Consider the following 121,896-nt stretch of genomic DNA (forward strand, 5'->3'; position numbering starts at 1 on the left):
TGAGGGTCACACTTCCTGCTTAGCCCCACTTTCATTTATTGTCTGCCTTGTTTATCACTAAGATGTTTCTAATGACATAGACAAAACTAAACTCCCCACGGACCAATTATTTTAGTTTCTCATTTGCAGCTTAGCCTGTATGTTCAGTTGGCTCATGGATATAGCTAAAGGACTATATGATGTCTTCTGCTCGCAGACTTCTTCAGAGTCCTCACCAAAGAGCTTGTTCCAAAGGGAGCATGTCCAGACAAAACCAAATAAATAAGACAGTGCTGGAAAAAGAGTGAGAAAAGCAGTTAAAGGAACATGAAAAGCGCACGCCAAGGCTTAATGAAATTGGCAATATGAACACAAAAGGCGTTTCATGGCCATCTTGTGCCGGTGTAATGATTCCGCGCCATGGATAGCACCAATCCCAGCCAATTTCAGACAGGTGTTTACTCCAACTGAGTGGCCAGGGCCTACAGGCATCCACACAACAACACATTTCATTTAGATTGGTGGGCACCATCAAAGTGGGAAGGGGGCCGCTGGCAAGTGTATTATATTGAAGTCTGCTTGAAACATTCCACTCTTGAGTGCTACCCTGTCATCCAGCCAGCTGTTTTCTAATTGAAAATATCCCATCAAAAGAGTTTCAATCCCCGTCTTTGGAGTTCTTTTTTGGGGATATAGCATGCTAAAAATTCCAATAAAAAAGTTAATATAAAACTTCAAGAAATTGTTTAAATCATGTGAGGACGGACACAAAAACAGAAATCAGAAAGACTTTTAAAAAAAGCATTTTCTCTTACAATTTCATGTATCTTGATGTTTTTATCACTACTTTTTATGAACAATTGTCTTTAAACTAAAAACAAACTTAAACATGTTTGGTATTCACTATTTGACAACTTTAAAGAATACATTTTACGCTGATTTCTAGGTTCAGAATAGTTTTTCGGCCTCTATGGTATCATGTTTACATGCTTTAATGTGTGCTCTGAATGGTTAGCCAGCCTGCTCTGTCATGATTGGTCAACCGCCTAGAGATGTCCCGCCTTCTAGCCTAACGCTAGCCATTTGCATGGACCAAGTGAACGAGACCACAGGTGTTTATTCTGCATGGCTAGAGAAAATTCAGATATTTTTAGGGTGTATCAACCCTTTAAATCTCCCAGATGTACGTTAAGCACCAGCTTGTTTCCACTTATAGGATTCTAATTTATATCGAAGTAGGATTTGTCTCAAGTGTCCTCACAAAGCCTTGCATATACACCAGCTGAGGGGTGGAATAAAGCAAAACATAAATGTCACACTTAAACACTTTCCAGTGGTGAAGGGGTGAAGAGGGCATTTTGACAAGGCACACTCAGGGATAAGGGCCTGATGTAGAGTGCAGTTCACCCCCAACAAATAATAAAACACACATGAAACGGCCTCTCACTACCATGGTAACAAATGCCCATATAGGTTACCCCCAATGTGTGGTCGGAGAGACAAGATGAGCTACTAGTGTAAGTGGAAAGTAAAAGATGTAACCTCAAAACGGAGGTCAATTATGTTGGAAGTTATCCACGGCTTAAAGCAGGGACATTGCTATCGTCACACAAGATAATAGCTATTACTGACAGCTTGGTAGAAGTCGGGAGTCCAGCGCTGAGCTATAATTTCTCGGAAACTATATGCCAGTGGTGTCAGCTCGCATCTATAAGGTAGTTTGAGAAAAGGCAAAGAAAGAGAAGGCATTCTTATAGGTCACAGACAACAGGCTTCTGGAAAATGTTGATGAATAGTTCTTGGCAAGTCTTTTGTGCACTGCTTTTCTCTACAATTTGTTTATTTGCTAAGGCCTGTCGTGATGCATTACAGATCTATAATCCTCTGCAGCACTGGATTTGACTGCTTTTGTAAAGGCAACACATTCCCTCCCTTCTTTCATTTTTCATTTTGATTGGACTATTAAACCTCGTACAAAAGTGCAATTATTCGTGGCTATCAATCAAGGCGTGTGTATCTATCTTGCAATAAATAGTGCCATAAAGTTTACATTCTGGTTTCTTCAATTTAACAGAGTCTCAGTAACACTGCGAGACCGTAAAGATAACAGCCACGCTCAATCATTTGAACGGAGATATGTGTTTAAAAAAGTGTCCAGAAACTACAAATAACTTTAACGTCAGACAGGAGAAGTCTCTCTCATTACCTTTCTATCTTCTCTATATTTATTTTGCTCTATCTGTTCCTCGCACTTCCATTCTTTTTTTCCTAAGCCTTTTCCTCTTTCTTCGCTGTGCGCTGCCTTTCCCCTCCCTCTGATTTGTACGTTCCCGTCTTTCCCTTTCCTCTCTCTGAAGATGGCCTTCACACAGAGTGAAGGGGAAAATGAGCTCGGTGAGAGGCCAGGCAGGCGCGGCGAAATCAGACAAAGAAACGAGCGGCAGACTGACAGTTCACACACATGCACGTGTGTCTACGGCTGCATTAATTGAGGAAAGCTCAGCAGGTGTGGTCAGGTAGCACCGTTCACTGTTGGGAAGTGCTGATGCATCAAAAATGACCTCCACTGGAAGTAGTGCCCCTGTCAAGCATCAATCAGTAATGCTGGTATCATTAAAGACATCCAAGGAAGGGCAAAGACTGTGACTGGGGAGAGTCGACTTATTAGGGGTTAGGATAGGGAGTATATCAATCTCCCTTGCAAGCCTTCCTGGATTTAATGCTCCTGACAGATGAGCTAGCATGTGCCCCATGAATGTGTTTACAATTAAAATAACAAACCTTTATGGTAGCACTGATTTTTAATCAAAGTGTCCTTTATTCATGACAGCCTCTGCCTTATTCCTCCATCTGCTGTCTGTATCCCAGCTTGTAAACCTTGGGATTTAATTGGCTATTCGAAATACTTTGATTTAATAAATGAAACAGTTGCACTCTCCAGGTGTCTGTGAATGTGCAAACAATGACTGATACAATGTGATTATGGTAGCCAGTAGTCAAGTATCCGTCCAAGTAGGGGAGTGCAATTTTGAACAGAATATCTACCAAATTAGGCAAAAAGGAAATGCAAATGAATGCTTGCCTCCATTACTGTTTTACAAACATTAGGAGTCGGGGGGCATCAAGATAAACAGCTGCTCGTGCCAAGTCTCCTGTTGGGTGTCATTAAATCATCGCAGAAAAAGACTCTCTCTCTCATTGGCTGACACTCCCAGACTTCACTTTCAAAGCCAATGATCACTGCCAATGCAAGAAACCGTATGTACAGCATGTAGAGGTTAAAAAAAGGGTGTGTAGGTCAGGCAGATGGATGGGCATGAAGCGCCTCCAACTTGTATTTCAGTCTTCCAATCCCTGAAACACATTAGCATTTACTTTTATATTACTTTAGTTGCTTTAAACATTCTTAAAAGTACCAGTGTTACCACGTTGGCTTTAACATAATGCTGGTTGATCATATTAAACAATGAGGCAGAGAATACACATTCAACACTATAATTGGTGGGAGATGCAGACTGCCATCTGTCTCAACTGTTGCCGTGTGTTCCCAGTAATTACCCCAAGGCATAAGAGTTCATTTAAAAATCATCTATGATAGGTTTGACGATGTGTTACACACAACTTCAATGCACAGTGCGATAGGATTACATGACACCTCTTTATCTCCACTTTAAAGTCACTCGTGTGATACTAACACACCTCCTTACAATAGAATACATGCTGTTAGGAGAGTTATATGTTATACGTTAAGGGGATTCAGTGAATGGCACAGACTGTCACTTACAAAGACACATTTTATCTGCATGCAAGGACCCCTCACTGAGCACAAAGGAAAACCTTGCGATTGTATGCAGCAGCGAGTGAATTATACATCTAAATGCCACACATTTGGCCTTAATATTCCTTTTTACGCAAGTACAAATGGAGCCCTGACAAGATTTTCCGTGTGAGATGAGGACAGCTTTAGACGAACAGAATTAATACAGATCACCCTCTTATGGGTGATATTCAGCAGGATGGAGGGCCACCCTAATAAGGGTAACACTGCGTGGGGATGCAACCGTATAAAAGCTTATATTACTCGATTACAGGAAGTCCAGCAAGGATGAATTTCAACGGCTATTTACATCCAACCACGCTCGATTGGAAGCCCAAGGGTCATGTCTAATTGGTTGATAAATTGAAATGCAAACGAGTCAGAGTTGCCGTCCGGTCACAGGGAGACTGACAGCAAATCAACGCACAAGGTTTGTGATTATGCATCTCATGAGGGATCAATCATAGCAATGCTTCCCCTCTTCTAGAGATATCCTCTTCCTTTCGCCGTAAGACATTTCTCAAATTAAGATTCTTGGTCCAGTAACACTCCCTGGTTGGTGAGTAAACCCAAGTGAGACAAGACTGAATCATCTCTGCAGTGGGAGTTGCAAGAAATGTGAATAACATTCAACCAATTTGACTTTTCAGGCCTGGGTTGGAGTGCTAATTTCCTCACCCTGCCAGATTTCAAATGGGACCTTGCAAAGAGGCTTAAATTACACAAAATAAGTGCTCATGAACTCCAGGTTTGACCCCTTCGGAGGAGGAGAGTTATTATCATCTCATATACGCAGACAAATAACTACCATTTGCTTGGAGATACCTAGAAAACATTTCGAGGGATTGGATTCTTTGGAAATGAATAGTTCTTTCACAGCACTGGGCAAACTATGAGTCATCCCGACACTTTGCTGAGCGTGAATGTTATTTGATGTGGCTCCAAATATTAACAGTTGTCGTGGAGGCTTCGCTAAGCCAATCATCAAGCAAAATGGAAATGCACATTTTACAGATGTTCGCCAGCAGGCTTGTTGTGTTTCTTTCAATAGTTTTAAGTCCAGTTCGCTCAATATTTTTCATATTCCAACTGCTTTAGCTTATGGTAAAGTGTTCCAAGTATTGGTAATAGTAAGCAAAGGTTTATGGACTTGAAAATGGCAAAGGCCCCCTTTCCAAATCCCTCATTTGTCTGTACCTGACAGTGAACTACCTTACAAAACAACAAGAGAAAAATCAATAAAATCAATGTGTGTGTAGGCAAATCTAAACTTTACTTCCGACACCACCTTGACAGAAATGAAACGATCCCTCCGCTCAGTTGTTTACACTGCTGCTGATTGTCTCGGATGCAACTGGGTGAGAAAATCATACATATCGCCTGCATTCTGATGAGTTGTTATCGGCCAATTATTTTCCTCCGGCTGTCAACAGAAATGAAGCTGTATTTCTGCAAGCATGGCTAACAACCCGCAGGGAGCCCTGTCTGTCGGGTGTGTGTGGTAGCACTGTGTGTGTATTTGGGGAGGTTGCACTACATAAGCCAGACAAATAGACTTTGTTGCACACCTCCCTTCCATCGCTCTTTCCTCCTTTTTTCCTGTCCCTGCTTGCATTCCAGCGCTCTTTTTACCTTTTACTCTTTATGCTTATTTTCCCTTTTTATAGTTCCACGTCTCTACATGCATCCCTGTCTCTGTTTATCCGTACAGCCGCCACTTCTTTTCAACCCTTCCTACAGCTGCTAGGACTCTCCTACTGGTTCTAAGTTTGGTGTCGTTATTTATTTCTCGTTTTCCACAAGAAAAAAATGCTGAAAAAACTCCTGAAATCACCATGTATGCAAGGCAGCCACACATAGGCATATTAAAAGCAACTGTCTCAAACTCTGTCCAAGGGGAGCAAAGGCATAACAGGCCAGAAACAATTAGGCACCGAGAGGAGACTGGCCCGCTAGTGAGGGATATTTACATTATTGAAAAGGACTTTGAGGGGAACAGTGGAAGCTGCATGCCCAGAAAACACACACAGGCTGCCTGCTTCACTGTTTGACATGCCAAATAATGATCTCTCCTCTCTATCTGTCTCCCTTCCTCCCCTTGGTCTCTGTTTCCTCTCTGTCTCACTCTCCTTATGCGCCCTCCAGTATCATCCAAATTGCAATCTAATCTTTACAAATGGCGTACCTAGGGAGTTGCGTGATGTGTCACTCCGCATCACAAACTAGGCCCCAACACAAGGACGTCTATTGTGCTTGACATTCCCCTCCCTCCGCTGTCATTTCATCATGTAAAATGTCAAAGTGTGTGTGTTTATGAAACTGCACATGTGTGCAACGTTGCTATGTGTTTATGTGAGTGCAGATGATGTGCATTTGTGATTTGTTTTTAGCAATGCGTGCTTGGAGGAAAATATAAACATGCAAATATGTAGAGGGTTCTTTTGTGAAGTGCAGAATTGTCTGCGTGGTGGCATAAGCCTTGTGTGTTTTGGGAGTGTGAGAGAGTCTGACTCGGATAGGAGGAGACACGGGACTCATGGAAACGGTCGGCTAGAGCCAGCTCACAGCCAACCTGCCCCCTGGAGGGATGAATTCAGAGCGCTGTTCTTAGCAAGAGCTTGTCAGCAGAAGCAGCCAGGGGTCCAAAAATCACAGACAATTACATAATCTTAAAAAAAACACACACACTAGGGAGTTGTTCTGGTAATGGTTGGAACCGAAAGGATATTATTTCCCCTAGAAGTAGCCCAGTTAAAAATGCAACTGTCAAACACAGCATCATTAATAATGTAAACAGGGTTTGGTTATTTTCAGTGGGTGCTCATTTCATTTTCCATACACTGTTGCATCCTTACCCACTTTGTATTCCACTCTGCTTCTCAATTCCTGCAAGAATCCCTTAAGTATTGCTTCTAATTTCTACAAAATCACTATTTTCATTATTTGTACAACATTAAATTACCTTCCCCTTCAGGGTAATTGCAGAAGAAGTGTGAGATTCATTGACTCCCAGCCTTGTTTGACTGCAAAATGGCGAGACTCAGCAGGCGGGGGCTAATTTTAGAAACAAGGAGGCATTGACCTTTCATTCGGGAAATTCTGATGGTTGCTGTTTTGGTGTATCCTTCTTTGTGTAACTGGCTGCTGGAAGAAAACAAGCAGGGAGGAGCAAGGACTGGGAAAACAACAGGCTGGTTTACAAATATGTATCCATTTAATAATGTAATACTATGATTTAATCAATCATCTCAAAGCTGTGTCTGATGACATCTATATTTTCCTAGATTTGATGCTACTAACAAGTATTATTTATCTTAAAAATCCTGATATATGCTTCCCCTCTGAGCCGAATACATGATTAAAAAGAAACAAACGCCAGAGCACAAACCGGATCCTGACCCCCAGAAGGTGTTGATCAAGCTTTACGGGGGGGCTGCGAGGCATTTTTGAACTGTAAGTGTAGAAGACAACCTTTTAAAAGATATATAACCTACAGGTGGCTTTACTGTTGTTTTGTTTTTTATGTATGTCTTTAAAGAAAGGGTTTTTTTCATATAGAGTGTGTTGTGTTATTATTTAAAGTAGATTTTTCTTTATCAAGTGATAATTATTGAGATAGTAATATCTGAATTTGAAGTGCACATTGTGTTAAATACAGTGAAATCAAAACTAAATAACATAATTGAGATGGTTTTAAGTGTAGCAATTTAATATCATTCTGAGTATTTCAAATGGAAATGGCTGTTCTTTGGAGACAAAGCTGTTAAGTAGCACTTAGGGGCATTAAACGTGCCTACTGAGAACAAAATGATCATATAACGATGCACAAAAACAACTTTATATCCTTGTTTTCTCATATACTGGTAAAGTAGATTACAGAAAGCTATCATTAAATCTAATAATGTGGAGTTTTAATTATTAACACTTACATCAACAATTTCGCTCTGTACTTTAAGTTTGGGGACTTTGCGAGACTCATAATGCCCTTTACCCGTGTTTCTCATTAGATGCGCTCTGCCTAATTTAAGCCCACTGCTTTCAATCCCAACTCCTCCAGTTCCTCACAAAGGCTTCCTGTTTGCTCTCCTGATGACATCAACAGGGTAACATTTTCAAACATTAGAGGACACTTTACAGCACTGTTCAACTCTATCTATGTATTGAAAACCACAGGTGCTTCCTGTTGTTGCTGCTGGCATTAACTCCTTCTGTATCCTCACATGCATTCAGCAGAGGAATAATAACACTCTGCTCAGTAACAAATTACCTCTCTGTAACCAGAAACACCAGAGTAAGACAAGAACACATGGTGGGAGGGCCCTGTGGTAAATATCTGAGGAGAGCTTTAATATTTTTTTTCATTATCCAACTGACGCTTAGTACTTAGCACTTAGCGTGGGTCGAAGTGGAGATATAGTGTGTGTGGCGTATATAATTCAAACCCAAGTGATTTCCTCAGCAGTGCCTTCCTGGCGTGATCTACTTCCACTCTGAAGAAATAGATCCTCCTTTTCTTTGTTTAGCAGTGACAGCAGCAAGTCTTAAATTGCTGTTGTTAGCACATGTTGCGTTGGTTATCCAGGGATTGCCTCTTTGTTAAAACAAATAATATTTTTTTGGCAATGAGGATGACCCTAGAATAATGTCCAAACACACACATAAAACAGGCTTCTGCACACACACACACACACACACACACACACACACACACACATCCCATGCAGACGCTCAGCTGCCTGCCTCCCCCACAGTGTTGTTGCCGGGGAGTTGCATGCTGAAATATCACCTTGAGTCTTGCCATTTCCCAATCTCATTTACTTTATTACAGCAAGTGTCTGCTATGACTTGGGGGGTTGAAACAAATGGGAGAAATAGAAAAGTGGAGAACACACACACACGTTCTTGTGCGGACACGTACACGCGCAGACCAACGTAATCAGTCTCGAAGGGGACTCCATGCTAACGCCGAAGAGATTAATAGAATGGAGAGGGGGAGTGTGTGTAGGGCTCGCGGGGAGGGGGGGTTTGTTAGCATCAGCAGCACGAGCCAGAAGGAAATGACATCGTCAGGGTTGCCACGGCAGTGGAGGAGATGCTTTCTCCCCGCCTCTTCTTCCAGTCATCCTCCACTTCATCCATCAATCCTCTGCTATTGCAATTTTCCATCTATCTCTCCTCCTCTAGTCTTTGTCCCTCTCCCCCCACCCTGCCCCCCTCCAGCGTCTCTTTATCCTTTCGATCCACTCTCCGTCCTCCCTCTCCTTGTTTCCCTGCCCTCGCCTGGCAGAGCTCTCTATAAACATGCCAGGGACAGTGCCTCCTCTCTCCCCTCTTCCAAATTGTCTTCCTCCGTCTGAAACGGCTGTGATGATTGCATTCTCACACTCCATTGTAAAACAAAAAAAAAAAAGGTGAAAGAAAAAAGGGAGAAAAGAGAGCCGATAGTCAGTGTAAGACGTGACCCTTTTGTGGACCGCTGTAGGGAATCTGAATTGCCTGTCAAGCAGGGGGACTCTCCAGCTCGCAGACGGGACACAATGGAGCTGTTTTGACAGGGGAGAGATGCGAGGCAGAAGACCATTCTCCACAATGCTGCGTCAGATTGCAGCACACACTCATAAATTACAGCTTGATGGTACAAATCAAATGCAAATTGCGAACACAAACAGGAGGAAACTGAGTGGATGTTAATGATATGACAGTCAAATGTGTTTTGAAATGTCGTTTGGCAAATACCAATTAAAGGGCAAAAAGAGCAACAATGCAGAGAGCTTTCCGCATACAAACGATGCTGTTTTATACCGACATGTAATTTCTTTGATGTTTTCTAACCCTTTTTGTAACATGAAATCATCCAAATGCATCGGTCAGGTTTAAAATATCCCCTTGTGTTTGCATAAGAGGCTTCATTTTAAATGCATTCACGGATATTTTCTACCCAGATAGTGCCGAATGATTTGATTCCAAGCATTGGCAGGAGCATATCATTCTTTTACATGACTATTACCAGTGGAAATGTGCCATTGCGTGTTGCTTACGTGTAATATCTAACATAGCCGCTATAACCTCAATAGTTGGAATTGTGACATGTGGTTAGTTTTCTTTAGAAAAAATGGACCAAATAGTAAGATATTCACTTTTCTTTTTTTTTGCAAAGTCCCTAGCAGCCATAGATTAATTTAGCGAGTGTTTTGCAAGTGTGTCTTGGCACCTTTTTGCTCTGTTTTGGTCTCCAGCTGATTTTTTCTGCTACAGTGATTGACAGCTTTAAAACATGTTCACTGACACCCTGGAAATGTCAGTTGCTTCCAAGCTCTGTTCCTTTTAATATTAATGAGACTTTTGGACATTTGGTATGCATTGTAGATTATTTTATACGTATATACAAGTCTTTTTATTTTGCAACATCTAAATTGAGCAGCAGGGTAGGTTGGTGGGTGGATGGTTAGGCCAGAAGGCATCACTGACATTTTGGGGATAAAGGTCTTGATGAAACCTTGCTGTTTCACACATACACTCACACCGACCGTTGTAAATAAGGCAAAAGCAGTTTCCGTTGTAACCCAAATCCCGGTATGGAAACATTCGTAAGGTTTCGCTGACCGATCGATAGGACAGGCGTCTGCAAATCCTCAACCTTCCCTTTTACTGTAACTCTCCCCGCCGCTCCGTAAAGTAAGCTGAACTCTGCTTTCACTGTGTCTCTCTCGCCCCACATTATTGCTGTGTAGTCTTGACTCATCTAGGCCAAGCGGCGGAATAATAAGCAGAGAGGGATATTTGGAGGGACTTTAAGAGAGCTGAAACTACTGTGCTGTATTAGTGCCACTTTCACTCACTCAGATGAAGAAACACTGCCAGTGATTAGGCTTCTTGTGGATATATGTGTTTGCTTGCGTGTGTGTGTGCGTTGGCTTGTGTGTTTGTGTGTGCGCCTTGGCTCCTTTGGGAGCTTGTAGCAGAGCCTTAAATTATACATATGTTCTCATTCCATTACCAGTGGCAACTACTAAAGGCTTCCCAGCATTTCCATTACCAAAATGAAAGGATGCACGCACTCAGGAGCTCACACACACACACACACTTATATATTAGCACGCTCTAGCAGAACAGCCTTGAACTTGAGCTTTAACTCACATCAAATGGTGACAATCCTGCGAAAAGTCCAAGAAAATAGTATTTATTTTAACAGACGTGAGTGCATCGGTTGCCAGTTCAGATCCTACGACAGCCTGGCAAAACCTGGACACAGGGGATGAATGATTAATGCTCTGTCCCATCTCGACTACTGCCACTGAGATGCCATTGAGGAAGGCGTTTAATCTTGCTGCCCAATGGCCTGCAGGTTTTTGAAGTGGGCAGCTCCCAGTTGTGTAGTGTCAAATATTCAGTTTGAATATTTCCACAAAAGGTGAGAAAAAGTAACATCTCAGAAATTGTGATATGGATATCTTGAAGAAGTAGCTTTACATATTACCCTGATACCTAAGAAAAGAATAGTGCACTTAAAGGATATGATATTCATTTCCCATGACGCTGACATGCATCTGTAATGAGAGATAAAGTTGTAATCAGCTCAAGCTGTTGTGTGCTGGAGCAGCGTGCATAAGGCAATAGCTTTCCTCAACAGCCTTTATAAATTAGATATTGCATGCACACAGGACTGTAAGTGGCAAATGTGATTTATTACTCCTTCAGGGGATGGTTGTGTACTGTATTAGCTTAATTTGGCTCCATTGAGTAGCCTTTTTCACTATTTAAAAAAAAAGTTGGATGAAGTATATTGGATAGCAATTCAACTGTTCTCTGCTGTGAACTCCACCCAGCTTGACGCAACGTTTTAGAACTGGTAAACACCGGTACCTCGCTTTCGGGCTGCTTCTCATCAGCTTTCAGATCAGATCGGAGTGGCGACTCGGAGGAGAGGTGTTATCAGTCAGCTGAAGGGAAAAGCCCGGTCGCTGCAGTCATTTGAGCACGGCTACGAGTTGAGACAACATCAGACAAGGATTAAATCAACAAACCAGAATGACCCTGGGTGACCAAGCGGGCTACTTACAACTCTGTGAGGAGAGGAGTATTTAGGGGAGGAGACAAGACAGGGGAAAGGAGCAACGGAGGGACAGATAAATAAAGGAAGGAAAGAACACTGAAGGAGACAGATTTGCAGTAGCAGCCATAATATAAATGTGAGGAAAATGGAATAATGAATGAGTAGTGGAGAAGTTGCCAGGGGCTGATGGTATGGAATTTAATACAAATCCCAAAGTACAGTACATCCAAATATCCGGGGTTGGATTGCTGGTGCTCTGACAATCCAATATGACAATGTTGCTAAACTGACCCAGTTTGACCGAACTACCTAATATGACTCTGATGCCACCGTGAAATTCAGTGTGTCTGTGTGTGTCCAACTCTGCCTCTTGAGTAGTGTCCTAAGCAATATGGGCATTTTCAGGTCCACTGACTTCCTGCTCACATCAGCTGCGTTTAAGGGAAGAGTGTCAAGTGGGATGGACGTGCTTGTAACCTCTGGAGGGGGGAGGTTTTTTACAGATTTATAGTCCCAGACAGCTAGGTTTCAAGCTAATAAGGGCAGACTTTGCTACTGTAGATATATTGGGATTAAAGGAGAGGTTCTGATCTGTGATTTCTTCATTCTACTTGACAATAACACCAACCTTTTTAATATGACATAACAACTTACATTTTGCCTTTGGGGATTAATTGCTTTGGATGTTGTCATCTTAACTGACCTACTTGGATGATTCATTGCCCAGCTGAAGAGCTACCATTGCTCATTATGTCTGTGTTTTAGTACTGTATTCTTTAAGTATACTGCATTTTGATTTCCAAAGATACATACAATCCAGATCAAATATTACCACATTCAGGGAGAACTACTCTGGGAATAAATTACGAATAAATATTTGCAAAAAAGCCCCAAAAACATGATTAAAAAACAATGCACAAGGTGTTTCATTTTGACGTTAGTATAGGGTTTTTACAATCACCTTCCACCATCATTGGCTTTTCTGCATAATCTAGCAAATGCAAGATGGTATTTCATTGTTGTGCATTACTAACGAGAGTATTTGTTGAGGTTTTCATTGTGACAGAACTCGACATGTTACTTGTCGAGTAAGCATTTCATTGAAATGCTGTTTAGAGTGATATGGTATACAATTACTGAAGTTATAATGAATTCATAAGGGTTTTTCTGATGTCAAACATTTAAGCCATGACGCTAGCTCATACGTGCACCTCGCTTTGCATTAGCCAATGGGCTTGCTAGAAACTATGTAACCTAAACACGCCTGTTTATGATCCTGTTTCCAAAATGATGGATCGCGCCCCCCATTGGTATCAGGACAGTAGAAATATCTTCCATTGCAAACTGAAAGCCCACCTGTTTTGCTTGCACCTTTGCCATTAAATGAATCACAAAAAAGATTTGAAAAATAATACTTTAAGAGTTTAACGCATTTGAAAGTAATGCACAAGCACTTCAAATGGTTCGGCTCATTTGAAGAGAATGTATGAGTTTGTATCTTTATGGTTTATTGCACTTCTTGTAATCTGCTTGGGATGAAAGCTAAATGTAATGTATACATATTCTAAATTGTACACTCCTACCTCCTTGTTGTCCCAGTACATTGTAAGCACTCAGACACTCACATCAGACGCTGTTTCCATATGCAGCACAAGTTTTCAGCACAGGTTTTGCCCCCAGGGCTAAAATCACTCCAGTCAAGTAAAATAAGCAATTTTGCGGGGGGTTTGGAGATTAGACTGATTTGAACTTACGTCTGCGCAGATAGGAAGTGAAAACAGGTTGTTGGTGGTTTTATTCAAACATTCATGATTCAGCTGAACTGCATATCGGATCCCTCCGAAATGGTTCAGAGCTGCGAGTACATTGGAAATAGGTTTCTGTTACAGTACGTAAACAATCTGATAATTTACTTGGCACTATAGAGAACGAGAGGAGGGAGGAGGCAGAGAGCAAGCGAGAGAGTTGGAAAACAAAAGCCCAGAGAAAGTACGAGGACGACTGCCAAATCTATGATAATTATAGTCTAAGGAAGAAAATCAACAGAAAAAAAAAACATATTGAGCTATGGATTTCTGCTCGAGGTGAGCTGCTGACAGTATCTCTCCCCGCTATCTGAATCTGTCACAGAGCTTATTCCTCAATTTCAGTTCTCTGGAGTGTAAGAAGCAGAAGAAGAAGTTGAAAACTCCCCTGCACTCAATCTCATCGACGGGCGATGCCATCACTCACATGGTCATATTTGAATTAGGTGTCTAGACACACAGTTTGCCAAAGGACTACTTTGCTTTGTCGCCGAGGGTTTCCGAGCAGCCCTTATCCTCTATCAAAATGATAGAGTCCCACAGAGGATCCAAGGCTAGGAATGAATGTGGGTGTAAATGGATATGATCTGAAGGGGTTTCCTGGGAATGGGTGTGTGTAGTCCTGTAAAGCCGCTCTTTCAGAAAGGGGAAGAAAGAGAAACATCCATAAGATGCAACAGAATCAATATCGCACGGTGTGATAGTGTGAGATTTGACACGGCAGCAGCAGAAACAATAATGTATAATAAAGGATTCAGTGCGGGTCATCCGATCTATTACTCACAATACTTGCCAAGTTTTTAAGGCAGTATAAATATTTATCAGTGTAATTCCCAGCACAGGTAACTGGTAATGCATGCGGTACCTATTTAAATACGGGTTAAAACCCTCTTGTGAGACATTAACAAAGTCCTACCCGAGGTCTGGTCATGACTGAAAATTTCAATGATGACCTTGGGTATGAAATCTAATTAGAATTTTAGAACTGCTGCCCGCCCACATTTACTTTACATAGCAGTAAAATAGGAAAATGCTGCCTGGGTTCCCAATGTACTGTAACTTTATAAGCATCACAGTGGACTATTAGGATTTAAGCTTGATCTATATAATCCATTGGTAATGAACTGAATATATAGGTAGCACTAAACCAAGGTTAACTTTTATATATATATTAAAAAGTTAAAATACCATAGCGTTATTATAATAGTTAATGTAAATGGCTCTGAGGTTGGAAATGTCAGTGCAAACCATCCAATATTTGTTTATATTTGAGACATTTTATTAAAAAGGACATATTATGCTAATGTTCAGGTTCATATTTGTATTTTTAGCCTCTTGTTTCCATGCTTTAATGTTCAAAAACACCTTTTTTTCACCCTCTGTCTGAAACCAGTGCCCGGTCTGCTCTGATTGGTTAGCTCTGTTGTGATTGGTCAACCGCTTAGAGATCCCCCTGAAGGGAACTTTGGGATTTTAGCCTTGCAGACCATTTACATGCACCAAAAGATGTTGAATGTTAGAGCGCTACCCAATAGAAGCAAGAGCGGTACATAGTGATGTCACTATATCAAACCAATGAAGAACAAAGGAAGGGGAGTGTGTGGGAGAGAAACTCCTTGTAACACACTACAGGAAAGGGAAAACCCCCAAAAGGATATTAGTATTGATTCTATGGCTACCATGCCTGTTGAACACAATGTCAAGTTGACCCGTCATTGAGATGATTACAGTCTGGACCAAAGTTGTGGATTGGCTAAGCCAGTGGTAACCAACCTTTTCAAGCCCAAGATCACTTTTTATTCCAAATTATAAACTGAGATTTACCAATCCGATATTTTCCAAAAAACCCACTTAGGAGTAAGACTGTTCATCTCATATTTATTTTTGCAATCAATTTCTGTTACAACAGGCTGAATGTACGTGCATACATACACACAAAGAAGGCATATCTGTTCAATACAAACAATCCATATGAAGTTTCTCTGTTCAATGCACAATGTATGTCAATGCTCAAGTTGCTCTATCAGTCTGACTTTAATGAGACTGCTGTGACGGCACATTATCTGTAAGTCTTTTGAAATCTGGTTGATAGTTAGTGATAGCACCAGTCTGAGGCAATCGGTAAGATGTGCGTCAGTCATACGAGTTCTATACTTGGATTTTATTATTTTCATTCGTGAAAAGGCTATTTCACATAAGTATGTAGAGCCAAAGTAGGCCTTCAGTTTAAGCGCGCATGACACAATCAGTGGATACCGCTCTCTACTCACGAGAGACCAAAAGTCCTGGTCTCTTGCTCTGGCCTTCAATTCAATGTCGCTTTGCATTTCAATAATCTCCATGTCAACGCCCATAGGTAATGCAAACACCTCCTGCATTTTAACTGACAGTTGTTCAATGACAATGCTGAGGAAAGGGTTTGATACAAAACCAACTACTTGCCCCATGTCTTGTACCTCCACTAATCGAGCGCCAAATTCTGATGTCAGTTTGTTCAAATGGGCGCAGAATTGTTCAGGATGAAAAGCGGTTTTGTCTGTGAGGTTTTGTGACACCCTTTCAAGATTTGGGAAGTGTGTCAGCCTCGCATGTCATAACTGAGTGGTCCACAAATTGAGCTTCACTTTGAATGCCTCCACTGCGCTAATCATGTGACCAAGCTCTCGGTCTTTCCCTTGCAGTTATCGGTTAAGGTCATTGAGTTTTGCGGTCAGATCGGTAAGGAACCCCAAGTCCAATAACCAAGTATCGTCGGACAGCTGCTCATACTCCTGTTCCTCGACTTCAGAAAACTGATGAACTCTGGCAGCAAATCCAGAAAACGCTGGAGCGCCTTGCCCTGACTGAGCCACCTTACATCTGCGTGAAGGATCAAATCTCCATATGCAGAGTCGAGTTCGTCCAATAAAGACTTAAATAGACGGTGCTGAAGCGCTTTTGCGCAAATTGAATTGACTATTTTAACAACAACATTCATTACATGTGACATGTCAATTGCTTTAGCTGCCAATGCCTGTTGATGTATCACACAGTGATAGTTTACAAATGGTGGAAAGTCTTGATCTTTTCTGCACAACGCGACGAATCCTGAACGAACACCGATCATCGCCGGTGCCCCATCGGTTGTGAAGCGCACTATTTTATGAATGGGAATCTTGTACTCACGCACAAAGTCCTTGAATGCCTTGTACACGTCCTCACCCCTGGTTCTTTCTTTCAATTGGATAACGGCCAGAAAGTCCTCCTTGACAGTAAAATCCGTGAAAACCATTCGGACAAACACACTTAGCTGGGCTGTGTCTGTGGCGTCGGTAGCCTCGTCAAATTGCTGTTGAGTGGAAATGAGTCTTTGAATTTAGCACGGGTGCTAGCATGATGGCGCTTCAGGTTGCCACGTTTTGGCAAGGCTACCGCCTGTTGGCATATGAGGCATATAGTCTTCTCTTTTGCTGATGTGAAAAGAAATTCATGCTCCCATTCCGGGTAGAAATAATACGTTTCTGATTTCTTTTTTGCCGGACCATATCGATATTAACTGTTAGTTGAGGTTGGCAGAACTTGGCACAGTTTAAAGTTACTACTTTCTCAAGATGTCCGTTAGGACCCCGCCCACAATTGCATGCAGCCTCAGCATAGACCTTAGCATATCAAATAACCAATTGGAGTTTGTAAAATGACTACAATATGCTGCTAAGGGATGCATCTGAATAGATAGCTGGTCTAACTTCCTCACTTTAGTGCTATCATGGTAATGGATACTATGGCAAGGCTTTGACAACAGATGCTTCATCATTATGAAATTTTAGCATGTGGCCAGATTTAATGTTGGAAAGGATTCGCTCTAATTCAAGTGGTATATTCATGATTTATTACAAATTTCATAATATCAATGAATAATTGTTTTTGGGTGGTACCATGCAGCTACCTTGTAGGCAGCCACAGAATATAATAGTATTATTATATGAGAATGTAATAACCTGGTGCTCCAACACCTTCTTACAAGCTTTCCTCTTTAGCAACGTATGCTCTGCTTGTTTGCAATAACCACTTCTTGTATCCGAAATGATCAGTTAACCCCGAGAAACAATGTCACTGACCGTTACACACTGATTGATGCATGCTGACTCCGCTGCTGTATAAAGACCTGGCTTCAGAATCAGACAAAAGGGTTTACAGGGGGCTGATTATCATTGAGGAAAAGTTTCCCACCTCAAGAAAACATTGCATTGCCCTTTCTAGCCCAATCCAGCTCCTGCATTCATTTCCCCCATCTGAAATCGTACCTCTCCTCTGATTTGGAATGTTATTTTTGCACCCATCATCCTCTGTCTTTCACCTTTCTGTTGGCAAAAAAATAGGCCAGCTCCAATCTGCGTGTCTGATTATTCACAAATGCTACATGCATGCACACTAGTGAGCATTTGCATCTGAGTGTGTGTGTGTGTGTGTGTGTGTGTGTGTGTGTGTGTGTGTGTAAGGGGTGCATTGAATTATACCAACAGACAGTGTCCTTGATAAGGGTTTCTCAAGCATCTAGCTTCGATCCAGGGAACCCTACAGTTCTCTGTGTTCAATTCCCAGCTGTATAACTGGCTCCATCATACATGCTGCGCATAGAAAGAGGGGAGAGGAAAGGAGCAGGGGGAGGGAGGTAAAAAGACCAAGGGAGGGAAGTGCAGGGGGGGGGAGGAAGAGACAACATAAGATAGAAACAGAGACCTAGAAAAGGGAGGAGAGAAAGAGGGGATTCAGAGAGGATGGAGAAATGGATTTCACCACTCAACAGTGCCATCTAGTGGGCTCCATATTCATCCATCCCTCCTTCCTTCTCCCACTTCCATCTTTCTTTCTAGACACATTCATCACACATGCACCCAACATTAATATGCATGCAGGGCAGTGTACTCCTGATCCGGCATACTAAGGCAGCGGTGACTCGTCATCTCCTCGGTGTACTGCCATGATTCAAAACTCAAAAACACACACACACAAAGTTGCTAGCAAGTATAAAAACACTTTTTGTCCCTGCTGTCCTCTTACCCTTGTTTACTTCCATTTGTCTGTCTCCCCTCACATAGCTGTTTGACCTCCCTCTTTCACTCACATCATTTTAACACACCCCTCTATCCCTCTCTCTCCAAGAGCGCCACCACCCAGACTGTAAACAGCGGTGATGGATTACTAATTGTCCCGCTCTAGATGCAGTGGTGTGGAGACAGCTGCTGGCGGGTGGATCTGGGATATGGTGGTGCAGTGTGTGTGTGTGTGTGTGTGTGTATAACTCACACAATCAGACACATAGTAGGGTTCATTAAAAGCCAGAGTTATGTATCATACAAGCAGTGGCTACGGAAATGATGAGATGTTATATGACGGGACATTTTGACCTTCCAACCATATGTCCTTGATTGAGCTTTTTGCAGTTTGATACGTCGCCCATTAGTTTTGCTTTGATGGCCATAATAAGACCCTCGGGGGAACTGCCGCAATTTTAAAGCAATAAAATCTGACCTGCAACATAAAAATAAAGCAGGGTTTAATGCAAAGGTGGTTTTCTCAAGTGAAGGCGTCGGTGAGAAAAGGACCAATAAAAAATGAAGCAAACACAGATTTAGTGGCACTTTATTTTGATGGCCATTGTGCATTAAAGTAACAGCAAACAGAGAGGACATAACTGGATTTACAGGACACATTGACTAAATAAGGGGCTTTAAATAGATTCCTTGCTGATTGATTAGGTACATTCCTTAATATTTTGCCATTAGGAAAGATCAAGATCGAAATCAATGCTAGTCAAAGGGTCATGCTGACTTTAAGGTTCCTACTTGTATTTTTGGATTTTCTACATGTGTACATGCTTTATTGTTAAAAGAGTCATTATTTTTCATCTGTTTGAATATACCTTAACGCTCTGTTTAAGCGCCTGTCTCTTTAAGGCACCCCTCTAGTCTGCTCTGATTGGTCCATATCTCCAGGTGTTTTGCTTCAGCACTTCTGGAATCAATGCACCTTCATTGCAGCTGGGAAAATACTTTTAGGACACTGTAGCGATACTTTCTACCTATATTTTATGTATTTGTGACATCACAACGTTATGGAAGCGCTAATGGCTCATATTAAGGCACAGTTCGGAATAAAGAAAGTATTTATATAGCAAGAAGACCTGCATTTTTCCAAAACAAGACCTTTAATGTCATTCTTTAACCAAATTGTTTATTTAAATATCTAGGTGTGGTTTTAGTTGTCAGTATAACTTTCATTTAAAAGTCTGAAGCGTCACATTTTACTGCAACAACACTAGATGTGATGCTAGTTTTACAGATTGTAGTAAAGCTGTAAAATCCATACCCAGTAAAATCGTACACCAACACTGAGACTCATCACCCATGCACACACACTCACACACCCTTATCTGTAGCTCCACCTTTCAATCCATCCTCCCCTCTGCTTCCTGCTTCCTTCCTTCCCTTCTCGATCTCAGTGGTCACCCATCAATTAAACGGACACCTTGCACTGATGTTATCTGTGTCGCTTTGGCTTGTGCTGGAGTAGCGAACTAGTTGATTGCCCCTAATGAATTGTTTGTGCATTATTGATAAGCCCAATTTCTTTAAATATATATTTATGTCACTTCGTCTAGTCGTCACCGGCTGGCCCTCGCAATTCTGGCAGAATAGAAAACCCAGGAATGGTGCCAACCGTGTTTATATGCAGGTTTCCAGCTTGGATTAATAGTACGCATTGTGTTTGTATGCACACATGATGTCAATAAACAAATTTGCCCTTACTCAAAATGAAAGTTTCTTGGATAAATAGTTGAAGCACTTCCAGTTTTAGCAAAAGCTAAGTGCTTGGAAACATACATGATTGATTGATTGATTGATTGATTGATTGATTGATTGATTGATTGATTGATTGATTGATTGATTGAATGATTGGTTCTGCGTGCCATGAATAACATCCATCTTCTCATGGCAATTATCCAGCTGCTCCACTGCTCAGCAAATGTCATTCATAATTAAAATGTACAACAAAGATGAGTTCAGCTTCAGGAGTTCATGCAGTAGTCCGGATCATCTTGATTTCTCTACAGCTATGAGGATTGATTTGATCAATCATCGCCCCTCCCTTTCCCCAAATCCCCTAAAAAAACCTCTCCTCTCAGCTAGAGCTGCTTGTTGAATAATTTAAATGCAAACTTTGGCAGCTTCTATCCAGTCTCATTGAGGGGGGTGGCTTAGTAGAGCAAGATGAACATTTGATTGTTGTGTTCTGAGCAGAGCCAATTTCCTCGTTAAGGCCTGTAGCCGATCAATCGTATTTGCTCGTGCCATTACACAGAACCGTTTTGATGTACAATAGAAGGTCTCTCTCAGATGTACACAAACAGAAAGGCAAGTCAAACCATTAGTTTTGCCGATCTTCCTTTGAGAAGAGGACCAAAAGTACTAAAACAGTAAAACAGAGCACGGGCATCTTCAAATGTGCTTGGCAATGCACATTTCCTGCCTCCATTGTTCCATTTGTGCATTTAAATGGGGGTGCAAGTCACTGGTCGCAGTTGACAATGCTAATCTGTGTTACCCGTCAACCTAGATTACAAGTTGTGTGTCTCCTGTCATTGAGACGGCAGTCAGCCATGGTAAAATCTATATTGTTTACCCGCAGTCCAAACTGAGACCAAATTATGTCACCAATAATGTGGTTGTGTGCTTTTGATTGGAGCATGGCTGTGACAAGTCTGTCACAGACTCTTGCAATCAGCAGCAGAGCTCTTTTTTTCTGTCTTCTGATCGTAGTAATCAAGAAGAAAAATGTGCTGTAAATTGTAGCTTCTCTTCTTTCTGTACATCTGACAGACAGCTAAAGAGCCCCACATCTAAGTAGCTCCAAAGTACAGTAGGTCTCCTTTGAGGAGGAAGGGAAAGCTATAATTGCCATCATTTCCACACAGAAGCCGCTTTCACTTCCCCACGTGGCCCGAGAAATTCAACTTGACATTCTGAGGGGAGGCATCAAGCCCCTTTTAGACCCCTGGATTTCATCTGCTACCCTTTACTTTGTCTGTCATAATGTGCTCCAAAGGACAAAAATGAAAGGATGGAATAAAAAAATACCCTCCACACACTGTGGTGAAGTTCTCCAAAAAGCAACCGCCATTACATTTCGGGGCAGGCAGGAAAGGGTGATGAAATCTGGGTGCGATTGGTCACGCCTTTTCCCTCCCTCATGAAAAGTCAGAGAGATGAATTGGATGGGATTGCCCGTTTTGTTCCTGGATGGAGGAATACAGTCCTACAAAACCACATTAGAGTCAAAGATGGACAAACAACACACACACACTCACACACACATGCAGGATTGCTACTTTGGCTGCTTCCCCCCGCGGTTCAAATGATGACTCGGTGCTTTAATCGTATTTGCAGGGGGATTTATGCCCTGAGAGGAGTTTTCTTGCTCCACACTGCTAGAGAGCGAGGAAGAGATAGAAGTGATAGAAAGAGGAAATGAGTGAGTCATCAGAATCAAAGGTGCAGCTATTGAACCACAGCGACTGTTTCACGGAGAACTCATTATTGTTCTCGGCGGTGAGAAGAGACGGCCTTATTATTCTCCTCTGCATAACAGGAACTCATAACAGGAGATGGCTAGAAGCGTTAATGTAGAAGGGATAATGCTTAGGTGCTTGGTGTCCATACTTTCGGCACCCCTTTTTTCTCACATAATCCAATCATTTAAGTATTCTCCAGCTTATTTCACTCGTTAGTGCTTCTCATACTCCTGGAGAGAGGAAGGTGAGGGTGGTGGAAGGCGGGAGAGGGGTGGGATTTGGATTGTGGAAGTGATGGCGGTAGGGAGTAAGAAATAATAACATTCCCCTTTAAACCATTACTTTTTTTTCTCCCACTAGCTGCAATTCCTTTATAGTCTGTTTCTACTCTGACAATTTGGCAGAAATTAATAGTTGTGCTGTCATAGGAAAGCCTGTGCACTTAACACTTCAGTGCGGTTTAATTTCTGACAACATCCTTTTTCTAAATGTAGCTCCTACACACTTCTTTCCGAACATAATCTGTTATATTACCTGTTTAAACCAGTGGAAACTAGAAAAGCCCAATTATTACCTCTCGGACAAATCTACTGAACTAATCCAAAAATCGGAAGGGGATTAGTTACAACCAGGGATTTACTGAAGTGTGATCTTCCTTGAGTGCTAAACGACAATTATCATAAGTTAAAACGCAACCAAAGCAGACGAAAAGAAAGTCATGTTACCATGTATGTGGCGTCAGAGGTACATTTTTGTGATATTTCCAATGATTCGTAAGAAATGTGAATTTAATCTCCAACATGGACCGTAGTTGAGATTACCAAACTAACTCATTGCCAATGATGTGCCAATGATGGTGTCTTACACAGAGTACCTTTAAAGTACCACAAGCTGAACAAACTTTGTCAAGATGTCCTCTTTTCATCCCCCTTTGCTATAATCTGCCCTTCACATCACAAACAAATCATGCCCCAAATGTTCAAAAACAATCTTTCTTCATCTCTTGGTTTGAGAGTCTATTCTGGGACGTTTGTCCTTTTCTTTGAAAATGAAGAACAGGCTCTGGGTGAATGGTTCATTGCAAGAAGATGTTGGTGATTACAGGAACGGTACTCACAGTTGCCTCCTGGAGATGTTCAAAATGTTGCTTTTTATTTTCACGCTTTGTAGGAAAGAACACAGGCTTTTAGTTGGCCGGGATTTACTCAATAATAAGATTCCTTATTAAACCTTCTTGCACATTAGCAACAGAGAGAAATTATGATGTTGTTTTGGACTGGAGTGGATTCTACATATTAAGCTATGGTAAAAGAGCTTTGACCCTGTACATGTGGAACAGAAAACATGCTAAATGTACGCTGCAGCTTCACGAAGAAAACACTTACAGAAAATAACACATGAGTATAACTATCAGTATGTGTTTTTCTCCTTTTCATTGGATGAAAAATGTACTACATCTACCATCAACCATTCAAATGCTAGCTAACACTTGCATTTCGTTGGTTAGCGCTCAGCAGAGACGGCCAGCTAACCAATCAGAGCAGACTGGGCTCTGGTTTTAGACAGAGGGTGAAAAGGGGAGCTGCAGCACAGGCAGTATGAGAAAAATAAAGAGCTTTTTGAACATTAAAGCATGGAAACAAGTCACAGTAGGCACAACATACAAAAAATAACCTTGAAATTAGCAGAATGAACTATTTATGCAAGGTATTCTTGAGTGCGTTAAGTTCTTCCTGAAGCTTGACGTTAAAGAGAAATAAGTAGACATTACTAAATGGTTCTCTGGGGTTTCACATTTTGAAAAACATTCCTGCATACATGGTCTGTTTTTGCTTATCAAATGCATAAAAGAGGCAGTGAACAGAGGGATTCAAGGCGTTATGCTTTATCTATGAACGGTTAGTTGCAAAGTTGGAAAAGCTATAATGTGTTCAGCTCACTGCTCCAGCAATCTAAAACAACTCTGAGAAGGGTGACTTCTAAGGAATGACTTTGGACTGTGTCTGCGTCTGCATCTCGGGGGTGATAGGCTGCTAAACCCGAGGTTGGATTTAATCTCATATTTTTCAAAAAAAGATAATGGGAAACCAAAGCCTACACAGCTCCAGCACAAGCTATTGACTAAGCATTTGCCATGCAAGGAAAATGAATGTGGAGAGTTTATCTCTGTTTCTGCGCTTCCACACACTGCTGCAGTTGAATTGGTCCGAGCTATTGCCATTAATACTGTGAGAGCACCACTCGGTGTGTTCACTCAAGTTAGAAAGCAGTGAGAAGGTCCCTCTATCAGCACCAGGACTGCTATCACAAATGTTTTATGCTAAGAAGCCATGTGCAAATAGGTGTTTTACAAAGCCCTGTGAATAAATCCCAGATTTTTTTTAAGCATCCTTTTATTTATCGCTTTATTTCGCATGAGTTTTGCTCACCACAGTGGCAGTGTTTCGTAAACAGGGGAGCGCATTAAAGCTTCTGGATTCCCTTGAAAAAATAATCAACCGAGCTTTGCAATAAAAACAACAAAGGCCAGCGTAATGAGCACTAGGCTTCCACAGCACCATTATTAGCCAGAGCGGAGAGATGAGGGCCCTCGCACAATTACAAGTCCCACACTTATCTTGTCCAAGCAGATTCTGCAGGGAGAAGAGAAGCCTGTGTGTGTGGGTTTTGTGTGTGTGTGTGTGTGTGTGTGGGTGGGCACGACTAGGCTTTTAAAAAAAAAAAAGCGCTCAATAAAGTACAATTTCTGATTGTCCAATATTGTGTCGTATTCCACAAACTAAGCAGAACTCAATTCGGTTTCTGGTGATTCCTATCATGTCATATGGGCAAGTCATTATCTCAGACCTGGGCATGATGTATATCAGGCCTTGTTAACCATAAAGTGCTGAAATGTCATGTAACTGTGATGGATTGGGTCATACGCCATTTATTATGTTTGCTGCATCTGTGTGAAAGGGTAAACCCACACCGGGCACAAAACTGCTGCTGGCTCATTGTGTAATTGTTGGACAAATCATTTCTGGGGGGGAAATATATTACCAATGATATACTTTTATAACCCTATTTTCTCGAGGAAGTCCAAGGTTTTAAAGGTAGCCACAGTTTGTAAATTCCCTGCTCTTCACCAACAGAAGTCTATGTATCCTCCAGGCCTCATAAACATGTTGAAGGTAATTTTTGGTTGTTGTAAAACACAGGCAGACTGGATTATTGGTCAAATTTGAAGCTCTCGGTTTTTACATGCTTTATCTTTCCTTACCTTTGTTGGCGCATTGCTGCATTCATGACTGCTACTTCGTGATTGGCAGGAAGAATTCGGCATGACTCTTTTTCACCTTTACCTGTGTAAGTGTAAGGAATTGAGGCCTTAAATGATTGTGTTTGTGACCAAGATGCCTTAAATTTACTTTTTTTGTATGGAATCTACTTTAAATATATGTGAAATACAAAAAAAAATTGGTTTCTTTAGAATATTTTGGGCCTTTTACTGGTTTATTCCAAGGCATAATTACACTCTGGCCGTACCCCCATCTGTGATTCACTGTGGACCACTGACGCATTGGATCTTTGGAAGCTATGTTGTCTCTAAAGTCAACCTGTCTCCATTGCCATAAAGACTGTGAGACTGTCCAACCAACCGAAAAGCGGATTGACATTTTCAACCCGATATGATTGGACCAATTAATGGAATCAGGCTTGTATGGATAGACAATCTTTGGACTCCTTCATGATGGAGGACATAGCAGAAGTGTTTCACAAGAGTATGGTTCTTTGTGTATCTTTCCCATCTTGAAATTGTGTCCTTATTGTTTCTGTGTATGCTGGCCTTCGTTACCCAATACCTTCCCTCATTGAATGTTTTTCTCTTTTCTAAATGAATGATTTAACAGACTATTCAAACAGACAGCTCATTGTTCTTCATGTCCCCGGTGAGCTTGATGCAATGTAATCAGGTTAGTCTGAACTTGAGACTTCCTGTAGGAGTTGATGTGTGTAAGAGGTTACTGTGGAGGAAAATAAAGAAGTGTTATTAAAGCGTGTCCAGTGTGTTGAGATCTGTGAGGTACAGATTAACCTTCAAGTGCATATCTATAATATAATTATACAAATGGATAAGGGTCATAATACAGATACAGCAGTGTGTGGACAGTTCAGTTAAGTATCGCTGCCCACTTCAAAACCATGGGTGGGCTGTAGCGTATGTTCCTGAGGGGAGTGTTTGCTCAGTGTTTAGTAAAGTTCACTGTTCTTCAGTAGTCTTATGGCTTCAGGCTAAGATCTGCTCCAGTATAAAAATGCCGAGGTGCCTTTTTCCTAAACAGCAAGGGACAAACTACTTGGTTGGAAGGGTTATTTTGCTGATGTTGCTTCAAGCCTCCCTCCCACACTGCTTCCTTTAAATCGTGTGTACAGGTGGGAATTCAGATGTTGATATATATCGTTTTCTGTTGCATGGAAATGGCATCAGAGGCCTTTAAGTGATGACTCCTTTAGCCCTTTATATTTTCTTGCGAATGATTGGCGATGTGGGTTTTTCTCTTGTCATCTGCTAGCTCATCATCAGACACATAACGCCACTCTCTTTTGTAGCTTCCTGATGCCAGCGTTCAGCTCCTTTGTCATGTCAGAAGAGACGGATTGGAGCCTGCACTCCACGCCTCACGTCATCACGAAATCCCCTGCAGGCGGACTCATTACAGTCTGCGAGTTGAATCATCACTTTGGTGTCAACGGCAAAGTTGTCGCGCTAGGCACGAGGTTAACATGGTATACCGCACCACAAAGGAGAAATCTGTCGAATGACAATAATGACAGAGGGATGGAGAATAACTATATTGGTCACAGTGGGGAGAAGACAGTGCTTAAATAGAGAGATTGAGCCCTCGAGCCAGAAAATCACTCCTCTACAGTGACCTCTTACAATGTGTGATTTAGTAATTGACATTCCCCCTCTCATGTTGATCCTGGCTTCTGGCTAGTGGTTGGCTCAGCAGTATTCACACCATCCAATTCCTAAAAGATACTTTTAATCAGAAACACTTTGGCACCCTCTGAAAGGTTTCGGATATTTAACAGGGATGCGAATAAGCTCGGCAAATTTGTGAACATAATCATTTTTTGATATAGCCTTTCTGTCTTTTCAAGCCACCTTTTGTCTGAGAAATATGGATTTCTCCATGGCATTATTCACCCAGCTGCCTGGGCTTCTTTATAACCATGGAGAAAAAAAACACCAATTGATGACAAGCGTTTAGTTTTGCACTGACGAGAGAAAGTTCGAAAGAGTCACGATTTTCTCGGCTTTCAGATTTTTCTCAAAGGCACAGCTCCATAGCCAATTAATTGGTATGGACGGAGAGATTCTTTTTCTGTAACATCAGAATCAAAAGATCCATTAGATGTTCAGCAGTTTAGAAGAAGAAACGATGGATTGGTCCAGTCAATCGCTGATAAAACTGCCGTTAGAGATTGCAGCACAGTCTAATGATTTTCATTCTATTTCTCTGTTTGGAGCCTCAAGCTATTTCACTCAGAGAAAGTCAATCAAATAAACATTCTTGTTGTAGATATGGAACTTCATTAATAAAGTTTAAAACTTTGGAAAGCATGCAACACGTATTTAGTTTACTGTGGAGCTGAAATGTTGCGGAGGACACCACCACGCCTTGCTCCCAGACTGACACTTTTAATACCACTGCCAGAGAGGAAAAGTGGTAGGTGACCTAACACGGAGGCTTACCACTGATGGTCACAATGAGAAGGCTCAGTGTCAAAACCATTATACAACCCTCGGAGAAAATACACACACAAATCAACCTCTGCTGCCATGCCAAGATTTTTGACTCCTCAGACAGCCTTCGGGGAGATTTTCTTTTTCATCAGCTTTTCTCTTCTTCTCCTTCCAACCATAACCAGTTAAAAGATTGGGATTGGATATGCTGTCACTCATCCCCGGCCTGATTTGGATGACAGGCGGCTTCATGAGCTTGCTGTGGAGTTGATGCAACCGGAGCAGGGAGGAAATTTGGAGGCAAATTCCCCGCTGAGCAGTAAGGCAATCATTAGGAATTAGGAAGGGGAGGAGGAAGAGGGAAAATAGTTCAGGGGAAAGGGGAATGCATTTAATGGCAAGTCAATATGTATTGATTTTTATGTAAATTTCAGCATAACGGAGCAGCGCCTGTACCGTCATGGCAAAATAAGGCTGAGAAAATGTTATCCACTATTCACTGTTGTTCACTATTTCCACAACCTCTCTGGTCACTGACAGTCTCTCATTCACCTTTATCTGTCTCATTCCCTTTCTCGCTCCTTCTATCCCTCCAATCTACATCCCCTTTGTATTACTGCCAAGCAGTCAAATGGATGTTGGCATATTTTAGAGCCCTGTTGTCCAACTCTCTCTCATGTGCAGGCCAAGTCTGTGGCTCAGCAGAGTGCAACTTGGCAGCCGAAGAGACAAGCACACAAAAGCAATTAGCCCGGCCACCAACAGTCGTTTGGAGAACCGAGCGTGCGTTCTGTTCACAAGTCAAATAGAGTGTTATTTATATCCAAAGGTCAGAACCCTCCCTGTCAGAGGATTTCAATCGGTTAATGTGGGACGTTTACACTGCGGGCACAAAAAACAAAAGCAGAGTGATGTTAAAAGGCCAGTCTCTTTTACAACGCCACACAAACAGCAGAGGTTGGAACTGGGCGATGTTAAGAGATCAGGATTTTAACAACCTCCTTCCCACACACATAGCATACTCACAGCGTACGGGAACATGCACCCGGACAAAGAGGTCAGTCAGAGCGGCGCACTGTAAAAGGCGGCCGAGTATGACATCCTTCGTAAGGCTGACCGCCCTTACTGTCAGGAACGATGACCCTCATCTCACACAGCCTTTGTTCCAAACTAGAGAGGAGGGCAAAGCGGGCTAAAATGACAACGGAGACTAAGAATAGAAAGTGCTGCTGAAATACCTGAGCAATTATTACACCACACACAGTCAGTTCTAGTATATGTATAACTTTAAATCCACTTGACCTGCTCTTCACTTTGGTATGAATAAAGTCTAATGCACAGAAAAATGTATAGTTAGCTTGCTACTCCTTTTCCGTTGTTTCTTTCTTCCAATACAGGTGTGTCCAAATGTTCTCGTAAGTACCATATGGTCAGTTGCTTTAGCATTCAAATGCAATTTATGAGTTGTGTTTCAAGCCAGGCATAAAGTGTTGATAAGTCACACTGCTGACTAAACACAATTTGAGCGACCGACCCCTTAGTGTTACCGAGTAAGGCTTTACACTTTTTTTGCCCTCTTGTTCAATTTGATGTGGCACCGGTGGGATGTTCTTCTTTAACTTTGAACAGTACATAAGTACAGAGAGGACACAATATGTTCATTTTCAGGTTCATATTTGTATTGTATGCCTCTACTATGACATGTTTCCATGCTTTAATGTTCAAAAAAGTCACCCTCTGTCTGAAACCAGGGCCCAGTCTGCTCTGGTTGGTTAGCTCTGTTGTGATTGGACAACCGCTCAGAGATGTGTCAGATTTTGGCCTTTGCAGAACATTTACATGCAAAAAAACCCACTACAGGATAGGGAAATGAACATGTTATTGAGGAAGGACAAACATTTTTACTTAGCAAAACACTTTGATATGTATCACATCATTGTTTAAAAATTGGATTAAGGCTTTAAGTCCCTGCATCTCCGGCAGGTACATGAATTGCAAACACAACTTGTGATTTATGATGACCACTCTTTTTTTAGTGAGCAGAGGGCCCGGGGCCGACCATGTCAGTCAATACCTGCAATATTGCCTCATTTGCAGCGGCTGTCAAAGTGACTTACACCGGTGCACACGCATACATCCTCACACACACACACACATACACACAAACACACTCACCTCCCCTACTGTCAAAGTAAATTGGGTGCATGTTCTCTAAACCCTATTTATGGGTCTCCTATTGTTTTTCTTGATGCAGTGTCTGACAAAGGGAAGAAAGGGCAAAATGCATCCACACATTACCCGGGATGGAGAAAGAAAAAAATGTGTGTTTGAAACGGAGAGGTGGACAGACAAAGACGGAAAGGTTGACGCAGACTGGCGGGCATAAGATAGAGACGGATGGATGGAGAGACAAAGAGAAGTAGGTGAGACAACACATAGACAAACAGACTGATCTACTGCATGCCATGAACTCAGCTGTCACCCCCCACCACACACCTCAACTTCCTGTCACTCACAGCTGATGACAGCCCTCATCCTGCTTCTGCCTCCGTCACCTCAATCACACCTGAACCTGATACTGTCATCACACTCTGAGCGCCATATCAAACCAGTACACTGCAGTGTGTGTGTGAATGGTGTGTGTACCTGATTGGGTATGTGACCCCTTGCTGGGGGAAGAATGTGTGTGTGTGGAAATGTCTGATTGTGTGTCTGCAATTTGACAATCGAGCCTTCCTTGAGAAAAAGTCTGTCTGACTGTCCATCCATCTGACAAGCCTCCCATTCTGAGGAAAGCCTATGGATTAGGCCAGCCCGACAAATACACCCTTCATAAATCTCCCTTGCTTACAGAGGGACAGCGAATGCTTCGATCTCAGGGCTGCAATGAATACAGATCAAAACCAGTATGATGCGGTGTTCCGATTCTTTTCAGAAAAACCTTTACGGGAAACATGTCTGGATGGTTGATACTGATCCATCAGCTTCTTGCTTCTTTTTTTTTGACGCAGAATCTTTCTCAGAGATATCACTCAAAGCTTTGGTAGGTTTCTTGGGTTAGACAGAGACGTGTCAGTCATCATTATCTACGCTAAATACCCAAGGTAATGATAATTGATGTTGAGAAGTCTTGTGTTACAGTCTGACAAATAGAACCATGGGGGAAAGCATGGAATTGGTCTAAAAATATAGCATAAAAGTGCTATAATAAGATCCACATTTCTAATTCCACCTGAAATATATTATGTCAACTTGGCATTCCTAGCCAAGCCCACTGAGATCACATTTCAGGCAGAGACCCGGTATAATTCCTTTTGAGCAGTGCATGCTACGTTCATAGCTATATAAACTTTAGCATGCTAATAATGCTACAAAGCTCTAGACCAAAAGCACTGAGGCTGTTGTAAATGTATTGTATGTCTTCTAGAACTAAAGCCACTGTGTGAAGACTAATATATATGTTCTTTTTCAGTCACAGTCTTAAGGGCTCAAATTATATTTTCCGTAGCCACAAGTATGCAAGGGTTGCATGACGTTAACAAAGTCAGCATCCGAGGTGTAGACTCTGTGAGGACATTCCTGTACCTCTGATTGGTTTTGACAGCCCTGGTCAATGAACACGTCTACTTGCGAGTATATGAGGGACTTTAGTGTCCGCCCGGGCCTCTTTGTCCAACTGCTGCTCCTGCAACTTGGCCTGTGTTTTCTTTGCACCCCTGAGCCCTCCCAAGGCGGTGTTCTTGCCCTAATGACATCCCTGCACATTTTCCAGAGAAATGTCCTTTCCTGTCTGTGCAGGGTGTCCCAATTTTTTCAAATATAAGTTATGGATTTATTCATTAACTTTCATTATGTCCACTCAGAGGACACACGGGGAAACAAGAAGGAGAGGATTCTGTGTGTGTATGGGTATGTGTGTGTGTGTGTGTGTGTGTGTGTGTGTGTGTGTGTGTGTGTGTGTGTGTGTGTGTGTGTGTGTGTGTGTGTGTGTGTGTGTGTGTGTGTGTGTGTGTGTGTGTGTGTGTATTTTCGCATATGGACAATGATGTGGAGGATTATGGCTAACCTTTAGTTTTGGCCATTTTTAAGATGATTAATTTGCCACTGTGTTTTTAGCCGGAGGGCAGATGCAAGCAGTGAAAACTTATAATTGCCTCAGCGCTGCGTACCCTTCTCAATGTCGAGGCTGTGATAGAGAGCACCTATTCAATAATGCCTAATCGAGGGGGGATTTAATCAGGAAACAGATACAGCTGAGAAAACACTGTGAGGTCATCATATATTAAGTTATTCTCCTTCCACTGACATGTAACTGAAGTTAAACTGAAATTAACTAAGATCCTCTTGTCTGTTATCTTGTATTTTGGTTTCATGTTTTGGTCATATTTGACAGTTCACAGGAAATCTGTTAAAGTTTTAATATATATTTAGTGTAGGCAATAAAACCTGTTTATTTTTTATAAGATTAAGACTTTTTACCTGTATTGTTCATTCCTAAAGGGGTATTCAAGGGATTTAGAAACGTACTTCCATAAATCAGAGGAAAGGCAAGAGAGACTGATCTAAAAGTACGAAAATAAGAGGATTGGTCATTATGTGCAGTAAATACCGAGATATCTGACTTTTACTGCCTAATATCCCAAGATTCTGGATAATACACTTCCCATATTGCGACTTGATTGCTGTGTTGTCTGTATGCCCAGGATGCTGACATCATGGAACATCATCAAGGGTTATTTTTACACTCCTAACTCCTTTAGAGCCACAGAACGGCCCCAAACAAATGTTTAACAGACTGAGCAATACTTCCCATAACAATGAGAACAGATCCCGATCTGTAAAATTGGTAAAGATACCTTTTATTATTTTGTAAATGAAGCGGTTTCCCATGTTTCACCATTTTGTAGGCAAAAAAAGAGCATTAATATCAATATAGCATGGTTTGAATAGTAAATCTACAATTAGCTGTACCAGTATAGCATTGTTTTGTCCTTCTGTTTCCTCTGGACTTCTTCAACAACCACTTTAATTGCCAATGTATTCTTTTAAAAGAGAAATAATATAATACATGCTTCGATCTGCTTCACGTACTGTGACATCTCCACAACAGCAGCAATTAAAATCAGCCACAATATAAATAATACCAGCGGAGCACATACTGCATCCATCCTCACACATGCTATTTTATCCCCGTCTTGTTGCACCCCTCTTGTGCAATCCTTGTCCTCATTTGCATTTTAATTCCAGCGCTTGTGCGGCTCGGCGTGGCTAATCCTGTGCTAACCTAAATGAGGCCTGTGTTCTCTGCTAAAGAGTGTGTGTTCCTGCCTCGCCGCTTCATTCTGAAAAACCTTGTCAGACACACACACGCATTGCCCGCACACACACATTTATCAAAAAGGCTGGAAATCTTTATTTCTCCCTCAAACACGACACATAACCTCATTTCTTTTTTTTCTGCAGCATCATATCTCGCTGAAGAAGACAAGATAGCCAATTAAATCATCCTTGCACCTTGTGTATATGCTATGCAAATACTCCCGCAGCTGAGGGAAGGCAAGGGGTGACAAGTGCTGGCTCCCAGCTCTCTCTCTCTTCCTCATCTACCTACAGTAAAAGGTGCTTAGATGGAAAGAGGATTACAGCTTTGCTACCCACCTGAGACGCCTGTTGGGGGCTTTATTGTGTTTGTGCGTGAAAAGCCCTTTTACTAAAGTGCTGACGAGCCATGGCGAAATGCCGAGACAGAGTGAGAGGGATGCAAATTGTGCTGTTGGTGAGTCTATCCTGATTGTATTTAGATAATGCTTAACACAGCAGCTGTTCATTTGGGTGCGAAGGTGTGTGCGCGACAAAGTGTGTGTGCAGAGAGTGTGCGCACAGGTGTGGATGCAGCTTCCTCTGCAGAGTTGGTATTTGTTCGTATACGGGTGGTTTTATTTGTCACCAAATCCCGCGGCCTGAATGATCTTTCCCCAGCTCCCAGCCTATGCATTTTAAGCACCTGTTCCCTTCATTTAGTCATGATTAAAGAGCATTGTACATATGCATCCTTCTAGCGTGTGTTATCTGACTCTGGTCATATTGAAATTCTACTCAACCCTGTCTTGAATCCTCATGCAGCATTTTAGATCCCACATTGAACTGACGGAGTGTTAAATACCATGACAGGAACTTTAAGGTTCAGTTTGACAAGCAATCAATAACCAGTAGGACATATTTGGATTAAAAAAGCAATCCTTTAAAGTACATTTCATGAAATACTTTGATAAGTTGATTTTGAAGTGTGTACTTCCTGGTATGGTGTCCCGCTGCTTGGTATTTCTGACAGAATCTGGATGAGCCGATTGAACTACTGGTCATAACACCAGTCGTTTTCCAAACCATTTTTGGTCAAGGTTGTAGCCTGCCGAGCGTTCCGCTGGGCCAATCATTTTGCTTTAAACGCTTGACATATTGTGTATCTTCGTGATGGAAAAAGGATGACAGTTGTTCTCAGTTAGGCTGTTAGAGTTCTGATATTGCCGTGATACCATGTTTTCTACTTCGAAATTTAACTTGGCCCCTGGAGTTTCTATTAATAACCAGCTTGGGTGTTTTTCCAGTACATTATAAATCCTGATTATATTTGTTGATCGTCCGTCATCCTCTAGTTGCTGCTGACTATGAGTTTAATTCATAGCAGCACTCCACTGATTGTTTATGTCAAAGTCAATTTACCAGTCCCAGCAGAACAACGCATCCTGTGAAAAAGAGAACATGTTTAATGTATGTTTAATTTCTTCTGTGCCCCTGGAGGCGCTTTGTCAAATGTGACAAAGTCCTTAATTGTTTACAAAAATCCTGTCAGAAACTGGGGGGGAATCATTTTGAAATGCTTTGAGGCAAAAAGTTTCTAATAACACATTCCTATGCTCCTCGTTCTGCTGCATTCACTTAGTTTAATTTATTTTATGTAACTCTTTTTACTCCCTTAATTTTATGGAAGTAACAGTACATGTTTGGTTCAGATATTGTGGCAGTCAGTCAATAAAATATTCAAATATATGAAAATGAAATCATTCCTAAAAGAAAAAGATGTTTCTAAATAATTAAAGCTACCAGGTATTTGATTTTAGACTAAAATGCCTATAAATATGTCTGAAAATATGACTGCATGTCCACTCATTAATGGTTTTCTGCAATTATGTTGCCTGCAAATAAATATGGACACACATAAACAGATATAACAGGGCTAAAATATAAAATAAACAGGCAGTATGAGAAAAATAAGGCACTTTTTGAGCTTTAAAGCATGTACACATAAAATATGATCTTGAAAATGAGTATTTTTTCTTGATATAGCACAGTCTTTGCACCTCAAGCATCATCATTAAGAAGTGTTACAGGTGAGACTGGGCAAAACCTTGTATGCAAACCCCTTGGTAACCCCCATCTAGTTCCTCCAAACCCTGTCATTTTCTGTATGCCACCACCTTCCACGTCCGTTATTTCACTTTCACACATGCCTGTTGCGGCCAAGGGGGTTGTGCGGGACTCAGCAGTGACCAGCGTCATTTAGCATTCAGCACAGCCTCCCCTCTCAGGACAGAGGGCTCTGCAGGGACATCACAGTGTTAGAGGCTTTTAACATTCTAGAGACGACCCAGCACTGAGAGAGAGAGAGAAGGACGCGTGGGGGGAGAAATACAGCGAGGGGAGGACAATAGCAGGAGCAGATAGAAGGGTAATGGTGGATGATTTTGAGTACAGGGAAAAGTGGACGAGGTGAGGGAGGGAGGTGGGGAGATGGCAGGCACTTTTTGTTGTTTGCGTTAAACACCGAGAAGCGTTGTGTTCCTGTGGCGATCCTTGGGTCGTCTCGCCGCGCAATTACAGTGCATAGTAGATTTTAGAGTGAGGGAAACTAGTGGTGGAGTGCGGCGTGAATGCATGGGTGAACATGAAGAATGTGTTTTTCATCTTTATCCTGCCACTGGCATGTCTTATCTTGAAGCTGGTTAAGTGTCTGGAATGACAAATTGCAATCGTTGGGCGCAGATATGTGAGACCGTATTTAAATGCATTTTCCCAACCGAGTCTAAATATTCTGTGTACTCAACCCCCCCATACTGATGCATTCAGGGACAGATGAACCTTATGCCTGTGGTTGGAAATCTAAACTTTGAGATCATAACTGAGATACATCTTATCAATCAATAGCTTTTAGGCCTAATAGGCATCGAGAGGGGAATGGTGAGCTGGCTGTAAATATTGCCTTTGAATACTTCATGTGTACATCTCTATGTTACCTTTTGAAGTGATAAATAATAGTGTCCTACAGAGAAGAAATCCACCTTTGTAAGTGCATAAGATGCTTCATTTCGAGAGCTGTGTTTAATGTATAAAAACTGATACCAAGCTTTGATGGATTTTATTCAATTAAGGAATTTTGTACTTTCCATCTTGAATCTATAGGGGTATTAAGGACCCTTGAACATACTAGCCAAGACATTGAAGCAAAAAAACACTGCGCTTTAATGAGATTTGAAATGAAACATTCAAAGAGAACATATTATGCTCATTTCTGTAGATTCATATTCATATTTTGTGGCTCTACTGTGACTTTTACATGCTTTAAAGTCCAAAAAGAGTCAATTAACTAGATTACCACAATCAAACACAGTTTGGTAAGTAGATATATGTTGTTTTATCAATAGTAACAAAAGTTCAGGGAGAATAATCTGTTGCTCAAGTTTAGAAATAGTGCACTTAATGTTGTTTCTGCACTGCTTCACTCAGAGATCACCTGTCACTCAAACCATGTGGGCGGGACTTTGATGTCTTCAATTTCTTTGACATTCAGTGTGCATCTGTCAGATTGTATCTTTATACTTTTGCACTGAAACAAATAACACATTGCTTCAAGATGACCTCATTTGAACCCACACGATTGATCAAAAGCATATGAGTGAACCATACTGTGGCTTCACATTCCCATGAGGGACAGATGCTGGCCACCCAACATCTGAATTTGATAAATCCCCTTCCAGTCCTCACTTCCTATCAGTGGTGGTCACCTTTGTAGGCTACATCCTGTTGGTGTATTTCCGTGAGTTGTCGGCCCGGGGAGCAGCAGCAGGCACTGAGAGCTCTATATCAGTGTTTTGAATCATATTAAAACGTCTAATGTGGACTTATCTGCTAGCTGGCGGCTACTGTAGCCCAGGCAGAGGCCTCTGTACTCTGGCCTCTCACCAGTCCCTACTGGCTGATTGGCATTTCCCCAGGGCCACACAGCGCAGAACCTGGGCCCGAGCCATATGCAGCACTAAGAGCTGGCTTTTTCCAAAGGTCAGAAATGCAGCAGGAACACAAATGGGCAGAGATTTCATCATGACTTAATATAGACCATAAAAGAGAAAGGAAAAGGAGTGTTTCAGAGAGAGTGATAACACATAACTGAGAACTTTATGATTGGGAGTTTTCGGTAACAAGAACATGTTATCATTGGTCTTACTCTGGGCCACTTTCCTTTTAATCCTGCCGTGTTGTGTAGGATATAAAATGTATGATAACTAAAATCCCAGTTACTCATCTGGTTCTACTGTTTCCTTTTACTTTCTGGACATAAGATCTCTCCCTCTTCTCCGATTCATCTCCCTTCTTCAAACCACGCTCCTATTTCCCCCCTCTTCCCGTGTCTCCCCTCCTCTCCTAAACAAAGTCAGCGTGGGTGTGATTGGGCCTAAATTTGCATTAACAAATCGCACAGGCTGTTGCTGCTCCACAAGGATGATTCAGCTTCAGGTGTGTGTGTCTGTCACAACGACACCGGGACTGTTCGTGTGTCGCCTTCTCTCTGCAGGCGTCCTACTTCCCATAGTCAGACCCACACACACACCCTGACGTATTAATGCTTTTGGAAATATTAGCGCTTGCTGCTGCCAAGGATTACTCCGTCTGCAACAGCCCCTTCTAACCCTAATGAGAATTCATGTTTCATTTGAAACAGCCAAGAACACGTCGGCCTCCTCACTATCAACCTTTCACTCCTTTCAGCCGCGTATTCCTATTAGACTATGAGGTGCTAAATTCAAATTCATTTCAGCGTGAAGAAAGTAAAATACCTATGAAGCAAGAGAATGCACTTAATCCAGCAAATACGCGCTCTGTGTTTGCAGTTTGAGAAATGTGGCAAAATTTGCATGACGACTTAAAAGTACACACGGCTTTCCAAAACAGGATCCAAGCGAGGATGCTATAAGTGTGGGAGAAGTGTGAGCACTGCATGTGTAATGAACAATAAATACTCCTGGAGAAGTTATGCGTATTAATAAGCCCTCATGATGAGCTTCAATATGTGTGTGTGTGTGTGTGTGTGTGTGTGTGTGTGTGTGTGTGTGTCAGCATAGGTGTGTGTCTCTGGAGGAAAAGAAAACACATGGAGGCCATTCTTCGCCCATGTGCTGCTCTCCTCTCGCTCTGTTTATTCTCTTTGTGAGCTTTTTTGTTTTTTTTTTCAAAGCGTGAACAATCAGCAGGACACCGACGCGGCATGATGAAAGGAAGGAGAGGAAATGAAAATGAGAGCAGATGTGGAAGCAAACATGTGATTCCATCAAAATTAGCGCTCCTCAAATTAATTTCCTGCATTATTCACCAACTGTTATTTATTATTCATTATTTATTATTCATTATTTATTATTCATTATTTATTCTCCGCCCAGCGCGTGTTGTTGTACGTCCTAAGTTTTGGCTCTATGCTGCACAAGGGTTTGAGGTAAAATGGCTGCTATTTTCAACCAAATTGCTCAGAAAGATGCCTAAAATGACACATAATTTGCCTGGCATGACGCATTTTCCTTCCGCAGACTTTTCACTAAAAGCACTACCGGCCGTATCACATGTCCATCTCTTTGTCTTTTAGCAGCTGTGTAAATGACAGTGACATTTCAGCAAATTTGCAATTTCAAATTGTAAGCAACCGGAGAAGATCTGTGTCCAATTTCCACGTCCTTGCCATTTCCCATCATACCTCATGCTGCCCTCAAGTTTTTCCTACCCACACCTGTTTATGTTTCTGTATAAGAAGGCCCAATTCTCTTTGCCGAAACAATGTGCCTTCATTCTCAACATTGTTTTCTTTTTTTTCCTTTAGTCTGTGTCCGAACTGCCCATAATGCAATTTTAGATATGTTTCCCTTAAGGTTACATGCCTGTTCATTTCCATTGAGGTGATCAAAAAACATAATGGTCACCCTAACCAAGCTTTAAAATGCTGAGATGGAAGAATTAGACAATGGCTGCAGCTCTCGATAAATCAGGACTTTATGGCACAGTGACCAAATGGAAGCTTCTCATGAGTGAAAGCAGAGAGCTCTAACTTAGAGCTTGTAAAGCAGCCTCTGAGAGAACTTGGCCAAACTTTTTACCGTGTGCTTTTAGGCACCATTTACTCAATCGATTATTGACATCAAACTCTGTTTACAGGTCTTTGGGAGTACCACTACATCCATTGTATAAAGCCTTTTATGGCTCCAGAGGGAGCTGCACTGAATATAATAAATTAACTCAAGTGGAGTCAGCAAAAGACAGAAATTGGAAGTGGAGGGTTAGGGTTAGGGTTTAGGGGTCCTTGCAGAAAGCCTGCTTTAGAGTGTCTTGATGCTAAGTTGAAGATTCCCCTTCAGTACGATGACCTCGAGCACAGAGCCAACTCGAGTCTGGAGTGGCTCTTGCCATGTCCTCGAGTCAATGGCGTAACAAGCCAACGACGGGCCGTAAGCAGGATGATCAAGGCGGGCCCTCTATAGGCTACAACGCGTACTGGCTCAATGTCCACCAATAGCCTCTAGGCCATTAGGTCATTTGGCCTACAGCATAGTAGAAATGCGAGGACTCGCAAAAGTAACCACACCACAACAAATAAAAAACTGGTGACGGCGCACCATAAATAAAAACAACACTGATGATGGCGCACCAAAAGGAACAAACTCCAAACTGCACATCAATAAAACCCCAAAGCAATACCCGATCATTTAAATACATAACTGCTGACTTACATCATAGCTGCATTTTCTGGGCTTTCCTCTGCGCAAAGTTGTCAAATAAATCCTTGATGTCCAGGTGACGCGCACGGGCATTCTCAATTGAAAGTAGGGGAGAGCGGGGTAATGTGAGACATGTTTTACATTTGCTCCCCTCTAACCGAGCTAAAATGATATATCAGTACAATTTACACATTTCCCATTAATTCAGGATGTTTCCTAGCTATGGAAGTTATCACAATGTCTTCAGGACAAAGGGCAATGAAAATATGATTGTTTGTTAAAAAGTGGTCTTGTGTCTCACTTTACCCCAGCTCAGTGGTAAACTGAGACAGACCAGAGAAATCAAGGGGGTAAAGTGAACCAGTAAATCAAATACAACATAATATCTTTCAAAATGCTTTAATTAACATTCACAGTGTGGGGGTCAGAACACAGGACCTTTAGAGCCAGCTAGTGTGTGAGGGTCAGAGCAAAGGACAATCAAAACCAGCTAGTACACAGTCTGGGGCTCAGAACTTAGGACCATCAGAACCAGCTAGAACAGCCTGGGACTCAGAACACAGGCTAGACCCACCTGGATTAGAACATCAGCCTCATACTGTATAACAAGTCCTACTCTACATTCCAGCCCTGAAGGTTACAGGGAAAGATGAAGAGTTGCTCTCTCCGAGTGGTTCCTCCAGGCCTATTAGGTTGAGGCAGCTTCTTCACCACATCACCTTAAGGAACATGTGCCACATCCTTTTATTTTATAGCAAACGTGGGTCTCTCCCACTGTTTCTCGTTTCCCTGGATTCTTCTGAGGAATTGTGTTTTTTGTCATCCTGATGGCGACGTGCTAGGAAGCTGCCAAACCACTCTTCTCCTAAAGAGTAGAGAATTCATTATTATAAGATTTAGCTTTGTGGCAAGATGAGTTGGCCTAAGTTAACCTACAGAATCATGTGATCTCTTGCACACCCTAGCCTACCTGCACATTGTTTCTCTGTCCAATTGGCAGGGACGGGGATATTGTTTTTCTCTGCGTATTGAAATGCCAGTTCACGGCACTTAACTGGAGCAAGGCCATGGAACTGGTCAGCTCGTTGTTTCAAGTGTTTGGCAAGCCCCTCCTCCATCTCATCTGTGAATATTCTCTTTGCCTTAGCTACCTACCCAGGCTACTGATTTTACTTCCCCTTTCTCTTTTTTCTTTATGAATCTTTGTAGGGTTGTCTTGTCAATATTTGTATCCCTTCCAGCTTTTTTTAAGGACTTCTTTCCTTGCATGACCTCAGCGGCTGCACCCTCCATCTCTGCGAGGGGTGTTTGGCCCCAGGTTATCTTCCTGCTGTAGTTTCTTGGCATGATGGCTTTTCTACAATGTTTATGACATAAAAAATAAAATATATGTAATGTAATATTACACTAAAATATGTTTAAGACTAAACTTAACTTGTGCTTCATGGTGGCTGTGGGATAAAGTGAGTCTCACTTTATCCCACAGCCTCCATTTTAGAAAAAACAACATCTCTAGCAATTCAGGCTAATCTTCAACTAGCATCAATCACATGGTTGGATATGTTGGAAGTTCATCAACGTGTATGATATACGTTTTTCTACCTGAATCAATTTGTTTTGACACAACAGTTGATTAAGTTCACAGCAAGAAAATTTACTTTTACATGCAAAAAACACGGTGTCTCACATTATCATGCTCTCCGGCAAGTCTGTCTCCAAAAGCTGGCCTCATGAAGTATGTCTCTCTCCATATCCTGATCCATAGTTCTGTTCTGACGCCAATGGTCATATACCACACATGCAGCTTTATGAGCAGTGGATGTCTCATGTTGATGGATGACACATTTTACCAGTTATTTGTTTTCCATGTTAGCGTAGCAAAGAGCCAGCAGGGCTCGCAGTAAACTACATGTATTTTGGGTGAGTAGCATAGCCATGTCCGTGGTAACTCCAAGCCAGATTGGTTTTGCAAACGTAATATGCCGTTGTAAAGCAGCGGTTATCCTGTTCGCGACCCCGTGGGAAGGAGCCCGTAGGTTTGCACGACCCCATGGACACTATATAACGTTTGAGTCTAGACTCTCAGGAACATGTCCCATGTCAGTCAGATACTCATGGAAAGTCCATACACTGATTACCTCGCTCTCTTCCATATGTTCACCTTCTCTGTTGCTGTTGGTCACGCTGATGTCAGCACAAGCCACAGAACTTGCAGCAGGTGCACTGTCCCTCTACTCCAAATATCCACCCTCTCCATTGCTGTTTCTCGATGGGCTGGTGCTAGCATTAGCTAGGGAGCTGCTGCTGCCAACAGTTGCTTCAGGTGCACTCTCTTGCTCCAGCTCAATCTCGATCTCCCCCTCTTGAGGAATCCTTTGGAAGAATCGTCCGATTTTTGGCTACTTATTTCTTTCTTTCTCCAATTCCTCTTTTCGTTTTCGCTTTTGGAAGCCACTTTTATGTTTGTAATTGTAGGACTCCATCGCTATCTCTATCTTTCGCTAACTCAAGTTCACGTGTAATGGATTCCACTGAGCTACGCAACAGCACTGTCTTGTTATGAGCAAGGATGGATTACTGCACGGGCCTACCGGGCCCAGGCCCAGGAGCCTAAGCCTCTGCGCTACCATTTCAATATTGTCTCTACAACATAATACAGTTAAAGGGGCCCTGAAGCCATAAGCCATATTACATTATGTAATATATCTCAATAGGGCCCCCCAATCATATTCCACGAGTTGTGTAATTAATTAATTAATCCCTCATACGTTAAAGCCCCCCCCCAAATGAAATAGAATGGCATATGATAGGTCATATAGTGCTCCTGAACATCAGCTTATCAATGTTATTCATCCCTAATATCGGAAAAGGGCCCTTACATCAGTTAGAATAGGGTAGGATATCCCATAAAGCAGGGGTTCCCAACCTTTTGCAAGCTGCCCCCCCCCCCCTCTGAAGGTTAGAATATTGTCAAGCCTTGATGATGATGCTTGATTTCAAGCAGTTTTCTTATGAGTGATGTGATCTGTGTGATGTAGGGGTTTGGGCCCCTTGCATTGCGCCTGCTTATTTTTGACTTATGTGATTATGTGTGTTCTTTGACTTGTTGTAAATCCTCAAGGTACACGTGAATAAAATTCGACTGTGCTTTTAGCGCAACCTTTAACACCGCTGATTTGCGCCGCTGGTGCTTCTTTTTTGGGGGGGTGGGGGGGCTTTTCTTGTCGTCACAGGCCCAGGGGCCCAATGACTCTTAATCCGTCCCTGGTTATGAGTATGCAAATGTCTTAAAAACATTAAGTTATGTCATAGAAAAAAATAATACATGTTCTCATTTCTTATTAGCATTACAGAACTATAATGTATTCAAGGAATATACCCATCCCTATGTGTTTCTATTTAAGTCGTGTTCACTTTAAGATCACATGGTTCTAAATGTCCTATCACGTGTCCCGTAGTTCGGAAGTAAACACTCATTCACGTCAAGCACATTTCAGCGATGTATTCAAATTGATAAATCCTCTGCATCCAAAATAATCTGTCGACATCTTGTGTCTGGCATAGCATCGTTGGTATGTAAACTTCTTTCTTGAGATTGTCTGTAGAGTTTTATCATTATTTTGGACGATAATGTTGGGTTTGTAGAGTAGGGTCTCAATGTACTACGGTTTGTGAATGCTACGTCTTGCGTGTGCGGACGACGGTGAAAGACGGCATAATAACCAGAATGTTAACATGTCGTTTACTATAAGTATTTTTATGTTAGTTAAAATAAGTACGAACGAAAATGCAACAGTAATGATGCAAATTAGCCTTTATTCATGTGAAGTTAAATAGGCGCGGTGCTAATTGGTCCTTGTTCTTGTTTGTTGCAGTTTCACCTTTTCTCTGTAACGTCAATAAACCTGTGGAACGAAGAATTAACCCTCAGAGTCTTGGTGTGGGGAAAACGTTTAGCTGGCCGTCAGGATATTACGGTTAGACATATCGAGGACGGAACACGCACGTTCACTACCATATCCCACAATCCCCAGTCGCAATGTAAAACGAAATAGGTTACACCAAAAAAAACATGTTGTCAATATTAATTCAAATATGTTTGTGTAATTACTTTATACAGCCTATGCATGCTATTTGGATGGATATGCTTCCAGGGACACCATGGATTAGAAGTGTGTGAGACTCTGATGGTTTCATAACACCCTGAATGGCAACAGTATTGCCTGGCGGTTTTATAGGAATTCATCGAAAAGCATCTCAGCTCGACAATCGTGTGAGCGGGCCCGGCGGGGAAAACTAAATAGTTTTTGTGGGTGGAGCCTGCAATGGAGAGACGGACCCGGGCCCCTGCAAATGGAGAACCTGCTTACCAATAGTTACGCCACTGTCTCGAGTGGCCCATCCACAACCTGGACTTACTCATAGAGTGGTGTAGATCACAGTGCAGAGATGTTCATTTACAGGACACAGTTACTTGTCTCAAATGTAAAAGGAATGCCTTTTGGATTTAGTTTTCAAAGGCACAAAGAGGACTATGCACTGATTATTCAGAAAATATAATATTCAATGGTAATTCAACCATTTTCTTTAGCATCAAACAAAATCTATATCTGTCCTTGAAATCTCTCACATAATCTCCATACCAAGCGTCTCCTGCGTGGCCCTGGTTCCAAGGTTGACAAACTTGTTTTTATTTCCCGCTGTAGTCCAACTTGGCTTGGCAGGAATAAATTAATGACAAAATCCCAGAGGGAGCTTCCTAAAGTAAAAAGAAAATCAGGAGGAAGAGGAGACAGGGTTTTCAGCTTCTCAAAGCTGGGGCATTTGACAGCTCCAGATGAGACCGGCCTCTTCTTTTCTTTTACCTCTGCTATTCATTCCCCTTATTGGGCTTTTCTTACTGATCTGTCTTTTTCGCCATCTCTTTTCTTCTCTCTGCTGCGTAAATGACCCTGGAGGGTTGGCAGGCAGTGAGCAGAAGCTAATCAATCAAGTGTAAAGAAGAGAGGGAGAAGATCCAAGACATCATGCTGGATTTCAGGCCGGTGCATGTGTGTATGCGTACAGTGTTCCAGTGGGGGGTTGTCAGCGCAGGTTGGCCTGACACAGGAGTCGGTTTCAGAGGTTGCCTAGCAAATGAGGCGGACACGATTCCGCTAACTCCATTTTTGAAACAGACAGGGAAAGTGACTTTGGGGAGTTAACAACCACTCTCACAAAGGAGAGGCTGAGCCAAAGTTAAAAATTAATGTTTTATTTATATATTTATGTCTTCTATGAGAACAATGACCGAGACTTCAATAGAGAATTTGCAATTACCACTGGAGCATGAGGTTTATCTCATTTGGGCACCGTGCTTAAATTATACATCCTTAAAGAGGCCCTATTATGCTCCTTGGGGTTTTCCCTTTCCTGTAGCGTGTTATATAGGGTCATGGAGGGTGAAAAGAGTTGTCCAACACAGGAATTATGAGAAAAATAAAGCAAGTCTGTCACAGTCGAGGCACAAAATACAAATAAGAACCTGAAAAAGAAGACATAGTGCCACTTAGGACCAAGCTAATTTAAATAGCACAGTTGTCTGGAGCCTAGGGTTTGAGAAAAGTGTTGATACACTGCAAGAGAAAGTCTAGTTAATAGCCATTTAAATATTTTCTGCCAGATGACTTGATTTCTCACCTGATAAATGTACTTCATAATCTGTCAGTGTTTTTCGGATATCTTCACATTAGTCACTTGAGTGATCTAATGTGAAGTTACCTGAGGTCGGAAGAATGTCATTGGAAACGACGGGGAATCTGTCTCCAAGCGAATGCACTCGGGGAGAAATACAGGTTTACTCCACAGAAGTGAAAGAGGTTGAATCAAAATATGATTAAAAGCTAATTAAACACACCATTAAATATGCAATGGATGTGGTCGCAAGTAGTGTGCAGCGGGCTTCATGTATCACGCCCAGCTGTCCAGCTAAGCGCACGCCGCTTCATTTGTCTCTGCTGCGCGGCTTCTGTCAACAGTCACAGAAATTCTTTCCCAGTGAATTCACTGCCAGCAGTCTGATACATGCTTTTTTCCCACAATGCTGCACAAAGACCTACAAATCAGATTAACCAATTTTGTGAAATCTCTGCATGTGCTGACATATGTCAATATTGTATTTCCACAACGATTTCCGTTGATCAGCTGCTTCATGGACGAGTATATTGATCGCTCCAGGAAGGAATCAAATGAAACCGGTCTTTTATTAGTTTACATTAATTCATAACCTCTGTGTTCAGGAGAATTCCTACCTTTCGCTTCTATCCAGTCTGCTATCTTAGTCTTTTTGAAATTGAATACGATGCGGTGCAAGCTTTTATACAACTCTCCCCCCATGCCACAAGGACAGTTCCTTTGATAAGTTGTATCGCTGATCTGGCCACAAATGTACCTCATTAACCAAACGTGACCAAATTAGTGCAATAAAATTGGCTATGCACAAACACATAACAAGCATTACCGGATTGAATACCTTCGATTGGAAACCTAAAGGGGATAGCTATCAGGCATAAAGGCCAAGCAAGTCATGTTCTCTTTAACTTGCTTTTTTCAACGGTATATACACATTATTTTAAATATTTTTAGTTTAGAATTTGGGCTTGTACAGCACTACAAGGGGTAGTTTTCAATAAAGCGCCAATAATGTGGATAAGCATAACCTCAGATGCAACATAACAAGTTCAATTTGGGCAGAAGAAGCCGTTTTTATTCCGGATAATGTGAATTATGTTGGAGAAATGACCTTCAGTCACCTTCATGTCATGCAATTAATAAATGATTTCCCTCTTAGTGCCATGTACAGCACTGTTACAACAAGCAGGAGCATCACTCAACCTGTGTCTACCAGGTCACGCTGACCATCATCTAATTTCCACATCACCATAAAGTCACTTGAACATCCTGTAAAGTGAAGCAGACGAACAAAGCACCTCAAGGTAGACGGAGAAGTAATGCTGACACAAAAATCATTCTCTACCACGGACAGGGGGGATGGATTTCTCTAAAATTAAACATTTGCAGACTTAATTGCTTATTTCTACATTCAATATTCAAAATGTGTCCCTTTTATATCACTCAGTGCCCGCTACATCATTTCCTTGTCCCCTTGAGCGGCACAGAATTAATACTTTTGTTTTGATCTCTGAATTTAATACACTGCATAAATATAGTCCAGTGTTTTCTCTTGAACAATACAATAATATTGTGCTGATGTGTATGTAATAACATATTTTCACCATATAACATAGATATGAGTTTGGATGTCATCCACTTTATAAAAATGCAGCTGCAGGGTACGTGGAGCACTTACAGTCACGGGCGGCGGAGGATGACAGTAAGTGTGAAGTAAACCGACACAGTACAAGGGAACAGTCTGTTTCCAAATGTTGGATGACTGGCAGCCCAAACTTAAGTTTTGCAGTGGCGTTTAATCAAATATAAAGTCAAAACCTTACAGCCATAGGAGCTAAATGCTAATATCTGCATTGTATCATGGGTATTGTTAACCAGAGGTGTGTCCATGTGGCCGTAACCAGGCATTGGGAGTAACAGACTATAAAATAATCAGATTATTGTATAGTGAAAAAAAGTTTTAAAAACAAATCCTACTTATATTTATTTTATTATTTGTTTATTTCCATTTCATTTGATATCGAGGTCACCCAAAAGTGACTGAAAGTATACATTACTTGTATATTTTGATACTCAGATTAGGTTTGGTTTTTTAAGTACTGCGCGTCCTATTTATTTGCCATCTGGAGCCACTTTGAGTATCTCCTAGTGTTGTTTGTTAATGTCAGCTGCAGCCTCAGTATAATATGTTTACATAGAAACCCATTGTATATTAACTAGATGCAATTAGACCAATATTGTGATCTATGGACTGTTTCCTTTGTGAGGAAGGGTTACAGCTCTCCCCTCTCCTCATTAGTGTGCTGGAACATCCTTTGGTATACATGATGTGTTACGGCCAGTTATCCAGCCCTGCCATTTTGGTAGTCCCTCTGAGGAAAGAAAGTTCACACATCATCATTTCAAAAGTAGCAAATTCACACACAAGCAAGTATAATTACCCTTACTGTTAAGCATTTGGAGCCGTATTTTTGAAACCACATCTTTTATTTTGTTCTTTATTGGAAAAGATACATTATGTATAAGGCCAACTAAAGCTAATTAACTGCAATGATGGCCTTTTACAGAATGTATGAATAAAATCAATAATAATGTTAAATCTTTACTTGCATATTCTGCTCACACGCATTATGAATGTTATTAGCTGGTGCTTTTTGTGTGTGTGGCTCTGAGGGATCTTTTAATGCGCAGCGCTGAATAACAAGTACTCTGTCTGGCTCGGATTGTATTATAAGGTATTTCTCCTGCTGTTCCACCGTAAGAGATTGTGTAAGGAGATGGAGGAGGTGAAGGTAGAGGAAGGGAGGAAATTTTGCAGAACTACAAAGAGCTGTTTAACTCCTCGAATAAATAATGTTGGTGTCAGCGTAATTCTCGAAACGCTACCTAAATCCTTCCCGAAAGATAATGACCTGCACACACCCCTCTGTCAGGCAAAATAAAAGTACTGCTTCATCAGCCTGTTCTTTTTATTATCTGTTGTTGGCATCGAGGCGTGTTTACAAGACAGCTCCTTATTGTATTTCCTGATCTTATCCTCTACCCGCTTTCATTTCCGCCTCGCGCCTTTCATTCAGACGCCTCAACGCAGCACCTTTCCCTGCCAAGTCTCTTCAAAGTCTGCCTCTAAAAATGCGTTGACCCCAAAGGTGCTCTTTCCTTCCCTCCGCATCTCTATATCGCCCCCTTACTCTGGTTCTCACTCACTTGTTTCTCCAAAGCTTTCCTACCTCCCAGCACCTGTTCACTGTGAGAGCAACCGGCGCTCTCAGAGGAAATGCAGGACCTGCCAAAGAATTCATTGAATTTGTTGTACAATTGATCCCGTGGAGGCAAGCTAGGGGTTTAGAATGGGATGAGGAAGGGGGGATGGAGGTATGAAAGGGTCAGGTGAACAGGGAGGGGGGGGGGGGGGGTAATGTGAAGGGCTGGCAACTGCATCAGGGGAGCCTGATTGAAAACAACATGGCAAAGTCTCAATTGGATCGGATCCTGTTCAAATGTACTCCCACTTTACCTATCTAAGTGGAGCAAAGTAGAAGAACGCATCGATAAAAGCAACTCTGCTTTTTTGTTGCTATATTATTTAGGCATTTAATCTCAGACAAAAGTCTGCCACAGTGATTGAAGCCAGAAATTAACCAGCATAATGAATAATCAGGTATTAAACCCTCTGTATTGTGGATATCCTTAATGTTAACATACTTGTAAGGTTGATAATCTAAGACTTGGGTATGTAAAGTGCTTTGAGTAGTTGTAAAGCCTGGAAAATTGCTATATAAATATAATCCTTTTACCATTTGCCATTATGGACTTTCTGAAACCTTAGGTTCTGATCCAGGGTTGGATTCTTGGTAAGGGTTAGGGTTACGGACCAGTGTATCATTGACAAAAACACTGGTCGGTGTCATTTCTGGGTATATTTATTTTAGGATTGAGCAAGAATTATTCGACCTGTAACGACTTCAAATGTACATTTTCCCAGGGATCCACCGATGGACTGAAATTCATGTCCATTTCGTATTGATTAATTATGGTTGATGATACTGGCAAACCCCTGAGGAGTGGTAATGGCAACAAGGCTAGGCAAGACTAGTAGATTGTATTGGATTCTACTTGTACAGAGATAAATTAGCCAGATGCCATGCAGAAACCACACAGTTGTGTCAAAGTAATTGCTAAGTCTTTGACGTGTTAATTCCCAATTGAAGGTGAGTGGGAAACCTAATGGGTAGTGTTGCTATGAAACTAGTTGCGATGGAGATACTCCATGACCCCCTCCTGACACTTAACCACAGGCTTTTCAAGGTTATTTTTCTCATGGTTTAGTAATTTCTTCAGACATTTCACCCAGGGTTTGGCAATCATTCGAAGGACTCTAATGATTTTTCCGAAACCACAGCTGTTTTCCCCCATGTGCATTCCCAAGCATAGCAATTCTTAATCACCATGGTATCCTAAATCAACTACTTTTATGTGCATGGATACAAGGAAGATGAGCACCAGAAATGGAAAGGAAATGTATTTGACTCAAACTATTCTCATTGTAGTCGTGTTACTGTGGCCATACTGTAGTTTTGCGCTCGTAAGACAGCAAAAGGTGATTGTACGTCCCACCCATCATCCACCCACATACACACATCCAGGGTTATTACAGTGTTCAACACATCTAACCACAGTAATTGAAATCATAATATTCGGGTGCCTCTTACAGCATTTTTGATGGGGGCTTTAGTAGAATAGCAGGCTAATGGCTTCCACATAGATTTGATCATTAGAGAGAATGAAAGCTAGCTTTTGTAGGGCGGTGGTGATTATCCACCTGCTCCCTTTTGAGCCGGAGAAGAATTGGACCTCCAATTTGAATCTGCATGGCTTGTACTCTTTTTAAGGTCTGCTGTGGCATCAAAAAGGTATGGATTGGTGCTTGTTGTTCATGTAAGACACAAGGAAGCCAATCATATTACCCCACAAAGCATCACGATGGAGGCTGATGAGCAATTTACACAAACACAGGTTTCATGGGTTGTCAAATGAATAGATTTTTTTTAATGTTATCACCTTATACGACATCTTAAGAAGAAATATTGTGCTTTTTGGGGTTTGCCTTTCCTGTAGTGTGTTACATAGGTTTTTTGTGCATGTAAATGGTCTCAAAAGGCTTACATTCCAAAGTTCCTCTCAGTGTTATCACCTGACTGACTTGGCGCCATCCAGTCACTTCCTCGCCATCCAGTCACTTCCTGGCTCACGATTTGTGTGGCTTATTCCTAAGTAGTGCATGTCATTTCATACCTTTAAGTAAAACAGTAAATAAGAAAGCCTGTATTGAATTATTTTTCATCAAAACGAAGCTTTTGCAATGTTATGACAAAAGAAAAGCCTTGAAATAATACTCAACATTCTTTTTTCAAAGCATTTACTTTAACTCTTAATTACCTTTTCATTCCTTTTTCTGTTCCAATATTTCTTTGGGGCGTAAACCTGAATTTTAAAGTTTTGCCGAAAATAAGAAGCAGCAAATATCAGGGGGGATTCAAAGAGCAGGTTAGATCTATTCCAACGAGTAGTGAATTCCAAAACTTGAGTTCTAAGGCTTCCAAACTTACAGCCGTCTTTGTTTGGAAAATAACCACGACCAGCGGCTAGTCGCCTCTCTTCAAAGGCTTCTCAGGCGAGGAGGTAAATAAACCCAAAGTTAGGTTTGTGTTTTGGGCATTACAAGTTATCTTTTTCATCTTAATTGTTAAATGTTCTGCTTATCGTGCTTCTTTTGTATTTTAGCTTACTCGGGTTATACATGCTGCAAGGTTTCCATAAGTTGGGGACCAGTTTTGTAGCTCTGTATGGTATGGTTCTATTCCACTGGGTTGAATAGAATATAGGAGCTGATTCCCCCTGTTTCACTCTCAGTCACTGGTTCTCATAACTTCCTTGAAGTACACCCCGAGCATGACAGTCTGCAGGAGACAGATCTGAAACACAAGTCCAGCACACACAGCTTTATGCAAACAAACCATGCATGCGTTTCTATATAATGCACTTTTACACCTCTTCACATGCAAGTCATTTCCTGAAATTTGCTCATACCTGCAGGCAACACAACCTGAACTAAACCCACTCTCACTTGATTGGTTGGTGGAACTAAGAGTCCATTATGACAATGATAATTATCCAATTTTGGATATTAAAATTCGACAAGAAAAGTTAGTCAATTGCCTAAAAGGACTTTTAATTTCAATATGTTCCTCCGCTTGAAAATCTACACTGATTATCTGGCTGAGTTTCACTTCCAGTCGGCCCCGCTGCAATATAGACTCGTTTCCCCCAAGTAATAACATTACCATCATTACACAGATGAATTTTCCCTCCACTTCTCAGCCTCAAATGCTCCTAAAGTCCCCAAATCTCTACCTTGAAATGCTTTTCCACAGCGCTAGGAGCTATACGCCCCAAGCTACAATCCATCGGGGCAATAATACCATTACTATACAGAGCATAGCATATAAGGGCATCGATTCTGCCTGAAAACACACTGACTCACAGGATTGAAATGTGCATTCAGTCTGCATTACTTCCACTGCATTCGTCCCCATAGTAACATCTCTAAGGATGTGTGCACATACTCTGATGTACACACCTGAAGGAAACTTGCTGCAATCTTAGTTTTTCTATTAATTATTATTTTTACTTCTGAATAATTGAAAGGGTACAATACGAGAGGCACAGGACTCATGGTAGATTCATGTGCGGTTTGTGAATTGGGACACCAAATGTGCTCTCTGGTTAAAACTGCAATTATGCATGACAGATTTCTAATACATTTTTTAGGCCAAGACCCGGTTTTAGGGATTTCTCTTTAATGTTTACTAGGCTTTGGCAGGTGCAAAAACATAAAAGCGGTAAACAATGCAGATTATCATATGAGAAGTTGCTGCTGCTGAGATTGAGTGTAAGATGCTAGACACAATGCTTTCCAATGAGAGAAGAAAAGGGACTGATAGGGGAAACAAATATAAATGTAAAGATGGGAACATAAAAACCATAAGCTCTCACAGTAAACATGGTGGTGTGAGTGCAAGAAAAAAAATAGCAGTGATGCTGTTATAACCACATCTTAAGACGTGTAAAGGCAGTGAACTGTTGGTGTTATTTTGCTAAAAAAATGTTCTTTCACAAGTTTCTCTCAACTGTTCACGATTGGATTTACTCGTTGTGGGCATACTAGGAAGAATTGCCTTAAAGGGACCCTATTATGCTCCTTTGCTGGTTCATATTTGTATGTTTATGTGCATACGTGCCTCTGATAGAGCTCTTTTTAAAGCTTTAGTCTGAATGATAACGTTTCCATAACACAAAAGGAAAGTTAAATTCTGCTTAGTCATGCCTACTTGACTGTTACCTAGGGCCAGAGTTAACCATGAGGCTATTTCAATCTATAGTTCCTGGACAGATGATCTATAGTCACCCTCTTGCTCTGAGCGGCAGTTCCTCCTCAACATGATACAACCACTTGTGTCTTTTATGTCCAAATTCACTGTGAACCACCTAATTGAAACCCCCGCACACATCTTGAATCCCGCATGTAAGTATTTCAGAAGTTTTCCAGATTGATTGTTCACCTCTTTACTACGCTTGAACGTGCGTGTGCCCATATGCATTCATACAAGAACACAATCTGTTAGAGGAGGCCCAGGGAGCATTACTATTCAAGGTGTTGTGGAGTATTAACGCCCTTCCACTAGTGTGCAGTTGACCCATAAAATCACTAAGCCAAATGGATGTTTGACTCAAACAACACCCTTGGGATGTTTTTGCTGCCCTGCAAAATGCAGTCAGCTTCAAAACACCCTGAAGTGATTGCCCGGCTTTTCCCCGAAAAAAAAAAACCACGATAGCGCTTACATGTCTGATTTGGAGCTGAGATAGAAAAGGTGCTTTGAATGCAGGATGATGTGGTTAAAGCATGTTTGGAAAAAAGGGATCTGCGTGGTTACATAAATCCACACCTTGGGCGATGTCTAGAAAAGTGGTGGGTGGAGGAAGTAAAAGCTTTGCAAGCTGTTGCACACAGGGAAATGATCCCAGGCATCTTGTTTGCATTGTCTTGCGTGGCCATTGTTTGTGAATGTCAGGCAGCGGCTTCCAGCTCTCAGTGTGCTGGAGAGGGTTGAAGCTAAGTTCTATGACAGATGCACACATGTACGGGTGTACTCACACACACGTACAGTTTCAGCTCCCCTCTGTTGCAGAGGGTGGGAAGAGTAGCTTACAGCTTTCCCCCAAAGCCGCAGTCTGGAAAAGCTCCATTACAGTGTGTGTATCACTCTCTGCTGGCACACTGTATGAACTGCACCCACACAGCTCCACTCAATGACACAAAATGTCTCATCCAGAATCCTAGCACTGCACATTTTCACCTTTTTTATACCTCATAATTGCCAGTTGAATTACAGATCTGTCCTTTTTTAACTGTCCCTTTTCCGTAGCCTAATATTGGGTTTTGGGTCCTATTCAAAAGTAAATCCATTCGAAACAAAACAAAATGGTTAATACCACTGCTTGGAAATATTTCAATTGTGATATGAAGTTCATGTAAGTTTTACTTATGATCAGAGGAGTTTCCAGGATTTATAATTGTTTTATGAAATGGTACAGGAAGAATTAGTCAGCAGAAACTGCCATGGGAAATTACAGAAATATTATTGGAAATTAATTCCGCATTGAATTGATTAAGAAAACAGATGCAGTGCACACCCATGCCACCCATTTAGACGCACTTCCGCCTGTAAATCACAAATTAATAACAGATATTTTTATTGGCAATCTCCACCTAAACCACTTTCAACTAAACAACTGGAATTCCCTACTGTGCCAATAACCCTGGACAGCAGGATATGACCCAGGTTCATCGGCAAAATAGGGAATTAAGGTATGACCTAATGATTTCCGTGAGATTTATACTGTTTATACTGTAAAAATACTTTAAACTGGCATTTACAATTCTTAAAATCAAGCAACACACACATTTTGGTCCTCTTAGTTATACAGAGTTACCTGGCACAGTGTATCAACCACACAGCCACACTGTGATTCTGCTGGGGTAAAGAAATACAGGGACCACTGAGTTTTGAGCATATCCCTGTCACCCCTCATCTACTCCTGGCCTACCACGGATCAGCGCATTCTGTGTGTAGAGAGGTATGTAATTGAATGTTACCTATACCTTTCACTCTCGCCGGGGTCCTGTGTGCAGTGGAACTCTATCCACTCACAAACAGCTTCCTTGGGTCCAAAGATATATGTCAGTATGAGCATTGCTGCTTTGTTAATAGTGGCCTTGATTTTTTGATTGTTTTTTTGATTACAGACAGAATAAAATCTGACAGATAACATGGTATCTAATTAGTTATTTACCCTCTGTGACTGCAAGAAAGAAGACACATTTAAGGCTTGTAGATGAAGTGTCAATTAACATTAAAGGGGCCTCTTTTCACCCTCTGATTGACAGCAGAGCCCATGCCCAGCCCCTCAGCCTATCACGTACAGTCCGTTGGAGTGCTAAACTATTTAAAAGAACACAAATCTATACAACACACAGGAAAAGGAAAAGCCCAAAAAGAAAAATAGGGTCCCTTTAAATATTTGGATGTGAGTAAGACAAGCAAGGCTAGTGTTCAGTTGTCAAAAATGATTGACATATGTGTTTTCATTCTTGAGTTTTAGACATCTTACCTTTACCTTTAACTGAAGTTCAGTTTGGGAGTGATGTATTCATTTTGGAAAGGTTTTCTAGTGCGATGTTCCCTCTGCCATGAAGCCCTGATGAGAGGGATTTCTGCCAAACTCCCTCAGCTTTTATGTGACAATAAAATCATTTGTTGCAGAACATTTATCACCCTCCATTTGCGCTGGGATTCCCCCTCTCTTTTGAGACTGTAACGGTTGCAAGAAGAAGATTTTTTAAGAGAATATTCAAGGCCTGTAAATGAAAGATGGTGTTTAACACAATGTGTGAACTAGGGGACAACCTCACCAAGGATTACACATTGTCATTCCCTATCTCACCTTGCAGTAGAGGGCTGTTTACTCCAGTCCAGTTGAGTCCAGTCAATTATAGGGAGGGTACTTGCAAAGGGACATATTTCACTTGAATCAATAAATGTTCCTGCAAAAAGACCTCCATGCTAAACTTTTAAAATGTGGATTATATATTTTTCTACGCCTTTTATGGAAAAAAAAAATCATCTGAATAAGTGGGATGACCTTAACGCTTTCTTCTCTATGCATATTGAAAACCCTCCCATTTGTTAATGCTGGCAACTGTCTCCGTTTGAAATCCTAATTCACTATAAATCATAAAGCAGGCTTATCGCCGACTGAGGAAACTGCAGCAACCTTTACTTTTATGTATTGGCCATATTTTCCCTCCATGAACGACAGCTTTGGTACTAAGGAAAAGCAACAGCCTGGATTTAAGTGTGATATGCTATTAAGTGAAGTTTTCACCCTTCCTGAGTAGCAAGTGTTACAGATTTCTACTGGTTTAATGGGATTGCATCATGAAGAATTAATTCTGTGCAGATCGAACACCAATGAGTGGAGTAAAAGTAACCTAAATAAAGAGCTATGTCTAAGAAATATGTCTTGGTAGGGATTCATATGCATAGCACACCTGCTAGTACTATCAAGTGAACCGAGTTAATTTGGGGCTATTTGGTTCTTCACCAACCGTACCAACACAAACAATGGCCATTGATTGGCTTTTGGGAATTTTAATGGTACATGTAATAGCTCTATTGTGCGTCCTTATCGGGCATGCAGAAACACTTGCTCTCAGTCCATTTGCACTCTTGTTCTGAAGGCTCTGAAAATGTCTTTGAGTGGCACTAAAGCAGAAACCACTCGGATGGCGACGCAGTTAGCACAAAAATGTCCCTGGCATCTACATGGAATTACGCTGAGTCATAGAAGTTAGGTTTGTTATGTGTGTAGGTTGAATGAACAGCTTTGACATACCCAGGTACTTCTTGATGATAGGGACAATGTATACCCTTGGATCACACACACACACATACACACACACACACACACACACACACACACACACACACACACACACACACACACACACACATAAAAGGATATGCATAGAACAGGCAAAGAGAAGGCTCAGACCGGATATGAACATGATTCAAGGAGTCACCTGGGAGTGTCATTTCTAAGTAGCTCCAGTGGGACTCACCTCAGGTAATCCATAAGCAATTATTCTGAGGAGACAACAGACAGACCTGTCATATCCGTTCTCCTCTGTGCAAATGCACTCAGGCAAGAACGAAACGCCACCACAGGCGCACACACACACCAACACATTTGCACATCCGTAAAGAAAAGCGCATCTCACCTTTTCTCCCTCCCTCCTCTCTTTGCTCACAAAAATGTCTCTCCTTTCACGTTCTGTCTCCCCCTTGTCCCGGCCTACTGTTCTTCACACACCCACCGATTTTCCTTTTTAATGCACTTTAAAGAGCTATGGATTGACATGAAATGTACATCTGAAGAAGAATTTGAATGTTTTCTTGATGGTGAGTTTTCCTACCTCCTGTAAATTTGAATTAATATTTCAGATGACCGCTGAGCAGAATCTACTCGCATCTCAAAGACATTGTCACTGCATAGGTCTAAAAGTCAATGTGTTTATCTCAAGTACAAAAGTAAAGGAACACAAATGCACTCAAAGACGTTCAGCCTCATTTGTTCTTCAACCTTGTCGAGTCAGAGGTGCTCTCTGGTACATTCTTTATGAAAAAAATCAAAGGCGATACATAGCTGACTCCCTTAAATCTTAAAAACTGAGATGAAACACGAGTCCTTGAAGGACCTGTGTTGCACACTGCCCCACTAGCCCTAGAAAAATGTCTGCCTCTTAGTTTGGACTTAGTCAAGGGAGAAATTAGCAGAAATGGCTCAAACACCTAGCTATCACCCTGCCTGTGTCTGCTACCTTTTAATTCTCGCCTTTATCGTTTCTCGTCGCTTGGTTGCTTCCCTCTCTTGTCTCCCTTATATATATTTTTTCCAATTACTTGAGTGCACAAAAGCTCTTGCCCATTTCGAGCGCAATAAATTATTGTCTCCTAATTAGGCTGGGAGGCGGTAAAAGCATGTCCGTCCAAGTTTTCAACCAAGCCTTGTTTCAACCTGACTGAAGATTGAATGATTGAAAGGTGCAAACTAATTGGATTCATGACTGGCTGTCTGGATAAAATTGCTAGAATATCAAAGCGGGATTGAGTCAGTGATTGTGAAGGCCGGTATAGAAATCCAGTGTGTGGGTGAGTTTTAAGAAAAGACATGTAGACATTGAGAAAGGCGCGAGATGGCAGAGGATGTAAGGAAATGGGAATACATGACAGTATACAGATGAAAATAATGTTTTACAGCTTGAGGGTGTAACATTTTACTTCCTGGATGAACTTTCCTCAAACATTTAGTGACCCAAGAATTCTCTGATCAATAAGCCAAATTGTTTATCACAAAACCCTTTGCGGTCTCGCATTGTGCAACAGATTTTAATACAAGGCAGGAGCATACAAAGCAAGATCAACTGAAATAAATAAGAAAAGAGTTTGGGAGTATGGAGTGGTTGTTTTGAAGAAGCCATTGTTGCTAGTAGGGCATGAGCACCATACCGGAAAGGATAACTGAATTGCATTGATTTGTGGTAAGGCTTAGTGATGCTTAAAGCTGGGATGAGCAGGCAACAATGGGATACCTGCTAACTCCAAATCCCCTAACAGCTAGCCTGCAATTAGCACACACTGGGTGAAGACTAATGGCAGGCTAAAGCAGTCGTCTTTCTTTTGAGCTTTCTACCCCAACGTGCTGGGTAAAAAGACAGCCTTCTTGGAGGATTTTGTTGAGGTCAGCAATAGGGCACACTGTCCAGACAGCTTCTGGGCCTTTGTGGCTACTCCACCTCCTCACAGAAGAGGCCCAACTAGCAGCAGCCTCCCAGATGTCCTTAAGCCAAGTGAGGAGGGCCACTCTAAATCTATACCGGGCCCTGAAGCGACAGCAGCCTGGCCTTCACAGATGTCAGCTGGATTCTTGCTAGCAATGGAGTCTGCAGCTCACCAGATAGGTGGAACAGGTTTGTAATAGCTAATAACATTCTTTGACTTTTAGCCACAATAGCTAATAACACTCCCACGTATGCTGTGCTCCTAAAATAACTAAGTACAGTTAGCCTGTGAGTGCAGGTTGACACACAGGCACATATACACACTCAGTTTGGAGACTGAATCAAATGACCAACAACCCTTCTGATTGCATATTGATCTCTACAAAACACTCATGAAACATTACGACTACAGTCACGCCTTATGACATTTTTCAGGTAACTGTTCTCTGCCCACGCTAAAATAGACACAACCATGCTTTTTATTACTGCAATAGCTTGTGAGTAACAGTCTCCCACTCAAATTAAGTATTTAACAGACAGTGACCTCCAAGAGAACACTTGATGGAGGTCCAAATGAGTGACTGACACTCTCGCACAAGAACTGCCCACATTTCATTTATGGATTTGTCCCTTTTAGGTATAATAAAGTTGAAATCAGTAAGCGTGAGGAGATGAGATATGACAAAATTAATGAACATGATCGATTTATGTTTTCAAAAGCCAGACCAGACGCCTCAGCAATATTGAAATACACAAACGCTGTAGATGACATGGATAACAATCAATTGATTTGTCCCCTTGGAAAATGCATCTTTCTTTGACAAAAGCCCCGAAACACACACACCTCCAAAGTCCAGCCTTAGCACGGAGAAGTTCAATAATCATTCTCTTTCCAATTACTGTTATCCAATGGCATTTATGTAGGCTGCTTGTATGCTTATTTTCTGAATCTGAACAGTGACATCTGCTGGACATTGAGGGGATTGATTGTATTTCTGCCTCAGTGCAGCATGGAGGGAAAATATTTTGCATAGCCCACCAGATATGCTTGCAGATTTGGTAAAAACTTAAAATAAAATCTAAATCATCCACAACATTTATACATTCTCCACTATGTATTGACCATATGGATGACTTGAATCTGGTGATTAGTGGAAGTAACAAAGTTGGTTGCTACATCAAAGCATTTTTTGTGTACAGTAGGTTACGTCACCTTTTTAAAATATATTTTCTGCTGAATTAATGCATATTAAAATCTGGTCTAGAGAACGAGCAAACGTGCTTCTTAAGCTTTGAAATAATTGAAAAAAGGAAGGAGCCTTTGAGCACGGGTAGCAACTGCAGGTGTGTCAGCTCCTGGTGCAGAGAGGGGACAGGTGCATCTGACTTGATATGAAGACTTTTTAAACTTTTTGTTACAGTGGGGACTGCAGACTCTGAGGCAGGTGTGGGACACGGAGGCCAATCAGACCGGTTCAATTGGGCAACCTTGAGACCAATGAGTACAGTAACAAAGTCACCTATTGTAGTCATTGAACAGTGTTAGCACCCGCCGTGTTGCCTTACAAAAGAGTGTTTGGGTGGACTCATTTGAGTGTGAAAATGTGCGGTTTCTAAAGTTGCTTGATGCTGTGGCTACATTTCCTGTTGTCTGCTTTGTTGCTGTTTCATTCTGCTGCACTGTCATATTTAAATCATGTTGAATAATACTGCTTGTTGCACCTGCCCTGTGGTGTTCATGGCTCTCATTTGTTCATTGACTGTCTGGTTTTGTCATTTATTATGGTTGATTCTCGTGGAATCCTATTGTATTTTTCTGAATCAGAGTCAGTTATGCTGGCTATGAGTAGGAATTAGTTCTTGGGTTGCTGTTGTCATCTTACAGTACAGATAAGAGCACTAGCAACTATTAGCATTTGTGTGTGGCTTAATGAGTTTCTCTTTTTCAAGGTTTCAAGGTTTTATTTGTAATATGCACAGCATATGCAACGTATATGTTGGCAATTAAAATCTTATATCCCATGCTCCTCCAACAACTCAACATACATGGTTTGCATATGTGTTTGCTAGTATGCATGAGCTATGTGTTGCCTGCTGATGTTTTATTCTGCTTTTGATTCTATAAGTGTCATATGTAATGAATGCGTGTTGCACTCACCTTGGTTTCCATAGCTCTTTCATTTGTTTCTGTCAGGTTTTTCGCTTATCAGTTGTATGCACAGGTTGCAGAAAGATAATTGGTTGTTGGTTTGTGGTCTGATGCTATTCCTCATATTGACATTTGTATAATATAATCAGAAATTTAGTTTTTTACAATTTAATTAATATTTTAGCACTCTTTCCATTCCTGATAATGACTGATTATCATTATGTGTGCTCAAAACGGTTAGGTTTTGAAAGTATGTGCAGCATTTTTAGAACAGAGAATTGAGAATCCAAAAATGCTTTGTTTTAACTTTGTCTTTACTGTGCTTTTCTAACAAAAATCTGTCCCGCTTAGCAGATCTAATCCTGAGGGAGTTTCTATTATAGCTTCACTGCTTATGCAGCCATTGCCTTTTTGCTGGAGAATCCTCATTGTCCACAGTAGCTTCAAATACCTGAGTTTGCTTACCACATATACTGGAAATCAGGACAATGAGGGCCCATACAATGCATGCAGAGGTCCTCCTGGGAGTAGAAATACTGTTTCTTTTGAAGTTTTCTTTATGCTGTGGCTTGGCTGTTCAAATCCTCTGGGGACGGCAGAGCTTCCAGACTGCCCTTACAAGTGCAGTTGCAGTGGTAGCATCAAAAATGGCAGTCTACAAAAGTGTTTGCCTAAAGGAGAGTGGAAGGTCAGTGGTTCAAATTCCAAGATCCATGGGGAAAAAAACTGAATGACTCACAGTTTCTGCTTCTTGCTTGAGAAGGTGCCCTTGGGGCAAAAAAAATACAAGCTCTCTAAGCTGCTCGACCGTCACAGTTCTCAAGTGTGAATATAGCCGTGCTATGTCATTGTATTTGAACCTAGGTTGTGTAGCGAAAACAACACACAAGCTCAGCAAATCTGTCCCTTTGCAAAGGTTAGGCTTTATATAATAGTTCTCAACCCTTGCATTACATTTTGGCCGAACAGCAAAATCCCAAGGGGCATTAAGTTACTGTATCGATCTTTTTAAAATGTCATACAAAGTGTTGCATGTGAACAGGAAAGGGTCAGTAAGCACATTTAGCTGTAGTTCAAATTGGATTAAGTTGGTGGAAAAGCTTGGAATTTAGAGCCAGAGCAGTTTTATTTGTATTTAAAAGGATGGTGTTTTAAAATCTAAAGGCGTACCTCTTTTTGAAAAAGGAATTCATTATCCCATGTCGAGGGAACAACACGTCACTTAAGAACATAGGCATATTGTATATGGAAAGTAGTCTCAGAGGCTGAAGATAATTGCTCTCTATGGACCACACATCAACGATGACACAATTCGGGCTGGTGTTGCTATAGTTAGAGAAGCACAGATGGCCTAATATTGTGGTTCCTGATTTTAAAGTGTGTATACAATACCGCAAGGGGCGGGGGTAAGCCATTAAAAGTGCCAAGATTTCAGGTTTTGAGGGACGGGGATCTGTTATTTGGCAGTAATGCTCCTCATTGAGTGTTTTTTTTTCTTCTCCACTAATGACTGATATCAAAGCTTTGAAACGTACTACACGTTGAATTACAAACGCCTCCATCATTAGGGGAAGGGGACCTGCCATTTTGTTCTTTTAATTTTTCCCTCAGTAAAGTAGTTTACGTGACAAACTGAACCCCATCTTCTCAAGTGAACTGAACACACCGAGGCGTGACATTAGCAACTGCATGCATGATTCATCACGTGGAATGAGAGTTCAGATGCTCTTGAGTGATTTAACGCCTCTCTTATATCGTGGTTGAAATATGGTAATACAAAGGATAATTACATTATTTCCCCTAATGTGATGATTAGACACCACTTTGCTAGATGAATCTATGAAATCTAGTCCATTGTTAAACATCTAAGTGGTTTTGTGAATGGAGCCTAGTTTCTAACCTTTTGGGGTTGAGCCCAGAGTTGGGAAATAATTATTTAGCGATCCCTGTACCATAGGAGTCATATGATCCATTGGTTATGTAAGGATATTCATTATAGCAGCTTTATATGTAGGATTACTGACATTATCATGACTCAATTCTGAATATATTGATGTGAGGATTGCTTGAATTTCCTCCAAAAATGTAGCTTTGTTCGTATGTATTTCACCCCGCCCTGCTTCATGAGACTGAATCTTGACATTCTCACACCGTAAAGAATCACACATTTTACTGTGAAAAGGAACGTTTATTCTTGACCTTCTCATAAACTTATCTCAGACGACAGTGATGCAAGCACTCATATCCTGTTTTCCATCAAAATGTCCAAAGAGACGGAACATTAAAACACCATGGTCATACAGTCAAAACGGAAACATTTAAATTAAGCACTATATATTCGTATCGGATACAATGAAAACATACAGTTTGAGTTCATTTCCAGAGGAAACACAGATCTTCTTCATACTTGTATGTGTACCAGGTATTGAAACAAAGCAACATTTAGAAATACAACCTTTGTTTTTCCACTGAGGAGCGCCTTTTGTTGCCTCTGTTCAACATAATTATATATATATATATATATATATATATATATACACATAACACCATATTAACAATATCCCTTTTTTTTGTAGGGGTGTTGAACTTTAACAATAGCTGAATATAATTGGTGCCTTTTTTGAAATGGCCAGCCAATGAGTGAAGAGTGACCCTAATGACATCATCGATGTGCGACAGGTCTGAGAACAGCCGCCTGTCTCAATAAAGTGAGGTGTAATCCAACTTTTTTGAAGAATAATTTGCATGTAGATTTAATAAGACCTCGGTGTAAACATGACATGTAAAATGGAATATTTCTAACAATGGGAAACCATTATTTGTAAAAGGTTAGCACACTCTTGTCTTTTTAAACAGGAATATGCTTGTTTGATAGACAAGTGAGAAAGACCTCAGCAATTCCTCGGCTCCAAACAATAACTTGCAAAGCCTAATCACAGGGATTGTCCGGCAGCCAACAAAAGAAAATGAAAACAATAAATCTAACAGAACACAACACTGTCCAAATATAATGCATGTTGTCTGCACCAAAATGAATTAAGTTTGAACAATGTACAAAAACAAGATCTACATTTAAGGGAATCCTCCATTTAATATTAGCATACTTCTCTTTCTTCTCTGTCATTTTTCAAAAATATGTTTTTCAACTTATGTAAAACTTATGTATAGACATCTTGACATTAATGGCTACTTTGGTTCCTTTATAATAAACAAGGAAAAGATAAGGGGAGATCTGCGACACATTTACAAAATATACATCTGTGGCTTTCTCTTTCTGCAGCCATGATTGATTAAAGTTAGGGTAGTGTGTGTGTGTGTGTGTGTGAACTGTTTAATTGTGTGTATGCAGTGTTAATGTGTTTTCTTTCTGGAGTTTTTAAAAGTGCTATGTCTAATAAAGTGGTTAGGAAATTAGGACTAGTTTGTGGCTTGTATCCTAGTTGCCATGGTACAAATGCACCCATCGTGGCCCAAAGTGCCTTAGAGTAAGTATTTCTGGCTCAGCTTCGTCGTTTTACTGGTCCTCCTGGATTGACTCCAGCTCCCTATCAATCCATCTTGACAGGATTTAACTAGGAGTCAAAGAAGATATAAACCAGCGCTATATTTGCTATAAGAAATCATAGTATATGACAGAAAATCACATGAGAAGCTTGATAAGACATCACTCCAGTCATCTCTTCTCTCTGTTTCACATATTAAAGCTGAACTAGGTGTACACGTATTTGAATTACTTGGATAGAGTGATTTAAAATGTTTTATTTATTAACTCTAGCTGCAAAAATGTGGTGTAATAGAACAGATCTGACTTTTAAAACATTGGAACGCTCTTCTGTTCTCTATCCAAAGTCCTACCCAATGCAGCTTTAACAAAATAGCATCCAGTTCATTCGTATTTATTCTCGTCAGTCCGTAGTTTTCAGTTGTCGAGCTCCAGCCCCTCGAGGTGGTCCGGGATGGGTAGGCCGGAGAGAATCGTCAGACATTTATTCCACACATTGAACACGGGGCACACGGGCTGCACGAAGGAGACGTGGAATGTGTGCAGGTGCTGGGAGCCCACGGCGTCGTAGAAGGTCACGGAGCCGGCGTCGTAGTCCAACAGGACCCCGACGCGCCGCAGGTGGGGTGAGGGCTCGATGGCCAGCTCCTTGCTGTTGTGGCGAACCACCCAGGAGTTGTTGCAGCGGCAGAGCACCCAGGAGGCAGAGTTCTTGCCGATCCACTCGTGCTTGGGAGCTGATTTGTAGGCGATACCCACAGCGTACCTGAGAGAGAGTGGGATAGTCTGTGAAGCTTTACTCAAACAACTCAAATTAAAAATATTTGGATCAGTTAGACTCACCATGTGCTCCCTCCGATCAAAGCCTCCCAGTAGTGGCGGCCGCTGTCAATGTAGACGTTCCCCACCACGCCGTAGCTGTTCTGGCTACTGAACCGCTCCTGGCTGTGGCCCTTCTTGGACGTGGTTTCGTCCCGCTCCACCGTCAGGTTGTCGTGGGACACCTTCAGCTTCTTGTGGGCCGATTTGGGGTCCAGCTTGAATGGCTGGCCTTGTGGAGGAGAAAGTCATTGGAAACATTGGAAACATGCTTTACAGAACAGCTCATTTATATTATACGGAGGGGTCTTGTGCTTACTGTTGGTCTTCAGAGTCCCCGGTTCACTGCTCCTGCTCCCCGCTTGGTTAATGGCCTTGACGACAAAGATATACTTGGTGCCACTCTGCAGACCGTGCACCGTGTAGTGGTTCTGCTTGATGTTGGGAACTATCATCCAGCTCTCCAATGAGTTGCAGAGACCTGGGGAGACAGGGGAGAGGAGGGTGAGATAACGAGAAACACACGACAGGGTCTCTGTACAGTCAGTTATTTCATTAAAAAAATCATTTACCCAAACAGAATTTATTTACTTCAAAGTTCCCTGGATGTACAGTAGAGTGGCGTGAGAGCATAGTGTGCTCAATGATCCGTGGTGTGTGAGCCCGTGGCAGTGGGCACAGGTGAGAGGGTGTGAAAAGACACAAGAGGAAACCATTCACACCTCGTTGGCTTCATGGCTGAACTGTGCTCTCTCAGGTTTATGTGGGTCATTTAGCATGTGTTTCATTGAACTTCCCTTCATACTGCAGCACAACCTCCAAAGGATTGCATGTATGTATGCATGTTCATGTCATGGCTTCATTCCCCCGAGGAAGGCAATCTGTTTGTTGGCAACCTAGAAGTTAATAATCTTTCATAACCAGCACCCTCAGTATTCCTTTCTTACAATGTTACTCAAGAACATGGATGCTTTTTGTCTGCTTCTCTTTCTTCTTTTTTGGCAAATATGTTTTTGGGGAGTAGACTATCAGCCTGAAAATAACACATTTTATATTATGATTTAAAGATGCATTTTTCCTTTCAGGTTCCTAGTTGAATAATTTGTGGAAAAGGCGGCTTCTTTGACTATAAAACAATAATAAGTCCAGAAAAGAGCCAATTAATGCCAATGCATTGAATGGTAGCTACAAAAAATACCTAAATAGTATAAAAAGTTGGGATTTATTTTGTTAATTTTAAGAATTAGACACTTAATTTGACTACATGCTTTCATTTGTGTCCTTACTAAGGACTTTGTATGAGTAAAGTAGTTAAATAACCATTCATGTAACTCAGTGGTGGGCCGTCAGGGCCAGCAAGGCCTTCTCTGCTGGCCTAAACATCATCAGAATATAAATTAAATTTTGATATATTTTTTCCACAAATACGTATTAAATTATTCCCCATAGTCTATTCTCTTCATTTTATAGCGTTCGTCTTGGCTGCGCTGCTTCCAGCCTCAGAACGAGATTTGGAGGGCTGGCCTTTATGTTAGAGCTTTTATCCAATCATATTTCAGCCATAATGTGTTGCTAGGGTCAAAGAAATCTGCCCTTAGGCCTTCAGAATCAACAGTGCGGGCGGCTGTAAGCTTAAAGTGAACGCAAACAAAACTGTGGCGTTAACCAATCAGATTTCGAGGTGGCGACAACGGGCCAGCTAGCAGGCGTACGCTAACGTTAGCACGTGCACATCTTCTGATTGGATACACACTATTGAGAGGCAGAGCTAGGCAGTAGGCAGAGCCATACAGTCTATGGGCAAAGCTAGCAAACAGAACTAGAACTTGAGCGAGCTAATTTGTGTAGATTTCTACAAGCTATTTTTTTCAACCCACAATGGCTGAAGGAGGAGAAGAGATCAATTTGGTAGAAGATATAATTACAACGCCATTTTCAAAACGAACTTTTCAAGTAAAGCTACACATCTTGAAAAGGGAACGACCAACTCCAACGCTAGCGAGCCTAGCACAGCAGGGAAACTACGAGCGGTACCCCTGGCTCACATCCTCCGAGAGGCACTGCAAATTGTACTGCCGGGAATGCCTGGTATTTGCAACTGATCGATTTGGTGTTTGGAGCCACACAATGCCGGGGTGGCAATGGTATTATCCGGGACCTTTCCCGGCCCAAACCATCGACCTGGCCTGATTGGCCCATGGGGAAAATAGTTGTAACTAATTTTTGTCACTTATCTTATTCTTGCATTAATATCAATTCAACTGTAGTCTGCATAAATTCACCATAGCAGCGCAGCCGCCTGCTGCATCACAGCAGATTAAATAGGTTCTACCATGTAAGGGAATTCTCTCCTCCCAAATGTTTCAGATGGTTTGGCCCACGGCTCGTCTTTTAAATAACAACGGCGCGAAACAGAGCGCGTCAGTGATGGAGGGTAGAAAGAGGCCAGGTGGAACGGAGAGGGCTAAGCTTAAAAAAAGACAGGAGGTGGCAGCCAAATGTGCCAAATTGACAGATATGTTCTCAAGACAAGCTGGTAGGTTACTGAGAGATATGGATAATAGGCCTGGTTGTGAATTTGATCAAATAGGCTATAACGTGGCGAACGTTTGCAATGTCAACTCAACTGTCATCTGACTGCTTTTGTTGTTAAATATGTAAAATCTCACAATTTATATGATTTAGAAGTGTATTCCTATATTCAAAGAAGAACCGAACACTTTCTTTACATTCCAGTTCTGATGAACAATTGCTTAACGCTTTATCACACTGTATCTCCTCATCAACTGTAGCCTGCATTCCCACAGGCGCGCACATGTGGTTACTAACGCAATATTAAATAGGGACGATCACATTTGTTGTTTGATATTTGTTATTAAATGCATCTCAAACATGCAATTAAAATAAATATAATTATTTAGAAGTGCTGTATGCAAATATTGTACATGGTTCGCGTGTGCAGGAACAGGGGCAGCGCGAGCACGTTGGGGTGTTTAGTTGCCTTTTTTAATTACTGGAGAGTCTGCACGCGCGTTCTATCTGCGGGAATCAGCATCATGTTTCATGTTCAAGCCTTCCCCTCCCATTTATTATAATGTGAGCTGAGCCCGCTCAGACCCGTGCAGGGAATAGACTGTTCTATTTTCAAGTTGCAATGAGCACTTATCCGGACACCGCGCGGGCACGACGCTTTGATGTGAAAGGAAGAATCTGTTTTCTTGTCGATTTCTATCCATTTCGGACTGAGCACGAATGCAGATGCAGAGATGTTCACGTCCCGTGCTTGCTGTGTGTAAACGAACCGAACACTTGCTTTACATTCCATTTTTCCATTTTTTGACAAACAGTTTCAAATGTGCTGTCACGCTTATCTCCTCTGCAACTGTAACCTATTTCGTCTCGCCGTCATATCGTGCATTTCCACAGAGGCGCGCACACTGTGGTTATCAACTCACTATTAAATATATTTTTTTATTGTTATCGATTGTTTTCTAGCAACAGCTCAGCAGACCACTTCCAGTGCTACTGATGATCCCAAGGAGGGCACGACTACTGAAGGGCCAGGTAGAGGAAGATACTGTAGTTAGTCAAGATAGACATTTGTGATGTAAAATATTGGCATAGAGAAGAAAACCATGGTAGGGTGGTAGACTAAATCATGCAAATCATTTAACACAACCACAATTACAGTAAATAAATAAATGAATTAATCAGTGAATAAAAGGATAAATAAAGTGTGTCATGTTTTCTAGCAACATAGACAACTCTTAATGAACATTTTCTGTAGCCTCAGAGGATCAGGTGCAGTCTGAAGGAGAATGCAGTAGGCATGGAGAGGCCAGGACCACAGAGGAAACAGGTAGCAGGATTTAAAACGAACTAATTACTTGAAATGCATCAAAATAAGCCCAAATGAAATAAGTAATCACTTCAATCAATAATTAATCAATAATTGTCTATGTGACTAATTGCTATAATATAGCAGTGGCTCAGTCAGTAGGGGCTTGGACTGGGAATCGTAGGGTCGCCGGTTCAAGTCCCCGAACAGACTTGAAATATGGAAAGTGGACTGCTACTTGTAGAGGTCCCAGTTCACCTCCTAGGCCCTGCTGTGGTGCCCTTGAGCAAGGCACCGGACACCTCCAATCCCCCCTCCCCATTGCTCCCCGGGCGCTGCACGATAGCTGCCCACTGCTCCTAGTACTAGGATGGGTTAAATGCAGAGGACTAATTTCACTGTGTGTGCTCTGCTGTGTGCATGCATGTGACAAATAAAGAGGGTTTCATCCTCCGATTCTATCTATCTAGTCAGATGCTGAGAGGGAGGCTCGAGGAACCTTAGAAACAGCAGGAGTGCAGCAGGAGATCTCACAGGCAGCCAATAGCATAGATGAGGAGGCATTTGATTATTTTTCTCGTCCTCAGAGACAAGACCTACAAATGTTTTTTAGTTTCCATCCTCAGCAGCCCACAACACCCCCTGTAGCCAAAGTGTTCTACAACAAACAAGGCACCAACCGCAAATGGTTGACTTTCAGTGACAAAACAGAATCACTGTACTGTTCTGTTTGTTTGGCATTTGCGCCACCTGCTAAAACAAACAATCCCTTCATTAAGGGTGGTATGAAGGGATGGAAACATATCCATCAGCGCATTGAAGAGCATGAACAAAGTAAGATACATAGGAATTGTGCAGATGCTTACTTTCTGATGGCTAAAGATGCAAATGTAAACAGCCTTTTGGCAGGCAAACAGATGTCTTTACATCATGAGAAAGTTAAACAGAAGCGCCAGGTAATGGAACGCATTGTTGATGTGGTTAAAGTCATTGGAAAATGTGGTCTTAGTTATCGAGGGGATAAGGCAGAGGCTGCTTACACCCTAGAAAACACTGCAGTCAATCATGGCAACTTTTTAGAGTTGCCACTGCTTTTGGGCCGATATGATCCCTGTCTTCAGCAACACATTAGCAGTTGCATTGAGTAAAGCAAAATTCACCATGACAGTGGGGGAAAAGGAAGAGGGTCTCTTGTGACACTTTTTTCCAAGGACATAGTCAACAAAGTGGTGGATGTACTCAAAATGCTGATAAAACGCAGAATCGCTGATGAGGTCAGAGAGGCAGGCATGTTTTCGGTACAGATAGACACTACTCAGGATGTGTCATCCACAGACCAATGTTCTGTCATACTAAGGTATGTGACAGATGTGATTCATGAGCGACTGGTTGCTGTGGTGGATTGTGAGAAGTCCACAGGTCAGCATTTCACTGACCTGTTGAAACAGACTTTGGATGATCTCAGCATTGATATTGGCACATGTGTGGGCAACTCCACTGATGGTGCTGCCAATATGCAGGGCCAATATCAGGGGTTCTCAGCATTGCTCTCTGAACTGGCTCCTACACAGATTCACATGTGGTGTTATGCCCATGTGTTAAATCTTGTTCTGACAGACACAACAGGCAGTGTGGTTGAAAGCACATCACCTTTTTCCATTCTGAATGATGTGGCAGTGTTTCTGAAGGAGTCGTGGAAACGCATGCAAAAGTGGGAGGAGATGAGTGAGGACAGACGTCACCGGAAATTGGCTCCAATAGGAGCTACAAGGTGGTGGGCTAAGGATCAGGCCCTTACAAAGGTGTTTGGGAGCTTTGGCGATCCAAGGGATGCTCTCTATGTTGACCTCTTGTTGACCCTGGTGGCAATTGAAGCGGATGACACTATGAAGTCAGTGGTCAGGGCCAAAGCAAAGGGGCATGTGGAAACCCTTTTGAGATATGAGGTTATACTCACAGCCCAGATTTTCCTCCGCATCTTCAGGCACACCTCCCCTCTATCCAAGTATTTACAGACACATGGGATGAATATTTTGTCAGCTCAGCGTTTGGTTGAGGGGACAGAGGAAAGCCTCAAAACATTTGCCAGGGACTTTGAGGGAGTTAAAGGAGCAGCTGATGTGTTTGTGAGTTGGGCCAACAAGAAACTGGAAGAGGCAGATAGTGAACTTGTTGTGGAGAGTTCTCTCCCAGAAAAACGACTCAGAAAAAAGAAAAGAATGCCAGGAGAGCTCCAGGAAGATGACCCACCAGTCTCACCTTATACTGCATTTGAGGTCAAGGTCCATAATGTTATTCTGGACACAGTTGCTGACAGTATCAACAGGAGGTTTGCAGCCAATGCAACACTTGCCTCAGATTTTGCTTGCCTTGACCCAAACAACTTTGCTGAGTTGAGGGAAAACGGAATCCCCAGTACAGCACTGCAAGAGTTAAGCAAGTGTGTATTGAGGTTTGATGACAGAGCGACTGTCAGCAGGTTGCATGACGAGCTGTATAGCCTGGCATCCCAGTGGGAGAGACTGAAAAAGTCTCCTCTGGAGGATTATGTGGTCAGGACAGGAAGAGAGGTCACACAGACTGATGAGGAGGGTAGTGGAATTTCATACATGGAGCCAGAATTTGAGCTGGAGAGCAGGACATGCTCTTCTTGCAAAAACTGTGCTATCTGCGTTTACTTGATCCTCACACAATATAACCTCCTCACAGATGCTTACCATGTAATCGGGTTGGCTTATAAGTTTCTCTTGACTCTTTCAACCACCCAGGTTGCATGCGAGCGGAGCTTCTCTGCCTTAAAATGTGTGAAAACCAGGCTACGAAGCTCAATGTCGCAGGAACTCCTTGATGCATTTATGCTCATGTGTGTTGAAAAGGACATTTTGATGTCCATTGACAATGACACTGTCATTAACGAATTCGCAAAGACAAGCACTTTGCTGAGGAAACTTTTGCTGTTTTAATCTTAAATACAGTATGTGCAGTTTGATTTTTGAAATAACTTTGATTTGTGAAATAACTTTTCTTCTTTATCATTATCTTTATTTTATTTGAATTTGAATTATATATTGTTAAAGTGACGCAAAGTATTATATACCTTTGTTTAAAACAAATAAAAAGCATTGAGAGAGAATTGTTTTTTGTTTGTTTTATCTTTTCATGGACTCAAATTCCTCCTCCATATCAGAGTGGCCTGAATTTGAATTAAATTCCCGGACTGAGAAAATGGCCCACCCCGGCCCTGGAGCCACACTAAATTTGCAAACTTGAGTTGTCTAACCAAGGCAGCAACGAGACACCAAAGCACAGCTGGGCACTTGGAAGCACTGGTGCTTTTGAAAACCTTTGGGGACACCCGAGTGGATCTACAGCTCAACGAACAAGTGCGCAGGGAAACGGAGCTCCACAACGAAAGGGTGAACAAAAACAGGGAAATATTGAAAGACTGATTGATTGTGTCCTGTTTTGGGGTAAACAGGAACTTTCATTTAGGGGACACGATGAAAGCGCTGAGTCCAGAAACAGAGGAAACTACGTGGAGCTTCTTTCTTTTCTTGCTGAGAACAACACAGATTTGCATTACCACCTGTACACAAACAACATGTTTACTGGGACGTCAGGCAAAATACAAAACGACCTGATTTATGCTATTGCTGAAGTGATGGAAGAAGAGATCAAAATGAAGATTAAAAAAGCACCCTTTGTCGCTGTTATGGTGGACGAGACGTCAGATGTGGGTAATGTAGCACAGCTGGCACTTGTTCTGCGTTATGTGACGGACACAGGTGTCAAGGAGCGGTTTGTCAGATAATCTGATTCATTAAGTTAACTGTAAATGCTGATGTATTGATTATAAATGCTTCGGAAATATTAATATAACTCTGTTGTACTTGACTATGTTAAGGTGATGCAACGCCCGGTTATACTGCGTTTCTGTCTAAATGTATAGTTTCTAGAGCCATGGCGTCATAATGATGGTATTAAGAGGTGGAATAATTCAGGTAGGACTGTGTAGGACATCACTGAAGGCCTAGGTGTGAAATGCACGGCCCGCCACATAACTACTGCTAGTATTCCTACTGGTATACACTTAAAGACCTACATGAAAATACATCATACACATGGTGATTCTTTCTCTCTCTCTCTCTCTCTCTCTCTCTCTCTCTCTCGCTCTCTCTCTCTCTCTCTCTCTCTCTCTCTCTCTCTCGCACGCTGCGAGTATAGCGGAGAGTGGTGATTATCGGTTTCGTAAATTTTCAAACCCTTTTAAACATCTGTTTCTTTCACTGGGTGATTGTGTATAACTTTGTGCATCACGTCACCGAATTTTGGTGGATTTGTTTGGTGGCACTGGTGATTTGTTTGCCACACACTCGGCTCCGCATGGCGTCTCGTGGCAGCAGCTCCTGGTCGGAGAAGCTGACTCGCCAGCACCAGCACGCCATCAAGCTCTCTCCACTTGGCGGTGTTTCGGTAGAGGAGTGTAGTTTGGCTGTGGGTGCTGTGGTGGGATATGGCAGGGTGAAATCTGCCTCGCGGATGAACAGTGCTGTTGTCATTTTCTTAGACAGCACTGTGAAAGCTAATCAGCTGGTGCCCCTTGCCACTCCTGCGAAAAAAGTGTTAATATCAGATGTACCCCCGTTTCTGCGGAACGAGTTGTTGGAGAGAGAGTTGGCTCGGCACGGCAGCTTGTGTCTCCAATAAAAATGATCCCCCTCGGCTGCAAGTCTCCGCACCTTAAGCATGTGGTTTATTTCAGGAGACAGGTGCTTATGATCCTAAAGAAGGATGAGGGGGAACTCAACTTGGTTCTTAGTTTTTGTATTGACGATGTTGCCTACACTGTTCATGTCACGTCTGATATGCTGAGATGTTTTGGATGTGGAGCTCAGGGACACCTGATCCGCGCGTGCCCTGGGGGAGCGGGTGACGGTCCGGCGGCGGGTCCCGGTCCGCATGCCGCTGCTCCGGCGGCGGGTCCGGCTGCCGCTTCTCCGGCGGGGGGGCCGCCTGCCGTTGGGTCGGTAGCGGTGCCGCCTGTCGTTGGGGTGGTAGCGGTGCCGCCTGTTGCTGCTCCCGTCGCTGTGGTGGGGCTGGGAACGCTGCGGACGGGGCGGGGCCGGCTGTCGCTTCACTCAGTAACTTACTAGGGGACAGTGGGCACACAGCAGCCAGGGTGGCTGAATCTGTTTTGGAGGAAGTCATCATGGATGGGGATTTGCTAAAATTACCCATCAAAACAAAAAGTGCAGAGGTATGCAACAACAACGCGGCCCAAACAAAAAAGGTTTTAAAGACAGAGTCGCCGTGTTCCTCTCAGCCAGAGGGACTCTCAGAGGACTCGGAGGACAGTGACAGTGACAGTGAGGCTTTCAGCGAACGTATGCAGGTAGACAGGGGTGAGGAGTATTCCTTCCAGAGGATCAGAGGCTTCCTGAAGGATACTAAAGGGAAGAAGGCGTAAGGGTGCAGGATTTTTTTGTTGATCAGCTGTTGTTTCACGACTCTGCTAGGGCTCTCATGCCGCACAAGAGGCCTTTGGCAGCTTACTTTCAGCAAACAGGAGATCTACAGGCTGAGGAAAATACTGCAGAAGATCCGAGAAGAAACTGCTGGAAGTAATGATTAATTACACCTTGTTTGTCTTTTCTCTCCTTTCCTTTTCTTCAGTTATCGTTTTGACTTGGTTAGGATGCAGCTATACTTTCGTTATGGGTGACATAAAGCTGAGCTCTCTGAATATTAACGGTGCTCGAGGGGATGCCAAGAGAGCATCTTTGTTTTCTTTAATGGAGAGTAAGAATCTGAATGTGACTTTTGTCCAGGAGACTCACAGCACTGCTGACAATGAGAGTGACTGGAGGAGGGCATGGAGTGGGGAGGGCTTCTTCAGCCATAAGTGCAGCAATAGTGGAGGGGTTGCTATTCTCTTTGCCAGAGGTTTCACACCCTTTTCCTGCACCGTTGAGGACATCATTCCAGGTCACTTGTTGACATTAAATGCTGTTTTCGAGAAGGTTAAAATATGATTTATTAATATTTTTGCTCCCAGTGTGGGCTCTGAAAGGCTTTTATTTTTTTAACAGTTGAAGCATGCCCTTAGCACCTGCAGTAGTGAGGAGTATCTGTTCCTGGGGGGTGACTTTAACTGCAAAGAAAACCCTGTGCTGGACAGGAACTACTGGGAACCGCATGCTGCCTCTAGGAGTGCCTTAATGAGGATCACAGAATCTTTCGAGCTGTGTGAAATTTGGAGGCATCTTTACCCGGGCCAGCGGCAGTACACCTGGGTGCACTGTAGGGACAATCTGTTGTCTCTAGCCAGACTGGGCCGAGTGTACTGTTTTAATCACCACATTAATACAAGCAGGAGCTGCTCCATCAGTCCTGTTGGGTTCTCTGACTATTCCCTTGTTCAGGTTTCAGTTTTTATTAATTATGTGAAGTGCAATAGTGCGTATTGGCACTTCAATGTGTCTTTGTTGGCTGATAATCATTTTAAATCAGTCTTCACATTTTTTTGGCAAAACTACCGTAATTGTAAAAGTGAGTACAGTAGTCTTCAGCAGTGGTGGGATGTGGGGAAAGTCTAAATCAAACAGCTTTTGCTAGATCTGAGGGCTCTGGAGAGGGAGGTGGTGGAGCCGCAGGGATTGGCAGACTCCACAGGAGAGCGAGAACATGTTGAGGTTTTCAAAGGTAGAAATTCAGCTCTGTCCAACCTGCTGGGGTTTTCTGCTCAGGGTGCTCTGGTCAGATCCCGGTTTCAGAAGGATGCTCCTTCTCACTTTTTCTTCGGTCTCGAGCGCAGGAATGGTCAGAGAAGGCTGATGCACTCCCTGCGGTCAGACTGGGCAGCTGCTTCAGGAGTCGGCCGACATTCAGCAGTGTGCTGTCAGGTTTTATAAAGAGCTCTACCGGTCAGATTACCAGGCAGAACCAGAGGTGGCGCTGTCCTTCTTTGAAGGCCTTCCTAAGGTCCCTGAGGGGGACAGCTTAGACCTGGAAGCTGAGCTCTCTGCCCAGGAGCTGCAGGAGGCCCTGGAGAGCATGCAGAGTGGGAAGGCTCCTGGCATAGACGGCCTGCCTGCAGACTTCTATAAGGTTTTCTGGCCTGTTATGGGTGATGACCTGCTGGGTGTCCTCAGGGACAGTCTCAGTAAGGGGAGGTTGCCTCTGAGCTGCAGGAGGGCGGTGCTCACTCTCCTCCCCAAGAAAGGAGACCTGCAGGAGCTTGGGAACTGACGTCCTGTATCCCTTCTCTGTACCGACTACAAACTGCTCTCCAAAGTGTTGCAGACGAGGCTGAGGAAAGTGATGGAGCATGTCGTTCATGTAGACCAGACATACTGTGTACCCAGCAGGTTGATAACTGACAACGTTACTCTGATTCGAGATGTTTTGGACCTGTCCGGTTCATTGGGCTGTGAGCTTGGTCTGATTTCTCTGGACCAAGAAAAGGCTTTTGACCGAGTTGAGCACCAGTACTTGTGGCAGATGCTGGAGGCTTTTGGGTTCAGCTCTAGTGTGATAGCCAAGATCCAGCTCTTGTACAGGGACATTGAGAGTGTACTGAAGATTAACGGTAGTTTATGTGCTCCTTTTAAAGCTGAGAGAGGAGTCAGACAGGGCTGCTCTTTGTCTGGGATGCTGTACTCCCTGGCCATAGAGCCTCTCCTACACAACCTAAGGTCCAAACTCATGTTTTTTCTTTTCCTGGCTGCGATCATGTTCTTAAATTGTCTGCGTATGCAGACGATGTAATGGTGATTGTGAAAACTCAACAGGATAGCAATGCTGTAATAGATACTGTGGGTGTGTTTAGCAAGCTCTCTTCTGCTAGGGTAAACTGGGGGAAAAGTGAGGCGTTAGCAGTAGGGGCAGGCCACTTTAATGGTCTAGTTTTACCTGGGGGCCTTGTTTGGAAGAGGGGAGGTTTGAAGTACCTGGGTGTTTATCTCGGTGACGAAAAACTTTTCTTTACAAAACTGGGACGGGCTCTTGGAAAAGGTGGAAGGCCGATTAAAGAAGTGGATCCTTCCAAAACTTTCTTTTAAGGGGCGTATTTTGATTTTGAATAACCTTGTGTCCTCCATGCTGGCTCACCGGTTGGCATGTTCAGACCCGCCTGTAAACCTGCTGTCCAGGGGGCAGGCTCTAATGGTGGATTTCTTCTGGGACCGCATGCATTGGGTCCCGCAGAGCATCCTTTTCCTGCCAAAGGAAGAAGGGGGACATGGACTGGTTCACCTGGCAAGCAGAGGGGCTGCGTTCAGGCCCCGTTCGTCCAGAGGTTCCTGACTGGACCTGCTGACCTGGTATGGAGACCCGTGGCTCGTGCTGTACTAGAGCGCTGTGGAGGGCTTGGCCTGGCTGAGTCGCTGTTCCTAATGGACCTTAAAGGATTACACTTTAACAACCTCATGCTTCTACAAAGGACTTTTCAAGGTGTGGGGGCTTTTCCGGAAAGAGAGAACGGAGAACTGTGCCTCTTTATTCTGGCTCCTCAAAGAGCTGGTGGTCCACGGGACTCGTTTTCTGGGTGGAATAGGGCCTTCTCTACAGCAGAGACTCTGTGAAGAGAAGATCCTCATACTGGGACATGTGCTGGAGGTGTGTGGCCCTCGCCTGGACAATGCTGCGGGCCTGGCGGCACGTTTGGGCATCAGGTCAGTCCGAGTGACCGGCCTCCTTTCTGAGTGGGTGGAAACAGCAGCTCAGCGAACCAGAACTGGCTGTTGCTTTCTGTAACGGACTTAGTGAACTAAACGAAAATGACTCTTTCCCGGAGATACTTTGTGTTCCTGACGTCACGTGATAGTTTTCTGTTAAGGTTTAATAATGTCACTGATTTTAAGTTCAGCACCATGTCCAACAAAAGGATGTATTTTTTTATGACAAAAGTGCTAAACCAGAGCAGACTGCAGGGCCGAGTGGACACCCGGTGGAGAGCCCGCCTGGCCCTGACTGAGAGCGCTTTACAAGCCACCCGCTGACAAAGAGGCTGGGGGATCTACAGTGAAGGATTCTACACGGCACGGTTGCTGTCAATGCCTTTGTTTCAGTGATCAACCCAGCTGTTTTTGATACATGTCCGTTCTGTGACCAAAGGGAAACCATCTTCCACTGTTTCTCAGAATGTGATCGACTCCTTTGTCTCTTTCGGTTACTGACCCAGATGTTTGTTTTGTTTGGTGAGGTTTTTTCCCCCAAAGTGTTTATCCTTGGTTACAGGTACACCCAGAGACAAAAGGTTAAATGTCAGCTCCTGAATTTTTTGTTGGGCCAGGCCAAAATGGCCATCTGCCTCAGCAGGAGAAATAAAGTTGGGAACTCGATGGCTTGTGATGCTGTGCTGATCTTTAAATGCATGGTGAGAGCGAGGGTCAAAACTGATTTCAGTTATTTTCGTCTGACAGAAAATGTGGGGGAGTTTCAAATATGTGGTGCTTTAACATTGCTTTGGTTTCAGTGGAGAATGATGAGCTGGTTTTCAGTCAATTCCTAAATTGAAGTTGTTTTGCTTAGATTTTTGTTCTGATGTGGTTTGTTTAATTTATTTGTGAATAAAAGTGGTTTGAAAAATCAAAAAGCTCTCTCTCTCTCGGTCTCTCGCTCTCTCTCGCTCTCATATCACATTAAGAGACATTTCCCACAGGAACTCTAATCAAGATAACTGTGCTTAACAATTATCCTTAAGCATGTTGTTTCCATGTGTTGTTTTTTTAAATCAACCTTTCACTTAGTGAATCTCTGGGGGGATTTTCTGGCGTGTGACTCAGATGCCAACAGCAACACTTCTGACATTATGGGATGTGAAAACACGAGGTGCGAAAAATCACAGCGTCTCGGTAAACCGAAAGAGACAGGGATGTGAACGCGAGAGAGGAAGGAAAGGGAAATATCACATTATTTTAATAGCTGTCTTTCCTTTAAACTAGGTAAAGTAATGACCAGGAAGATGAAAAGAAAGATGTTAGTTTCCAACTGTGCTATTCAAACATTGTGCATGTATTGACGTAAGATCTTATTTACACCCATGTGAATTCTCCGCTGCACCATTGTCAAACTACTTCCTCCTTTCATCTGTCACAAGCTACAGTCCATTGATGTGTGACAACATCAGAGGGTGATAGTGGTATAAAGGCTGCAGGCTTCACTTTAGGAGGTTCCACTTCCACCGCTACCTCGGCTTTTAGTGAAGCACTTCAACTCCCAGCTGCCTTAGGGGAGCTCGTGGCCACAAGTAGAGCGTCATGATTGTAAGTCTTAAAATGGTAAAGAAAAGTCTGAAGAGCATATTTTTTATGAATATCATAATGCAAGGTGTTGGACAATGGCCAGTCCACTAGATCTTTTTTTTTTTTTTAAAGGGGCGCTATTATGCTTTTTAGGGGTTCGCGGGACATCTCTAGGAAGTGAGCAATCACAACAGAGGGGAAATCAGAGCAGACTGAGCTCTGGTTTCAGAGAGAGGGTGAAAGGGGAAAACAGGTGCTGCAGCACAGGCAGTACGAGGAAAATAAAGAGCTTTTTGAACATTAAAGCATTGAAACATGTCGCAGTATAGGTACTTACTTGCAATGTTAGACTGTCCAGTAAAGATGGCGTACTGCAGCTCATAGGAAACCACCGTGAACTCATCATCGGACGTCCAGTGGACAGAGATGGTGTCATACGACGCCGTGCACAACTCTTCCCGTATGCAGGGAGCATTGGGAGCTGCAGAGAGTGAGAAAGAGGACAATAATCCAATAAGCTCTAATGCTTATAATTTCTATTGAGCCAATTCTAATATTGCAAAATGATCACATACAGTAGCCCCAATTAACCTTGTACGTTTTCGTTTGAGTGCAAAGGCTTCATTACACAGCGGGCTGAAGATGTTCTTTCCACTAGAGTGGTAGGTTGAGCAATTAAAGCGATGCAGAAGAGAAATAATAAAAAACTGTACTTAAAAAACATCAAGGCAGCAGTGAGAGTAAATATTAACCCTTGTTGTTACGTACGTTTTCTTACATTCATTCGTCCGCTATGCTTATGTTCTTTAGGGAACTAAAGAAAACTTTTGTATTCACAAAAGCTCTACTAGAAAGAGAATGGAGTGAAGTTAAGATACAAAGGCACGGCTTAAATTGATTCTAAAGCCACTTCCTATCTCTTTCTGTGTCTGTCACTCTCCCCCTCTCCCGACCCCTCTGCCATGAGTGGCTGCACATAGTGGAGTGATTCACTTAGTGAGAAGGCCCTCCAGCGAAGCCCTCATGTGTCGTGGAGAATAAATATGAGCCAGCCATTTTCACAGACCTTCAAATCCACTACACACGATGCCTTGTATTTGTCCCCGGCGCGCTCGTAATTCACGCTGTGACATTTTGATGGTTCCTCACAAATGGGACATCGGAAATTAATGTTGAAAATTACATTTTTGAGTTAATGGGCTGGGGCCTGCTACTTCAAACACAGTGCTTGAAGACAGCAGCGACTTCAAACAAATCAAAGAAAAACAAAGTCTGTTTTTTAAAAAACCTGGAGTGGAAGTTTGATTAAAGGCATGTTTGGTTTAATGGTCAACGAGGAAAAGGAAGGAAGGGCCAGACTGTTGATCAGACAAAAAGTATTGGTCGCTTTGGATTCATTTAACCGAGAAAGCAGAAAACAAAAAAGCCTTTACCACGTTTGAGATTTAAAATCTCCATTCGTTTTTGACTTCAAATGACTTTAAAAACAATCAAGGAATGACTTTGATTCAAACACAAAGGTTTACCTGTAAGGTAATCCAGATTTTCCAGTAGCTTCTTCTCTCTGGTGAAGTCCAGGGCGACCGTGTCGAAGGTGTCCGTTAGGTTGATCTCAGGGATCAACACTTGGGTTGATGCGCTTGCCATTGAAACCCTAGAACATAGACACAGTAAGTAAGAAGTAAGAACAAGCATTAACAAACTCCTCAAAAGTGGAATTAAATAAGTCTCTTTATTAGTGAGTCTGCAGTTTCTGAAAGAATACTTTTGAAGGATTTAAGGATAATGATTTAATTATATTTCAGTCGCTCCTGAGGATGCACATAATGGACACCAAGTGTTGTTCTCAGCTGTCAAATGAATTAGTCGGAAAGCTTGAGAAAGGTTGGGGGAATAAGATTACGGTAAATTAAAGATGGATTCCCAACTTTAAAGTGTTTTGCTGTTGGGGAATTCAAGTGCACAAAGTTCCTAAATTGTTTCTGCAAGTGCACTCTTTGCCCTATCCTTAAAACTTAAGTTTGCTGAATAATTTAACCGTGTGAGGCCAGTGTGTGCGCTCTCTGACCTCTCATTGATGCACTTGGCAGTCTGCAGGAAGCGAGCGTGATCTGTTTCCTTCAGCGTCTGATCGGCCTGCGTGATGAGGGCGGAGGACCTCTCGATGCACTGCTTGCAGTTGGAGATCTGCTGGGCGAGCTTCCGAATCCTTTGTGTCTGGAGAGACAGAAATGAAATAATCAAACCAAGAATGCATGAAAACACATTGAGTTGGGAAACCTCAAAGAGCCTAATATGGCCCCTATATCTGTTGGACTATTTATTGTCCCACACCTTTGATTTTACGGTTAGGATGGTGGGGTTGATTAACGATGAGAACATAATCAGAGCAGACGACAGGAAATTACCCAAGAGAATAACGTTTTATTGCTACGAGACGATGGATGTTAACATTTCGAAATCACTCATACATGAAAAGGTCGCATGATGCACACATCTTGTAGTACTTCCTGTTTTCTTAATTGCTATGAACATGGCGTATAGCAAAGGGCATGAAGGCGTCCATGCTCCTCAGTGTCACAGACTGAGGCTCATGTGTTCCCACACTCCTTCCTGTTTTCTGTATTTGTATAAAAGGTTTCTTTTGACTCTAAATGAAACTGACGCTTCAAGGTAAACCCTTTCTCTCGATGTTGTGGAGAAAATAAGAGGACATTGCGATAGCATGTCTAATCTTCATGTGACTGAATAGGAAACCAGAAAAGAAGTTAAATGAGTGCGTTAAGCTTCTCCCATGTCCGTGCCACTATCAGATTTTCACGGCGTTGCAATGATTCACACAAATCTGGGATTTCATTTCCCCTCGTTTGCCCCCTAGTTTCATTCTCCTCTCCCTACAGTATGAGCGGAGATGTAAAGAGACAGATTGAGGTCAGTGGCTGGATTGAGGTTAAAGGACTTTTGATCAGCAGTTTGGCTGCTAGAGAACCCAAAACACTGTAATTTCACGGAACTCGTTTTGTTATAAAAGAAACAAGGTCTCAGAAAAGAGCAATTTCAGTGTGTATTGATCTCGATCGAGCACTCAACAAAAAAGCTTTTGTAGAAATCAGTTGGACTAAAAATAAATACCTCCTCATCCAACTTCTCTGAAGCAATACAAAAAGTAAAGTGCAAATGACATGATGGAAATAAATCTCCCGTGGGTCTCATGTCTTCTTAGATGCAGCTTTAAAGAAAAAAAGATCCGGGTTTATAACACACGTGCTGTCCCATTTGCACTAGTTTTGGACGGTCTGATCGTTTTTCCCTTCTGTTCGGAACGAGTTGAAGGGTTTTGCATTTTAGGCAGCTGAACAGTTTGCCGTCTGCTCATGACAGAAGGTCAAGTGGCTGTAACAAAGTATTAGAATAGACAGATAAATGGGCTCTTATGTTGACTTGGAGTGCTTTCAGCGCACATAGGATTTAATAGTGAGGAATAAAGAGGATGACATTAGCAGTCTGTTGCAATCCAATGGTTTGACTTGTGAATCCCAGACTCTGATTTGAAGCACATTTCATTGTATCCAAGTAGAATTAAAGGAGGTTTTTTGTTTGGTTTTCCATATCTATTGGATATTCACCCATTTATGATGATTAAATGTGACGAAATGGTGAAATTAATTAATGTTGTTTGTAGTGGGACAATACATTGACAAGACTAGTCCATTCGCAGCTAAAGACAGAATATTGAAGTGAAATATGGGTAGAAAACAGTCTAAATAAATGGCATCCTTCGTTGAGTGTTCACCTCACCTTCCCCTCCTTGATCTTGCTCCCGATGATCTGCCTCCTCTGCTGGATAATTTCGATCAGGACATCACACTCCTCCAGGAGCTTGCCCTCCTGACGGGATGCGTTCACCTGAGAACCAATTCACACACAGAGCATTAAATAAATGAACAAACTGATGGATGCTGCGAAACAGAGAGGGATATATAAATTTAGCGGCTCTGCAGCATGTCAGCCGAGGGACAGGATGTCATTTCCATCCATCAGCCAGCCGGCCTTCCTGTCTGAAGCAAACACTTCAGGAATACGAAGCATACTCAGCCATTTTGTCTCCCGCTGAGTCGGGGGATGAGTGACAAGTAAAATAAGCAGGAAGAGAGCAGACATGACACTCAGGAATATGCAGAATAACCAGACACCAGGGTGGGACGAAAATAGAATTTAATGTGTTGCATTTTATTTTTTAAATCACCTTTGTGAGGCCCTAGAGCTGTCAGTATTATTGGAGTGTCGAAAATCTAATTTTACTACTAAAAGGAGAGATATGTGGCTTCAGGACATGCGTAAAATAACCCAACCCTAATCTGTGGGAAACACTTAATCGCATCAGCTACATTATGATGCTAATGACGCTAACATCAAAGTAAAAAAATGTAATGTTAAATGTCAAGGTAGTGAATGTAGAAGCTGCATTAAAGTATAAAACACTGAAAAGCAACTTTTAGTGTTTGTCCACCATAAGATTGAAAGGAATTTGATCCTTTATTGCTTATCATTTTTTGATTGGATTGGCAAATTGTTTTTTGGGGGGGGAACAAGGGAGTGATTTAGGCAAAGAAGTAGCCTTTTTTTTCTGTGTTAATGAAAGTTCACATCTCCGGGTTGTGTATTCAAAAGTAGAAACTGACTTTATAGCTAAAGCTTATTGCTGTCTTAACTTTATATTAAAGCATATTAAGTGTCGTGGCAGTGGGTTCGAACATGTGCTTGGCTCAAAAGCGAACAATGATGGCAATGAAACTTTATGGAAATGGTTTAATTTAGTTGGAATGTGTTTGGGAAAGTGCCGTGTTGATTTTATCCAGGGTTGTTCTGCCATGAGGGTCTTTAGATGGAAAACCAGCATGCAACTGCATTCTACGAGGTGTTTGATTCACTTGGAGCCTTTACAGGCTACTATAAAAGTTGTTCAAATGCAATTATAAGACTGCAGGTCCTACCATAATGTGCAATTTCTCATTGTGGTCATTTCCTAGTGCTTCTTTCAGCACCTTGTAAAGTGTTTTTTCTCCCTCGCTGTGGTAAAGCAATAGCACGGGGAGCAATGAAAGGGAAGTCTGCAGTGAGTGTTGCCGAGCCACCAAGTTATTCATACGCTCTCTGTTGCACACACGCATGTTGACAGGTGTTTTAATAATGACATCACGGGGAGTCGTTTGCCTTTCCTGCACCGAGCCAAACAAGGGCTTGAAAGGACTTCCTCAGTGTGGCCTTTCAAACAGCATTTATGTGCTTTTCTGGGCCTGTGTTGCCAAGAGAAACAATTTGCCACCTGGATTACAATGCTCTCGGTATGTGAAGACGTGGCTAAGCTGTATAATGAAACTGCCGGTGCATCTGCCTTCTCAACACTGCTAATTGGATCCTCCGATGTCATTGTGACAGCTCCTGGGAAGCTGGAGATGTAAAACTGCTTACTTACTTACTTGTATATATGTAATGTCTTTGTGGCATGTTGTACACAAATGATCGTACTTTATACTGATCTTAATAGAGTGGCTTACGGGGTATGAAACCTCTTTGAATATAGACCACAAAAAAGGACAAGGAATTTTTAGTTGGAGCCAGTTGTTTGGTCCCAAGCAGATTATTGGAGTTTTGCCGTGCTCCCAACTAAATTAGATCTGAAGGGAAAGTGTTTTTGGCTCATTCACTTTCCCTGACATTTCATAATTTAAAAAAGTGTGAATAAACATGATGTCCTCCAACATTGCTCATCTAACTGGAAACACCGCCCACAAGGCTGCAAGGACACACACACACACACACACACACACACACACACACACACACACTCACACACACACACACACACACTGCAGTCACTTTGCATACAAATCATTTCAGTAAAAGAAAATATATTTTAAAATGTAAACAAGAATATTTGCTAGTGTCAAACATTATACTAGTTGATCTGTGGGTAATTGGTTGATGCAGTGTAATGATTAAGTAGAACCAACACACACACACACACACACACACACACACACACACACACACACACACACACACACACACACACACACACACACACACACACACACACACACACACACACACACACACAGTTTGTTCCCAAAGTACATCATGTGCTATGTAAAGATGTGGAGCACCTAATGGCTGTGGGCAGAGCCCTCTGGAGCATGTGAACAGTATGACAGATTGCTCACTGGCAGGGACATTAAGTGATTCATTTAGTCACAGAAACTCTCACACACACACACACACACACACACACACATTCACACACATACAAAAATGACTCAGGCAAAGTTTTTGAAAGGCACCCAAACTGAACTTTCCTCGAGGGAGGTAACTTCACAAGTCCGATGTATTTAGTGACACCATGCATATTTGTTATGACATTAAGCCAGAGACCTCCGCTGGGTGACTTTGCTCCAGTGTAAGCATTCATTTCCACTCATTTGGAATCGGTTCGTTTATTGCATTTGTATACAGACACAGACAAATGCTGCACATGACCCCTAGTTGACCATTTGTGATTATGTAATGGATTGGATTTAAACAAGATGACTAGTTTTCATCATGCTAATGGCAGCAAAGAACAGTATAAATATGATGTGGCATTTGATACTAAGAATAACATCAACTTGAATTTGTATTATTACTTAACATCCTTATAAAACAGAATTAAAATATATGGAAATGTAACCAGCAAGCAATCACCGTTTGTATTTGTATTTTAACATTGTGAATTGAAATAAAATGGATTAGGTTTAGGCAACAAAACTACTTGAAAAATCAGGTTCTTAGGTAAAATGAGTGTGTTTTTAAGTATAAAAAAAGTTTAAACATGACCTTTGTCTTACACGGGTATGGACAGCGGCCTTCTGGGTAAAAGGTCCTGTCTGTTTTTGGTAGTTTGTTGCTCATTTAACTATACACCATCTAAAGGTTAGTTTTTTTTTTTATGGTAGTGCGATTAATACATTCTGCCAGCAATAAAGGCAGGGATTTAAAATGGTGTAGTGCAGAAGGTTTAGTTTTCCTTTTTCTAAGTTTGAATGAACAGTGTGCATTTGTCATTTAAAAACAAATGGAGTCTAAAAAATGTCAGAAAGTATCAGCAGCAAACTTCAGAGAAGCTTTGGGGACGATGAACCTGATGTGAAATATTCAGAAAGCTGTCGGTGCGATGCTTTTACTGTGTGAAATCTCTTTAATCCCAGTCACATTCTCCCATGTCATGGAGAGCTGCATGTTTTTATTTTTTCATGATCACCACCAAGTTCCATCCTCTACTCGTGCAGTATGACTTTTCCCACCTACACAGTGTTAGCACCAAGCTACTGTATGTGTATAGCTGTGACCGTAATGCACTGGGGGAAAATGGGTCAAGTTCTTTCCTCCATCTTAAATGCATTATTTATATATTTTTTGATTTTTAAAGTGGAGTGCTACCTTTTTTGTGACGATTAAGGGAATCAAAGAGAGTTTTTTCTAATTTAAATTTCCTACACCATCAAAATTGTTTAGTTTTAGATCACACTAAAAAGATTTTGCAGGATGGTGACACCAAAATATGCAAAATATCTGCACTAAAGCGAAACCTTTTTTCCTAAACCTGCTTAATAAATCACAGTCCTCTCTGCTTGCAGTTTCTATATGGCTTGCCATGCAGAGACGCAACACTCTATTATTTCTAAGCTAAGATGTCACTGCGTTTTAACCCTGTGGCGGTGCTTTATTTAAAGCTTCTTAGTGGGCCACGAACAGGCAGACTTTACACTGAATTCCCTCCAGTAATGCTAAACCCACACATGTATTATCTTTTAAAGACAAATATTAGACAAAACCAGTTACAAATATTAGTCTTAATATTTTAGTTTTGTGGCTAAAGCTTAATCATTTAAATTATGTCAAGTAAAATAGGAGATGTCAGGGGATTAATCAGTGCAGAATATATACAAGTATTTCAAATAATAGTTACCACACCATACTATCAATTTAGAGATGCTATTTAAGAGTTGTGGACCACTGTGACTCACCTCTACATGTTGACAAGTCTGGATCAGTTTCCCCATCAAAGACTCAAGCTCATTGTTCCTCTTGATCAAATTGCTCAGGTTGGAGTCCAGGGCTTGCTGTGGCAAACACAAAACAACACATAGTGAGAAAGGAAAAATAAATAGCAGGGAAATGAATGCAAGGAAAAAGACAGGGAAGGCAAAGTCGTAAATCAAAGAGCAACAGAATCTTCCTCCTTAGGTTTTTTCTGCTTACACAAGAAGTTGTAAGACAACCTCAGGTGATGCAGCAACAACGTTTAAAAGCAAGTAGAAAACAACAAGATAAATTGAGAAAATAATATTTGACTCCTCAGCAGGAAACACTAGCTTTCCCTGAACTACTAAACATCCCAAGCACAGTTTCCTCCTTCTTTCTGACAAGGTGCTTCTAGTTTCCACGTACCTCTGAGCGCGCCGGGTACCCATCATCATCCCTGTACTGCCTCCTCATCCTGCCCCGTCCGAGCCTCCGACAGAGGAGCCTACTCTAGTGGAGGATGTGACTGGGACAGCCTCTCTACTGAGCACCAAGCCAAGAGCAAACCCGACCAAGCGGCAAATTAGGCATCAAAAGCCTTCCCTATGAGAACACGAAGCAGCGCTCTCGGCTAACGAACCGGCAAACAGGTGACAGCGCGTCAGCTCTGTCCCTTAACACTCCTCCCTTCCTTTTTTATCTTCCCTCCCCTTTTTTGCTTTCTGCTGCTTTTCATCCGCTAAGGCACAAGCTGTCTCTATTGCTTTCCAGACCGTCGTGTTATTGCCAAACCGAGCGTGCTTAAGCCGCTCTAATGCCACGTCTCCACTGTCCTGTGCAAAAACTGTTAAGAATTTCAACTCCCAAATGCTGAGATTCCCTGCATGCTTTTTGAAAATGCTGTAAAAGGGAATTGGAGCAAGGCCTGACTGTCAAATACCAAAGATGGCTTCGCTTAATAAGTACAGGTTTCCAAAAACATCTTGCGTTTGGGTAAATCCTTCACTTTCTTAATCTAAAGTCACAACATTTGCAGTTTTACAGGAGCAAAAGCTAGATATGCTATCTTCCAATTCACACTTTTTAGCAGCAGTGTAAAAACAGCCAGGTTCTGATATGTGGAGGATTAAAAAGGAGTTATCCCAGGGGGAATATTAAATAAACAACAACAGTAAACACAGATAGAGACTCTGGGATTTGTGTGTCTTTGTGTGTGTTTGTGTGCTGTTGCACTAGGGGGCTTAATGGGTGGCCTTAATACGACGATGACACACAAAATCAAAAGCAGCATAAAGGTCTGCTCTGAAATGAATGTGGCGCTGTCATGGCCATTATCATCCATAGGGATAAAAATAAACCGGGCTCTTATGGGATGATGAGAAAAAGCATCACTACAATAAGTCAGCAGATGTGTAATGGCGTATGCGGTAAAATGCATGCATGCAAACGTAAGCGGAAAGGGGTAAACATATTTGTAGAAATGTATGGTAGTGCATAAAATGTTGAGAAAACAAACTTTACATCTCCACACATACAACCTCCAGAAATAAAATACCCTTCGGCATGTGCATAGGAGAAGAGTCCAGGGATTTGAAATTGAACATGAAGGAGTCCCACATATACAGCCTCTATGTTGACGACTAGTATTAATCTCTGCCATCTACCTGACAGTCACACTGCTTGTTTATCCTGAATATATCTCTCCATCTATCTGGCTTTTCTGCAGCAAGTGCAAGCCAGATTTGTACCCAAAAGTCGTTTTAATCTATGCTCTGAACCAACTACGCTAAACCATGCTGTCTTGATGAGTTTTTAGATACACAGTAAGCCAATAGATTTGGATTAAAAGTGTTCAGCTGCAAAATCTTCAGACACCTTTAAAGCAGAGGCGCAATTTATGTACTCTTGTATACTCAAAGGAGCAGTATGGTAAATAAAAAGGGGATCATGGGAAAGAAATTATGTTTTTAAAAGTGTATAATCACCTAAAAGTAAGACTATTTATGTATTTGTGAAGGCCACTATAACTTGTCCGCTTATAATTGGACAGAGGCTGTGATAAGGAACCTGTTAATTCCCCTAAAATTTACACACTAGTCCTTTTAAGTTTAATTTTGGAGTGAGTACTCCCATGTCTACTGTATTTCTGAGGAAGAAAAACCAGCTATAAATCTTGTTTTTGGTGACCTCCAGTGGTTAGTGGAGCAGTGAGGGTGTGTGAGTAAACAGTGACATCACGTTGTGTTGCTACCTTTTAATGAAACGTATACATAGAAATCTAACCTGCCATGTCTTTTATAAGAAACCGTTATTGACAAGGTCTCTAATCTTCAGTGAAATTCATGGCAGCAGACATCTTCCTGTGACAGAGGGAGAGACAATTGTGTGTGCATCATGCTGTGCTGCAGCGTGCTCAGATCCTCTCACAGGATCCACTCTTTGAAACCGAGGCAAACTTTGCATACGTTTCATCCTGAACGTCTCCCTCATGGCTTAAAAATAGTGTTTGTGGCTCTTGATATTGTTCTACTTTTGTAAATAACTCTAATGCTAAGTATATAGGTTGTTCTCTATGTGATGTTGGGCGCCGGTGTGTTTGCTCGACACGCGCTTTTTTTCTACAAGTGAACTCCTGTGTAAATTGTAACAATATGTCTGTGTTTGTATCAGTCCGTGAAATACAGAAAGTAGCCCTGACTTGGAAGCAAGGTGAAACCCAGAAACAAGGAAAGAACATTATGCTGCAGGAAACTGAAAGAACACGGAGGTGTTTGTGATTGTGTTTGACTGAGAGTCACGAAGACCCCCAGCAAAAGGAGCAATCTGTGCAGGAAGTCGACAGATGCTGCACTGTATATCCTCAAGTGATGGCTATATAGAGAGAAAACCAGGGCTTTATTGAGGCTTCCTTTACAGGCAGGGCGAAACTGGTGGAGCTCTAACAACACTGGGGCAAATGACATTATAGACACGCTTTTGCACCCCCTTGTTAGCACATACAGTTAGGTCCATATCTATTTGGACACTGACACACGTTTGTTTTTTTTACCTGTTTTGAAACATATTCCAATTATAGTTGACAATGGGCATAAAGTGCAGACTCTCAGCTTTCATTTGAGGGTATCCACATTCAAATTGGATGAAGGGTTTAGGAGTTTCAGCTCCTTAACATGTGTTACCCCCTTTTTTAAAGGGGACCAAAAGTAAATGGACAATTGACTCAAAGGCTATTTCATGGGCAGGTGTGGGCAAATTTCTTCGTTATGTCATTATCAATTAAGCAGATAAAAGGCTTGGAGTTTATTTGATTTGTGGTGCTTGCATTTGGAAGATTTTGCTGTGAAGCCAACATGCAGTCAAAGGAGCTCTCCATGCAGGTGAAACAAACCATCCTTAAGCTGCGAAAACAGAAAAAACCATCCGAGAAATTGTTACAATATTAGGAGTGGTAAAATATACAGTTTAGTACATCCTGAGAAAGAAAGGAAGCGCTGGTGAGCAATGCAAAAAGACCTGGACGTCCATGGAAGACAACAGTGCTGGATGATCACAGAATCATTTCCATGGTGAAGAGAAACTCCTTCACAACAGCCAACTAAGTGAGAAACACTCTCCATGAGGTAGGCGTATCAATGTCCAAGTCTACCATAAAGAGAAGACTGCATGAAAGTAAATACAGAGGGTCACTCACTAAGTCACTCATGAGCCTCAATAATAGAATGGCTTGATTGGACTTTGCTAAAAATCATCTAAATAAGCCAGCACAGTTCTGGAAAAACATTCTTTGGACAGATGAAACCAAGATCAACCTCTACCAGAATGATGTCAAGAAAAAAGTATGGAGGAGGCGTGGTACAGCTCATGATCCAAAGCATACCACATCATCTGTAAAACACGGTGGAGGCAGTGTGATGGCTTGGGCATGCATGGCTGCCAGTGGCACTGGGTCACTAGTGTTTATTGATGGTGTGACACAGGACAGAAGCAGCCGGATGAATTCTGAGGTGTTCAGAGACATAGCCAAATGCAGCCAAATTGATAGGGCAGCGTTTCATAATACAGATGGACAATGACCCAAAACATACAGCCAGAGCAACCCAGCAAAGAAGTGGAATATTCTTGAATGGCCAAGTTAGTGACCCAATCTCAACCGAAATGAGCATGCATTTCACTTGTTAAAGACTAAGCTTCAGTCAGAAAGGCCCACAAAGAAACAGCAACTGAAAACCGCTGCAGTAAAGGCCTGGCAGAGCATTAAAAAGGAGGAAACCCAGCGTCTGGTGATGTCCATGAGTTCCACACTTCAGTCAGTCATTGCCAGCAAAGGGTTTTCAACCAAGTATTAGAAATGAACCTTTTATTTTCAGGTATTGAATTTGACCAATTACTTTTGAGCCCCTGGAATGAAGGGATTGTGTTTAAAAAATGTATGCAATCTATTTGTTCAACCCACTGAATTAAAGCTGAAAGTCTGCACTTCAACTGCATCTGAATTGTTACGTTTACAAATTCATTGTGGTAATGTATAGAACCAAAATTAGAAAACTTTGTCTCTGTCCAAATATGTATGTACCTAACTGTATATACAGGTTTTGTTATTTAAATTCAAGCTGAAAAGGGCTGTGTACCATGAAACAGGTTGACAAGTCCCATTTCTAATTCAAAGTCACAGGTCTGGACTTCAGCCCCTACATTATCATCCTTAAACTGTCTGTGATTTATATGTTTATATTACGCTGAATCACATGATTTCTCACATTTCTCCCTTTGGATTTTGGCCTTTGCAGAACCTTTACATGCACAAAAAACTATATGACAAACTACAGGAAAGAGAAAAGCAAAATAGGGCCCCTTTAAAGGGGCCTCAGCTATTATAAGGGATTTGTGGCAAGACTTAAAGATGTTTTGGCTGTAGAAGTTTTTGGGCTGTTCTTTAAGGAATTACTCAGGATGTAAAAAATGTCAACGTAATAATACATACTATATTACGACCATAAGTAAGGGAATGTTTACTCCAATAGAACAGATGAATGAGACAGCTGGAGGACATAAAGGTTATATTGTGCTTATCTGCAAAGCTTTGAAATGTTGTGCGTCTGTTCATGGTTTATTGTGCGTGTTGCCACTTGACAACCCAAAGTTTGTTGTTCCATCATTGAAGGGCGGCTGCAATTGATTACTACATAAACACAGCAAACCTATGATTTGAAACTAAAGCCGACAACACACACAAACACACAACAGGGCCCCATCTTTTTCACCTCAAGGTTCTTTCTTCCTCACACCCAGAGCCAAGGACTTTAAAGCTATTTCCAGGCGCCTTCTTCCGTCAATTTCCTGTGACGGGGGTAATTTTATCTCTGAAAAAGGATGGGTGTTCCCACAATAACCTCCACGGTTCTTATCAGACTCACCACCGCTGCTGCCACTGAAAAAAGGAAACTATTCCAATCATCTTACACTCGTTTTCCCCCCCTGTGCTGAGAGGGGATATCTCAAATTCCAGCAGATCAGTGCAAAGAGCGATATGTATGAAATGGTCTGAAAAATATGACCAAAACGGTTTCGACTGGTCAGACTCCGAAATGAGAGAAAAGCACCATATCTCAGGGAAAGGGCTGTCTGTAACATCTTAAGTATTTCAAGTTGGAACCATTACCTGACAAAAGAGTTTCTTGCCTGTTAGAGCTTTCTCTTTTAAGAAGTTCCCCCCAAAGTTTCCTGTACTTATGAATTAAAAATCAAATGTGTTGTTCAGCATGAATATTGCAGGGCTGTTGGGTTGCTTTCAGTGCTAATTAGCTTACATCGAGACCTCAATTTATTTCCTACCCCGGTTCTGTCACTCGTTTAAAACCCCAACCATTTGCAACAAAACCCTTAAAAGCTTCATCCTAACTCAGCATAGTAAATGAGAATGTATTATAATTTTAGTAGTGACATGTTTTTCTGAAAGTTTAAAAGATTACATTAAGATTACAAGTGTTATATAACCATAATTGAAGATGAGATTAGTGTTCATGTCAGGATTTGTTTGCATGTTTTTGACAAGTACGAAGTAAAAAGGCTAGCCGTGATTAAGTAAACTATGATTGAACTGACATACATAACTTAACTCTCTACTTTAAAACACAATTTAGCCCAAGCCTGAAATATATTTTATTCAAGCTGCAGCAAAATACATTTAAAAAAAGCATATCGCACGTCTTCCCTTGAATGCTGTGCCTAGAGTTTGAAGCTAACAGGGTCTTAAACCGTACTTTCTCAAACTCACGTTATGTGCCAGCTGGCTGTCGTGAGGCTTTTAAGGGCCTGACAGGTGGTCAAATCCCCCCAAACTAATGCAAGGAAGAGCACATTTGTTTGCTGTGTGAGAAAGTAGCTGCTGCCTGTGTTTATCAGATTATTGTAAGGGTAGAGGGTGAATAATCTCCAGTCAATGGGTGTGCCAACATGCCTGGGTGTGTGTTTGTGTGTGACAGAGGGCATGCTCAGAAGTTAATGAAGCAGTCACACGTGTATCGTTTCTCCGTCTGCACTCAATGTCCTCATTACGACTTTATATGGATAGATGGATGGATGGATGGAAATGAAGAAAATCATAATCTCACTGATCCAGCAAGATGTAGTATGAGGGAAATACTACATGTAAAAATAGGCAGTTCACGATAGAGTGCATGTTGATGAACGTTTCCAAAATAATTGCCAAATTTGTGATGATAGTTTAGTTTTTGTCCTGAAAATATCATGGTCAAGGTTAAAATGATAACAAATTTCCCTTTGTGAAATGTAAAAGGCCGATCGCCATGCAGAAGTAATGAAGCTGAGAGCAAAACGTGTAGCTTTCTTCTCATTTTAACATATTTATTAATGGAAATAAACTAATATTTATATTCAAATCAAATGTTTTTTTTAATCTACACTTGTATGTATTCAAATATGTGATTAAAAATAAGCTTAACTATCTAATCACGTGAATTTCACTTCAAATAACAAAGTCAAGACACTCTGCTGAGCTAATTAGCTTTAGCAAGAGTTTAGCTGGGTTCTCTATTGGGCTCTATTGTGATTTATTGAACTGCTATCTCAATCAGAAATGTGAAAAAACAAACTTAAGTTTATCAAAATGCATACTTTCCAATTACAGATAGTGGAAACAAATGTTGTGTATTTAGGTTCAGCAAATGCTAGCTGTGGGTAACTCACCAGCTTTAACTTGACAGACTTGTTTGCTGTTGCTGAAGTGCATCGTTTAAGATTTTGTAAAAGATAATTAACAGTTTTTTCTTCCTCTGCATTTGATATGTACATTTTTCGGTAGCTGTTTCACCCCAGATGATTATATTTTCAGCAGCTCAAATTGTAAAAGACACACAGTTTAAATGTCCTCGGGCAATTCATTTAAATGAACACGTATAGCGTGAATCACAAGTATATGGTCTCATGCAACCTTTAATAATGAGATTAATTCTACTTAGTGTATTTCTGCAGGGGTTGGAAACATCTATTGAACTGCAAGTAATAGAAGACAGCAGGCATTCAGAGTACGTACATAATGCATCTGAGAGGCATAATATTTGTTAGTCTCTTTTGCATGCACAGGCCATATTCTGCTACCTGCGAGCATGTCGGAGCGAGGAGAAATCTGCTATTGCTTTGCTTTTTAAATTACAGCAGATAATTAGCCTGTATGATAACGGCTGGGCGCGCTGACCTGTGCTATGTTACACTCTCTCTCCGGATGAATGGAGGGAGCAGGATAATTAGATGATGCACTGACCCGTAGCCTCCCTGCTAATTATTCTTCTTTGCTTAACTTTGCTGATACACGCAAGATGAGGAGGCACAGACACACTTGTCAGCTCCTAATGACAGGACATAAAGCCCATCATGTGAAGCAGAAAGGCTACCAGCATATAAGAACAGATCAATGAGTGGGATGTTTTTTGTGCTGAGTTTGTTTTTCTTGAGAAACAAGAAAAGTGCTGACAGTATAAACTTTTCAAGTGTTGCTTTCGGCTATTGTTTGGAGTGTTTTTTTTTTAACAAAGCTACATGTACTAAGTCTCAGTAATAACCTTATATTCTGTGCCACAACTTGGAATTAGTTGCTGTGTTTCAGTTTTTTTCCATTATACCACCACAGTTATGCCTTCTCTCTGAGGACATATTACAAACAACCACACACTTGAACATGTGTTTCAAACCTCTGGTAAAAGAGAAACCTGTTTCTATTAGAAATCAAACCACAGCGTTGCATTTAAAGACGCTTAGCAAGGCTGAACAAATATTTTCAGAGGTAGCGTGCAGGAGGGTACTGATGTAAATGTTCCCTGGGTAAATGACGCTTTGGAAACACTTGTCAGCCATTGTTCTGAGAGAAAGTCTGTGATATATGGTATTATCAAAATGCTTTCAAAATGTTTATGTTGGACTAGTAAATGAACCTTGTAAAAAACACACCTGCCCTTAATTTCTGTATTTGCTGTAGGATAACTGGCAGTAAAAGTTACTTTTACTTTAGTAACTCCCCTAGTTTGGTGCTCGATGTTATTCGTGGGGAGTACAAAACTGACAAGTCCCTGAAGTTTAAATGCAATCCTAAAAAAGAGGCGTATCCCTTTAAAAGAAGATTATGGGATTATTTTAGGAAAAGTATCCGGTGGACATTCAAAGCAACGCTTCCTTCTCCATGAGCTCATTACACACACATCTATGCACACTCTACACACACACACACACTGCCTCTATGGCCATTACCAGCACACTCTAATAGCCATGCTCAATTAAGCACACCTACACCCTGCAGGCAATTGGCGCTCATTAACCTGCAACCTCATTGAAGACACCATGCCTCGTCACTAATGACACTCCACATATTCACTGTGTGTGCATGCCTCTGAATACCCTCCTGGCATACTGGCAGGATATAGTGATTATGGTAATTGCTTAATTATTCAGCAGAGATAATAAGTCAGCATGAGATGATACAATCTCACTTGATAATCGAGTTAGATAGCTGGGTAAGGATAATAGGAGATTTCATACTGCAGAGCAGCATAAAATTACAGCTTCACATAAAACACTGTTGTTAATGGAGTGTAAGCCGTCCAGAAGTTTTAATCTTAAAACTTTGATGTATTTGCCGTTAAAGGTTCCAGGTTAATTAGAGTTCAGGATTAGGAGAACTTTAAGAAATCTTTTAAAGCCAAATCATCCCAAAAAGACATATTATTCACAAAGGAGCTAATTAAAAAGAAATTGGAACAAAAGAAAAGTTAATCAAGGTCTGTGCTCACCTTGAGTTTCTCATAGCGGTCGCTCAGCGCTGCCACCTGGTGGTCTCGGTGCCTTCCGACCAGTTTACACAGCGAGCAGATCAGCTGATCGTCAGTGACACAGTACATGTTCACCTTCTCCTCCTCGTGCTCCAGGCACTGGAGCCCCCTGAGGTGGGAGTCTGGCATGGGCTCGATGAGCCGGTGGCCAGTGAACGGCTTCTTGTTTGGGTGCGTCGCTCTGAGGCACTCCTCGCAGTATGACACCTCGCACGTAACACACGTTTTGACGGCGTCCTGTGGCGGGTCCTGCTCACAGAACTGGCACTGGATTGGCTCAGGAGGCGTGCCCGGGCTGGACATGGCGGCACTGACCGGGACCAACGCCAACCGGTTGCTTCCTTCCTCTCCGGGAGAGTTGGGCCCGCTGTGGGGCGCAGGCAACGCCAGTGGAAGAGGGATCCCAGCCGAGGATGAGGCCCGCTGAACTCTATCAATAATGTTCTGCAAGGTTACGTTTCTCTTTAATCCTTCTAGTCCACGCTCCGGACTCAAGGAAATGACATATCTACAGGTGGGGCACTGGAAGGCGCCGATGCTCAGAACAGATTCGTTGGTGGCACAGTGAGAGATGAGGATGCGATGGGCGCAGCCGAAGCACAGGCTGTGAGCGCAGGGGAGCAGCAGTGGGTCTTCAAAGAGCTCCAGGCAGATTGGGCAAGTCAGCTCTGACTCCAGTGTGTCCATCCTGCTCAGAGGAGGCCAGGCGGGACCAGGCGCAGCGTCAGCGAAATCCAGAAGAGCCGCTCAGCCGTCTGCAGGCCGGAGACAGAGAGATAGATAGTGGAAGGGGAGAACGGGGAAAGAAAGCAGAGGGATTTGTGATTAAATGGTGTGAAACGGCTTACTTCTCACTGCTTTATTTGGAGGACTTGTATCTCTATTGAGCAGATCACTGAGCACAGTCAAAGAATGGAAGTGTTAAGTGCTGGATTATCTAAATCTGTGTGAAAACTGACAATGCAGGCAATTGATATCAAATAACAGACAGATAGAATAGTTTCAAAAAGTTGAAAAACCAACAGCCATGACGCAATAATTGGGTATAGATTTAAAAACAGAAGAAAAACGCCTGAAAACCAACTAGGACTCGCAATGCATAGTTCTCAACTTGGCATAATTAATCAGCAGCAACAAATCAATTAAAGAAATAAGAGTCAAGATCTCCCAACTTTAGTTTCAGCCATGTTTTCAAGTCCCATGTTATTGCTTCAGTTGCAACACCTTAGTTCAGATTGAGCTTGGTTTGACAAGACTGCTTTTCCTCAGCAGACCCTTAAATGCACCACTAAGGAAGAGTTACAACAGCAGTCTGGACAGAAACTATTTTGTTTCATAGTTTATCCCCGCGTTGCAAATTAGCAGTTAATGCTTGGTCCTGTTGTCTCAACAGTAAAGGTACACCTGCTTTGAAACTCTGTTGTTTGATTAGAAAGTTAAACTGTGCATGTCATTAATTGAAAACAGAATTATGGGGGTATAATGTTGTTTGTGGCAGTAGGGTGTAGTTATGATAGTGGGTGCAGCAGTGGCAGCTGCAGGCACAGCTGTAGTCAATTGGTAATTAGTGCAAATATCCATTTATTCCCCTGCAGAGGAACTCAGTCTCCATTTCTGTTTGACCCCGTCGCTGAAATTCATCAACGTTCAATATGGGGGATAAGTTTGTGTGTGTGTCTGCATTTTCATTTGGAAGTTTGGTTATGCCTCAGGGAGAAATGAATATAATCAACACCTAGTTATTTTCTTGTGAGGAAGTTATCAAAAACAAACTTTGTAGGATCAGATGAAACCTAAACAAACCCTTGAAGGAAATTAGATTGATAAAATTGTATTACTACAGAAGCAAAGAAAGCAATATATAGATAAGATCAGCCCAAATGCAAACTACTGAAGATAAAATAACACTTTTTCTGTGTAAATGCATAAAGAAAAATCCTCAAACATAGTGAGGATGTGTTTTTCCCAAATGGACATGCTTATATATGCAAATTGAAGCAATGCTCTGACTCTGAGTCTAGTAGAAAGTGTCTACAAATTATAATAATCAGTTTCTGAATCAAATGCATGCATCATTGAGGCTCGACAGGCATCCAGTCTACCGTATTTTTTGTCTCAGTAGATGTCACTGTTTACCGAGCTTAAGGCTCGAGTGCATCTGCGTGGATCGCCACACTCCTTTGATTTGCTTTCCAGCCATCTTTATGCATGGTTTCCTTTCATCCTCTGTACCGCTGATAAGCTAAGTCGCCCGTGATATCTGGGGTTAGATAACATTCATTTGCAGTGTGGTGCAGGATCATAAAACGGAGGAAAAAGTACGTTCGTGTGAGTCAAGAAACTGATGTCCAAATTAGAAAGGGAAGGTCATGTTTTAAAACAAAGCAGATAGTGTATAGAGGGAGAGATTGAGTGGGAGAGATTGAAGTGATGCATCAACCACACACTCCAAATGAAATGTGTTTGGCCTGTAAACACAACAGATCCTCAGAGACACTCACATCTACACGTGTCCATACGCATCGATACACACTTAAATTCCTTCAAACACACAGCATGAGACACCAAAGAGCCTCCCTCAGGTGTTTGTGTTGCCAGATATATGATATCAGTCCGCTAAAACTCAGAATATCATGATGTTATTGCCTTTTTGCTCAATTTGCCACAAAATTAATACATGGAAATCATCATGCGTCTCTCTAATTTGCACCTTTTTGAATATTCATCTGAAATCAAGCTTTGTTTGCATGCATGTTTACAAGTGTGCGGTCTTTTCATGGCATTACAACATATAGTGTGTTACCAAAACTGCAGATCATTGGAATAGGCACACGATTGGCAGCACTGTGTGACACAACACACAGAAATAAAGATAATACATGGATTTAATGTCCTTTTAAAGCTACACTACACAGTATTGTATACCCAAACAGGATCAAATGGCTGTATGTAATTGTAAAGTCACTGTCTCGAAGATATTATTCTTGAATGATTCGGCATATTAACATGTAGGAGGCAAGCTCCAGCAATAAAAAGCACCGGCACCGGTTCATTAAGTCACACTGCTGGCGACTGTTGAATGGGAGCAATATCCTAAAGTCAATGTTTGAACACCTGGATTTAATTATAACATGTTTAATATGGCCATAATCTTACACGACATGCATTTCTAACTTATATAATTCTGCAGCACAGTTCTCTTGTTGTATACAGTTGATATGTTGAAATCCGTGTCTCAATCAAATGTATTTAAAAAAAATGATGCAGTAATGAATGGGGTGTGTAATGTGCATTAAGGGAATTTAGTGTATAAATGGAGGAGATTTGTGTTCTCTGCTGTCGATCCCTGTGCACAAATGTCAGCAAGGAAACATAAACAGCATTTTAAAGAAGCAGGGGAAAGAAGATGGCAAGGTTCGGCACTGATGGAGTTCTGACAGCTGACAGTAGGGGAAATATGAGGGCACCAAAGCATAAAGGGAATAAATCTATATCATTCTGACAAAAAACAAACAAATAAGTCTACAATTGACATACAGAGTGAAGAGAATCCAAACTGGCAGGGTGAAGTGCCTCTCAGCACACCATAGGTGACACTGTTGAACCGTGCATCGAGGTGACGGAGCTCAAAACAGAAGGAAGAGGCGCAGAGAGAGGAACAGGAACTCAGACTGGAGGAGGAAACAAATCCAAGTTGTTTATTTTCCCACCATCCACTCTGCCTCATGACTGTCAGAGCTGCCACTGTGTGGAAAGACTTGTTTAAAGTGCTGGCAACACTCTTATGTCAGTACCAGTTCTCTTCAGTGGGGGGCAATACAAAACAGAGTGAGCCTCAGTGGAAGCATCATCCAGTGTTTCCCTTCAGCCTCTGCATGCGGGCAGTAAACAAGGCGTCTCACCCAACAATAAACTGTAATAAACTGAGTTAAACTACTATACATACTCTTTATATACGTTAGAAACATAGGGGACAACACTGCAATAATGTAAGGACATATATATACATTAGGTTTCACTTGTATTTAGTACGTAATTCTTTAAAACAAAGTATATCGCAAGTAGGTAAACGATTTTGCTTTGCATTAATGTCACTGAACAACATATTATACATCCAAATTTGGCACAAACCATTTTTACAAGCATCATTTTTTTTCGGTCATGCTATTTGAAACTTGGGTAATTGGTAATATGTCAACTCTCCAACTATCTTAATTTAACTGCGCCATTTTTTCTTCATACCAGTTTCTTATAAAATGTTTTACGTGACTTCCAATTTCCTGTGTAGCCTCGTCTGGATTCATAGAGCATTTCCCTGCTGTTTAATTGATGTTCTGAATTGTACGGTGTATTTCCACCATGGAGCTACATTTTACATCACATTGATGAGTCCTCATCCTAAAGCTTTTTAGTTTGCAACATTTAAATGCATTTTTTTAAATCATCATCAGGGATTCTGAGTTCTTGCCCGGGGCATGCAGCTTCACCTTTAATATTTTAGCACAAGTTCATGTACGTTGCCATCAGCTAGAGTAAGCTGCAGAGAAATGAACTGGAGTGAATGTCAGGGAATTTATAGGTTAAGCTGACAGACCAAGCGCCTGAAATGACATCTAAAATACAAGGCTGTATCAAATTGTAGTGAAATATGCACGTTTTGTAGTTTAATGGGAAGATACACTAGTAAAATAAAATACTTTAAGGAACATTCTAATCGTTTTCAGCCCCATTCTTGACATTAAACTTTGATACAGCACTGTGAACCTCTGTACGGGGCTGCAATACAAATTCCTTCCCTTCTACAGACAACAGAATAATATCTGACAGATTTGATATTCTTAGTTGTGTGTTAGATGATTTGTGGTATAGATGCCCTTCCTTCTAAAAGAATCTGATTCCTGTATCATCTTCTTCCTCTCCTTCTATTCCTGGCACTTTTTTTTATTGCTCTGCCTCTCTCTGGTTACAGGGCCGTGTAACCAAAGTCCAAAATGCTACCTTTCTATTTTGAGAGGAACAAATGTCATTTCTCTGATGCTACCGGCAAATGTGAAGTGTTCTTATTTTGAAACAAAACCTTGTGTATGGTCTCTCATCCGTAAATGTCAGCGAATAACCTTTGGAACATTTTTCAGTGTCAAAGAGAAAGTTCAGGTATTTGAAAGGGACCCTTGGAAAACAAAGAAAAACTTAACTATTTCAGCACTCATATATTAAAGGGGCCCTATTATGCTTGTTGGAGTTTTCCCTTTCCTGTAGTGTTATCAATCACAACAGAGCTACCAATCAGAGCAGACTGTGCTCTGGTTTCAGACAGAGGCTGAAAAGAGAATGACAAAATGTCACAGTAGAAGCACAACATTGAAATATGAACCTGGAAATTAGCATAATATGTCCTCCTTAAATCTCTTTCAACTCTCTCTACCTGTTTGTGTTTGGGTAGAATTCCACATTAGTCTCCTACTAAATATTTCAATGACTTTGGGTCAAGGGAGGTTGTGGCTCTCCCTTCCACTCACAGTTTAAGCTGCTAAAATTTTTATAGGAGCTCTTTCTATCCATCTTCTAAAAACTGATTCTACATGAGCACAATGCGGGCAGAAAACAGGGTTTCTGAAATGGGAAAAGAATGTGAGTGGTTTTTGAGGTTCTACATAATGTATGGAGCAGATCAAAATGCTGATGTATTCCTAATGATTGTACGTCTCCACTCTCTTTACTCTTCAGACTTTATGATCTTTTGTCTTCTTTAAACTCTGCTTCAGGTGGGTTATATTTTACTTTGAGAGTTTCAGTTTAATTAATATTTGAACTACACCATCTTTTGCCAAATTGAGATGAAGGAGTTACTCCGCAATTGCACACAGTGATTCAATTTCCAATATCACTCCCAAAAATACAGCAAACAGCCAAAAGCTATTTAACACTCCCAAAAAAAACACATTTTGGTGGGCGGAGGGGGCAGTTTGGTGGGTTGATGTGAGCCGCTGTGGCAGTCAATGTAGCAGAACCAAGAAGTAGGTCATCCCCATTGACCTGACTCACACAATCATCATACACTGTGTGTGTGTCACTGTATGATTATGCTGTTCCAATTCTCTCCTAAATCATAGGAGGCAGAAAAAAAGCAAACACACACTGAAACGTTGGTACCAAGCGAAAGAGGGCAAACCATCCGCAGCTGAGCGTAAACAATATCAAATCTGCCTCTCAAGTGCCACATTGGCACTCGAAAAATCCACATTTTGACGGAAATATTTCCACATGGAATTAAACTGAAGGTGGCAAGACTTTTAAGATACAATTTTGGACATATAAACACTACAGATAATTGCAAAAGTGGCACAAACATCTCGTGAGAAACACACCAGTGCTCAATTATTCACATTTTCTGCGAATCCCTGCATAAATTATTGACACTTTTCCTGAATTATAAACCACCTTTTTTTTTTTCAACTTCCCCCCTCTTAATATTTTACAACATCTAAACTGTTCCACACCTAGTTTACCTCGCTTTCTGTCATTAATTAAGTGTTGTCTACACTACAGGTGTACATATTGAGACAAATGCAGTTGAATAACATTGCCAGAGTTAAAAAATTACACTTTTAAGATGGTGTTTGAAGTCAAAATCAAAGGAGAATTAGATTTAAAAATCTCTCTCATCCCTCCACATCTCAACTTCCTCTCCTCTGTCCTGTACAGTTAACTACACACATACACACACACACACACACACACACACACACACACACACACACACACATTATGTCTTTGTCTGATGATCCAGACACCCCACCATGTTGATCACTAATCTGCTTCCTACCACACTAGCCGTGACCAATCGTGGCCTTTCATGTTGCGAAGCGGTCAGTCACACCTAACAGGATTGGCTGGTCGTAGTCAGGGATGCCGGGGTTATTAGTGATTATAATAAGTGTGTGTGTGTGTGTGTGTGGCAGGGTCTGTCTGGACTCTTGCTCGTGTGACCCAGATTGTGTATAGGGCTGCATGCGAAATGAGATGTGATGTTTGGGGGCAAGAGATTATACAGAAGGGGACAAAAGCAAGGCTGGTGATGGCAAGGACGTATTGGATCAGGGTCAATAATTTCCACACCCCATGATACACACTGACACACAGTGTGGAGAGTGTAAGATGGAAATGAAAGTGCTTTTGTGTCTTGAATATTGAAGGGGATTGTGTCTGCTACTCTTTATTTAGTGGGAATATAGATAAAGTGTTGCCTGGGATGATGGATTAATAACTGACGAGCACACATGTTCTATGTTTTTCTTTTTTTTAAAGTCAAATTTAGTTAACGCCTCCCTCTGTGATCACAATTATTCTATAATGCATTAATGTTGCCTCAAAATATGTGCTTAGGATCCCCTGGTGGAGATGAAAGTGATTAAACAGCAGTAATTCCCCAAAGTGCTACATTATCATCGCAACTCTGATTGGATAATGAAATGTTTTCAGCATTAAAGCGGCCCCAGAGAGCCGGCGGATGAGGTGAGCTACTTAATGCATATATGCACACAGCAGTAGTGGGATGAATATAAAGCATGAAGTGTAGGCATGCAGCTGCAAAGGGAGTCGTGTAACATGTTCACTTTAAAGTAGACACTGCCAAAATATCGGTCTTATCAGGTAATCCTTGTGTGGTATTTCAATCCTCCAGAAATATTAAATGTTTTGTTATTTTTGATCGAGTGCAGCAAGCCCACATTCTAATGTCAAAATACACACAAATATTATTTTTATTACTTAATGACACTTGTTTTTTTTTATCTCTTTCTATGTTTCTATATGTAATTTATTATCTTTACATTTTTAGTATGTATTTTTGTATTTATTGATCATTATTTACATTACATGTGTGCATTGTTTTATCTATTTAAATGTTTTATAATTTTTGTATTATTATTTAATATTCTTTACATTTTTTGGGGAAGAAATTAAACTTTGTAACATGTTGAAATACTTAAAGTAAAGTACTCAAATCCCCACTTACTTAGTCAAAATAAAGATACACTTTACAGAGGATTTTTATGGAACTAATTATAAGAAAATAAGGTCTCAATTATGGACAGAAACATCTTGCTGGTATAGGAACTACCTTAAGAGTTGCTGTTGAGTGGAATTTCCTTTTAAAAATAACTATTTCTGAGAACTAAGTGACCTCAGTTTAACCTGAGCATGTCTACAATGACCCTGCTTCATGGAGCACCTTGTATGGTACCGAAACACCCGCCATATGGACGGCTTTGGAATATGCTTACAATTACATAGGCTTTTGAAGCGGGCATTTTTGGAGTATGACTTTTCAGAGTGAAGTGAGACTTGACATGATCTGTGTTTACATTACATCTGAAGGAAAGGAATGTCAAAAAAAAACACACATGCGATGATATTGAGTTTGAGAGGCCCCTCGAGTGGCAGATCTTCCAAAAGGATGTGACCTGACTTTTTGAACATCTGCCGGTCTGCAGCAGATTAACCAAAAAGCCTTGATGCATATCAAATGAGCCGCGACACATCTTCAAACCCACAATCTGGTGAAGGGGAATGACTAACACTGAGCTGCCTCTGACACCTGTGAAAGTTTTTTTTTTTTTTTTGTCAGGCAGCACTGTGATTACGTTTGGCTCCAAAGGAAAAGCTGTAAAAGGTCATGTTTTTTTAATCAAATAATTCAAAGGATGTGAGCTTTTTTAGCCAAGTTTGAGGACAGTCTTGTATGCAGTGTTTTACAAGAAAGTTGTGACAGTTTGCAATATGACATACAAGGCCACTTTTTAGCAATAAAAAAGTTTGAAGAAGCATTTGTCCTCACCCCAGGACTGCACACACTGCCAAGTCCCACAAAAGCAATTTTTAGTCATTGTCACAAGTTTCCATGGCAACATTTCACTCTCATATTATGCGGTTGGTGATTAATGAACGCACTGGGGTGAATAAAATGAACTGAACTGGAGTGGAAGTGGGGTGGGGGGAGTATTCCAGTCTGTCTTTGTCCTTTTTTTTTTTTTTTTGAAGGATGTTTAGATAGCAATTAGCAGTTAGCCCCTCCAGCATCTGAGGTGGGAGACTGCTGACGCTTTGAAGATCAAATTAACCAATTAGGGAGAGATAAGAGTGAGACCTCCCCATTTTAACATGTAAGCTACACGCTGGTGAGATAGCAGGATATTTGGAGGGTAAAGTAAATGCTATCAGCAACCAACAACAAGGTTTTTTTTTCTCTCGTGATTAAGTCAACAACACCCAAGAGGGCACCTTTCCCCTCCGACCAAATCTAAACAAAGTGACAGATGTGCCCCACTCAGGAAGAGACATGACGATACAGCCAGGGCTATATTTGTCTACGTGGTTCCCACAGTCAATCTACAGGTTTAAAAACAAAACAGAAGGATCCAAGATGATTTTTTCTCAAGCACGCCCAGGCTGACAATGCCACTAAAAAGTGTCGGGGGAAACAGGAAAAGAAACAGCAGCAATACTATTGTTGCTATATCGGTCGGAGTAGTGACAATTAGAAACAAAACATCAGACAAAGCCTTCCTAGTCTTTGTTTGACAAAGCAAATGTGGGATAAATGTGGCAACCTGCAAGCTTATATGGATTTTAAGTTTGTAGGCAACTTTGTATGTGATTTAGCACTTACTGTAGGTCAGATATGAGACTTTTCAAGAACTTTTTGTACAAAATGTTTACTAAAATCTTAAGAACCTGCCACAAATGTTGCACCTTCTTCTTATAAATGCATTTGCTTTGCTTCAGTTAACATGCATCCTTCCTTAAACTAGTGTCAGTTCCTCATTGTCTGACAGATCACACACACTGAACCTGGATTTCCTTGATCCGTGTGACCCAGAGCAGGTGAACGGGGATCAGTAGTAGTAGCACTGAGGCTTTGGCAACCAGCTGTCACACACACACGCGCTTCAGCACCCTCAAAACGCATGCACACACACTTGCATTGTTACTGTACACTCATGAGCACGCCTCAGCACACAGGAGAGGCTGTGAAACTGAATAATCGGACATCTGGGAGGTTCATTTGAAGTGACAGAGTGAGGAATGACGTGCGGAGTGTGTAGCTTGTGGATGTATGAGCATACACATTGAAAACATTTGAAATAAGCCCTGTCCAGCTCTCACCTCTAACTGTTAAATAACACTGTCAGACATCCTGCCTCTTAAGTGCATAAAAGACCATTCAGGACCTTCACACACACACACACACACACACACACACACACACACACACACACACACACACACACACACACACACACACACACACACAGCACTCTGAAGTACACACACATTTTAAGCATCCCTCAAGGCGCTGTCTTCAATCTTTATGTATCTTGGGCTTTAAGCAAGCACCAAAACACAGTGGCTCTGTGAAATTAGGTCACACAAAACAGACTCTCACATACGGCCTTACCCGACCTCCCTACCCTCCACCACCACCACCACACAGATAATTGGATGTGTGTGTTGGGTCACAGTCGATACCTGTGAAACTGCAGGTCCAAATTTCACTAAAGCACAACCCTTTTCCAAAAATCCAACAAGTTAATTGCACTTTTCAGAGAATAAACATGGAGAATAAAACACTAAATAAAAGTTTTTTTATATAACTAAACTTGCTCTGAACTCCATACATAACTCCATTTTTATAAATCCACATTTCAGAAGTTTCTCCCTGACAATGATACAGATAGCTCCACAGCTTTCATTGGCTGCGGCCACTGCTCTATCATTATCATTCCTGTATTGCTGGCACTCAAAGCTCCCATTCCTCATTCCCAACTGAGAATAAAACCTGAGACGGAGGGTGAAAGCATGCAGGAATCCCCCCAGGGACGGACACACACACATACACACACACCGTCAACTCAAAAAGCACACAAACTCCTCCAGAGACAGGCCTGTGTACGAAAGGACAGAAAAACAATCTCCCTCCTCTTACCTTCCACATGATTAAAATCCCATCATCCACAAACAAAGTGAAAAAGAGAGGAAGGTAGAGAGATGTGGGGAGAGTGGAGGCTATCTTTGGCTCTCTCTCTGCTCTGTGGGACGCAGCAGCAGCGGCGAGCGGCGAACCTGGGAGTCAGCGAGGATGTGGATATGTCTCCGTGGCTGTGTCATCACCTCTCATGACATGTTTCCTCCCCTGCCTGTGTAAGCCTTTCCATCCTGACCCGGCAGGGAGAGAGAGAGAGAGAGAGAGAGAGAGAGAGAGAGAGAGAGAGAGAGAGAGAGAGAGAGAGAGAGAGAGGGAGAGAGCAAACCACCCCCCTCTCTATCTCCCCTCCTCCTCCTCCTCCTCATGTCCATCCCTCCCCTCTCTGTGTCCCTGTATTCAAATCTGCCAGTAGGCTGCCCTGCCTTTAAGTAGGCCAATCACCGAGCCACCGGGGGGCGGAGTCTGTGTGCAAGTGTGTGAGTTTGCAGTCATACGTGAGTAAGTGTGTGTGCTTAAACATTTGCTTGCATGCAAACTCATATGTGGACATGAATGTGTACACATCAGAGCCAGGTTACATCATACTTCCACTCATATGTGGACCTCACCGTGATCTTGTGTCTCAAATCTGCCGTTGTGTTTTATGCCCAGCAGGAACAAATAAAGCACAGCCCCAAGTCCTCCCATTCACTTCGGTGAAATTCAAGCATTTCTTTCCTGTTTTGGTGCAATCTCATCTTGTTGAACTTTTCCAGCAGTTACAGAGCAGATATACTCGTGCACGCTATTCGCAGTTTGAAATCGCTCAGCTCTGTATTTATTACCCACGTTGGAGCCATGACATCCATTTTCCGTGCCGAGGGTGGGACAATTTCGGGCTTGTGTCACATCTTTAAAAAGGCTGGGTTGAAAAACACTACTAGGGTGGAAATGACCTGCTATAAGGGCTGATTTAGAATAATGCTCAACTTGATAAAGACAAAAAGAGAGTCATCAAAGCAAACTAACAATACTCCGACTTGTCAAAACTGTTCATGTTGTTATGAGAAATACATGTTTCTAAAAGCTCACGCAGAAGTTGGATTTATATAACCACAACACCATTGACATCAATTCCCACATGTCAATATAATAAGCCTCTTACAAGTGGATTCCTCTCTAGACCACTGTTTGAGATTTTACTGTAACCTTCATCTGCCTCCACTTTTGCATCCATGACACATCCCCAGCATCCATTAATGTAATTTTTAATGTCCCTCCCCTATTTCCCCTTCTACATTGAAACCTCAGCTGTTTTGGCCACTACTTGAAAGAGAGAAAAAAAACCTCTTTCTTTATGCGGCCCACAAGGAAAGCAGCTTAAATTAATCCCTAGTCAGTCATTCAGCCTCCCACACAAAGCACTCTGCCCTGACAAACTGAGTGCAAGGTCTGATCAGAAATCTTGAGCAGCTCTCTCGCTCCAAACTATACCTCACGTTCATATCTGATTCACCGAGGATGCTGTTCTTAGTCCGGCCAATTGTGCAGAACAGAGACAAGCGTGAAGCCAACAAAGGACTTGTCAGAGTTTACCATTATTGAAGACTTTACAGTATGTGTGATGAGTTAGAAATGGGATTAGAGGCTTTGAAATCTGGCTGTTCGTTGGTCGGGTAGATCCCGAATAATCCCCAACATTTTGCCGTTGGGGAGTGAGACCTGTAGTTGGAAGTGTAAAACATTGCAGAGGACTATGGATTTAATTCTATCCTGTGTCCTGGAATGCAGGATCCTGGAGCTTTTTGGACGATAAAAGGACGTTTTATGCATTAAATGAAACAATTTGTCCGGGTTTGATACATTTGAAATCTTGAATGCACCTCTAATACATATTTCAATTAGATAAAGAGTTTGAGACTTCCTGTAAGGTCAAATTGAAGTTGTCTGTTGCTTTTAAATCGATTCAGTGTTTATCTTTTTAAAAGTACAGCTTTGAAATGGGTGAATAATTTTCCTTTTTGCGGTATAGGGACACGAGGTCCAGATTTGGTGTGTGTGTGTGTGCTGTGGCGGGGATTGTGGCGGTGTGTGTCTGGCAGTTGGAGTGGGATCAGTCGAGGTGAGGCTGCTGCTTAAGAATGCACTTCTGGAAAAGGACAAGGAAAAAGTTTCCATCTCGGGTCAGTTCCCTGCGAGAGAAAGACTACTAGCTTGTGAACACTCTGCTAGAAGGAAAATAGGCACAGTAAAGATTTCTATTTTATACGGTTATAATGATTGAAAGGATGAATTCATTCACCTCATCTAATTTGATATTTGTGGGCTTACGCAGGAGCTTGCTTTTCAAATACTAGATATTAAATTAATTATAATCATTTACTCAGTGTTAGTTTTGCAATAGCTGCAAGGCAAAGGCACAAATAGCTAATTTTATGCCACATGTTCTTCTATAGCTTTTACACAAAATGGGCAGAGGCCTTAATAAAGAATGTTTAAGTCTCCTAACTTTAGTTGTTTTCTCAAAGCTTTGGAAATAGTGGAAAGCTATCCTTTTTAAGGCTGTCATACCGATCTGGGAAGAGACACCGCCCAAAATACAATGCTTGCACTTAGTATGGTGACCTATTAGCACAGCAGTTATAGAAAGCATGTGCAAATAAAACTAAACTCTTGGCAAGTTGGAGACCTTGTACAAGTCTCTCTTCAAAAGTATATGTTGTGTTGAATCCCAATGCGACTTCCTGGTAACATGAGCTTGAATAAAAATGCTTTTTCCTGCAGGGAGACAGCTCTGCACTCACAAAGTAGATATAGATACTTCAAAGGGGTTACATTAGTAGGTCTTCATTTGTTTGTCCTCAAGGTTGGAGGTTATCCAGCAGCACTCTTCAGAATTAAAGCACACAGATGCAAAGCCTCTTCCTTCTTCAAGTCTCTCATCAGCCTCGGTATAGCTGAAGCTTTGCCAGGCGTCCTCTACGTCAACACCGCAAAGTCGAGTTTTTCACCTTGAACTACATGTTCCCGCCTTGCTCCGGGTGATATTTCAGTTTTAGCTTCAAATGACATTGTGCGAGGAGAGACAGAGGGTATTGAGTTCAGTCGCAATTTGTCACACACAATGGACAACTTTTTTTATATTTGAGGGAAAGAATGTAAAATGATAAATTGAAGCCAAAAGAAAACTCAATAACAGGATGATGATGTTGCAGTTATTTGACATACCATTTTCACTTGGTAATGGTACACGGTAAATCAAGCAGAGAGGAGATAAAGCAGGCTGTAAAATAAAAGCTCAGCTATGGAGACTATTTTTTTATCGTTTGCTTTACATAAACTGATTTTTGTGCAATGCAGGGGGGAAAACCTCCTCTCTTGCCTTTGATTCCCAACCTTCCGATGACCGCTCTCTGAGTTTAGGAAAAGCTGGTCTCGGCTGACTTTAAAGAGGTCTTATTTTTAACAAGCAGGAATGAGTGGAATGTGGTGGAGTCCGTCCCCTCTCTCGGGGTGAGACCATTTCAGGGATAAAGCAAGACAGGGTTATGACCAGCACCTTTGCAAAGGTCACCGGTGCTTTGGGTAGTCTGGGATTGAGGGATTTTACATCACACATATGTGCGAAAATAACACGTGACCACAACACACTGATCTTTTAAAGGGTTTAGTCAATCTCCTCCAGGTTCAATACGTGCAAAAAGACACATCCATGCATATGAGCATTACATCCATGAGCTCCATCTTCCAGAGGCATCTTTACGACTTAGATATACAGTGTCTTAAAACCCCTCCCAGCTGCTGATCGCTATCTTGGACAGTACATTAGATATGCATTCATTTTGCATGACTTATGGGAGGCTGGGAGATATTCTGTAAAGCCCGTCTTGAATACATTTGAGTGCTATAGTGTCACCCCAAAACATTTGTTTTTTAAAGTTTGTCAAAGTTTGGGACACAGATTTCCCCTCTCACTGACCTCTGGCCTTTTTTAAGTAAGTTCACATGCAGATAGTAAAGCATGGCTTCAATCAGCGGGGAGAAGATGCAGCTGGTACCAGCTGGGCAGAGACACTGCGGCTTTAGATTATGTTGTAGAGTCTGTGAGCTATCTGTCTCTGTCAAGTGAAATCAGGGAATAAACTGATCTAATCAGGGACAAACTAATACAGAAAGGCCCCGAAAACAGCTTTTAGGAGAGGAACGGGGGGAGGGGGAGCAGACAGATCAAGAGAAACAGAGGGGGGAGCAGGAGATAAAGTCTGGATAAACATCAAATAACGCTGCGCTACTTCCTCTGAACTGGATATTTTTGGTAGAAAAGAAATGATACCACTAGTAATCACTTTTAATTAGTTTAGTTTTGGTGAACTGACCCTTTAAATGTGCCCACTAGGAGTTAGTTCCAAGCACAGAAGAGACCACTCATTATGAGCGAGAGTCACGCGTTTATTAGATGAATCAACAGGCTTGAAACAAGGATTCTGAAGTGTGTGTGTGCAATCATGTCCATCTGTGTATGTGAGCTGTCCGTCAAACCTGGCAAACATCCCCTCCGGTGATTCAAGAGTACAGAACATGAGATTCTCTGGAAAAAAAAGGCTGCACTGATTATTTCAAATGCCATTGAGTCAGAGGATTCCAAAAAAGGTCAGGCGATCAACGGAAATATTTTCCTTCACTGCTGTTTGTGAATATAACAAGGAACATGGAGCAATTGAGTTCAAAGTGAGTAATGATGAATCTGAATCCTCTCTCTGTCGGCTCCTTTTGACTAGGACATCAAAGTGGATGTGATAAAAACAGCATCTTCCAGGGCGATAAAGAACAGGCATTTCCTGACACATTTTATGAGAAGGCTTGAAGCACCCAGTAGCCATTTTTGGAACTTATGCATGCACACACAACTAGATCCATTGCCTGAATCTGACACATCCACCAGCAGCAATGGCTCAAGGTCATCTTCTGTAACCTCATAAAGGCGAATGCAAATCTACCCATACACAGCCAAGATGGACTCACACACATAAACATGTATATTCGTGTCAGACAGCATCATCATTAGCTTTCAGCAGAGTCAATGTGTCCTCAAACTGTCACGGAAAGGAGTCGCATCCTTTCTGCTTGACCTCCACCCAAACCAAGACCAGCTGGCACACCATGATAACATTATGTAATCCCACTGAAAGAGACCTGATATCCTAAAACACATATTAGATTTGGTGCATGTATCAAGAGAGCATGTGATTAAATTATTTTCTCATATTGACAGAGGGAAAAGATGGTTTTTATTGCAGATCAGGATGTTACCAGCTCCTAAAATTACATTATCTAATCAAAGTTAATTAGAAAATGCTCAAAAAGGAGAGATAATCTTACATTCTATAATATTACCAATGTTTATCTATCAATATCATGACTAATATGGGATAATTGCACACCCACTGCATGTAATAAGTCTCTGGATATCATGCAGTGCGTGGGTGGCAAGAGACGACGACCACTGTGACACACAGCTGAGTTTGTCTTCAAGCTAATGTGCTATTTCAGGCGTCACTGCATTATCTATTAAAATTCCCACACAGAGAAAGTGCATCAAAGCCGCTTGGCTGTATTGAGTGAAATAATGGTGTGATGAAGCATACAAAAGAAAAACCCAGAGTGAAATCTTATCATCAGGTTCTCATATTCTCCCGTGACGTATTGTCATATTCAAATTCAAATCCTAACTATGTCCAAATGCGAAACCCTCCAATTAGTGCAGGAACATACTTTCCCACAATGTTCTGCTTGTGTTTTGTACCCAATCACCGCACCTTTTGTCTCTGGAAGTTGTATAACTCCTGAACCCCCCCAAAAAAGAGTTCAGCAAAGGCTCACTCCATCAAGGACAGCAGAAATAGGATACATTCAGTTTTCAGAGTTGACCTTTGTTATGCAGGTACTATTGTTTTTATTTCTAAGGGAAAAATATGTATCCTCCTAAATTGTGTTTTCCTGATGGGATATTCTTTACATATTTTGTTAAAGTGGCCCTATTATGCTAATTTCCAGTTGCTTATTTGTATTTTGTATTATGTCTCTGTGCTTTTAGGTTCAAAAAGCTCTTTATTTTTCTCATACTGCCTGTGCTTCAGCACCTCTTTTCATCCTCTGTCTGAAACCAGAGCCCGATCTGCTCTGATTGGTTAGCTGGCCGGCTGTGTTGCATTCTGATGTCACCTTGTTCAGGAAGTAAACAAGAAGTCAAATGGCGGCGTTTCAGGCAGGGGGAGGGGGAAAACTTTGGAAAGTTCTTGTCATTTTCCAAAAGACATTTATTTTTGACTATTGATATGTTGGAAAAAGACATCAGTAGCACTTGTGACCTTTCAGGTGAATCTATACCGATGATTCAATCCGCCGAGCCTGAAACTGCTCCACCTGGGACACAGATTCATACTGTGTGCACAGAAATGCCTTGATAATACCATACCCCACTTTGGGTAGCTCAACTTTCTCATTTGGAGCCCTGGAGGAGGCAATAGGAAACACTATTTGATAGCAAGCTGTCATTTTAAAGTCATATACTGCTGCTGAAGACGATCCACCCTGTGGTGGAAAAAAAATTACATTTTCCCAGTTGTGCCAAATGACAGTGTGAAGCATGAATAGGTTATAAGTGAATGTCAGCCTCTCCGACCTCCCTTGCTCCAGTCTCTGCAGTGTGTGTGTGTACCGTACGTGTGTGTGCTAAATGTAATGCTATGGTTAATGTACTATAGTTCACCCTGGAAGTGAGGAAGTATTCAGATTTATGGGCCTGCCATCACCTGTGACAGGGAGAGTGCACACACATGAAGCAGGAAGTGGGAACATCTCACTTTGCTTATACTGAATATGAAAGCTTGTGCGGCCATAAAAAGAATCCGAGATGTAAGCTGGGAATACAGATGACTATGAAAGTCAGTGAGAGGAATCCAAAGCGGGGACATTAATCAACGTTTATGCATTTTGTATGAAGGTGGGGAGGGGGCTTCGTACAGTGTGATGGCAGGGTGACTACCGTATAAGACAGCCATGAATTATAAATGGAATAAATGATGGTCCCAGTAGGATCATTAATAGTTTGAAATATTTAGCACTGTATTGAGGTTCAGGTGGGATTTTATTCATCATATACTGTATGATCTGCTTAGCAGGTTTACAGCTGTTTGAAGGCATCTGAGGTCCAAATATAAAACCAAAGAATGAAACATTTCATCTCTTTTAAATTAATTCACATGTAGGGACATTGAAATGTGCTGCAGCACCTTTTTTCACCCTCTGTCTGAAAGCAGAGCCCAGTCTGGTGTGATTGCTTAACTGTCCGGCTCTGTTGTGAGAAGTGCAGAATGTTCAACAGGCAGATGCAAATATGTTTGTCATTTCTAATGCAATATTTAGACAGGCTGACACTCCGGTATACAGACAGGTAGACGTGCGTCCCGGGGGACAGAGCTTCTTTAAGTGAATGACATTTGCTTCCAACAGGGTCAATGCCCTTTCTACATGTCTTGTTTATCTATCGAGCTTGAGCTGTCCCCTCAGGCTGAGCCAACACCTTGTCTCTATTCTTCTAACATCAGCACAGATAAATACTGCCAGGCTATCACACACACACACACACACACACACACACACACACACACACACACACACACACACACACACACACACACACACACACACACACACACACACACACACACACACACACACACACACTGTCTCTTTTCAAGCTTTGGAAAAGTGCTGTGGGAGGTTTATTGATTGCACTTTGGAGGTGTGTGTGCGTGTGTGTGTCTGTGTGTGTGTGTGTGTGTGTGTGTGTGTATATGTGTGTGTGTGTGTGTGTGTGTGTGTGTGTGTGTGTGTGTGTGTGTGTGTGTGTGTGTGTGTGTGTGTGTGTGTGTGTGTGTGTGTGTGTGAATAGTTGCTGATTTGCAAAACAAACAAAGCAATCTCTAAGACCATTAGTGATATTGCATTACTCTCCCTTGAAATGTGAAGCATCAAATGTTTCATCATGCCTGAGTATGTGCTGGCACTAAGTAATCAGTTCTAAACAGGGTGGCTAAAACAAAGACATCAGTGAGTGTTTAAGTGTTTGACTCTTCATTGCAAAGAGCATCACCTCCTGTTTAACACTTGACAACTTATAAATGCAGCAGCTCATGAAGAAGCCAACACTAAATGATGATTATCTAAAGAAGTATATTGGCCACAAAACCTTAGGGTACCTTCAGGATAGCCCTGGGGTGCACCACCATTGAAAAAAAGCAATGCAGCATTGACTCTATTGTGATATTGTGTCATAATTCGATATATATGCAATAAACATTGAAGGTGCATGTATACATTTGCTAAATATGCAGTTATTTATGCAAAACAATATGTTTTTCGCAGATGCACACAAGTCAGAAATAGCATGGTCATATCAGGTAATGGAAAGTTGCTCAGTAACTAAGAATGTTGTTTTTTATCCTGAAGGAAATGCGTTCTTATTGGATGCATCAGCTTGTAACCTTGTCTTGCTACATAGATGCTTTTACAGTTCAGATGTACTTTACTCCAAGATATTGAGCTCTATCCCCCTTTTATCACTACATTTGGGGACAATTTTCCCAAACAATGTGGGTTTTTTTAAGTGACTGTGATACTGTTGACTGGACACATTCCTTGTGTGGTTTTCCCTAAAGACCACAACTGATCAAATCCATAGTAAACATCTATAAGACCAATGTGCTTTGTTCAGACAGCACGCAAAACCTATTGTCTTTTATTACCGGTCATAAAGGCTGGCCACTCTGTGTTTTACAAGCATCCACATTGGACATGTGTTTGGACAACTAGTGTCTGTTCGGCCAATTGCTAACTCCAGCATTGCAGCTTTTTCAAAATAACTCTACACTAGATATCCTTGGATACGTAGCAATAGACTCGCCAAATGATCAGATGCCAAGAAAAACAAAGGACAGAGACATACATACAGACAAAGACTTCTTTCAGTCTAGTTAGTTATAATCTTTCTGTTGTTTCTATCTTGGTTGCCTTGGTTTATGGCGCAAGGTTGGTTTCCATTCTTTTGCATGCTTGTCTACATTTTTTGTTTTAAATCTGATTCTCATTTTGTTTCTGTTGAGTAGTACCAGTAGAAAAACAGCTGGATTATTTGTCATCAACCCAATATAAGTAGTTTTGATTGCAAACCACAACGCTGCACCTGGAAAAACTGCTCCCACAATTAGGCAGCAACTTTTCCTACAATCACATGATGTTATATCAGGATACACAGATTAAAGGGCTCTTGTAGCCACATTTTTAAACTTGAGTCTAACCAACTCTGGAACCGGCACTCCTGACATCATTCTTTATGAATTCTCCACTCACCTCGATCCTCTTTAGGTTGTTGGCCCGACATTGACTCTGAGCTTCAGCTAATCAAAGAGCCAATTCATGCAGGCAGCAGTATGCACACAATGCTTCAGCTTTAATCAATATATTACTAAACTGCACATGCACCCACTTTGTGAACTACATGAGACAAATAGTGTCCTTTCCTCTGTCGTTTCAAATCTTAAAATTATGTACTGTTGGTGGAGCTTGTTGTTTTTCTTTTTGAAAAAGATCAGGGTTTTGTTGACTCTAATAATCAATCAGGTAAATCAATGTCTTTCCGTCAATGATAATACTCCACCACTTTGTTGAGTCCTTCAGTGTCACATGGGGCAGTGTCTTATTTCATGAACAACAAATATGCAAAGAAGTGAGCAATGTAAAAGTTGCCATCAATCCAATTTCACAAAACTTGAAAGTGATTGATTTTTGCCCCAGTTAAACCATAAGCCTTCTAGTGTACATCAATAACACTCCTCGTGGAGACATTTGGGAAACTCTTCTTGTCCAGTATAGTTTGGTTGTTTGATCCAGAATATTTTCAGTGAAAAAACACCAAGAATAGACAGTTTGTCTGGCCACTGACAGTTGGTTTTAGGACTGCGACACCGTGAAGGAGGTCAGAGAGCGGGTGCAGATTGAACAGATGGACTCTTCAAGTAGCAATTTTGTGGCGCTGAAGTCTTGCGTCTGGCGTGGATTCTTTGTTAAGCCATGTTCATAAAGACAACAGCACTGCGTGAATGAAAAAAACACACTAAATCATTTTACTGGGACGGATGACATGGCTCAGCAGGGGTGCCAATGCAGATGGCGCCTACAAAGAAATGCGAAAGTGTTTGACTTGGCAAACAGATTTCGGCAAATGCACATTCCCAGTGGATTACTTTGGAGTTCTATTTTGGATTTATAGTGTGTCGACATAAAGTGATGACCTAAAACTGAACTTTGACTTCTTGGATTATATTTAATGTCTGACCGGTACCAGATACTACATATCACCATGAACACTGCTCATGCATTGTTTCAATATATGTTTGGTTTCTATGTAATACTACGTTTTTGCATTCTTGTCTTAATGGAGTTCTTTTAGCCGTAGCACTCTCTTCACAAGTTTCCCAGCACATTAAACAATAGTAAGACTCCGCTATTATCCTGAAGTGGCAATAGGACACAATGCATTGAGAGTAGTTGGATCGCTCACATGTAGCTGTGTGTTTGAGCACAGACGGAACAGAACTGGGCACTTGACTAGTTCACGGTCCATCTCATCACCAAGTGTCTTTGGCTCTCTCAAGCTTTGTCATTGTTCAGACAAACATTCAAGTGCCATGTTTAGTCACCCGGGGAACAAACCAGCCCATTCATACAGCCCAATAACCGGCGGTTAGATTAAAGGCTTCATTGCAAGTAAAATGCCTTTACTTGCATTTAAAACTCCCCCTATTTTTCGCTAAAATCTCCCCCCTGTCCCTTTTTTCTACTAATTTTCTTGAGCTTTGGTGTAAGACAAGGAGGTGGCGAGTAGCCATAGTTTGGCTGCTGGGGAGCTGAAATGTGAATGCCAAGCTCTCAAAGTCCTCAGCAGAGAGATGGGATTTTAGAGTTGGAATGTGGGGGGTTTGGCTCGGTTTGAAAAAGATTGGACACTTTGGCAGTAGCTGATGCCAGGGCCTCCTAGCTCGATACCCTGCTGGGCTCCGAATATGGCAAAGAGGGTGTTAAAACTGGAAATAATTTGAGCATACTGCAGATAGTCAGATAGTCATTTTTAATGTGTAATGTTATAATTAAAAAATCAAAGCGGCTTTCCGTTTTTTAATAATCAAAAACTAATGGAATTTATACACATTTTCCTGGAAGAAAAAAAAACAATGAGGAGCTAGCAACCAACGGGTGTTACCTGCAAATAATCATGCAACTCAGATAAAATGGCACTGAACACAGTCTCAAAGATTTGTGCCTTGAATAACAACATTTCCTTTTCCTTTATTCCGCTATCTATTCCAACACCTTTACTTTACCTGTAGGTCATCCTCACACCGTTTCACTTCATTTCAGCTCAGCTCCAGTAGCTCAAGGTACCCAACAGTCACATCCTGCTGCATTCATGAGCACCATCCTCTCCACGTGTCAGCACTGATAGAGGATGGAGTGTTTAGAATCCATAATGAGAGAAGGAGGTACTGAGGATGCTATAAAGTGCGAATACGTCCATGACCGCTGCAGTAATGGCTACTTCAAACGGTTTACGTTTGCTCGGCTAGAAGTGAATAATGAAACATTTCAGCCGTCTTCAAGGAAAAGGTCAATGCACTGCCACGACTACTGAAAATCAAATCTGCAAAAGATAAGCGTAATGTGCTCCGGGCCTCATGAATAAAGTAAAACAATTCCTCAAAAGCACTCCCATGTTAAAATCAAGTCACTTTTGCTGTGTGTGATTCTCCAAAAACATCCTCACTCTCTTTACTTTGGCTTGCAAAACCATTTTCAGAAAGCGTGCAACAGGAATTGCCATTAATCTATATGACAGGGTTGTTTTTCAGAGTTTCTGAAAGGGAAAAGACATTTTGATGATGCATAGGTTTGAGTCCACCGCCGAAATATGTTGCATATATCTTTCACTTAAGTAAGTTGAATTAACATGGCTCAATTGGCCATATAGACATCCTACTGACTGCATCAGTAGCTTAATCCATTTAACATAATTATTCACTATTCAGAGCTGTGCGTGTTTGCACAGCCAAACACTTTGCAGAGAATATCCGAAAATACAGAGCGAGCATTTATACAAAAAAAACCTGCTAAATGGGAATGCAGATAAACACACATGTTCACTATAAACCTCTATGTTCAGCATGCAGCCTGGTTATGTTGTCCATAATTGATAACAGAGTGTATACACGTCTGTATTATTCATTGACCATGTCAGTTGCAATTCACTTCAGACACATTGCATTGTAGTGAAGCAAGGGAGGATGTTAAATGCTCCAACCTCACAGACATTCATGTAGACCTGAATGAACTTAAACTACTTATCATGTGAATTTGAACTGTACTACTTTAAATCTGTGTGAGTGCATATTTACATTAAAACCCATTAGCTCTAAACGGGGAAGGAATTTAATGAAGGAGAGTGCAGTCAAAACTGAATAACTCCAAAAAAAACACATAATTATAGTAAAATATAAGGACATGCTGCTCTTTCAATCAAAGTTGTTGCTTTGTATGAGAAGATATGAGTGTGATTGTGCTTTCATTGCTTACATTAGTGAGCATTAGAAACGTTTTACAGCTCTCAAATAGTGTATTTCTTCTAGACATGAAGACTCAAATTAAAGTGTATGTATCTGTTGTTTGTTTTTGACTAAACATCATAAAAGCTCATAATTTAAAAGTACTCCGAGGTCACCACAGAGACTAACAAGGTATACAAACAAGGCCCATTATACTGTCAAACTGATTTAGCATTATGATGTATTTAGTTCAAACGTGGAACATTGGCTTCCATTATAGAACATAAGTCCAAACAAGCAATTTGCCATTGGCTCATGTACACGAAGGACACAGAATAAATTGGCTAATATGTTGGTATAAATAAACAAAGGGCTTCGTGGTACTTGCAGGGTACAGCTAAAAGCTAGTGGTTAAAAAAAAAACCACCTTGGCATGTTTGTTAGTTCAACACGCACCACGGGAAAGAAATGTCATTTGTTTGAACTGTGTTTCAGCCATAATACTCACTTCACCATGTAAATATATGACCCAATGAATTATTCACATAATGCATTGTAATCAAATTGTGAAGTTGAAGTGCAAGTTGCTAATGGGGTTAGCCTAACCCTAACCCCAAATCACATTTTAGCGCATTCAAAGTGTGTAAAACCTCAGTGAAGTAGTAGATACAAGGCATAAAGTCACTATTTTACAGTTCATTTTTGTACACTTATATAACAAACTATTGCATTTCATTGTTTCCATTTGAACAATGGATGTTTGTGTTCATTTACCTATCTACTTCAAACTCTTGCAGACTTTTAATGAGGTATTTTGAAGCCAGGACTATCATATACAAAGCCAACCCAAAGTCAATGAGCAACACATGCAGAAAAATCCCGTTTCAAACTAAAGAAAGCTGTGCAGAAGCTGCGCCGAGACAATGACAGCAGCAGACACGTGCATACAACTCCCACGCTTGGACCACATGGAGCAATCAAGCCCCCTGAAACAACCCCACCCGCTCCCTTCCCAACCCACTCCACCCCTCCGATGGATAACATCCCATTGTGCATGTGCTGCGAGGAAGAAAAGAGAACAGACCCTAAACCCATTGCTTCTAAAGGAATGATCCCAATGAAAGTGAATTAAGCAACAAAGGAGGCACTTACGTTGAAGAGCCTCACATGGTCCTCGGACAGAAAAGAAGAGAAGCGTGCAATGATTCCAGTCGGAGAAAAACAACAGTGAGTAACCTTGGAAAGAGACAGAGTGCTGGAGAAAGTGAGAGAGGGAGGGATGGAAGAGAAAGGTGAGAGTGAACGCGCAGAGGCATGCATCCACACACCCCGCGTGCTCGCAAATCAAAACACTTAGGATCTTTTCTTACATCTCCCCTCCTCCTCCTCCTCCTCCTCCTGTTCAGCCTCGGCAACCCCCCCCCCCCCCCCCATGCCTTCGGGTTTTGCTTGTCTGTGTTCAGGCTCAGGCAAGCGTGAAGCGGGCAGAGGGGAAACCAGCGCTGCAAGTGCTTTGTCCAGCGGTTGGGAAACTCATTCTCATAATACGTGGAACATTGTGCTTTTTTTGGACCTTTCCGGGAGTTTGATCCACAGCAGATGGATGGCGAGGCAGGAGACGATATCCAGAATTTTGGCTTTTCTATTTCACCTTGCTGGGATCTGAACCTTGAAAATAAATGAATCTCCTGTGGAACATTTTTCATAAATGTCTTTCA

The 121,896-nt window shown here is 41.7% G+C and overlaps 1 protein-coding gene across 2 annotated transcripts; it reads right to left on the reverse strand.

Moving 5' to 3' along the window:
- Window positions 1–63,246: 63,246 nt before the first annotated feature.
- Window positions 63,247–121,465, reverse strand: LOC134861052 (E3 ubiquitin-protein ligase Midline-1-like). 2 transcript variants are annotated; one of them, XM_063878045.1, is made up of 10 exons: window positions 121,331–121,465; window positions 96,518–97,311; window positions 87,221–87,316; window positions 82,956–83,063; window positions 81,226–81,374; window positions 80,684–80,811; window positions 79,495–79,638; window positions 65,395–65,556; window positions 65,100–65,307; window positions 63,247–65,022 (listed from the first exon to the last, which is right to left on the reverse strand). In XM_063878045.1, the coding sequence occupies exons 2-10, from the start codon at window positions 97,241–97,243 to the stop codon at window positions 64,674–64,676; spliced, it is 2,070 nt and encodes a 689-aa protein (XP_063734115.1). In that variant the 5' UTR covers window positions 97,244–97,311; window positions 121,331–121,465; the 3' UTR covers window positions 63,247–64,673. The 2 variants fall into 2 exon arrangements, with proteins under 2 accessions (XP_063734115.1, XP_063734114.1); XM_063878044.1 differs by lacking the exon at window positions 121,331–121,465 and adding an exon at window positions 107,544–107,731.
- Window positions 121,466–121,896: the final 431 nt, after the last annotated feature.

The sequence above is a fragment of the Eleginops maclovinus genome, chromosome 24, assembly GCF_036324505.1.
Source record: "Eleginops maclovinus isolate JMC-PN-2008 ecotype Puerto Natales chromosome 24, JC_Emac_rtc_rv5, whole genome shotgun sequence".
Lineage (NCBI taxonomy): Eukaryota > Metazoa > Chordata > Actinopteri > Perciformes > Eleginopidae > Eleginops > Eleginops maclovinus.

Coding starts and splice junctions, on each gene's coding strand:
- LOC134861052 (XM_063878045.1), bottom strand. CDS start 97,243: ATGGACACACTGGAGTCAGAGCTGACTTGCCCAATCTGCCTGGAGCTC. Junction 83,064..87,220: donor AGACTTGTCAACATGTAGAG/GTGAGTCACAGT, acceptor ATTGGTTCTCAG/GTGAACGCATCCCGTCAGGA. Junction 79,639..80,683: donor AAATCTGGATTACCTTACAG/GTAAACCTTTGT, acceptor CACTCTCTGCAG/CTCCCAATGCTCCCTGCATA.